The 144,179-nt window shown below is 41.7% G+C and overlaps 3 protein-coding genes and 1 long non-coding RNA gene across 8 annotated transcripts; 1 reads left to right on the top strand and 3 right to left on the bottom strand.

Annotated features, from left to right (window-relative positions):
* Nucleotides 1–55,805: 55,805 nt before the first annotated feature.
* On the bottom strand, nt 55,806–60,080 carry RPP21 (ribonuclease P/MRP subunit p21). Its single transcript, XM_023541679.2, has 6 exons — nt 60,035–60,080; nt 57,320–57,459; nt 57,145–57,245; nt 56,972–57,054; nt 56,047–56,172; nt 55,806–55,915 (listed from the first exon to the last, which is right to left on the bottom strand). Exons 2-5 carry the CDS (start codon nt 57,374–57,376, stop codon nt 56,114–56,116), a joined length of 300 nt encoding a protein of 99 aa, XP_023397447.2. The 5' UTR covers nt 57,377–57,459; nt 60,035–60,080; the 3' UTR covers nt 55,806–55,915; nt 56,047–56,113.
* TRIM39 (tripartite motif containing 39) lies at nt 57,466–72,043 on the bottom strand. Of its 3 annotated transcripts, none has more exons than XM_023541673.2 (7): nt 71,933–72,043; nt 69,404–69,863; nt 68,277–68,372; nt 63,443–63,673; nt 62,036–62,058; nt 61,376–61,491; nt 57,466–60,585 (listed from the first exon to the last, which is right to left on the bottom strand). In XM_023541673.2, exons 2-7 carry the CDS (start codon nt 69,854–69,856, stop codon nt 60,038–60,040), a joined length of 1,467 nt encoding a protein of 488 aa, XP_023397441.1. In that variant the 5' UTR covers nt 69,857–69,863; nt 71,933–72,043; the 3' UTR covers nt 57,466–60,037. The 3 variants fall into 3 exon arrangements, with proteins under 3 accessions (XP_023397441.1, XP_064138919.1, XP_003422508.1); XM_064282849.1 differs by lacking the exon at nt 71,933–72,043 and having other exon boundaries at nt 57,466–60,102; nt 60,401–60,585; nt 69,404–71,857; XM_003422460.4 differs by lacking the exon at nt 71,933–72,043 and adding an exon at nt 71,236–71,853.
* LOC111747592 (uncharacterized) lies at nt 72,038–142,645 on the top strand. Of its 2 annotated transcripts, none has more exons than XR_010321610.1 (4): nt 72,038–72,145; nt 122,328–131,377; nt 131,804–131,871; nt 133,875–142,645. It is a non-coding gene; the product is annotated as an uncharacterized LOC111747592 (long non-coding RNA). The 2 variants fall into 2 exon arrangements; XR_002784347.2 differs by having other exon boundaries at nt 122,328–122,488; nt 133,875–142,641.
* On the bottom strand, nt 112,446–128,526 carry LOC135230832 (butyrophilin subfamily 2 member A2-like). Of its 2 annotated transcripts, XR_010321606.1 has the most exons (4): nt 127,503–128,526; nt 126,150–126,250; nt 125,271–125,321; nt 112,446–124,503 (listed from the first exon to the last, which is right to left on the bottom strand). XR_010321606.1 is itself a non-coding variant. In XM_064282974.1 (3 exons), the coding sequence occupies exons 1-3, from the start codon at nt 126,184–126,186 to the stop codon at nt 123,687–123,689; spliced, it is 330 nt and encodes a 109-aa protein (XP_064139044.1). In that variant the 5' UTR covers nt 126,187–127,186; the 3' UTR covers nt 112,446–123,686. The 2 variants fall into 2 exon arrangements, 1 of the variants encoding a protein (XP_064139044.1); XM_064282974.1 differs by lacking the exon at nt 127,503–128,526 and having other exon boundaries at nt 112,446–123,928; nt 126,150–127,186.
* Nucleotides 142,646–144,179: the final 1,534 nt, after the last annotated feature.

The following is a 144,179-nucleotide window of genomic DNA, read 5'->3' as shown; positions in this document are numbered from 1 at the left end:
TTGATGACAAGGACCTTACTCCAGAGCTGACAGAGAAAGCCTTCCCCTGGAGCTGACACCCTGAATTTGGTCTTCTAGGCTGCTAGACTGTGAGAGAATAAGCTTCTGTTTGTTAAAGCCATCCACTTGTGGTATTTCTGTTACAGCAGCACTAGATGACTAAGGCAATGTCCAAGACCTCTGAAACCAAAACACTGGAAACCATGAAACACAGCTGAATTTTAAAAAGATCAAAATAAATGTATATCATGTTCGTGGATTGCAAGACTCAATATCGTTAAGATGATAATTCTTCCCAAACTGATCTATAGATTCAGCAAAATGCCATTCAAAATTCTAGGAGGCTTTTTGGTAGACATTGAAGAGCTGATTTTAAAATGTATATGAAAACATAAAGGATCTAGAATAACCAGAGAAAAAGATGAAGAAAATTAGAGGACTTGTTTTACCTGATCAAGACGTTCTATACAGTTATAGTAATTGTTGTGGATTGAATTGTGTCCCCCAAGTCGATTCTGACTCATAGGGATCCCAAGAACAAATGCTGTAAATCCTAACCCCTAAACCAGCACGTTTTCTTTGTTATGTTAAGAGGCCATATTACTGTAGGGTAAATTTTAAGCCAAGCACTTTTGAAACATAAAAAGAGCAGATTACAACGGAAAACAGAGAAGAGATGAGAAAGATAGATGCCATCCACATGAAAATCATCAAGGAGCCACGGAATAGAAGCTGAAGAGACAAGGACATTTCCCCAGAGCCAACAGAGAAAGAAAGCATTCCCCTAGAGCCAGTGCCCTGAATTCCATCTTCTAGCTTCCTAAATTGTGAGAAAATAATTTTCTGTTTGTTAAAGCCACCCATTTGTGTTATTTCTGTTATGGCATCACTAGATAACAAAGACAGTAATCAACATAGTTTGGTATTGACAAAAAGTTAGAATATATTTTAATTGACCAGAAGAGAGAGTCAAGAAATAGACCCACACACAAATGGTCAGTTGAATCTGGCAAAGGCGTCAATGCAATACAGTGGGAAAGGGAAGATTTTTCAACAAGCAGTGCTGATCAACTGCATATCTGTATGGAAAAAAAAAAAATGAACATCCACCCTTACTTCACAGCATACACAAATTTATCTCAAAATAGACTATAGACCTAACTTTAACATCTGAAACTATAAAACTTCTAAATATAAACATAGGAGGAAATCTTTGTGACCTTAGGGTATGCAAAGATTTCTTAGAATAAAAAAGCATGAAGCATAAAAGTAAAAATCGGTAATTTGAACTTCATCAAAATTAAAAGCTTTTGTACTTTAAAAAACACTATAAAAAAAAAAAAACAGACAGGCGAGCCACAGATTGGGAGGAAATATTTGCAACACACATATCAGACAAAGGACTTGTATCCAGCATGTATAAAGTACAGTTATAACTCAATTCTAAGAAAAAACAACCCAATAAAAAAAATGGTCAAAAAAGTTTGAGCAAAAAAACTCACAAAAGAAGATATATGGATGGCCAGAACGCACATGAAAAGGTACTCAACATCATTAGTTATCAGGAAGATGCAAATTGAAGCCATAAGAATACAAACCCACTGCTGTCTAGCCCATTTCGACTCATAGCGACTCTATAGCACCCAGCAGAACTGCCCCATAGAGTTTCCAAGGAGCGCCTGGCGGATTCGAGCTGCCCACCCTTCGGTTAGCAGCCGTAGCAGTTAACCACTACGCCACCAGGCTTTCCGAAACCGTAAGAAGATACTGTTACGTACCCATCCTCGACAGCACTCGAGTCAAAAGCCTGGCCACACCAAGTGTTGGCCGCGACGTGAAGCAAGCCCAACTTCATTCACACTGGTGGGAATGTAAAAATGGTGCAACTATTTTAGTGAAGAGTTCACAGTTCTTAAAACGTTAAGCGTAGACCTTCTTTAGGACCCATCCTTTCCAAATGTAGCTACTTAAGAAGAAAACATATGCCTACACAAAGCAACTTTATTTGTATTATCCGAAAACTGGATACAATACAAATGCCCATCATCAGCTGAATGGATAAACTAATATTACTGTCTCAAAATGCAGCTCTTGGTATCTTTCAATAAATCCTGCTTGAAACTTCTGACCTCTTTTCGGACCTTTTTCAAACACGGAGAGGAGAGTCGCAGGGGAATTGGGGATATGGGCCAGGAGAGCAGGAGGGAGGGAGAGAAGCTGGTGGGCAAAAATGGAGTGAAAGGAGAGATGAGCTGCGGCAGGTGGGTGAGATGACACGAAGCAAGGGCAGGGCAGGACCTGGAACTCGCTCTGGGCACCTGAGACGGGGGCGGGGGTGGGCGGGTGGGTTGGGTGGGTGCGGGTGGACCTGGGAATAATTTCACAGAGCAATACGCAGGTCCGGGCGGTGTGTCTAGGGGCGCAGAAAGGTCCCGGCGCCGGCTGCCGGGGATCCTCTGCCGCAAAGCAGAGTCTGCGCCAGCTGCTTCGCCGAACTGCGGCTCCCTCCCTCAGCGCGCGAAACCCAGCGTCCCTGGGCCGAGGCCCAGAGCCCGGGATCTTTGCGTGATATTTGCACCGCGTGCTGGCGTGAGAGCGTCCCTCTCTGCCTGCGTCTGGCAACTGGAAGACCATGGTCCCGGAGTTCTTGCTTTATACCTTTGGAGGGATGCTGTTTCTGAAACTCTGTTAACCTACCCCCAACTCCTTCACCTTGCCCACTTTCCCTGCAGGCGATTCTCTCGACCCCATTATCCTTTAAACTCAACTTTGCTCTCTGGTGACATGGACTTAGAAGCAGCCCACGTCCAAAATGTATCTCCTGAGACCAAGAGGGTGGTGTCCACTTAAGCTGCGGCCTCTTGGTGAAGGAGAGACTCGGTTCTTAGAGCGTGGACCCAACTTCTGTGGGGAGCCACTTGGACCATGTGTCTGCTCAGGCCTCAGCTGCTCCCCATTCTTGACTTGGCAGAAACCAAAATGCTTTAGATCTTTGCTTCTTTGATAGAAACACTTTATTTAAGGCGGGGAGGGAGGTATCTTGTTTGAAAATCATATGCACAAAATCAGGATAGTGGTGTTTCTGAAACTCAAAGGTAATATTTTTTTGATCAACCAATCGTATAATTGTTTTCTAGAGTGAAACCATTTTGATTAACATGGGAAATTCTCTAAACAAAAAAAGCAAGGAATAATAGAGTCCATATATATATATATATTAGGGGTAAAATTTTAAAAGGTCATTGTGTTAGTTTCCTAGGGTAACAAATTAGCCCAAACTTTGGGACTTAAACCAACAGAAATTTATTCTCTCACAGTTCTGGAGGCCAGAAGTCCAAAGTCAAGTGCCAGCTGGGCCAGCTCCCTATTGAAGGCTCTAGGCATGAATCCTTCCGTGCCTCTTCCAGGTTCTGGTGGCTCCAGGAGTTGCTTGGCTTATCCCATTTCTGCCAGCCTTCACATGGCCTTCTCCCCTGTGTCTCTGTATTCTCCTCTTCTATCTCTCATAAGGGCACTAGTCTTGGACCTAGGGCCCACCCTAATCCAGGATGATCTTGTCTCGAGATCCTTGTCTTAATTACAAAGGCCCTTATCCCAAAATAAGTTCACATTCTGAGGTTCTAGGTAGACATCTCTTGTGGAGGACATCATCTAACCCACTATAATCATGAAATAAGAATTTCTGTTTACAGAAATGTGATTTAAAAAAAATCTCAGTCTATAAAAAGGCAAGAAGTAGACTGAGACTGGAGGAATCCCGACGGCCATGCTCCCCAGACCTTCAGTTGACACAGGACAGGAACCATCCCCGAAGACAACTCATCAGAAATGAGAGGGACTGGTTAGCCGGTGGGAGAGAGATACTGATGAAGAGTGAGCTAATGATATCAGGTGGACACTCGAGATTGTGTTGGCAACTCTTGTCTGGAGGGGGGATGGGAGGATAGAGAGAGAGGGAAGCCGGCAAAATTGTCAAGAAAGGAGAGACTGAAAGGGCTGACTCAAGAGGGGGAGAGCAAGTGGGAGTAGGGAGTGAGATGTATGTAAACTTATATGTGACAGACTGATTGGATTTGTAAACGTTCACTTGAAGCTTAATAAAAGTTATTAAAAAAAAAGGCAAGAAGTAGTACAGAACTTTTTTTGAGGAATATATAAATAAATCGAGACTTTTAGTTTGCACAAGGAATGTACACAGAAGCATAAAGTCATTAGTAACCTCTTATTTAGAACTTTGTTAGAACAGGTTGACAAGTGTTTACCGGCAGAGCATTAGCCCTTTAGTTGCCCAAAATGGTTTCTAATAAGAATTTGGGTGTAATAAGCAATGAAGTGGAAACACTTGGTTTCACTATATTGCCCCTCTCTTTCCCTTGTATCAGTTTAAAAACAGTTTATACTGAACTCCAAAAATATTTGATCAATTATTTTACTATTCAAATCCCAAAACAAATAACTTAGTGTTATAGATTTAAAAACATATAGTAAATATATTGAATGAAAATATATAATTCTGTGTGGATTAGTTTTCCAATTTTGTGGAAGAACTATAATGTTATCCTTCCATTAAGCTGCTAGAAATGTTTCTTGCAATCAATTAGTTTTATCAACTCTTTGTTAGAAAGATTAAAAAATATAGTAGTTTTTTAAAAATTCCACTTTAGGTGAAAGGTTACAGAGCAAATTAGCTTCTCATTAAACAGTTAATACACAAATTGTTTTGTGACATTTGTTGCCAACTCTGCGATGTATCAACACTCTCCCCTCTGCGATGTATCAACACTCTCCCCTTCTTCAGTCCGTGTTCCCTGTTTCCATTTGTCTAGTTTTCCTGTTGCTTCCTGCCTTCTAATCTTTTGGGCTGGTGTGCCCATTAGTCTCCTTCCTATGCATGATTGGACCATGAAGCACCTTCCTCCCATGTGTTATTGTTGGCCCTATTAAAACAAAACAAAAAAACCCAGCCAAACCCACTACTGTAGGGTCCAACTCATAGTGGCCTTATAGGACAGAGAAGAATTACTCATGGGGTTTCCAAGGAGCAGCTGGTGGGTTCAAACTACCAACCTTTTGGTTAACAGCCATAGCTCTTAACCACTGCACCATCAAGGCTCCTGTAAAATCTTTGGCTGAAGGGTGAGACTCAGGAGTGACTTCAGTACTGAGTTAAAAGAGTGTCTGGAAGCCATACCCGGGGGTTTCTCTAGTCTCTGTCAGACCAGTAAGCCTGGTCTTTTTTTTTTTTTTTTTTTTTAATGAATTTGAATTTTACTCAACATTTTGCTCCTGCTCTGTCCAGGACCCTATTAGTTATCTTTTCTATCCTGGTTTTTCTCTAAACACCATGTTATTGAAATGTCAAATGCCCTAGGTCTGTATTCTTCTTGCTTTATTTTGTATATACCCAGAGTGCCACATGCAACTTTTCCCTATGTTCAGAAATTCCAGAAAGTATTGAAGGAGTCTCTTTAATTTTTTTTTACAAGAACTTTACCTCTGTGTGTGAGAAATGTGTTGGAGGGGAAAGCAGCAAAGCTGTGCATGTTGTCCCCCAATCCCTGCCTGTGGAATCAAATGGAGATATTATTTTTCCCTCCAAGGATTGTTGCTGGAGATCGTCATTCTGAGCCCCTGGTACCTGTTGAGAAGTCTGACCTCGAATGAAACAGTGAAGAAGTGATCCAGTGTGATTCCCACGTTTAGCAAATGTTATTGACAACCTGTGGTGAAAGTCGTGAGGCTGACCTTACCCTGAGTTTTATGTATTTTATGAGGAGCCTCCCTGATGGTCTCCTCCTGCCATCAAGACACTGGAGTCACCTGGGCTGTTAGCTCCTCTGAGATATTTCCTCGTCTCTGAAATGGGGAGAACATTCTCCTCCTTCAGCACCCTCAAGAGCTGCTCTAAGGACAAGATCTGCCTCTGGAGGTAAAGACCTGAGCAATGAAAACCATAGTGATGTTTTCTTTAGAGAACCGTGGCTCCAGAATCCTAGCTGCACACCTCTGAGATTCAGTCCATTTGGCTCCGGCACCAGGTGGAGGGTTCAGAGACCTGCAGGGTGCTCACTTGTGTACACACTAGTCCTCCTGAGTAGAGACAGTTAAAGGTTAGGTTTGGTCTGAGTCCCCATGAATCAGGGATATGGTTTTACTCATTTCAGTAGTTGCTACCAGCATATTTACCTCTTACTAGCTGTGTGATCACACACAAGGTAATTAATTGTAAGCTTCATGTGTAAAGCAAGGTTAATTACTTCAGGATTTGAATAAAATAATGCATATAAGGTCATTAGCAAAATTCCTGACACAAAGTAGATGCTCAACACATATTTAGTTGTATTTTATCCCCGATACAAAATTGTAAGACCCTGCAGTATTCTCTGATTATTTTCTACCTCAAGCAGACATTACTAAAGAACAATAAATATCTTTTCACTTTGGATAAACATAGTGCATCTTTACAATCAATTAGAAAAGATAAACACCCCAATTGAAGTAGTCCAAAAGATAGGGATATAATTTTTTTAAAGGTGTGAATATGGTTTCTAATAAATAAAACGGACAAATTAACTAAGTAACATAACAAAATAACAATAGAAGCCCCAGAATCTATAAAATGGCATGACATTGGCAAATACATCTTCATTTCTTGCTTCTTATCTCCATTTTTGCTTGTAACATAAGGAGGCTACCTGTATTTTCATGTTGAGTGAGGTAGGCACACTTGTAAATATAAATCCACATAGTAACACTAGAAAGCTGGTTGGCTTATGTATCAGTATACCAGAAAATATACAAGTGCTTATAATCTTTAACCTAGTATTCAACTGCTGCATACATGGTCAAAACATCTGCAAAAAAGAATTTAAACATGATTGGTCATCAGTGTTCTTTCCAATAATAGGCAAAAGAAATTACACACACACACACACATACATAAAAGTCAATTTAAAAAAGAGTTGATATATACTTCAAGTTAAATGCCATTCAATTAAATGAATGAGGTCACTAAAACCAACTTTCGAGGGATAAAACATGATATGGGAAATGCTTGGGAAGTAACAGTAGGGGAAAAGGCAGTGTACAAAACTAAATTTGTAGTTTGATCCTGATATTTCGGAATTATATTTTATTTGTATAATGTAGGACTGGGCAGTAATTTGTTCTGCTGTAGATAGGGTCGCAATGAGTTGGAAGACACACACTGAGTGCGATGATTTATGTTATGTGTCAGCTTGGCTAGGCTATGATTCTCAGTGGTTTTGCAAACATGTAATCACCTGCCTTTTGTGATCTGATGTGAACAGCCAATGAGTTGGAAGGGAAGTTTCCTTGGAGGTGTGGCCTAATTCCAGTATTTACATGGATGTTCTGGTAAAGCTTGTTTTTAAAAAATTCTTCACTCTTTTCATCGCTTGACCTCATCGCTTGACCTGGGATGTGAGAAGCCTTTAGCCTGCTGCCTGCAAATTTTGGGTTCATCAGTCCCTGCAAGCAGCAGGAGCCTTCAACTGCTGTCTGATCAACACTTTTGGGACTTGCCAGCCCTCCCTCAATTGTATGAGCCGTTTCCTCACAATTGCGTGAGCCATTTCCTTGAAGTAAATTTCTCTCTCTATATATAATATACACGCTTCACTGGTTTTGCTACTCTAGAGACCCAGACTAAGACACCAAGTCATAGCAGGTGAATGTTGATTTTTTTTTTGGTAATTTTTTTGAATTTTCTACTGTAAGAATGGAGTGGTTGTGTCAGACCTCCTCATCTACCTTCACTTGGGGGAGAGACAATCACCATCAACATCAGCCCAAGACTGATTCCTATGAGGTGGAGGTCAGATATACCTCCACACTACAGCCTTTTTGCCAATTCTTCCACAGCCGCCCCTCCCATGGCACTCTCTACTTTCCTGTTGTGCTTGATAATTCATTGCAATGGTCACCTAGAACTCACAAGACTATACTCACAGTTATGGCATTTATAAGGGAAATAACAGGTACAACCCAGGGTACAGTTCTTCAATCAGGACAGCTTCTTCTCTGGTCATGCCTGTAGGCAGGCCTCTGCTACAAGGCTTTGCTTAAGCCTGGGCTTTTGCACTTGGCCTCCAGAGGATAGGCTATCAGCCACCTGAGGACAAGCTCCTTTCAGCCTCCTGAGGACAGGCTCCTCTTGGCACCCTCAGGTCAGGCCCCCTCTCTTGTTCCTTGGGCCTCTGTCTGGACTCTGCCGTTCTTGGGCAGCTATTACAAAGCTCTTTTAGCTCTGCTGATAAGTGCCCAGAAGCAGCCCACTCCACTAGGAAGACTCCTGCCTGAAGCTGCTCAGCTCTCTTGATCCACTGGCCAGTGAGCCTAGCTCTGCTAACAAGCGCCCACAGACACCCCACTCTACAGCAAGCCTCCTGCCTGAAGGAACTCAGCTCTCTTGATTCATGAATTGTCATGTCCACTGTAGCTGCTTCACTCAGTGAGCTGGGAAGCCCACCGAAGCAGTCTTGTGTTGGGGTCTTGGTTCTGCTGCTGCCGTTTCTCTGCCACTGGACTCTGCCATGCTTACAGCTACTTCTGTCTTGTGCCTTCTCTGGTGTTACAGCTCCTGGGTCTAGGAGGTTTGCAGCACAGGGACCCTGGGTCCAAAAGACATGCTCTGCTCTAGGCTCTTCTTCTTGGTAGTAGTGAGGTCCCCTCTCTCGCCTCTGGGATGAGCTCATTTTAAGCCTAAGAGCATGGCAGAACTGACCAATCCCCTTGTTAGGGTTCCATATACCTTATTTGCATGGTTGCCCTGACAGGGGTTCTATGTACCTTATTTGCATTATGAGCAAGCTGTCCAATCCCCTTGGTGGGCCACAAGCACCTTCTTAGCATAGCCCCACCCAAACATTGTGTAGGAGTCACAAAAACTATGGCTAAAAAAAAAAAATGGCTAGAGGAGGCATATTAAGTAATTCACTGCACCACATCTACAAAGAGATTTCTTTTATACAAAACAAAACAGAAACCACCACAAAATAAAAAGCAAGAATTAAGAAAACCAAAACCTGGACCTAAACAAAAGACTCCATATCCCTTTTATACTCTGTATAATATATGTTATGATATATACTTAATTCGACCCACTGTAGAAGTGAACCACTCTATTAAAAGTCATAGAACAGATGGCTCTGTAAATTTAATAAATCCAAAACTATTTCCACATCAATTTTGTAAAAAGAACATGGCTTCAGGAAATCAGCATTATACCTACAAACGTCCACTGATAACAGTTGAGGTTGGGTCCTGATCTTCTAATCTTGCCACATCCATAGACCCTCCTGGCCCTGCTGCTCAGAATAGTAAGAAGGAACTTTAGGAGAAATATGGACCACAGACCCAGGACCTGCCACTCAGAAATGGCCATAGGACTACCCCTTCCTGGGTAAAATGGGGCCTGACTCTTTCTTGCCTGGCCTCCAGCCTTTGCCTTCAGCCTGAAGCTTCTCAGGCTCCTCTTCAGGCTCCATTTTCCAGTAGCCTCCTTGCCCCACCCCTGCCCCAATAAACCCATCTTCCTGGATCCATGTACAAAAACCCTACCCAGGCTGAGGCTCTGCCTACCTTGCAGTCAGGCCCCCTCCAATGATATCTGGGGGTCGTCATCTCTGACTCAGCAGAAACAGAGGCAGGAGATGGGTAATTCAACTACTTTGGTTGGGGATTCACAAGTGAAGCAATGGTGACACAACTCCCACCCTTTTTCCTCCCTGAGCTCTTCTTCCTCCAGATCACTACTCCAGCTACCACAGCTCCAGTGACCATCTCTCTGAGGAGAACCAGGCCAGCAGTAATTCCCATGGTGGAGGTAGTAGGCTGAGGAGGCAGCTCTAGGAAGAGAAGGAAAGGTGAGAGACCCTGACTCCCAGGTCTCAGCCCTGACCCTGCTGGAGGTCTCCTAAAGGGCTCTGGCTTTCCCCCTCCTTATCCCATTTCAGAGTGAGGGGCTACGACAGCCCCTCATGCTGCCCATGGCATATGTATCTCTGCTACTCTCCAGAGGGCACCACCACAGCTGCCCACTTCTGGAAGGTCCCATCTCCCACTGGCCTGATCTCCACAAGCTCCATGTCCTGGGTCTGGTCCTTTCCTTCCCGTTCCAGGTCAGGGTGATCCTTTCCAGGTAGAAGCCCATGGCCCAGCACCTTAGGGTGATCTCATGGTCAGAGATGGGGTGGTTGGTCACATGTGTTGAGTCTCTGGAGAAGGGTCAAAAAGAATTCAGGAAGTTTGCCTTTCTTCCCATTACCTATGAAATGAAGTCACATTTAACCACATTGGGATAACTCTAATTCACTTTGCTAGAACTGGATACCCAATGAAAAGAGATATTGGAAAGTGTCACCCACCTGCAGACAGAACAACCTGAAAGAGATTGGAAATGAAAAGTGAAACTTCTGAAAAAGCCCTGCATGGATGCTTTGCCATTGTAGATTCCCCAGTGCTTGTTCCTGCTCCACTCCACCCCGTCTGTCACCTTCTGTATCCCAGACACTGCCCTCAATGCTGAAACTCTGAGATATAAACCTGCAGATGTTGGAAACTTTCTCTGAACCCTCTCCTCTGCCACAGGATACTTTTGCCTGCTGTCTCCTCAAGTGCTCTTTGGAGGAGAGAAAAGGAGAGAGAGAGACAGAACTAGGCCATTCTTCTTAATTTTCTAGAATTTTTCCCTCTGATCTGGACTCTTCTCTTCTCACTCTCCTCAGAGCCTTCTTCACCTGTGCGCTTCTAGAAAGAAACTTACCACACAGAGGTCAAGCACAGAAAATGAACAGCCCTGGAAATGAATGTTCCCTCCTTAGTTCTGTGGACAACTGATGGCTGAAGGCTCCAGATAATGGTTCACTTACAGGCAGTCTTATATATTAAGGCCTGTTTTGATAACTACATACCCTAAAGGGCCAGGAGTCTAAGGGAATCTCCAAGAGAAAGATTTTGGCCCCTTCTCAAATGTAAAACTGACCCTCAGTTGAGCTCACAAAGCATGCAGTGTTACTGGGTTCATATCATCAAAGAACAACATACGTATGATGTTGGAATTGAAGTAAATTGAAATTATCCTTATATCATATCCACGGATTAATCTATGTGGGTCACAGATAGATCAATATAGAATATCTCCTTCCAAAGAAACCATTATTAGTCACTCCCTGTTTACCCATAATATCACTAGCCCTAGGCAATTTTTTTTAGGCAACTAGTACTCTGCTTTGCTTCAAGAGATTCGTCTGTTGTGGACATCTCATATAAATGTGGAATTTTGTGACTGGCTTCCTTCACTTACCTTATGTTTTCAAGATTCATCTACATAGTAACATGTATCAGTACTTCATTTCTTTTTATGACTGAATACCATTCCATTGCACAGATATGCATTTTCTCTATCCATTCATCATTGATGGACATTTGAGTTGTTTACATCTTTTTGCTATTATGAATGACGCTGCTATGAACATTCATGTACAAGTTTTTGAATGGATATATGTTTTCGTTTTATTGGGCATATACCTAGAAGTGAAATTGCTGGGTCAAATGGTAAGTGTGTATGGAACTTTTTGAGGAATATCTAGATTCTTTTCCAAAGTAACTGCACAATTTTACATTTCCACCAGTAGTGTATGAAGGTTCCAGTTTGTCCACTTGACAACACTTGGTATTATCTGTGTTGTTTATTGTACACCTTAGTGAAGTATCTCACTGTGGTTTTCACTGCATTTCCCTGATGACCAATGATGCTGAGCATTTTTTCATGTGCTTTTAGCCATTTGTATATCTTCTTTGGAGAAAAGTTTATTCAGATCCTTTGCCCATTTTTAAATTCATTTATTTATCTTTTTATTATTGAGTTTTTAGAGTTCTTTATATATTTTAGATAAGTCTCTTATCAAATATATACTTCACAAATATTTTCCCCCAATCTGTGGGTTGTCTTTTCACTTTTTTTATGGTCCTTTGAAGCAGAAAAATATTTAATTTTTATGAAGTCCAGTTTATCTGTTTTTTCCTTTGTAGCTAATGCCTTTGGTGCAATATTGAAGACAAATAATTATGTTTTTAATGTCTAAAAAATTGTTTTTTTTAAATTAGCTAGGTTGTTTTTAGTTTCCTCTTTTTCTGCAGGTATTTTCAAACTTGTCATGTTTGTGCTATAGATTTTGAGTAGGACGGTATCTAAACTAGATGATTTTCCTTTTGGCTTTTGCAAGGGTCACATGGAAACTGATAAATGTTATGAATCCTCTCCTCAGAAATATGTACAAGGAAATATAAAATTAATGAGCTGTTAGTGCACACACAGATTCCCTAAAGTCTTATAGACCTGGGTTTTTTAACCCTACTGAGAGTCAAAGATGGGGAGAGTTGAATTATCATTTTAGCATCCCACAATGCCACTCCACTTATTTGAGCGTAACACTGGTAGAGACAGAAGTTACACCCTTAACAGTCTATCAATGAAATAAGTGAAAAGATGTAATTTATTAGTCACTCATTCACCCACCCAAAACCAAGTGCCAACTATGTACCAAGTAGAGCTCTAGTCTCCCATCACTGCTCCAAGAATTGACATGTGTCATTCTTTTTCCATTCTGGTTAAAATTGTCCTCTTCCTTCCTCCTTCCTTCACCCCTCACACTCTGGATCACCTTTCCCATAGCACTTTGAAACTGAGTCCTGCCCCTGTGCTCCTTGCAACAGTTCTGTCAATCTCCAAACTTCTCTCAGGACGGTACCTTCCTTTTCTTGAAGGTCAACATATGTTTGCAACCAAGTAGTTCCATTGGTACATTTCCTGCTATGGTACATTTTGAATTGACAGCAACGAGTTAGAATTCCAGGAGGTGGGCAGGTTTCCTTCATTTTGTCCTGTCTCTCTCTGTCTTTCAGTTTAAGTCAAAAGAATTTCTGCTGTTGTGGTTGATTAGATCGTTCAGCCAAAAGCCTAATCTCTTTAGCAAAAGAATGCATGCCACACCCCTGGTGAAAATTCCAGTACATAATTCCTTAGTTTGTATAACAGAAGTTTCCAAATCTTTAAGTTCTGGATTAATTTTGCACTGTTTGTCTCTTAATAGATCTCTTTCCTCCCATATTTTACTATAAACAACAAGAAGAATGGATGCTCCATCTTCGTTTTGCTTAAAAATCTCCTCACCAAATATCTAAGTTCATCTCTTACGATTTCTACCTTTCACAAAACAATTGAAACAAGTTCTTTGACATCTTATAAAAAGGATTTCCCTTTCTCTAGTGTCCAAGAACAAGTTCATCATTTCCCTTTAAAGCCTCACCTAAAGCATAATGTCCATATTTCTAGCAACATTCTGTTCATGGTCATCCTAGTTATGTAGTGTTGCTATAACAGAAATACCACAAGTGGTGGCTTTAACAAACAGAACAGTTTAGGAGGCTAGAAGCCTGAGCTCAGGGCACTGGCTCTATGGGAAGTCTTTCTGTCTCTGTTGGCGCTGGAGGAAGGTCCTTGTTCCTTGGCTCCTTGGTGATCTTCATGTGGCATGGCATCTATCCTCCCCCATCTCTGCTTGATTAACCTAATCCTTTTACATTTTGTAAGAAATTGACTCATGGAACTTCCCATGCTAATCCTGCCTCATTAACATAACAAAGACAACCCATTCCTAAATGGCATTATAACCAGAGACATACCTGTGGCCTCAAGTCGATTCCTACTTATAGTGGACCACAGGCATAGAGGTTAGAATTTACAACACATGTTTTTGGGGGAACATAATTCAATCCATGAAAGTCAATTTTTTAATGACCTCCATGATGACCATCCTAGTTAAAACTGCCATCTTCCCTCTCCCCACGCATGCATATTCTGGGTTGCCCTCTCCATGTCACTTACCACCTCCTAACATAAACACCTCTTCATTGCTATGTATCGTGGGCTGAATAATGGTACCAAAGATGTCCACATCCTAATTCCTATAACCTGAGATATGTTACCTTATATTACAAAAGGAACTTTTGAAGATATAATTAAGGATTTTAGACGAGGAGGGTGCCTTGGATTATATGGTGTGTCCGATGATGTAATCACAAGATCTCAAGAGTCTTTTTAAGAGGGAGACAAGAAGGTCAAAGGTAGAGAGAAAGGATGTAAGGACTGAAGCATAAGTCAGAAAGGACAAAGATGCTAAGCTGCTGGCTTCAAGATGGAAAAGGGGCTGTTCCGGATTGAACTTTTTGTTGTTGTTGTCAGGCGCCGTCAAGTCCCTTCTGGTTCATAGTGACTCTGTGTACAGCAGAACAAAACACTGCCTGGTCCTGTACCACCCTCACAATCATTGCTATGTTTGAGCCCATCGTTGTAGCCACTGTGTCAATCCATCTGATTGAGTGTCTTCCTCTTTTTCACTGACCCTCTACCTTATTAAGTATGATGTTCTTTTCCAGGGACTGGTCTTTCCTGATAACATGGCTGAAGGACATGAGACGAAGTCTCCCTGTCCTGGCTTCTAAGGAGCATTCTCGCTGTACTTCTTCCAAGACAGATTTGTTTGTTTTTTTGGCAGTCCATGGTATATTCAATATTCTTCTCCAACACCATAATTCGAAGATATCAATTCTTCTTCAATCCTCCTTATTCATTTCCAACTTTTGCATGCATATGAGGTGATTGGAAATACCATGGCTTCAGTCAGGTGCACCTTAGTCCTGATTTTTGGCTTTTAACACTTTAAAGAGGTCTTTGGCAGCAGATTTTCCCAGTGCAGTAAATCATTTTTTTTTCTTGACTACTTCTTCCATGGGTGTTGAATGTGAATCCAAGTAAATCTTTGGCTACTTCAATATTTCTCCATTTATCATGATGTTGCTTACTGGTCCAGTTGTATTTTTTTTTTTTTTTAATATTGAGGTGTAATCCATACTGAAGGCTTTAGTCTTTGATTTTCATTGGTAAGTGCTTCAAGTCCTCTTCCCTTTCAGCAATCAGGGCTGTGTCGCCTGCGTATTGCCAGTTGTTAATGAGTCTTCCTCTAATCCTGATGCCCCATTCTTCTTCATGTAGTCTAGCTTCTCAGATTATTTGGTCAGCATACAGGTTGAATAAGTATGGTGAAAGGATACAATCCTGGCTCACACCTTTCCTAATTTTAAACCACCAGTATCCCCTTGTTCTGTTCTATAGACTGCCTCTTGGTCTATGTACAGGTTCTAATGAGCACAATTAAATGTTCTGGAATTCCTATTCTTGGCAATGTTATACATAATTTGTTATGATCCACACAGCCGAGTGCCTTTGCATAGTCAATAAAACACAGGTAAACATCTTTCTGGTATTCTCTGCTTTCAGCCAAGATCCATCTGACATCAGCAACGATACCCCTGGTTCCATGTCCTCTTCTGAACCAGGCTTGATTTTCTGGCACTTCTCTGTTGATGTACTGCTGCAGCCGTTTTTGAATTATCTTCAGCAAAATTTTGCTTGCGTGTGGTATTAATAATATTGTTTCATAATTTCTGAATTCTGTTGGATCACCTTTCTTGGGAATAAACACAAATATAGATCTCTTCCAGTTGGTTTACCAGGTAGCTGTTTTTCACATTTCTTGGCATAGTCTAATGAACTCTTCCAGTGTTGCATCTGTTTGTTGAAACATCTCAACTGGTATTTCGTTTATTCCTGGAGGCTTGTTGTTTGCCAATGTCTTCAGCTTGAACTTCTTTCAATACCATCGGTTCTTAATCATATGCTACCTCCTGAAATGGTTGAAAGTCAACAAATTCTTTTTAGTACAGTGACTTTGTGTCACTGTATGCATATTTTGTTGCCCTAACACAACACGTATTTTAGGACAACACAGTGACTTTGTGTCACTGTATGGATTGAACTGTGCCCCCCTCCAAAAAAAATATGTGTTGTTTTAGGGCAACACCTCATGGGACAAAGTTCTGAGGCTTGAAGGCAAAAGACATCTAAGTCAATTGGCACAACATAGTTCATAAAGACAAAGTTCTGCATCGTACTTTGGTGAGTAGCATCTGGGGTCTTAAAAGCTTGTGAGTGGCCATCTAAGATACAACTGTTGGTGTCTCACAATTCGGAGCAAAGGAGAGTGAAGAAAACCAAAGATTCAAGGGAGCAATTAGTCCACATGACCCTGAGACCAGAAGAACTATATGGTACCCCACGACTACTGCCAATCACTCAGATTGGGGATAACAACAGAGGGTCCTGGACAGAATGGAAGAAAAATTGTAGAACAAAAAATCAAATTTACAAACAAGACCAGACTTATTGGTCTCATAGAGATTGCAGGAACCCCTGAGGCTAAGACATCCTTCTGGACTTAAACTGAAGTCATTCCTGGAGACCACCTTTCAGCCAAACCATAAACAGGCCCATTAAATAACCAATAACACCTGAGAGGAATGTGGTCCTTAGAACAATCAATTGTATGAAATCATAAGGGTGAAATTTGCCCAAAACCGAAGATGAGAAGGCAGGAGGAGTAGAAAATCAGGATGAAAAGAAATGGGGAACTTAGGGTGGAAATGGGGAGAGTGTTGACACATTGTGGGGAATGAAACCAATGTCATGGGACACTTTATGGACAAACTATGGAATGTGAAACTAATTTACTATGTGAATTTTCACCTAATGCACAATAAAGAATTACTTTAAAAAAGTACAGAACAGACCAATGGATTTTAATATTCTCAGTAATTCAGATGCTCTAAAGGAGACTTGGTGGCGAAGTGGTTAAGAGCTATGGCTGCTAACCAAAAGGTTGGTAGTTCAAATCCACCAGCCTCTCCTTGGAAACCCTGTAGGGCAGTTCTACTCTGTCTTATAGGGTTATTAGGAGTCGGAATCAACTAGACAGCAACTGGTTTAATATAAATAACTAACATACGAATTCAACTGTAGAATTTCCACTTGTTGTTAGTCATCATCTAGTCAATTTCAATTCATGGTGACCCCACGTGTGCAGAATAGAACTGCTCCATAGGGTTTTCAACACTGTGAGTTTTCAGGAACAGATCACCAGCCCTTACTTCCAAGGCTCCTCTGGAGGGGTTCAGATTGACAATTTTCAGGTAGTAGTTGCACCACCCATGGACTCCAGAGTTTTCACTACTAGGGAGTTTTCCACAATAAGAATGTATTCATGATGCATGGTTAATTGACTTCATGAACAACTGCCCTCTTTGCCATGGGACCAGAAGAACTAGATGGTGCCAGGATATCATTACCCTGTTGCTGTTGAGTTGACTTATAGTGACCCTATAAAACAGAGTAAAATTGCCCCATAGGGTTTCCAAGGCTGTAATATTATGGAAGCAGGCTGCCACGTCTTTCTCCTGCAGAGCGGTTGGTGAGTTTGAACCGCCAACCTTTTGGTTATAAGCTAAGCCCTTAACTACTGCACCACTGGAGTTTCTTGGGCTACCGTTACTGAATATCTTGATCATAGATTGTGTAGAGGATTCCTGATCAAAACGGGGAAAGCAGAACAGAATTTTAAATTCTTATGGAATCTAGACTTTCTGGAGCCATTGAGGCTAGATGAACCCCCAAAGCTATTGCTCTGAGATAAATTTTAAACCTTAAACTAAAAATATTCCCTGAAGTCTTCTTTAAGCCAAACAATAGTTTAGCTTAATTAGTAAAGATTATCTGCCTTGAACATGGTGCTCTTTTAAAGAACTATCTACATGGGACCAAACTGACAACAGCAGCTTGAGAAGTTAGATAGGAAGCTTAGGGGACAGTGTGTTTATGTTAGTGGAAGGAACAATCAAGAAAAGGAGGGTAAAAATGATTGCACAACTTGAAGAATGTAATCAATGTCATTCAATTTGACATGCAGAAATTATTGAATTGGTGTATGTTCTGTTGTGTATATCTTCAACAACAACAATAATATATATATATATTTTAAAAAGAGTCCATGGAGTAGTTGAGATCTGACATTTTATGCCTTTCAGAACCATGGAGAGATCCATGTATCCTAAAGTACAGCACTTAAATCTCTTGAATGGACTCAAAGGAATACGGGGGAAGAAAGTTTAAGAGAAACCCCAATGGACATGGAATTATGATTTTAAACAGTCATTAGTCACAGCCTCAAGCAGTGCGTCCTCCCTTAGGCTAACAGCCATGTCTATATCATTATAATAGAAGGGCCTGTTCATGCAGAAGAGGGAGCTTCAGGTCAATCTTGGCAAAATATTTTGGACTAAGAATGAGGCAGTTAAAGGAATATGTGTATGGTTTTGACATGCAGAATCTGATACTTTAGCTTAATAGTTTATAGGTCCCTCAGAATGTTATATACTTTGTTTTGAAGAGACATGGTGAGCACAAATTTGATTTGCTAAATTCTTTTGCAAAAGTGTCTCATAGATGTCTTACAATTGATAATCGGAAATTGCCTGTAAGAAAGACTAGTTATATCAAGAAACAATGGCGGGAGACCCAACAGCGTGGGAACAGAGAGCCTTGTCTGTGTTTCTCGGTAGGCTGACTGCTGGCAGAAAGCAGGGGTCAGTCTGGGCTTCAGCCGTGGGGCAAGTAACCAACCGTCTGCGCCACCCATCGGCACCTCCTTTTGGGCCAGGTTGGCGTTTCTTGTGAATTCCTCAGAGGCAGGTACCCCGCGCTTCTCCGCTGACCCCTAAACTCTGTCCCCTGCCCCCACCTCCTGCCAGGCAAGCCTCTCCTACCTCTGCCTGGACTCAGTACAAGGTCGGCCCTGAAGAAAATCTCTGCAGTTTCCCCCAGTTTTTCCCACTGTTTCCCAAACGGGCACAGCCAACAAACTCACTCAATAAAACCAATAAAAATGTGAAAAACATAAAAAGAAAGAAAGATTAGTCATAAAGTCATTCCTAGAAAGCTGGTTCAGAATTTAGTGGCAAAACAACACAGCCTTTGAGAAAAATGCTGACTACCTTTGCCACCTAGTGGAAAACATCGGCAACTGCACCTGGGCAGCCTCAGTTTTAGAGCTGGAAAGAATCTTGGAACACGTCGCAGTCAGATACCCATATTTTCAGATAAACTGAGAGAACAACTAACTCAAATCTCCCGACACCCAGCACTAGTATTATCCAATATATGTCGTTATCTCTCTTATCTCAAAATATTATTTGTAGTTCTCCTTATACTCTATTATAATACCTTATATTCAATATACATTATTTTCTTGCTGCTTTCACATGCATGAACTCACTTGAGCCTTTCAACAAACTTGTGAATTGTCAGAGAAGAACTCATTATTCTCATTTTACCAATAAATGAAGCAAGGCTCAGAAATGTTAAAGAAAATTTCCAAGGTCAGAGTAGCGAGCTTCTGGAATACAGAGCTTTGACCTTTCAATAGTTCTCTTTCTTTCTACTTTTCAAACATGGAAAAACTATTAGATTGATTGTATCTTTGTGTCCTAGTAATTAACTGGCTGCTCTGACAGCTAGACTGGGACAATGTTGCAGATGACTGCGACATCAGAGTTTAAACATTTTACTATATCCTGTCACTCCAATTTTTTTTTTTTAATTAGGACAGGTAAGGCAGTGTTTTGAGAGATTAAATCCACAGCACCTAGTGCAGGTCCTCCAAGTAGTAAGCCGTTAATGCTTGCTGAATAAATGTATAAATAAAGGTTAAAGTTTGGAAGTGAGGGCAGGAGGCTTAAGAAAGAAAAGAGATATGAAAGCTCCTTTATCACTTGGATGAAACGATAAAAGGCCCATAGTGCTCCGTGCTCCGGGCTTGGGAAATAGAGGAAGAGGTGGAGGAAATGCCAGAATGAGGTGCTGGTTCATCACAGTGGAGTAGGGAGGTAAGGAGTAACTCAAAGGAGCTCTTCTTGGGTGGGGAGCTTTATCAGTTTAGATTTTATCAGGAAAACAGAGCAACTCTCCTATTCCAGAAATAAAGATTTAACAGAAGAATAAAAGATTTCACAGTAGTGTTTGAAAATCTGGGACAGCGAAGGTCAGTGAAGGTCTGAGAAGCTGCAATTGGAAGACTGGGGAAGCATATGCTGAGACCTCAGCCTGAAGCACTGAAGTGGGTGTTTCTCAAGAGCATGCTTGCAAAGTGCTATAATTCCCAAAACCGCTGAGAATCTCCCACCATTTGTCTCAGTCTGCATAGGCAAAGCAGGAGGCTCTCAGACCTTGCAGAGAAGCTGCTCAGAGTCCCTTCTGCCTGCAACCACCTCTGGAGGCTGATGACCTCTCCCTCTCTTCTGTGTCCCGGTATGTCACGCAGTCCCTCTGTGCATAGGAAAGGGGATTCTGGAGATACATTCCCTAGCTTCTCCTCTTCAGAGAAGGTGCTAGAAGAAGAATGCTGTGTTGACAGAACACAATCCAGAATATGTGTTAATAATAGCTAGCAGAGGTGGGTTGGCTGAGAAGCAAGGGTGCCACTAGCTGGTGTAAACTAGTGATGAGCTTATGAGGTTTATTTAAATTCAGCAAGTGTTTTTTGGTAGCTAGGGACTGTGCTGTAAAAAGAGTAGGCTCATGGTTTGCACAACAATATTTGTCCTTTTGCAACTGACTAATTTCACTCAGCATAATGCCTTCCAGGTTCCTCCATGTTATGAAATATTTCACAGATTCCTCACTGTTCTTTATTGATGCGTAGTATTCCATCGTGTGAATATACCACAATTTATTTAACCATTCATCCGTTGATGGGCACCTTGGTTGCTTCCATCTTTTTGCTATTGTAAACAGTGCTGCAGTAAACATGGGTGTGCATGTATCTGTTCATGTAAAGGCTCTTATTTCTCTAGGATATATTCCAAGGAGTGGGATTGCTGGATCGTATGGTAGTTCTATTTCTAGCTTTTTAAGGAAGCACCAAATCGATTTCCAAAGTGGTTGTACCATTTTACATTCCCACCAGCAGTGTGTAAGTGTTCCAGTCTCTCTACAACCTCTCCAACATTTATTATTTTGTGTTTTTTGGATTAATGCCAGCCTCGTTGGAGTGAAATGGAATCTCATTGCAGTTTTGATTTGCATTTCTCTAATGGCTAATGATCGAGAGCATTTTCTCATGTATCTGTTAGCTACCTGAATATCTTTTTTAGTGAAGTGTTTGTTTATACCCCTTGACTATTTTTGAATTGGTTTATTTGTCTTTTCGTAGTTGAGTTTTTGCAATATCATATAGATTTTAGAGATCAGGCGCTGATCGGAAATGTCATAGCTAAAAACATTTTCCCAGTCTGCAGGTAATCTTTTTACTCTTTTGGTGAACTCTTTGAATGAGCATAGACGTTTGACTTTTAGGAACTCCCAGTTATCTAGTTCTCTTCTGCATTGTTAGTAATGTTTTATATACTGTTTATGCCATGTATTAGGGCTCTTAATGTTGTCCCTGTTTTTTCTTCCATGATTTTTATCGTTTTAGATTTTTTAAAAATCATTTTTATTGTGCTTTAAGTGAAAGTTTACAAATCAAGTCAGTCTCTCACACAAAAACCCATATATACCTTCTACACACTCTCAATTACTCTCCCCCTAATGAGACAGCCTGCTCTCTCCCTCTACTCTCTCTTTTCATGTCATTTTCACCAGCTTCTAACCCCCTCCACCCTCTCATCTCCCCTCCAGGTAGGAGATGCCAACATAGTCTCAAGCGTCTACCTGATCCAAGAAGCTCACTCCTCACCAGTATCCCTCTCCAACCCGTTGTCCAGTCCAATCCATATCTGAAGAGTTGGCTTCGGGAATGCTTCCTGTCCTGGGCCAACAGAAGGTCTGGGGGCCATAACCGGGGTCCTTCCAGTCTCAACCAGACCATTAAGTCTGGTCTTATGAGAATTTGGGGTCTGCATCACACTGCTTTCCTGCCCCCTCAGAGGTTCTCTCTTGTGTTCCCTGTCAGGGCAGTCATCGGTTGCAGCCGGGCACCAACTAGTTCTTCTGGCCTCAGGATGATGTAGTCGCTGGTTCATGTGGGTCTTTCTGTCTCTTGGGCTCGTAATCGCCTTGTGTCCTTGGTGCTTTTCACTCTCCCTTGATCCAGGTGGGTCGAGACCAATCGATGCATCTGAGATGGCTGCTTGCTAGTGTTTAAGACCCCAGACACCACTCTTCAAAGTGGGATGCAGAATATTTTCTTAATAGATTTTATTATGCCAATTGACTTAGATGTCTCCTGAAACCATGGTCCCCAGGCCCCTGCCCCTGCTACGCTGGCCTTCAAGGCATTCAGTTTACTCAGAAAACTTCTTTGTTTTTGTTTTAGTCCAATTGTGCTGACCTCCCCTGTATTGTGTGCTGTCTTTCCCTTCACCTGAAGTAGTTCATATCTACTATTTAATTAGTGAATGCCCCTCTCCCACCCTCCCTCCCTCCCCCTCTCGTAACCATGAAAGAATGTTTTCTTCTCAGTTTAAACTATTTCTCAAGTTCTTATAATAGTGGTCTTATACAATATTTGTCCTTTTGCATCTGACTAATTTCACCCAGCATAATGCCTTCCAGGTTCCTCCATGTTATGAAATGTTTCACGGATTCCTCACTGTTCTTTATCAATGCATAGTATTGCATTGTGTGAATATACCACAATTTATTTATCCATTCATCCGTTGATGGGCACCTTGGTTGCTTCCATCTTTTTGCTATTGTAAACAGTGCTGCAATAAACATGGGCGTGCATATATCTGTTCATGTAAAGGCTCTTATTTCTCTAGGATATATTCCAAGGAGTGGGATTGCTGGATCGCATGGTAGCTCTATTTCTAGCTTTTTAAGGAAGTGCCAAACCACTTTGGAAATCGATATGGTGCTTCCTTAAAAAGCTAGATATAGAGCTACCATTTTAGATTTTATATTTAGGTCTTCTATCCGTTTTGAGTTTGTTTTTGCGCGTGGTAAGAGGTATGGGTCTTGTTTCACTTTTTTGCAGGTGGATATCCAGTTATGCCAGCACCATTTGTTAAAGAGACTGTCTTTTCCCCATTTAACTGACTTTGGCCTTTGTCAAATATCGGCTGCTCATATATAGATGGATTTATGTCTGGATTCTCAGCTCTGTTCCATTGGTCTATGTATCTGTTGTTGTACCAGGACCAGGCTGTTTTGACTATTGTGGCAGTATAATAGGTTCTAAAATCAGGTAGAGTGAGGTGTCCCACTTTGTTTTTCTTTCTCAGTAATGCTTTACTTATCCAGGGCCCCTTTCCCTTCCATATGAAGTTGGTAATTTGTTTCTCCATCTCGTTAAAAAATGTCAGTGGAATTTGGATCGGAATTGGGTTGTATCTATAGATTGCCTTTGGTAGAATAGACATGTTTACAATGTTAAGTCTTCCTATCCATGAGCAAGCTATGTTTTTCCACTTCTGTAGGCCTCTTTTGATTTCTTGCAGTAGCGTCTTGTAGTTTTCTTTGTATAAGTCTTTTATGTCTCTGGTAAGATTTATTCCTAAGTATTTTATCTTCTTGGGGGCTACTGTAAGTGGTACTGATTTGGTGATTTCCTCTTCGATGTTCTTTTTGTTGGTGTAGAGGAATCCAACTGATTTTTGCATGTTTATCCTGTATTCTGATACTCTGCTCAACTCTTCTATTAGTTTCAGTAGTTTTCGTGAGGATTCTTTAGGGTTTTCTGTTTATAAGATCATGTCATCTGCAAATAGAGATACTTTTACTTCTTCCTTACCAATCTGGATGCCCTTTATTTCTTTATCTAGTCTAATTGCTCCGGCTAGGACCTCCAGCACAATGTTGAATAAGAATTGTGATAAAGGACATCCTTGCCTGGTTCCCGATCTCAAGGGGAATGCTTTCAGACTCTCTCCATTTAGGATGGTGTTGGCTGTTGGCTTTGTATAAATGCCGTTTATTATGTTGAGGAATTTTCCTTCTATTCCTATTTTGCTAGGAGTTTTTATCATGAATCGGTGTTGAACTTAGTCAAATGCCTTTTCTGCATCGATTGATAAGATCATGTGGTTCTCGTCCTTTGTTTTATCTATATGATGGATTACATTAATTGTTTTTCTAATGTTGAACCATTCCTGCATACCTGGTATGAATCCCAGTTAACCCAAACCAAAAACCCACTGCCATCAATGCCAACTCATAGCGACCCTATAGGACAGAGTAGAACTGCCCTGTAGTGTTTCCAAGGAGTGCCTGGAGGATTCGAACTGCCAACCTCTTGGTTAGCAGCCATAGCACTTAAGCACTACGCCACCAGGGCTTCCAAATCCCACTTGGTCATGGTAAATTACTTTTTTGATATGTTGTTCAATTCTTTTGGCTAGAATTTTGTTGAGGATTTTTGCATCTAAGTTCATGAGGGATACAGGTCTGTAATTTTTTTTTTTTTTACCTGGTTTTGGTATCAGGGTTATGCTGGCGTCATAGAATGAGTTTGGGAGTATTCCATCCTTTTCTATGCTCTGAAATACCTTTAGTAGTAGTGGTATCAGCTCTTTTCTGAAAGTTTGGTAGAACTCTGCAGTGAAGCTGACTGGGCCAGGGCTTTTTCGTTGTTCTTGGGAGTTTTTAAATTACCTTTTCAATATCTTCTTTTGTTATGGGTTTATTTAGTTGTTCTATCTCTGTTTGTGTTAGTTTAGGTAGGTACTGTGTTTCTAGAAATTCATCCGTTTCTTCTAGGTTTTCAAATTTGCTAGAGTGCAATTTTTCATAGTAATCTGATATGATTCTTTTAATTTCAGTTGGGTCTGTTGTGATATCACCCATCTCATTTCTTATTTGGGTTATATGCTTCCTCTCCTGTTTTTCTTTTGTCAGTTTGGCCAATGATTTATCAATTTTGTTAATTTTTTCAAAGAATCAGCTTTTGGTCTTATTAACTCTTTCACTTGTTTTTCTGTTCTCTGTTTTATTTAATTCTGCTCTAATTTGTATTATTTGCTTTCCTCTGGTGCCTGAGGGTTTCTTTCGTTGCTCTTTCTATTTGTTCAAGTCGTAGGGATAATTCCGTGATTTGGGGCCTTTCTTCTTTTTGGATGTGTGCATTTATTGATATAAATTAACTTCTGAGCACTGCTTTAGCTGAGTCCCAAAGGTTCTGATAGGAAGTGTTTTCATTCTCATTGGATTCTATGAACTTCCTTATCCTATCCTTAAAGTCTTCTACAACCCAGTCGTTTTTGAGCAGGGTATTTTTCATTTTCCAAGAGTTTGATTTCTTTTCCCTGTTTTTTCTGTTATTGATTTCTACTTTTATGGCCTTATGGTCAGAGAAGATGCTTTGTAATATTTCAATGTTTTGGATTCTGCTAAGATTTGTTTATGACCTAATATGTGGCCTACTCCAGAGAATGTTCCGTGTGTGCTAGGAAAGAAAGTATACTTTGCTGCTGTTGGGTGGAGTGTTCTGTATATGTCTATTAGGTCAAGTTGGTTGATTGTGGCATGTAGATCCTCCGGGTCCGGGGTCCATGGGCGCGGGAAGGGGAGAAGGGTGAGGGGTGAGGGGTGAGGGGTGAGGGGTGAGGGGCTCGTGGGCGGAGAAGGGGCGGCGGGAGGAGCAGGGCCAGGGTGTAGGGCCGGAGTGGGGGCTCTGGGCGGTGGCGGCTTCCCCGAGGGTCCTACGTCCCCGCCGAGCGGTCCCCTCGCTCCTCCCTCCGCAGAGGCCGTTTCCCCCCCGACCCCGCACTCACCCGCCCGGGTCTGGGTCAGGGCCAGGGCCCCCGAGAGCAGCAGGAGAAGGGTCCAGGGTGCCATGACCCGGGTACTAGGGTTCTAGGGAGAACTGCGTCCCGGTCGGTCCTAGCGGACCTTAGTAGCAGTAACCGCGGGGACGGTGATTGGCTTCTCCAGAAATCGGAGACCCAATTGGAGTGAGAACTGGGGTGACGTCATGTGTGTCCAAGCAGAAGGAACAGGCCCAGGCTGTGAAAGCGAGAAGGGAAACGCCGCGGCGACTGGGAATCTCCAACACTAGGCCACCCCACTCCTGACACCGCCATTGGACCTGAATGCCTGCCCGGGGACTGGGACTTTGCTTTGACCCCTTTCCTCCTGCACCGAGCTTTCTTTACTACACTGTCTACTTAAGTCCTGGGCCAGGACCTGCTTAAGTCAGAGGTTTTTGTTAATTTCAGAATCTCTGTGTTGTTGTTGTGTGCCCTGGAGTGGATTCATAAAAACCAAAACAGCTGTTGTCATGGAGTCGATTCCGACTCACAGCGCCCCTGTGGGACAGAGTAGAACCGCCTGATTGAGTTTCCAAGGAGGATGGTGGATTTAAACTGTCGACTTTTTGGTTAGCAGTCCTTGTAGCTCTTAGCCACTGGGCCACCACGGCTCCAAAGTGGATTCATAGCCGCCCTAAACGACAGAATAGAAAAGACCCCACAGGGTTTACTTAGGCTGTGCTCTTTAAAAGTGAGCCCTGGAGGCGCAGTGGTTAAGAGCTCAGGCTGCTAACCAAAAGGTCGGCAGTTAGAATCCACCAGCAGCCCCTTGGAAACCCTATGGGGCAGTTCTACTCTGTCCCATAGGGTTGCTATGAGTCAGAACTGAACTGACAGCAACAGGTTTGGGTTTAACGGGTTAATCTTTAAAGGAGCTGATGGCCAGGTCTTTTTTCCTGAGGAGCAGCTCGTGGGTTCCAACCACCGACCTTTGGGCAAGCAACCAAGAACTTGACCAGTGTGCCACCGGGGTTCCTTAGTATTTCTATTCACTCTTAGAAATTAATGAGGAACTGGAAGAAATTTTGTTTATGTGGGTTTACCTATATTAACCATATAGAAATTGAGACAGAATTAAAAGTTTTAAATTAATTTAAAATATTAATCACATTAAACTTTAACAGAGATAATATATTTTCATGAAAAATAAATATTTTCCAAAGTAAACCAATGTAGCGAGAAGAGTGGATCATTTTACATCTTTGCATGTCTCTTTCTTATCTGTGTCAATAGAAGACTTCTGGATTTTCATATCTGCTTCCACATTCAATCTGTTATTTTGGTTGAGGTGGATACAAAAAGAAACACAGTGTCACACAAACATGAAGTTGGAAAAGGGTGGAGTATTTTCAATAAAAACGCATTTCTAATAAATTGTGAATGTTCATCTTTGATATTTCACTAAAGCTACAGACTTAGGAGTTTCTTAAATGTTAGTAATCGAAAACTCTGTTATTGATTATTTCATATTCTGTCCATTAAAACCCAAAGATCCGTCTTGCACATTGAATGAATCTTGTTCTAATGCATGAGTTTTTTCAAGTGATACATTAGTTCACTGACTATGCAGAGCTTCCAATGTTGAAACATTTCATTACAAAATATCAAAAAGTCACATTTGTTAGTATTACTGCTCCCCTCCCCCCCATCCTAGCAGAAAAGTTTGCAAGTTTCGGAAATCTGTAGAACTTGTAGTGGATACAAGTTTTCTAATATTCTAATATCTTAAGAGGTTACATTTTATCATAGGCAACAATATTGTCAATTGGTTTCATTGAAGTGACAGGCTTGCTAGTTGTTTGTTTTTGAGACAGTGCCAAATATACAAGAGTTTCTCTGTCATTCCTTCTTTCAAGTAAAAATGATATTCCATAAAAAAAAAAAAAGGCTAGTTCAGCTCACACAAATTATTTTCCTTGGGACAAGCATGGTACTTTGGAATGTAAGAGGAGTGCTTTATGTATACTTCTGGCTTCATCACATAGGATATGAAAAGACATGGACTCAAGGATGGTGATTTAATAAAGTTAATAACTTTTAATGCTTCAATCAGTACACCTTTAAGTGAAGCTGTTTTTTTTTTTTTCTGCAAGTAGGCAATAGTGAAGAACACAATTACTATTGCAGTTTGATGACATAGCCTTGATTCTTGCTATGTTCCCAGCTGATTTCCCTCAGTGCATATATCAACACAGTGAAAAAGAGTAATAATTTCTCAGTAATGTTATGAAAATAGTTTTGACTTCACGGATCTTGTGAAAGAACCTCAGTGATTCCAAGAGTGCCACAGATCACACTTTGAGCCCTGCTGTTCTGAGTAAACCAGGGAGTCCCTTAAATGGCCACAGCCTCTTTGCCTCCTCTTCACCTCCCAGAATCCCTCTTCCTGAGCTGGACTCTCTGCCTCCCAAAGCTTAACTTAGGCCTCTTCCCATGGACTCTTTTAGAAAATTTACTCCCTGGAAATTTAATGCTAAACAGTGTCCTCAGTCACAAAACTGAGGTATATGGAATGATGTTTCCCTTTTGGAATTGGGAATGTTTGTGAAGGCACCAGATGGAGATTCACTCATGATGTGCTTTGATTTTGTTACACACCAGCTTAATGTAGATCCAAATTCCAGAGAGTTGGAAAATCTGATGCAATCTGTGTGGGAAATAATAAGGGCCCCTCATTATAAATGGGTCTAAGGCACTTGAGGTCCATAAACCACCAAGAGCAGCACTGTCGATAAAACTTTCTGTGGTGAAGGAATTGTAAATCTGTGCTGTCCAGTACAGTAGCACTAGTCATGATTGGTTATGGACCACATGAAATGAGGTTAGTGCAACTGAACAGTTGAATTTTTAGTTTAACTTCATTAGTTTCAATAGCCACACCTGACTGGTAGCTACCATATTTAACAGTACATATCTGCAGTGTTCTGAATTTTCAATATTTCCCCCAAAGATACTGTATGATTTATAGATTGACATATATTAAAATTATCTTTATTTAAAAGCCATGGATTTGTCTATGTGGGTCTTAGACACATCCTTAAAATACAGAGTACCCATAAATGTTTAATTAATAGGTATTTAACAGTTAGAGTGTACAGACATTAACCAAAACATGATTTATCACCTCAGGATTACCAGTGTTCAAAACTGCTCACCACCAGTGTCAAAGCTTGTTTGCATTTCATTGAGACTCTTGGCATTATTGTTTTCTTTAATCTTAGGAGGAAATGAGTCTTCACTTATTCATGGGAAAGTTCTTGTTGATACCACACATATGAAATGCCCTGTAGGTCTTGTAGATACGTTGTTTTTACATTATGAAACAAGAGATTCAAAGCTTAGAATTGCACCACCTTAGAATTCTTTACCTATTGCTCACCTTTCTCCAAAATTCAAGCCATTTTATTATCCTTGACTCTCAGATCCCTCTCTCTTCATCGCCTGTACCTAGAGGAAAATGTACATGAAATTCTTCCAGTTGTGAAGCAAAGGATTCTCTAAGCATGACCCAAGATACAAAACAATACAAAACTAATCAAAACACAAAATTGGTGGAAGTTTTGACTAAATGCAAATTAAAAACTTCTTATGGCAACTACAAATCAATAGATAACACAATTATATGAAAGGCATATTAAAATTATGTAATAAGAACAAAATTATATGCATCCAATCAGAGAACAAGAAATAGCTGTTTGGCATTAAAAATATCAGAATGTAAACATGCTGTAGTTACAATCCAGAAGAAATTTCATAGAAGTTCCCAATATCTTATCCACAGGTTTACCTTGATTCCAGAATATTGTTGCCTTGGTCTGAGAGTATCCTCTTGAGTTCTGGGACAGTTTCACCTGGTATTTTGGAAAAAGAATGATTTCAAAATAAAGTTTATCTGTTTGAGGCTGAGAGTTCAAGAAAACTCAGGACCGAGGAGCAAGGGTAGAGCAGACACCTCAGCAGCAGTGTCTGCTGAAGTGCAAGGCAGTTGAAGAAATGTTTGTTTTCTTTTGGCTGGTGGGTATAGCTGTGTTTTATCAGTGAAATGGCTCATGCGAAACATACTTTCAAAAGAATTTCTTTAAAGGCCCCAGCAAGACTGTGCCACTGGCCACCACAATCCTCCCAGTTTGGTGAGAATAACCTTGTAAGCAGAGCAGGCACCAACCAGCTCATGACAAGTTCCAGCTTGAAGTTTTATAAAATTAACTATAATGTTGAGAAGAGGATTGAACATAGAATTCAACATATATCTTGCATATATAACCTAACTTTTTAGCTTAATAAAATTGCTGTAAAGAAGACTGGTTATAAAGTCATTCTTAGAAAGCTAGGTCACAGTTTAGTGTTTGGAAGAAATCCTGGCTAACTTTTGCCACCTAGTGGGAAAATAGTGTGACTGCATCTAGGTAGCCTCAGTTTTAAAGATTGAAGGAATCTCAGAATCCATCGTAGCCAGATTTTGTTTTCAGATGAAGTGAGGGGGCAAGTAACAAACATCCAGTACTAGTATTTTCCAATATATATTTCTACCCTTTGTTATCTCAAATTATTTCTACTTCTATTTATGCTCTATTACCCAACCCATCCAGTGCCATCGAGTAGAACTGCTCCGTAGAGTTTCCAAGGAGCACCTGGTGGATTTGAACTGCCGACCCTCAGGTTAGAAGCTGTAGCACTTAACTACTACGCCACCAGGGTTTCCATGCTCTATTATACTACCTTATATTTGATACAAGGAGTCCTAGTGGTGCAGTGGTTAAAGCACACTGCTGCTAACCAAAAGGTTGGCAGTTCAAACCTACCAGCTGCTCCTGGGAAGAAAGATGTGGCAGTCTGCTTCTATAAAGATTACAGCCTTGGAAATCTCATGGGGCAGTTCTGCTCTGTCATACAGGGTTGCTGTGAGTTGGAATTGACTCAACGGCACACAACAACAACAACACATTTGACATAAAAGGAGCCCCAGTGGCAAGACAGTTAAGTACTTGGCTGCTAACCTAAAGGTCCACAGTTTGAACTCACCCATCGGTTTGAAACCACCCATCAGTTCAAACCCACCCAGCTGCTCCATGGAAGAAAGACCTGGTGACCTGCTTCCGTAAAGATTACAGCCTAGAAAAGCCTATGGGACAGTTCCACTGTGTCACGCGGGGTTGTAATGAGTTGGAATTGACTTGATGGCACCCAACAACAACAACAAATATTCGATAAATGAATTTTCAAGACGCTTTCACATATATTAGCTCATTTTACCCTTACAACAACCCTGTAAGGTTGTCAGAGAAGAACTTATTATCTTCATTTTACCAGTAAAAAAAGCAAGGCCCAAAAATGTTAAGTAAATCTCCCAAGGTTAGAGTAGTGAGCTCTCGGACATGAAGATCCTCTGACCTTCCAAGGGTCCTCCTGCCCTCTGTAAAAAATAATGTGAAAACATCAGGTTGTCTGCATCTTCATACCTTAGTAATTAACTGACCGCACTGAGAGATAGGCTGGGACAATGTTGTGGATGAACTTGATGCCAGAATTTAAAAACTTGATTTTGTCCTGTTTCCCCCAAACTAGTCTCTCGCCCCCGCCCCAACTTAGATAAGGGCAAAAAAGGCAGTGCTTTGAGAGATAAAATGCATGTTACCTAATGCAGTTCTTCCAGTTGGTAAGCTATTACCACATGTTGAATAAATGGACATATGAAGGTCAAAGTTTGGAAGGGATGGGAGGAAGCCTAAAGGAGGAAAATAAATACACAAGCTTCTTTATCACTTGGATGAAATGATAAAAGGTCTGTAATGGATAGGAGGAAGGGGTGGAAAGCTGCCAAAATGTGGAGTCTGGCTTGTCACAGTAGGAGAAGGAGAGGAGAAAAGTAACTCAAAGTTTGAGTGAGGGTGAGAAGGAATGAGGAAACCAGAGATTAGCAGTATTAGGAGGCTAGAAGATCGAATTGACCGCGCAGGCTCTAGGGGAATGCTTTCTCTCTCTGTTCGCTCTGGGGGAAGGTCCCTGTCTCTTCAGCTTCTATTCCGTTGCTCCTTAATGATTTTCCTGTGCATGGCATCTACCTTCCTCATCTATTTTCTCTTTTCTGTTGTAATCTGCCCTTTTTATATCTCAAAAGTGATTAGCTTAAAACTCACCCTACACTAACATGGCCTCTTAACACAACAAAGAAAACCTGCTGGTATAGGGGTTAGGTTTTATGGCACATGTTTTTTGGGGACACAATTCAATCCACAACAATTACTATAACTTTATAGAACGTCTTGATCAGGTAAAGCAAGTCCTCTAATTTTCTTCATCTTTTCTCTGGTTATTCTAGACCCTTTATGTTTTCATATACATTTTAAAATCAGCTCTTCAATTTCTACCAGAAAGCCTCCTAGAATTCTGAATGGCATTTTGTTGAATTTATAGATCAGGATGGGAAGAATTGTCACCTTAACAATGTTGAGTCTTACAGTCCATATACATGGTATGCATTTATTTTGATTTTTTTAAGTTTCAGCAGTGTTTTGGTTTTCAGAGGTCTTGGACATTGCCTTAGTCATCTAGTGCTGCTGTAACAGAAATACCACAAGTGGATGGCTTTAACAAACAGAAGCTTATTCTCTCACAGTCTAGTAGGCTGAAGTCCAAATTCAGGACATCGCCTCCAAGAGAAGGCTTTCTCTGTCAGCTCTGGAGGAAGGTCCTTGTCATCAATCTTCCACTGGACTAGGAGCTTCTCCATGCAGTAACCACAGGTCCAAAGGACTTGCTCTGCTCCCTGCACTGCTTTCTTGGTGGTATGAGGTCCCCCTGTCCCTCTACCCGCTTCTCTCTTTTATATCTCAAAAAAGATTGGCTCAAAACACAATCTAATCTTGCAGATTGGGTCCTGCCTCATTAACATAACTGCCACCTATCCAACCTGATTAACATCATAGAGGTAGGATTTACAGCACACAGGAAAACCACATCATATGAAAAAATGGTAGACAATCACACAGCCTAGCCAAATTGATAAACATATTTTTTGGGGACACAATTCAATCCATGACAGACATCTTTTGTTAAGATTCATTCCTATGCACTTTATGTTTATTGGCACATAGAACAACTTTTTATTTTATTTCCAGTAGTTTGTTGCTTATGTGTAAGAATACAGTTGTTTTTTTACATTAACCTTGTATTCTGTCAGTCTGTTTTATTAATATTTTGTTAAAGACTTTTGTTTCTATTGTCATGATTGATAGTAGCCTATAACTTTCTTTCTCCTACTTTTTTTTTTTTGTAATATCTTTTTCAGAATTATGTTGGTCTCCTAAAACAAGTTGTATAGAGTTCCTTTCTCCCCTGTTTTCTGAAAATGTTTGAGTAAAATAGGTATTATTTATTCCTTGAATGTTTGATGGAGTTCATCAGTGAAACAATCTGGGTCTGGAGTTCTTTCTTTTGGAAGGGTAGTGATTATATAAATTCAATTTCTTAAGTAACTACGGGGACATTGAGATTTTGTTTTTTCTTGTGTCAATTTTGTTAACTTTTAATTTTCAATAAATTTGCCACTTTCATCTCAGTTGTTAATTTTTTGGCATAAAAATATTGGTCTCTTATTATCTTTTAAATGGCTGTAAGATCTGTGGTGATAATCCCGTTTTTATTCCTGATACCGGTGATTTTTGTTCTTTTCTTCTTGACCAAGAACTAATTTTTTTGGCTTTGTTAATTTTCTCTACTGCTGTCTGTTTTCTATTTAGTTGATTCCTGCTCTTATCTTTAATGTTTTTTCCTTTTATTTACCTTGGGTTCATTTTGGTTTTCTTTTTCTAATTTCTCAAGGTTCAACTTAAGTCACTGATTATAGATCTTTTTTTTTTTCTAATTTAAGTAATTAAAGCTTAAAGTTTCCCTCATATCACTACTTTAGCTGCATTTCACAAATTTGGTATGTTGTACTTCTGTCATCATTCAATTGAAAATGCTTTGTAACTTCCCATGTGAGTTTGTCTTTGACCCCTGAAATATACAAAAATATGTTGTTTACTACACTAACCATGCCCTCATCTACCCTGACACCAGAAGAACTAGATAGTGCCCAGCTACCACTAATGACCATTCTGATCAGGCCCACAATAGATGGATTCTGGTAGACAAGAGAAAAATGTGGAAGAGAACTCAAATTCTTGAAAAAATCCAGGGTTACTGGACCAGTTGAGACTAGAGGACTCCCTGAGACTATTGCCCTAAGATACTCTTTAAGCCATAAGCCAAAATTATCCTTTCAGATCACCTTTTAGCTAATCACAGATTAACTCACGAAATAAAGAATATCACCTGTGAGAAAGAACTCTTTTAAAAAACCTTCTAACTGAGACTAAGTAGTCAAAAATTACTCTAAAGCAAAGATAAGAAGGTAAAGGGGCAGGGAAACTAGAGTACAGGATATTTGTATAACAAGCACGGATTGAATGAGAATGACACATTGTGAAAAACATAACCAATATGACTGAATAATTTGTATAGAAATTATCAAATGGGAACTTAATTTGCTCTGTAAACTTTCACCTTAAACACAATAAAATATTATTAAAAAGCAAAAAATATTTTGATTAATATCCACATATTTGAGTCTCTGGATATTTCCTATGGTATTAATTTCTAATTATATTGTGGTCAGAGGATACACTCTGTGTGATTTTGACTGTTTTACATTTATTGAGATGTGTTTTCTAGCACAGTATATGGCCCATCTATCTTGTGCACTGGAAAAGAATGTTTATTCTTCAACTGTTGGATGAAAAGGTCTGTAAATGACAATTAGATCAAAGTGGTTGGTAGTGTTTTTCAGATTCTCTGTCTTTACTGATATTTTGTTTAGTTGTTCTAGCAATTGTGGAGAGCCAGGTGTTAAAAATCTTCTACTATGATTGTGGAATTGGAGGAGTGATCTTTTTTAACTCATATTTAACAGATCCACCTGTGATGGGCCACTTCCAGGGCCATTCCAGCCCAACAGGCTTTTCAGCTTCAGTAAATGAAGGCCATCTCTGTGCCCCAGGAAGCCTAGGAGTGAGGATTTGCAGAGAAAAAGACATGTTCTCTTGGATTGGCTTTACCAAGGTCAATCTATCAATAACCTGGCCCCAGAGAGTGAGCCACCCCGACTACAACTGGCCTTCTGGCTCTTACTCAGGTCTCTCCTCCATCCCAACTCTCAAAATTCAACAACAAAAAAAACTTACACTATTTATTTAGAAAGTAGGCAAATTCAATGAGCAAACATTTCGCTGAGGAGAATTGTGAATGGCAATGAATATGAAAAGATATTCAACAGTATTGGTCATTAAAAAAAAAGAAAACCTGTTGTCATTGAGTCGATTCCGACTCCTAGCAACCCTGTAGGACAGAGTAGAACTGCTCCATAGAGTTTCCAAAGAGCACCTCCTGAATTTGAACTGCCAACCTTTTAGTTGACAGCTGTAGCACTTAACCACTATGCCACCGGAGTTCTCACTGGTCATTAGGGAAAGGCAAATTGAAACCACAATGAGATATCACTACATACCTTTCAGAATGGATAAAATGAAAAATAGTAATAACGCCAAATGCTGTTGAGGATGAGGAGAAACTGGACTGCTCAGTCATTGCTGGTGGGAATGTAAAATGGTACAGCCACTCTAGAAAATGCTATGGCAGTTTCTTACAAAACTAAACACACACTACCGTAAAACCTAGCATTTGCATTTGACCATTTATCCCAGAGAAATGAAAACTTATGCTCACACAAAAACCTATAATGTGCTTGTTCATAGCAGCTTTATTTGTAATAGCCAAAAACTGGACAGAACTCAACTGTTCTTCAGTGGATGAATGGTTAAACAAAACTTTTATACATCTATCCCATGGTTTGTTGTTGTTGTTGTGTGCCTTTGAGTAGATTCCTATAGGACAGATTAGAACTGCCTCATAAGTTTTCCTAGGCTATAATCTTTAGGAAAGCATATCTCCCACGCAACAAGTGGCTGATGGATTTCTACCACCAACATTTTGGTTAAAAGCTGAGCACTTAGCTACGACGCCACTAGGGCTCCCTTACCATGGGACAAAAGCAAAACCAAACCTGTTGCCATCAAGTTGATTTTGATTCATAGTGACCCTATGGGATAGAGTAGAACTGCCCCGTAGGGTTTCCAAGGAGAGGCTGGTGGATCCGAACTGCGAGCCTCTCAGTTAGCAGCCATACTCTTACCCACTGCACTACCAGGGCTCCTACCATGGAATACTACTCTGAAATTAAAGAAATGACATATCAATACACAAAATTACCTAGATAAAGCTCCAGAGAATTACACTGAGTGAAAAGAGTCAATCTCAAAAAGCTACATATTGTATGATTCCATTTCTATAACATTCTCAAAATGACAAAATTATAAAGATGAAAAACAGGTTAGTGGTTGCTAGAGAGTAAGGTGAGGTGTGGCTGTGGCAATAAGAGGGTACCACCCCCAAGGGATTCCTTATGATGGAACTGTTCTGTTTCTTAATTGTGGTAGCAGTCACACGAATCTACACATATGATAAAATTGCAGAGAGCTAAATACGCACACACACACACACACACACACACACACACAAATGAGTGCATATGAAACTGGTGACATCGGAAAGAGATCAATGATTTGTATCAGTATCAATACCCTGGTTATGATATTGTACTACAAGTTAAGCAAGATGCTACTATTGGAGGGAAAATGGGTAAGATGTAAATAGAATCTCTATTATTTCTTCCAACCGCATATGAATCTAGGATTTTCTCAAAATCCAAACAATTTTCAAGTTAAAAAAAAATAAAATTTTAAATAGTTTATCCCCCATGCATCCTTTTTCTCGAAAACAGAAGATGTGCCAACCCTTGAGAGGGAGAAGGGGATCTGCAGGAAAATGCGAGAGTAAGACTGGATGGCAGAGTGGGTAGCAGGCCCAGAGAGTGACCCGGACTGCCAAGGGTACTTGGGAGCTTTGCTACATTTGGAGGCATGGAGAAGAAATTTACAACCAGAGGTGAGCTAGGGTGCAAATTAGTGAAAAATACATGGAAAATCAATCAAATAAAACCCCCAGGCAATGACTCCATTCCTGGAAAGTAAAAGGGTATGAATAAAAGAAAAATGAAATATAGTTTACATGGGTAATGTTCGCCTGGGTAAATAATCAGAAAACTGTCTCCTCCTGATCCAGCCAAAGTCACCTTCAACCTACATAGGGAAGATGAGGATGGAAAAGGGTGTAAAGAGGGAGTAGGGTGGCCGTGGAAATAAAATCTGAATTCTCATTTCAGGATTGGGAATCAATAAATAATGTAAAATTGAAGGGTCGAGAAGCAGTGACCAGATCATGTTATTTACAGAGACAGAGATGGGTGACACGAAATAAGCTAAAAGGCTTGAAAGTGGCTGCTTTCTGGAAGCAGGGAGGGAAGGAGGATTGTTTTTGTTAAAGTGACCAGCGGGGACTGTTTGGTTCTCTTGAGTTCTTACCCAGCACCTCTCCCTTAAGGACTGGGTCTCCCTTTCTCTTGCAAAACAGCCAGCCTCCAGCAGAAGATTCCATCTCTGTCTTGGAAGTTGTGTTGGTGCAGCCTCTTCAGCCCACATACCCATCACTCTTTGTGATCCATCATTTTCCAGGATCGGATAAGAACGGGAGTGGGTTTACAGCTCTGGAACCTGGGAAGAGTCCTGGGGAATTGATGACTGTGTGAAGATAGCTGCTTGGGTCCCTGGGAAGTCCTGGAGTCCCCATCAGGCCTGTCCCAGAGCAGAAAGGGCCTGCCAGGCAGAGGACAGGGGTGGGCAAAGGCGGGGGTGGGTCGTTGGAGACAAATTCAGACTACGGAGTGAAAACAGAACCTGCATCTTAGGCTCACTACGAGGACAGTCAAGGCAGGAGCCAAAGACGCTTGGCTGACAAGTACATCTGGAAGAGGTGGGGGTCTTGGAATGGGAGCAAAGGAGTGGGACAAAAAGCTGGAAGTGCAGGAAAAAGTGTGCATCTGAGAATCAGTTACAAGTTTCATTTTATTAAGTTTCTAAGCAAGTTAGTGTCTGACTTCCAGCAGGTGGAGGAGTCTGTGCTGTGAGACGAGCCAGAGATGAACTTCTGAAGGTATTCCCAGACCCCACACCTGGGTTACAGCACTTACTAGAAGCAAATCCTGAATCAGGAGATCTCCCTAGTCATGACACAGCCTTGCCCCCTCTTTTCCCTTCTTACTCCTATTTTTCTCCCTGCCTTTCCTGTTCTCCTGGCATCCACCCAGTTGTCACTCTGCCTCTCTCCTCTTTCTTCCCCTCCGGTATTTCAGGAAGGAACTTCAGGCTGAGGTCAGATGTTTCAAGAATTTATTGAGAGGTCTTTGGAGGTGTGTTGTAGGACAATAATGTCCCCCCCCCACCCCCAGCTGCCAACATCTGATCCTCAGCTCTATGAGGGTGGTCATCTGGTCAACCCATGGTTCAGGGAAGGAAACTGAGCCAGAATCCTGTCTATGTCTCAAGGATCGAGTCTTATAAGGGACTCATGAGTTAGAGAACACCCCATCCTCTGGATAAGACCCCCCGCCAGCTTGAGAAGTCCGACTGGAAGGAGCAAGAATGATCACAAATCAGCAGAGGGACCACTTGTGCTCATCTATCTGCAGGTTTTCTGCTGTGGCCTCAGGAACTTCAGTCTGAGGTGACCTGGATTTTTGAAGCCATCCCTGTAAAATAGGAAGAAAATCAGACATGCGAAACCTCAAAAGTTTCCTTTCTGTGAACACTTTTTCAGGAAGCTGGGGTTAAGCTCCAGGAAAGGAGGGAGTATACCTAAAGAGAGGAAGACCTGGGATCTGGGAAAACTGGACTTCGATCCAGGAGAGAAAGATGGCAATCACCAGGAAGAGGGGCAGTGGGGGAGTCTGACAGGACAGCTGGATAATGGATCCAGAGAGGGACAGGGCAGCCTGCATGGGTGGGAAGGCACAGGGGAGCTTTCAAGAAAATGACCTTGATGGTAACCATCGTGAGAAGGGATTTCCTCAAGTAGGGGAGTGCTGGGATAAAGTCATAAAAGGAAGTGGAAAGTATGAAAATGAAAACCCCCAGGCAATTAATAAATCTCTGAGAAACAACAAGATGTATGGAAAGAACAATTAAGGAAGTTTAGAATATGCCTCTGCAGTGAGTAACATTTCCGTAGAAAAAAACGTTCTAACTCTGATGTCAGATTCAGTCAAAATTATCACACGCCTATATGGGGAGGATGAAATTGTGTATTTGAAGAAGAGGGGGCTGTGTATGGAATAGATATTGGGAAGTAAACAGTGCTTAAAGCTGAAAAATAAAAAAGTTGAACAAAAGTTTGCCATTTAAAGTCAAGATAAATAACAAAACATAAGCTAAAAGACTTGAAGGTGGTTGCTTTCCAGAAATGGGGAAGAGTGAAAGGGAAGGTGTTGTGCAACCTGGCACCTGTTTTGTTAACTATTATTTAATAATAATAATAAAAAAGAAGTGGAGCCAACCTCTGGAGTGCAGTTCCTGGACAACCTATTTCCTTCCAGCCTTTGACTGAGGCTACCCCACCCAGGATAAGCCCTTGGCATTGAAGGGCAAAAGGAGTCGCAGACCCTTTGATCTGAGCAGCCCAGCTTGCTCCAGCCTCTGTTGCACTTAGGAGTCCCTGGTGGTGCAAACAGTTAACAGGGCTCTACTAGTGGTTTGAGTCCACCCAGAGCTGCCTCAGAAGAAAAGTCTGGCAATCTACTTCCAAAAAATCAGCCATTGAAAACCTTACGGAGAACAGTACTACTCTGACAGATATAGGGCCGCCATGAATCGGAGTCAAACCTCACCAGGATGATTTTATTGAAGGCTTTTCCCACAAATTGTTCATGGATTCATTTTTTTGGCAACCAGAGAGACAAAGCATAGCAAAGGCGCTCACCCAGCACCACCAGAGGGAGGGAGCTCCAAGGAAGCCCCCAGTGACCACTGCCCACCATGACACATGGCCCACCATTCGCAGTGAGATTCTCATCTCCAAGGGGGACATCTCCTGTGGGTGAGAAGGAAAAAAGAGAGTTGGGAAGCTATTTCTTATTAGGAATGGGGAAGCTGGGAAAAGTGAATAAATTCTTATGCAGAAGAGGGGAGCATGCCTACTCCAGAAGGAAGGAGGGAGAAAGTTGTGATTGGAGATAGCAGGGCTACCTCAGCTCTAGCTCTTGACCTAGGAGATGCATAAAAGGAAGGTTTGTGTAATTAGTAAATGAAGATTGTATACATGATTTAAGGATCTTGCTGTATAAAAACCCAGATCCAAACCTGTTGCCGTCAAGTGTATTCTGACGCATAGTGACTATAGGACAGAGTAGAACTGCCCCATAGGGTTTCCAAAGAGCGCTGATGGATTTGAACTGTGGAACTTTCGGTTAGCAGCCGACTTGTTAACCACTGCACCATCAGGGCTCCCCTTGCTGTATGTATGTGTGATAAATTACAATTAAAAATAAAGGGGAAAGAAGAGAAAATTCAAGACTAAAAACAAGCTGAGCTATGACAGAATCAAGTCAGCCCTAGGTCTTGCATTTTCAAATCCATCTGTCCTAGTACTAGCCCTGCACCCCAGAGAGCTACCGAACTTCGCCGGGCAGCAATTTCCTCTGCCGTATCGAAAGTATGTGTTGCACAAACTGATTAATCCGCCCCTGTTTGTGATTATAGATGAGCAATATGAGCCTAGACTGAAACAAACACACAAACAAAACCATTGCAATCCAGTCGACTCCGACTAGTTAGGGACCCGACAGGACAAAGTGGAACTGCCCCATAGGATTTCAAGGCTGTAAATCTTTTCTGAAGCAGACTGGGGCATCTTTCTTTCGAGGAGCGGCTGGTGGGGTTCGAACTGCCCACCTCTAGGTTAGCAGCCGAGCGCTTAACCACTGCGCCACCAGGGCTCCTCAGCCCAGCCCCCCGCGGCGGAAATACCGAAAAAAGAAAGTTCCCAGCCTCAGCCCCAGCGCCAGCTACGGTTTTCCGTCCCGCCTCGAGATTCCTCAACTCGGTTTTGACATGAGCCTCCCCCTCCTCCAGTGCTCAGGGATCCCGGCTTTCCCTCCCAGCTCCAGACCGCGGTTCCACGCACCAGGCTCAGGCTAGCTGTGGGCAATGCCTCCTCAGTCATGGCCAACCTTTCCCTCCAGCCACTTCGAGAATCTGGTCCAATATTTTCTGTGGAGCCCCAAGACCGTGCCCGTGCTCTTCTCAACTAAACTCGAACTATAGGAGAAACGAAATGAGGTTGGTGCGAAAAATTTTTGCGTTCAAAAACCTGACCTTGTAGCCAACTGCAGAGCTCAGAAAACTGGTGGCGGTGTTGTCAGGAACTGAGTTGCCAACGGAAGCGCGGTAAGAGTTAACCCACAAAACCGAAAAAACGCCAATGCAAACTGGTGAATTCAGACTCTTAGCGATCTTATAGAACAGAATAGAACTGCCCCAAAGGGTTTCCAAGGAGCGCCTGGTGAATTCAAACTGCCGACCTTTTTGGTTAAGCAGCAGTAGCTCTTAACCACTATGCCACGAGGGTTTCCAAGTACAAGCTTACTTGTGCGTATTTACCAGTCTGTAGTGAACAATTTCACACGGGTGAAAGGTCAAAGATACGGTGGAAAACGTGAAATTGTTCACTACAGATTCCTAGGTAAACACAAGTAAACCCTGTTTACCTTGCTTACTGGGTAACCCGTCCCTGTCACGGATTGTAAATTTGAAAAGAGGCTTTGATTCTATAGGAAGGTGCTGTAGGCTTGGGGAGAGGGGCAGAGGCCAGCGATACCTAGAAGCAGAATCTTTGATATGGTGAAAAAGTGTGACATTATTCAGTACAGATGATCTGGACAGCAAGGTAAGCACCGAGTTTATATCCTTTTTGATAATCTGCCCCCTGAGAAACCAGGTCCTGCAGTTCCGGTTTGCCTGCAATGCGCACCTCTCCCACGCTTTTCTCCAACGCCAGGCTCTCCAGCCCGGCTGCAGAGGTTATTCGCAGTCCAGGTTGGTTTTTTTTTTTTTTTTAAGATGAATTGGCAGGGCCAGACGGGGCGGTGAGCCGGGAAACGTCCTTTGGGCGGCGACTCGAAAAAACGCGGGGGAGGAGAGTGAGATCAGACGTGGAAAATGGGGCAAACTTGGGACAGCAGGTTGGGGGCGAGGAGGGGACTGGAGTCCTCCCCGAATCCACAGTGGGTGACTAGACGATGGGGGCTCTGGGGTTAGGAAAGCCACCGCCCATTTGGAGACTGGGGAGCAGTTTGATTCCATATCTGACCCTCTAGAGTCAGCCCCTTCGCCGGCAGGGGCTTCTGGCAGCACCCAGGGAGGGCTGAACCCAAGACACTTTAGGATTCTCCGGATGAACAATGCTCCAGGCAGCCCTCCTCAGTGCGGAGACGGGGGTGGGGGTGGGGAGGGGGTGAGAGGGTGGTGAAGGGGGAGCCTGGAAGCGAGGCTGCCTTTGAATTTTACAAAGAAAAAGTCAAGTACATTGTTGTCTTTAGCTAAGGCGTTAAACTAATTAACTGGTCCCAGGACAGAACGGTGCCCGAATGAAAACGGGTCTCCCGGGTTCCTACACCGCGCCTCTCCCTTAAAGCCAGGTTCCCCTGCTCTTGCGAAATAGATGCCACCACTACCCCACTCCCCACTGGGACCCTAGAAGAGGATCCCGGCTCCGGGGCCTTGCATTCAGCGCCTGGCACCCGCCACTCTCCCTGGTAGATCACTGCCAAGAAGTGGGTTTGCAGCGCTAGAAGCGGTGAGGAGCATCCTGGGCGGATGTGAGTGACCGCCGAGGGTGGAGAGGGGGGCAGGAGGGATGAGTTGGGTCCCGCTGAGGAGGGGGTGCAGGCTGTCCCTAGTAGGCTAATTTGTTGTTGTTAGGTGCCATCAAGTTGCTCCCCATTCATAAGGACCCTATGTACTATAGAAGGAAACACTGCCTGGTCCTGTACCATCCTCACAATGGTTGTTCTGTTTGAGCCCATTGTTGAAGCTACTGGGTCAATCCATCTCACTGAGGATATTTCTCTTTTTTGATGACCCTCTACTTTACCAAGCATGATGTCCTTTTCCAGGGACTGGTCCTTCCTGATAACATGTCCAAAGTATGTGAGAGAAAGTCTTACCATTCTCGCTTCTAAGGAACATCCTGGTTGTACTTTTTCCAAGACAGATTTGTTTGGTCTTTTGGCAGTCCATGGTATGTATATTCAATATTCTTTGCCAACCTCATAATTCAAAGGCATCAATTCTTCTTCTGTCTTCCTTATTCATTGCCCAGCTTTCACATGCACATGAGGCGATTGAAAACATCATGGTTTAGGTCAGGTACACCTTAGTGTTCAAGTTGACATCTTTTTAAAAAGCAAAGATGTCACTCAGCATAATCCCCTCCAGATTCATCCATGTTGTGAGATGTTTCACAGATTTATCATTGTTCTTTATCATTGTGTATTACTCCATTTTGTGTATATACCAGAGTTTATCCATTCATCTGTTGATGGGCACTTAGGTTGTTTCCATCTTTTTGCTATTGTGAATAATGCTGCAATTACAAGGGTATGCATATGTCTATTCATGTGATAGCTCTTATTTCTCTATGATGTATTCCTATGAGTGGGGTTGCTGGGTCATATGGTATTTATAAAAAGTCAACAGCCAACATCATCCTTTCTCCTAAACAGAGAGAGTGTGAAAGCACTCCCCTTAAGAACGGGAACCAGAAAAGGATGCCCTTTATCACCACTCTTATTCAACATTGTGCTGGAGGTCCTAGCCAGAGGAATAAGGCAAGAAAAAGAAATAAAGGGCATCAAAATTGGTAAATTGGTAACCTCCATGCGTCTGTCAGTTTGCTGTACTGTGGAGGCTTGTGTGTTGCTGTGACACTGGAAGCTCTACCACCGATATTCAAATACCAGCAGGGTCATGCACAGTGGACAGGTTTCAGCTGAGCTTCCAGACTAAGACAGACTAGGAAGAAGGAACTGGCGGTCTACTTCTGAAAAGAATTTAGCCAGTGAAAACCTTATGAATAGCAGTGGAACATTGTCTGATGTGGTGCTGGAAGATGACCCCCTCAGGTTGGAAGGCACTCAAAATATGACTAGGGGAGAGCTGCCTCCTCAAAGTAAAGTCGACCTTAATGACATGGATGGAGTCAAGCTTTTGGGACCTTCATTTGCCAATGTGGCACAACTCAAAATGAGAAGAAACAGCTGCAAACATCCATTAACAATTGGAACCTGAAATGCATGAAGTACGAGTCTATGAAAATTGGAAATCATCAAAATGAAATGGAACACATAAAGATCAATATTCTAGGCATTAGTGAACTGAAATGGACTGGTATTGGTCATTTTCTATTATGCCAGGAATGATGGCGTTACAGTCATTGTCAAAATGAACATTTAAAGAACTACCGTGAAGTACAATGCTACCAGTGATAGGATAATATCCATACTCCTACAAGAGAGACCAGTTAATATGTCTATTATTCAAATTTACACACCAACCGCTAAGGCCAAAGATGAAGAAATTGAAGAATTTTACCAACTTCTGTAGTCTGAAATTGACTGAACATACAATCAGGATGCACTGATAATTACTGGTGATTGGAATGTGAAAGTTGGAAAGAAAGAAGAAGGACTGGTAGTTGGCAAATATGGCCTTGGTGATAGAAACTATGTCAGAGATCGCATGATAGAATTTTGCAAGACCAACTACTTCTTCATTGCAAATACGTTTTTTCACCAATATAAATGGTGACTATACATGTGGACCTTGGCAGATGGAATACACAGGAATCAAATCGACTACATCTGTGGAAGGAGACAATGGAAAGTTCAATATCATCAGTCAGAACAAGATCAGGGGAATGACTTCAGATCAGACCATCAATTACTCATATGTAAGTTCAAGTTGAAACTGAAGAAAGTTAGAAAAAGTCCAAGAGAGCCAAAGTACGACCTTGAGTATATACCACTTGACTTTAGAGACCATCTCAATAGATTTGATGTGTTGAACACTAATGAGCGAAGACCAGATGGACTGTGGAAATGACATCAACGGCATCATACAAGAAGAAGGGAAGAGGTCATTTAAAAGACAGGAGAGAGAAAAAAAAAAAGAGCTAAATGGTTGTCAGAAGAGACTCTGAAACTTGCTCTTGAACTCTGAGTAGCTAAAGCAAAAGAAAAAAATGATGAAGTAAAACAGCTGAACAGAAAAATTCAAAAGGCAGCTTGAGAAGGCAAAGTAAGGTATTATGATGACATGTGAAAAGATCTGGAGATAGAAAAACAAAAGGGAAGAACATGCTCAGCATTTCTCAAGCTGAAAGAACTGAAGGAAAAATTCAAGCCTCGAGTTGCAATACTGAAGGATTCTATGGCGGAAATATTAAATGATGTAGGAAACATCAAAAGAAGATGGAAGGAATACACAGAGTCACTATATCAAGAATTGGTTGACGTTCAACACTTTCAGGAGGTAACATCTGATCAGGAATTGATGGTACTAAAGGAAGAAGTTCAAGCTGAACTGAAGGTATTAGTGAAAAATGAGGCTTCAGGAATTGAGGGAATACCAATTGAGACGTTTCAACAAACAGATGCAGCATTGCAAGTGCTCATTCACCTATGGCAAGAAATTTGGTAGACAGCTACCTGGTCAACCGACTGGAAGTGATCCATATTTATGTCTATTCCCCAAGAAAGGTGATCCAATCGAATGCAATTATTATCAACCAATATCATTACCACCATGTGCAAGCAGAATTTTGCTGAAGATCATTCAGAAGCAGCTGCAGCAGTGTATCGACAGGGAACTGTCAGAAATTCAAGCCAGATTTAGAAGAGGACATGGAACCAGGGATATCATTGCTGATGTCAGATGGGTCCTGGCGGAAAGCAGAGAATACCAGAAAGATGTTAACTGTGTTTTGTTGACTATGCTAAGCCATTCGACTGTACGGATCATAGCAAATTATGGATAACATTTTGGAGAATGGGAATTCCAGAACACTTAATTGTGCACATGAGGAATCTTTACATGGATCAAGAGGCAGTCGTTCGAACAGAACAAGTGGATACTGCATGGTTTAAAGTCAGGAAAGGTGTGTGTCAGGGTTGTATCCTTTCACCATACCTATTCAATCTGTACACTGAGCAAATAATCTGAGAAGCTGGGCTATACAAAGAGGAACGGGGCATCCTGATTGGAGGAAGACTCACTAACAACGTGCATTACACAGATGACACAAACTTGCTTGCTGAAAGTGAGGAGGACTTGAAGCACTTAGTGATGAAGATCAAAGATCACAGCCTTCAGTATGGATTGCACCTCAACATAAAGAAAACAAAAAACCTCACAACTGGACCCATAAGCAACGTCATGATAAACGGAGAAAAGATTGAGGTTGTCAAGGATTTCATTTTACTTGGATCCACCATCAACAGCCATGGAAACAGCAGTCAAGAAATCAAAAGATGCATTACATTCGGCAAATCTGCTGCAAAGGATCCCCTTAAAATGTTAAAAAAGCAAAGATGACACCTTGAGGACACATGTGTGCCTGACCCAAGCCATGGTGTTTTCAATTGCTTCATATACATGCGAAAGCTGGACAATGAATAAGGAAGACGGAAGAAGAATTGACACCTTTGAATTGTGGTCTTGGCAAAGAAAATTGAATATACCATGGACTGACAAAAGAATGAATACATCTGTCTTGGAAGAAGTACAACGAGAATTCTCCTTGGAAGCAAGGATATCAAGACTGTGTCTCACACACTTTGGACATGTTATCAGGAGGGATCAGTCCCTGGAGAAGGTCATCATGCTTGGTAAAGCAGAGGGTCAGCGAAAAAGAGGAAGATCCTCAATGAGATGGATTGACACTGTGGCTGCAACAATGGGCTCAAGCATAGCAACAATTGTGAGGATGGCACAGGACCGGGCAGTATTTCACTCTGTTGTGCATAGGGTTGCTGTGAGTTGGAAGAACTTGATGGCACCTAACAACAGCAACAAATTGGTAAGGAAGAAGGAAAAGTATTCCTATTTGCAGATGATATGATCTTATACACAGAAAACCCCAAAGCATACATAAAAAAGCTATTGGAACTAATAGAAGATTTCAGCAAAGTATCAGGATACAAGATAAGCATACAAAAATCAGTTGGATTCCTCTATACCAAAAAAGAGAATTTCGAAAGGAAATCACCAAATCAATGCCTTTTACAACAGCCGCCAAGAAGATAAAATACTTAGGAATAAACCTAACGAGAGACGTAAAAGACCTGTACAATGAAAACTACAAGATACTATCGAAAGAAACCAAGAGACCTACCTAAGTGGAAAAACATTCATGCTCATGGATAGGAAGACTCAACACTGTGAATATGTCAGTTCTACCCAAAGTGATCTACAGATACAATGCAATCCCGATCCAAATTCCAACGGCATTTTTTAATGAGATGGAGAAACAAATCACCAACTTCATATGGAAGGGGAAGAGGCCTCAGATAAATAAAGCATTACTGAAGAAGAAGAACAAAGTGGGAGGCCTCACACTACCTAATTTTAGAACTATTATACTGCCACGTTAGTCAAAACAGCCTGGTACTGGTACTACAACAGATACATAGACCAATGGAACACCATTGAGAATCCAGACATAAATTCATCCATGAACAGCTATGAACAACCAATATTTGACAAAGGTCCAAAGTATGCTAAACGGGGGAAAATATAGTCTCTTTAACAAATGATGTTGGCATAATTGGATATCCATCTGCAAAAAAAAGAAACAAGACCCATACCTCACACCATGTACAAAAACTAACTCAAAATGGATCAAAGACCTAAATAAAAAGTCTAAAATGATAAAGACCATGGAAGAAAAAATAGGGACAGTGCTAGGAGCCCTAATATATGGCATAAACAGAATACAAACCATAACTAACAATGCACAAACACAATAAGAGAAACTAGATAACTAAAAAAAAAAAAAAACTAGGAGGTCCTAAAAATAAAAAACTTAAATTCATCAAAAGAGTAAAAAGATAACCTACAGACTGGGAAAAAATTTCTGGCTACGACATATCCAACAAGGGTCTAATCTCTAAAATCTACAAGATACTGCAACACCTCAACAACAAAAAGACAAGTAATCCAATTAAAAATGGGTAAAGGATAGGAACAGGCACTTCACCAAAGAAGACATTCAGGAGGCTAACGGATACATGAGGAAATGCTCACAGTCATTTGTATAGAGAAATGTAAATCAAAACTACAATAAGATACCATTTCACCCCAACAAGGCTGGCACTAATCCAAAAAACACAAAATAATAAATGTTGGAGAAGTTTCAGAGAGATTGGAACAATAATACACTGCTGGTGGGAATATAAAATGGTACAACCACTTTGGAAATTGATTTGGTGCTTCCTTAAAAAGCCAGAAATAGAAGTACCATATGATTCAGCAATCCCACTCCTTGGACTATAACCTAGAGAAATAAGAGCTGTCACAGGAATAGATATATGCACACCCATGTTCATTGTAGCACTGTTCACAATAGCAAAAAAAAAATGGAAACAACCTAGATGCCCATCAACAGAAATGGTTAAGCAAATTATGGTACATACACACAATGGAATACTACACAACGATAAAGAACAATGATGAATCTGCAAAACATCTCACAACATGATGAATCTGGAGGGCATTACGCTGAGTGAAATTAGTCGGTCGCAAAAGGACAAATATTGTATGAGATCACTATTACAAGAACTCAAGAAAAGGTTTAAACACAGAAGAAAACATTCTTTGATGGTTAAAAGGGAGGGAGGGAGAGCAGTATTCACTAACTAGATAGTAGACAAGAATCATCTTAGGTGAAGGCAAGGACAGCACACAATACATGGGAAGTCAGCACAACTGGACCAAAGGAAAAACTAAGAACTTTCCTGAACACAGCCATTCACTTTGAGGGGCAGAATAGCTGGAGCTGGGGCAGTTTCGGGGGACATCTAGGTCACTTGGCATAACAAAGTTTATTAAGAAAATGTTCTGCATCCCACTTTGGTGAGTAGCCTCTGGAGTCTTAAAAACTTGGAAGAGGCCATCTAAGATGCATCAATTGGTCCCAACTCACTTGGAGCAAAGAATGAAGAACACCAAAGACACAAGGACAATATTAGCCCAAGAGACAAAAGGCCCACATAAACCAGAGACTCCAACAGCCTGAGACTAGAAGAACTAGATGGTGTCTGGCTACCATCAATGACTGCCCTGACAGGGAACCCAACAGAAAAGCCCTGACGGAGCAGGAGAAAATTTTGGAGCAGAACTCAGATTCATGTAATAAGACCAGATTTGATGTTCTGGCTGAGACTGGAGGAACCCATGAAGCCATGGTCCCCGTAGGCTCTGTTAGCCCGGGACTAAAACCATTTCTGAAGCCCACTATTCAAACAAAGGTTAGACTGGACTGTAAAACATAAGATAATACTCGTGAAGAGTGTGCTTCTTAGTTCAAGCAGATGGGAGACCAAATAGGTGGCTCCTGTCAGGAGGCGGGATAAGGCAGGATGGGACAGGAACTGGTTGAATGGACACAAGAAACCCGGGGTGGAAAGGGGGAGTGTGCTGTCACATTACAGGGATTGCAACTAATGTCACATAACAATATGTATATAAATTTTTATATGAGATATTAACTTGAGCTGTAAACTTTCACCTAAAGCACAATAAAAAAAATAAAGAATACATCTCCCTCACCCTGGGTAGACAGATTGGGACACAGGCAGATAACTGAGGCAGCACCTTTTCTGAGGAGAGGCAGGCAGCTTATGTTGGCCAAGGATCACTGCAAATGCCAGTCCACAGTTGGAATTAACTTTGAGTAAACTGTTGCTTTCATAAGAAATACCAAGATTGCCATAAATCCTATCATGCTTAATTCTTAATTCCCTTGTGAACCAGAATAAAGACAAACAAAAAAACCCAAACCCATTGCCATTGAGTCGATTCTGACTCATAGCGACCAATAAAAAAAAAAGCATCCCCAAATCCAGTTTACTAATTTGTGACAAGGACTGAGGCCTGAGCCCAATCTTCTGCCCAAGCTTCCATCTTCCTGAGGATAGGGCCACTCAGTAGACACATAGATAAGATATCCTGGTCAATATGAAGAAACCTGTACAACTAGGTTTATTTTATTAGTTTTAAAATTGGTAGGGAGGGTCTCACCTTCTTTTGAGCCAATGTGAACACAGAAAGAATACCCCTTAGATAAAGAAATCTTTGGTTCAAGCTCTGGCTTTGCAGTGAACTTGGTGTATCACATAACCTCTCTGAGTCTTTGACTTATCTTTATAATGAGAGGATATAGCTAAGAACCCTTATACCATTAAGATTACAGAGAAAAGTTTCATAGAGTGTTAGGGAAGTTATGGGATATCCCTCCATTCTAAATAATCTTACAATTTCTGCAGGAGTCCCTGGATGAAATCCCTGCTTCAGAAGACAAAGTAAAAGCAACCTTGTTTAACTGTTAACATGTAAGCAGTTAACATCTTCAACTGCTAACCAAAAGGTTGGAGGTTAGAGTTCACCCAGAGGTGTCTGGGAAGAAAGGCCTGGAGGTGTCCTGAAAAATTGGCCATTGAAAGCCCTGTGGATCCCAGTTCTACTCTGACACAAACGGAGTTGCCATGAGTCAGAATCAGTTTGACGGCCCCTGGTATATAATTTCTGCAAGCCCTGGGGGTGACCAGACTGAATCCAAAACTCAGCTTCCACCCCCATTCTATACGTATGACTGGAGATGCATTGGATTCTCTCAATATCCTGGTCAAATAGGAAGTCATAAAATATTCTTTCTCTTCAAAATACACACTAGTCTTGCTCTGATTATCATAGTGCATATACCAGGACTGCTAAAACTTTAGTTCTGTGGAAACTCGGTGTATCCTCTCTTTTTCCTCAAATTCAACTGCTAATCCATCAGGAAAGCTATGGGCTTTACCTTCAAACTATAAAAAAAATCCGAACACTTGTCTCCATCTTCACTGCTAACACCCAAGTCCAAGCCACTATCATGCCTCACTTGGGTGATCAGAATAGTCTCCTAACTGGTTTCCCTTCTTCCAATCTTACTCTTCTAGTCTATTCTTAAAAGAACAGTGAGAGGGATCCTTTTGAAATGTTACATCACATCATGTCACTGCTTGCTAAAAACTTCCAGTGGTCTTGCACTGAATAAATCAAATGCCTCATGATGGTCTAAAGACCCCTGACCTTCCATGATCTCTCTGGCCGCATTTTCTCTCCATCTTGCTCACTCTGTGCCACTCACACTGGCCCCTTTTCTGATTCTTCAACATACTGGGCAGGCTCCCACCTCAGGGCCTTTGCCCTGGCTGTTCCCTCTGCCTAGAAGTTTCTCCCCAGATATCTGCATGGCTAGCTCCCTTTTCTCCTTCAAGTCTTTTTTTTTTTTTAAAAAAAAAAAAAAAAATCAAATGTCACTCTTAGTTTGGGTTCACCCAAAGCAAACTGAGACATGGACTTGGGTGTAAGTACTTGATCTGAGAGGTAATCCCAGGAATTATGGTGAGGCAGTGGGGAGTGAACGAGAGGAAGGGAAGAGTCTCTAAAAGATGTGTGCACACACTGTGTGCCACCAGGGCTGAACCCTGCTAGAGACCCCGAGAGACTCTGTGGAATATTGATCCATCAATCATTGTTTGGGGTTGCTCCCAGGGGCATTCCTTACTGGCACTTTTGGCCTACCCAGCACAGCTCTTGCTTCCAGGAAATACCCTGGGACAGAGAGACAGAAGCTGTTGTCGTGTATGGTAAGTATCTGCAGAAAGTCACCTCTGGGGTTGTGTGAGGGGCTAAGGAAGAGGCACCTACAGCCTGCGGTGGTTGCCTTCTCAGTGGTGCTTACCTCGACTGCTAACCTGTACCCCAAACCTTCCTCACTGTCCTGTTTTTTCCATAGAACGTATCCCTTTATGTAATTTACATGCATTGTTTTTTGCTTGTCTTCCCTCCACCTCTTTTGTTCACTGATGTATATCCCAAGTGCCTGAGTAATGCCCTGCCACAGAGTATACGCTCAGAAAATATTTTTGAATGAACTGATGAAAAGGCCATAACTTAATCCATTAGTCTTCAGAGTGGGAAGAAACTACAGGTTTCTTCTGTAAAGATTTCAGCCTTGGAAATCCCATGGGGCAGTTCTACTCTGTCCCATAGGGTCACTATGACTCAATCAAAGCAATGGCAAAAGGTTTAGTTTTTTGCTTTTTTTTTTTTTTTTTATCATGTCATGAACATAGTTAAAGTTCCTCGTTTAACAAATACCTATTGCAGGGACAGCACCTCAGATTCCCTGACGTCCAGGCCCTGTCTTTTCTAATGTATTTTTTGACTTGTTATTACTCAGTATTATTATGATCATTACTTACACTCTGTTCAAGTTATAAAATGCGGTTTTCAAGGTGGATCCATATATCTTATTTGATATTACAAACATATGTGAGATAGAGAAGACCAGAATTATTTATTATTCCCTTTGCTAGAATCTAATTTTCTAACTCTCTTTTGAATTCAGGACAGTCTCTCGATCAATCAATCAAGAGCTCGCTCTCTTCTCACCTGACAATGATTACTGATTCTTACCAGCTTTGAAAAGTCGTAAACTGAACTAAAGTCTGCAGAATGATTAAGCCTTGGTTTCTATGACTTTTGGAAAACCTTGTTTTCTTGATCCAATTTGTATGATCTATGTTTCTTCTCTCTTTTGTTTAATTTTATATAAAGCGCCCTAAAAGGGCACTGATTTTGAATTAGCAAATTGTTTAGAAAAATTACAGGAAGCTAACTATTGCATACTAGGGGTTTGGATTTTTTTCTCCATCTTTGGTACAGGAAATCCATTTTTGCATATACTGACAACTATCATGTCATAAAGAGGAGCCCTGGTGGTGCAGTTGGTTAAATGCTCGACTGCTAGCCAAAAGCTTGGCAGTTCATAACCTGCCAGCCACTCTGCAGAAGAAAGATGTGGCAGTCTGCTTCTGTAAAGATTTCAGCCTTGGAAATCCCATGGGCAGTTCTACTCTGTCCCATAGGGTCACCATGACTCAGAATCAACTCAATGGCAAAGGGTTTAGTTTTTTGCTTTTTTTTTTTTTAATCATGTCATACTAAGTAAACATGAAAAACGACAGAGTTTTAGAAGGAGGAAGAGGGCTATGATCTTTAGATTTAGAGCAATCTATATTTATGGAAATATAAAACAAATGAACAAGCCACACAAACTCACAAGTGAACCATAGTCCAGGTTCTGTTTCGTCTGCCTTCCAACAGGAACTGATTCCCATGGTCTCCCACGAGAGGAATTAATGATGTAGCTATAAAATCAAAACTCATAGTTTCACCACTGCTACCCCACTGTGAACATGTTCAGTTATGTGCAAGCATAGTCACACACAAAAACTTGACAACATTCAGATTTAGTGTGCAAGTGTGAAGGAGTTCAATCAACAGAAATGAGACTCATGAGAGGAGCCAAGGAAGGGAAGTGGAAGACACAAAGGGTCCAGGTTCACATGTCGAGTATTTTGAGGCTATACATTTCTGTTGCTTCTCACAACTGACTCAGGTAGGCAGGCTACAGACATAAACTGTCAGAGAATAATTCAGTCATTTAGTTACCTGTACACTACTTAGTTACCTTTTATGAAAATAATGTACTGACTTGTGAAGGGATCAGTGGATAGATCAAGTCAGGGACAAACACAAAAACAAGACATTGTAGGTTGTTTTATCGTTGGTCTCCAGAGAACCAACCAATGAACCTTTGTGCAACTTGGCCATGTGACTTGCTTTGGCCAAGGGACATTAGCGTGATGCAGAGAACTGATAAGCACTTGCACATTGGGGCTTTGTAAAAATGCTATGGAGGGGGCATCAGAGGTCCTCCTCTAAGTTCCCAAGGGGGAAAGAGACTCAAGATCGACAGCCCAAGGCTGATTCCCATGAGGCGAAAGTCAGATACACGTCCTCTCTCCAACCTTTTTACCCATTCTAACAATCATCCCTCCCGTGGCACTCTACTTCTCCACTGGATTGAATAATTCATTGCAACGGCCATACAGAACTCACGGACCATACTCAAAGTTACAGGGTTTATTAGGGAAGTAACAGGTTACGATTCAGAATCAGAAATGACTCAGGATAAGTTCTTTGATCAAGACAGCCTATTCTCGGCTGTACCCCCAGGCAGGCCTCTCTCTGGCCCTCAGCCCCTTGGCCCAGCCTCTACCCTGCTCATGCCAGTGTTATAAAGCTCTTTAGCTCTGCCAGTAAGTACCCAGGGTCACCTATTCTTCCAGGAAGCCTCCGCCTAAAGGTGCTCAGTTCTTGCACTTTGTGGGTCGGCATGCCCACTGTAACTGTCTTGCTCCGTGGGGTGGGAAGCCCACTGCACCATCTTGCACCAGTCTCCTGGTTCTGCTGCTGCCGTTTCTCTGCTGTCACTCCTTGCTGGCTTGTCCCATCTATGATGTTATAGCTCTGTCTCCTGGGTTTAAAAGATGTGCTCCGCTTCCTTCTGTTCTTGGTGGTAGTGAGATCCTCCCTTTCTGCCTCTGGGATGGTTCATTTTAAGCCTAGCATGATGGCAAAACCGACCAATTCCCTCATTAGGGTTCCATACACCTTATTTGTATAATCCCACCCACACGGGTGTGATCCACCTCATCTGCATTATTAGCAAGCTGTCCAATCCCCTTGGTAAGCCATAAGCACCTTATTTGCATAGTCCCACCCAGTCATTTTGTGCAAGTCACAAAGACTATGGCTAGAAGAGCTGTATTAATTCACTGCAGCCCAGGCTTGTTTTCTTGGAATGCTCTCTGTGGAAGTCCGAGCCATGTTAAGAAGTCCAACCACCCTGACAGCGTCATGCTATGAGGATGTCAAAGCTAGTTACATGGCAAGGCCACATGGAGAAACAATGAGGTGCCAGGCATGTGAGTGAGCCTTCTTGGGTCTTCCATAGCAGCTGCCAGCTAAATGCAGCTGAGTAGGGGCCCAGCTGATACCACCTGAGCAGAAGAACCACTCGACCCAGCTCTATCAGAATTCCTAACCCACAGAATCAGAGAAATAATAATTCATTGTTTTAAGCAGCATTACGATGTAATTTTTATACAGCACTAGATTACTGCAACACAGGAGTTATAACAGAAAGATAAGGAAAAAAAAATTGCACATTGCTAATAGTGAATTTTGTTTGCACACTTTTAGGGTAAACTGATTAGCTGAAAGCTAGCAAAGTCGCCAGTCTGGGAGTTCTGTCCTTGAGTAGGCTCTTGAGGGATATGAAAGGAAACAATTTTAGTTGTTGAAGCATTCTTCAGACAATCTTGAGAGTCTACCTATGGAGCAGACTTGTGCAGTATCTCCCAGTGTCCTTCTGTGAGCTCCTCTTAGTTCAGGTTTACACCATTTCTCTCATTAGAATTCAAAAGAAGAAAGCTCTGAGATTGGAAAAAGTGGGCCTTGAGGATCTGAGCTGCCTCCACTCCCTCATGCCCCTTTTTTTACCCTCACTTAAAAAGAGAGTAGTGGCATCACCAGTCTGTCCAGCCCTTCAGTCAACAGTGAGGACTACCTAAAGATGGAATGTCCTAAGAAGGCTAGAGACCTTGCAGACAGCTCTGGAAGCTGAGGTCCAAACATGGCACTGCACTGAGGAAGCACTGGAGCCAGGGTCCTGGAAACGGGAGGTGCTTAGTGGGGCCCAGTGGCTGATGGAGGCCGGGACATCTCCACATGGTGGGAGTATACGGATGGTAAAAACAAAGAGGAAGTTAGACGGTGACAGAGAAATACAGATAGGAATAGAAGAAAACAAAATGAAGAGCTAAAATCCTCACAGAATAGAATTAAACACGGTGAAATACAATGAAATTTTATTTCTTTGGCAGATACGATGAATTCATCACTGATAACTGGGGCAGAGGCTCTATTCTCTCCTCAGGAAGGTAGGCTGGAATGGAGTGAGCTATGCTTCGCAGGGGCTGTGGTGGTTTAAGATCATGGTGGAGAAGCAGAATTAGAGTTGACTGTGGTGCCTCTCCCACCAACCCAGAACACACCTATGTGTCCCTACCACCTGGGATAGCCCCCATTTTTCTCTACCACCTCTCACCTGCCTGGCTCCCCAGCTGGGCTTCAGGCTGGTCTCCCCAGAGCAGATGCCTGGGATCATTGAGGAATCATTGGCTGCGCTGGCATATTAGGCAGCTCTGTACTGTCCAGCGCTGTCCCTTGCAGCCTGGGGTGGATGTGGGTAAAAAAGGAAAAGGTTGCTCAGGTTTAGCAGGAGAAAAGACCTACTGTACTCCACTGCTTTTCAGTAATTCTTTTTCTATTTTCCCTACTTTAAATGCAAATTTGATGGTGTCAGGCCCCTGCATAAACCCTATCAATTTCTTTGTACCTTTTAAGACAGACTCTAAACTCCTGAACCAGATTCCTCAAGATCTGGCCTCAGTTTCCTTCTTCAGCTTCATGTCTTGTGTCTGCCTCCCTCAAACTTCAGCCTCCTGAACTCTCATTTCCTTGCAGCACCACAAGTTCCCTTGTTTGGAGTCCTCTCACATGCCTAGAATGTCTACCTCCCGCTCCCTCTGCTTAACATGAACCTCACCACCCCTGGCATAAGTAGCTCAGCACTCCACTCCACTTCATTTTTTCTAGTCTATTTCAACTGTTTTCATTGGTCTGTCCCAACATACTGCAATTTTAATGAAAATAATAAACCTAGCACAACACTTGACACATCTCAGAAAATTAGTATTTGCTGAATGAATGGTAATGAGAATCATGTACTCCATGACGCCAAATAACATTATTAAAAAGCATCTATTATTACTTCTCCACTGCCCAGGCTGGGAATAAAAGTCAAGCTCAAAGTTTAGTTTGTCCAGGTGGGAGCAGTAACGGAATCCGGCCCTGGAGAAAGCGGGCTCCTACAAACCTCACGCCTGACACCCGACTAAAGCGAGAAAGGGGTCGCTGGGCCTCCCCCCACTCCCCGCTCCGCAATCATCCCCCTCGCAAGGAGCACTCACGTCTCTGGCGCTGGGTGCATGTCAGGCCCGGGATGAGGAGGGAAGAGCAGCCACGACAGAGGGTCTTCTTCACCGATGGGTCCCTGGGGGCAGAGGAGAAAGGTGGTCGGGTGCCCGCGCTCGCTCCCCGGTTTTCCCCGGTCCCGCCCGCCGCCCGCTCCGCGCCCGCTCACCGCCGCAGGAGGAGCCGCTTCGCAATGGTCCTGTCCGTGTGGCAGTAAAACCGCGCCAGCGCCTGGTTCTCAGGGTTCTGCGCGAGGACGCAGTGGGCGGCCTGAGGAGCGGAACGGTCACTCCGGGCCGGCCGCACCGGGTACCCTTCCCGATGTGCCCCCGACCCGGGCTCACCTGGTACAGGAAGCTGAGCCTCTTGAAGGCTTCGCGGTCCTTCACCTGCCCCGCCATCCGGACGGCGAGCTCCCCGCGCCAGTCCGTACGCAGGCTCCGCCCCTCGGCTCGCCCCGCCCCAGGCGTCCGCGCAACGCCTCCTGGGAAGTGAAGTCCTTTGACCCGCGAGCCGCTCCCTCTCCCTGCTCTGAGACCCGTACTCTGGCGCCACCAAGCGGTCTCACAGACCCATTTGTTTGTAAAGCCATCCCCAGCAATCCCAGGGTCCCTGAGCTTTGCCTTCCGTCCAGTCTTCCTCAAGCCCCAAATCAGTTATACTGAGTAGAGACTAGAAAACCTGGTGGAGCAGAACATTTTAGACTTCTTAACATCTGCAGGACAAAAGATTGGTCTCTCCATGCAGATAGGTTTGGGAGACAGTTATGGCAATTATAACCAGTTAGACTGTGGTCCTGAAGCCAAAGGCAGATGCCTGAAAATCTACAGACGGAAGGAACAGTGACTATACATTCAAAAAGGCACTTGTGCCAGTGGGAGTCAAAGTGGGAAGCACCATGAGAGTGATGGAGAGAAGAGAGCTCCTGGCTCAGGAAAGCACAGGTTAGTCCCACTCCTGTCTACTTATCAAAGAAACGTACTTCCTGTTAGGCAGTTCTGGACACATAGCAGGGGATCCTCACTTGGTGAGTCAATGGTTCCTAATCCTAGTCTCAGACACTGGCTCACAGAGACCTATCGGTAGCATCCCCTATCTGTGAAATGACACCCCACTCCCCACACAGTCATACACTTTACACCCCTACTTCTGACTTTTGTCTCCCATTTGTTCTGCTTGGCATCCTGTTTACCTCCTCTTCATAGTTAGTGCCTGCAAGCTCTTGAGGTCAGAAGCAGAAGGATGGAAGGGGCAGAATGGAGATGAACCCTGAGACAGGGAGAGGACAACATAGGTCAGGAGAGGTTACAGACGCTCTCTCCTAAGATTGCTGTCAGGCAGGTGCAGGAAACCGGTTCTCCAGCTCAGAGAGAGAAAGGAAATGGTTGAAACCTCCTCCAGGACGAGTTTCACAAGGATCCCCAGACTCAGCTGGGAGGAGTGTGTTTAAAAAGCAGATGCCCAGGCCCTCCCAAACCTTGATCATTCACTGAGGGTGAGACCCAGGAACATGCATTTTTAACACCCCAGTGATTCTTACAGACATCAATACCATGCCATTGCCAAATTACCACACAACACAGATCACTTCAGTGGGTCCTTTGCTCCATATTATTTCAACCAACCAAAGTATCTTGCCACAAAGAACCACAGTCAAGGCACAAAGGTAAGAGGAGAAGAGTGTGGACAAAGTCCTACTGAGGTGGGAAGAGGAGCTGAAATGCCCTCAGTAACTGAATTTCAGTCTCTTGTCCCAATCTTCTGTCAACTCTTGATTACCCAAGCAGAGATAATCCAAGTCATTTTAGTTTTGTTTGGCATGCATCACTTTACCTTTTTTTTTTTTTTTTTTGACAGTATATGTACCCTGCAGCTGTTTATTTGGGCCTAATATTAAAATAATTTGCATTCTCAAAAGGGGAATGGCAAAGGGTGAACATCGGCAACAAACAAGCAAAAGGCTGGCTCTTCTGAATACGAGTTCCAGGCCAAGTGCACACAGGTGAAACTGAGTTGCCTATCTGGCCTTCCCTACATATACCACCCTTTTCTATCCAACCTCAGGGTGAGAATGACTCCATTACCTTTTTTCCTTTCTGGCTTGGACACCTCAGCCAGGTAACTGGACTGACAACTTGAGAATAAACTACTTAATAGCCTTCTTTAAGGCCAGGGCTTTAGTTAGAAACATCTTTCTCTTTCCTTAAATACCTTACCCTCTCCCTTCCCAGTTCTTTTGGGAAAGCAATGAAAGTGTACACGTGTCTGCAGAATCTCTTCCACCTTGTCTCTGGCGAGGAGCAAGGTGGCCAACTTCTTGGAGGCAACCAACTATATGGAGGCAGGCAATAAGTCAGCTCTGCTGAAAGGCTGGGCAGGGACCTAGGTTCTCCTGTTCTTTCTTCCCACCCTCTTTCCCTCTCCCTAATTCCCCGAGCACATTCCTACTTATGGCCAATCCTACTCATAATGGTAACTTTAGCCTGGGAATAGAAAACCAAAGAAACTCCCTTCCCTAACCTTTCTTCTACCCTTCTTAATGCCCAATCTCTGCCCCGGAAATACTTCCCCACTTCTAGAACCATGAGAGCAATGTCATTCATCATCATTCAACCTAGAGGTACACAGACCTCTATGATCTTACTCAAGAAACAAGACTATTAAGGGTTGAATAATCCCCTCAAAGGATATATGGGGCTTTCTGTTTCCTCCTCCAGTTTGAGGAAGACAGATTCCCCCTCATCGGCTTTTTGTTTCTGGAAAAGCCTCTCCTTCCTTCCCAAACCATCCTCGTGCCATAAAAAACCTGATGGACTTCAGGGGAGGCAATCCCCTGGGAACCAGCTCCTCACCCCGACAGTCAGGAGGAGGACGCATGTGCTCTCATCCCAGCCCAGCCCTACTCCTCCACACAAACCATCCTAGAAACCGAGGTGTTTCTCCTAGACGATTCAGGACTGGAACCAGGCAGACAGGACGACGTTCCAGCAGGACACTGGAAGGAAGGCCCACAGCTCTTGACCCTGCCTTACCCCAGTTATTTCCATGTCCCTACCTACCTGTCACTCCCAATCTGTAGGGGGCCTAATGGTAAGTGGCGCAGCATTCTTCCGACCGGCCCGGATGCCTGGATAGAAGAGGGGCCAAAGTTTCTCAGTAAAAGTGTCAGTGAAGGTGTAGATATGAGAACGGTCTGTGACGTTGTAAAAAGACAGCGTGCCAGCCTCATAGTCTAAGAATATGCCAACCCGCTTGGGTTTCACCTTGATGTGCAAAGGGGTAAAAGGCGTGGTAGTGGCCGCATATTTGTCCCCATTCCACAGCCGCACCCGCCAGTAGCCAGTCTCAGGGAGTGGAGTTAGCTCGCCCTTTCGGCTCACGGAGTCCTGGCACACACCCACTGCCCAGTGGGTCTTGTCGCCCACCTCCACCTCCCAGTAGTGTCGACCTGAAGTGAAACCCTCTGTAGCCAGGACACAAGGGTAGAAGGTGAAACGCCGTGGTGTGTCAGGGAGGTCCCGGAGTCTTGTCTCCACGAACTTGACACTCTTACGATCTTCCGACAAGACTAGGTTAGGATGAGCAGTCTCAGGGTCCAGGGTCACGTCCGCTGGCGGGAGAAGCCAGAGTGGGGAGCTAGATGAGGATGGGAATAGCTAATCACCCCTGCCTCACTCTTTCAGCCTGCCTTTACACAGCCTGTTCTCACAAAGGTTCCCAGAACATCATGGTTTGGTTAACTTTCTCAATCCAGGATGTCACCTAAGAGAGAGGAGGGAACAGTGGCTTCACTCTTCACCTTGACCCTAATATAAACAGATAATGATCTCTTGACTCTGTAAGGGAAGGTGGTCTGAAGTTCCACCCTAGTCTCTCGCCATCCCCCTCTGACATCATCTACTTCACTGTGTGGGGAAGAGCTAGGCACAGTTGAGGGCCAGGAAGAATGCAATGTGTTAAGGATAGAGAGCAAGGCAGCATTAAGGTCTAGGGAGAGTGACCCTGTGTCTGCTTTCCTGGAACAGTCTGGTTTATACCTATTTTCTCTGAATAAATATTAATGGCACTACATTTCACTCTAAAGACTGTTCCAATTTAGATACTAAATTATATGGTCACTCTGATGAGTTAAATAGTGTGACTCTATGGTCACACCATTTAACTTCTCTGGGTGCCTATTTAGAAATATACGGACATATGAGCACATGATACCTAAAGCTTCCTCTCACTTGATTTCTATGACTCAATGGTGAGTGACACTGAAAGCCAGGTAAAGGGGTGGGGTGAGTGTGAGCATAGAAAGTGACAGAGGGGTAACTGAAGCCCAGATGAGGTAGGACCTAAGGATTTTCTTTTGCCTGCTGATCCCCTCTGCTAGTTTTCTTTTGGGAGCAACTTACCAATGAGCTGTTTAAGGATCTTCCTCAAGGCAAAGTACTGTCGGGGGAAATTGCTGAAGTTCTTCTCCAGCTCTATGGATACGGAAGTTACCTCCATGGTCTTCACTTTCTCACATCTAGGAGGGGTAAGGAGATAGGGGAAGAGAGGGCAGGGTCAGGGGAAAGCTCTAGCCAAGTACATACTCGGATGTTTTCATTTTTAGGGAGAAGCTAAAATTTTCCATCTTCCCACTTTCTTCCCCTTCCCTGAAGACAAGCACTTGCCTACTTCTTTCTTTTACCAATTTATGGAGAGCCATATAGTCCCCTGGACAGAGCCTTACCTTGAGAATGAGTCTCAGAACATTCTAGGGGTATTTTTCTATTTTGTGCATAAAATGATAAACACAGATCTCCATCCCCCAACCCCTTCCTCCTTACATCCTGTTTGGACACTATTATACCCCACAGGACAGAATGGAATCTAGTTTTACATTATCATTCTCCTTACCAAGGAAGTCCCAGTGATTTGCCCTCTGGCTTCACAGGGCGAGGAACCTATTTCCACATCCCACCCAGATATTGTATGGCTACCCTATCCTTGCTCCTCTGACTCTACTGCACCCCTAGTCTCTAAGCCAAGACCTAACTCACTCAAGAGAAATACAGGAGATAACTTACTTTTCCAAGGTACTTTTGACATCCTAGAGGGAAGGAGAAAAGAAAGCAATATTGGTCCTGGTATTCAAGTGTTCTGAAGGCAAAAGATTCAACCATCCCCCAGAAAGTTCTAGATCTATAAAATAGACACAGGGCAAACTAAGGGACAGGATCCAAGGAGAAGACCACCAGAGGAACTCGAGTGCATCTCTCCTAACCGAATCCCCACTTTCAGCTCTGGTCATCAAGAAGCTTGGTAATTTATGTCACTTCCAAATGGTTTCCTATGTATTTGTCTTTGTTCCTCAGTGACACTGGGAGCTCCCTGCAGGGGACAGGAATTGTGTGTCAGCTCTTTACTCTGCCTCCCAAGTACCAACCGTAGAGTCCAATCCCCTTGAGGGACTGAATTCCAAACTGGTGGCATAGGAATGAGTCACAATTTACTGTTGTGGTTTGGTATCCCCCCTCTGGTATTAGTAACCAAACATTGATAACTGTGTGTCAGTCTCTGATTTGAGAATACCTGGGGTCCAGAACAAAAGAAGACAAATCTCTCCTCCCCCACAAGATCTTCCAGTTTAATGTGGAAGGCAGAACACATATACATGAAAGGACACAAGAATAAATACCAGGCAATACATAACATGCACATAAATGTACAATAAAGCCTCACTGATTCAAATGCTGGTACTGTCATCTCTAAAAGAAATATGTTTCCTACAGTCTGGCTAACACCATTAATCTACCTAAGAAAACAAATTCTTTCAAACATTTTAGAGGCACTGTTTGCGTATCAGAGAAGCCCTGGTGGCAAAGTGGTTAAAGTGCGCAGTTGCTAAGTGCAAGTTGGCAGTTTGAACCCCCCAGCTGCTCTGAGGGAGAAAGATGTGGCAGTCTGCTTCCATAAAGGTTTACAGTCTTGGAAACTCTATGGGGCAGTTGTACTCTGTCCTCTGGGTTGCTATGAGTCAGAATCAACTGAAGGCAGTGGCCGTTTTTTTTGATTTGTGGATCAAAAGCAGTATATTATTACACATAATTTCAAGTATCCTTGAAACTATGTTTCTCATTTTCTTTTCAGCACTAGATAAATCAAGTTCCAGGACTTAAAAGTAGTGGTAATTGTGTTTGCAAAATTTTTAATGCACAGTTTTTCACTAATTCAGAATAGACTTCCCATCTTTCAAAATAGTAAATTTCTTTGGTTCAAATTAAGCACATAATTGTTAATAAGGCTTAAGAACAGAGAAATGATGGAAGACATCAGAGAAGCCTTTCAGTAGAAGATCCTTCGAGCATATCTAGAAGAAAGAATGGGGTTTAGAGCAGCAGAGCAGAAGGGTGACAATCCAGGGCCACTACAACGGCCTGTGCAAAGCTGGATTGTGGTCAACCTGAGGGGCTACACAGGGGCAAAGGGCGAACCTTAAGCATCTCGAAGCCCGACTGTAAGCACTTGCCCTCCACCTCAGCAGCCAAGTGGGCCAGGTCCCGGCGCTTGTCCCCAAGGTGAGCAGCATTTTCTCGGAGACGCTGCAGAATATCCTGTTCCTCCTCCTCCAGTCGTGAAAGCAACACCTGCTGTTCTTCATCCAACCGCCTATGAAGCTCCTCAAACTCCGTTAGGATCTGCTGCCGGCGACTCTCCACCAGTCTCTGAGGACAGAGGGAGGAGGATGTTACAACAGCAGGGTCAGTGGGGTGTGAGGAGCTCTCCTCCCACCCACCATGTATATGAATTAAAAAACTCACAAAGACACTGGAAATACTTTAATAAGACACTTGGTTTTCTCTTTTCTCTTGGAATTTCCTTTTGTAAAGAATGGATCCATCCTGACTGTCACCCCCTGCCCCTACTGATGATTTAGCATAGTGAAGACCATTGAGGAAATTTTTAAAAAAGTAGAAATTAAAAAAAAAATTACTTTATGAAATAAACTTCTAAAAAAGTTTTTTTTTTTTTATGTTTTAATAAAATGCATTCAGGACATCAGAACTCAATACTATGATGACATGTACTATTCAGATATTTCAGAGAGAACTCTCTCTCTGCTACTGTCCAACTCTAAAGTTCCAGTTAACGCAATCTGTCAAGAAAAGGAAAGTATAAATATTGAAAAGTTAGAGATAAGATTGTCATTACTTGTCATATTGCAAGACATCTACCTGATAAAAACCAGAGAACCAACTGGAAAGGAATCAGTAAGAGTTTTTGTAATGGGTTGTTACAAAACATATATGCAGATTTCAGGGCTAAACCAAAACACAAACCAAACCCAGTGCTGTCAAGTTGATTCCGACTCATAGCGACCCTATAGGACAGAGTAGAACTGCCCCATAGAGTTTCCAAGGAGAGCCTGGTGGATTCGAACTGCTGACCCTTTGGTTAGCAGCCGTAACACTTAACCACTATGCCACCAGGGTTTCCATTTCAGGGCTAAGCCTGTTAAATAGCTTCAAGTCACTTCACAGAATTGGCAGTTCCCACCCAAGAACGGGTTCCAGAAGATTTCTGGTAAATTAGTTGCCTAAATTTGAAACATGCTTTCACTAAACCAGAACACAGGCTTAAACCTATTAACATTCCTGAATCTGATAACTTTTTTGTTGGCTGCTGACTAGTTGATTTCTACTCATGGCAGCCCCATGTGTGCAGAGTGGAACTGCTCCACAGGGTTTTCAAGGCTGTGGTTATCCAGAAGCAGATCACCAGGCCTATCTTTCAAGGCACTTCTAGGTGGGTTAGAACCATCAACCTTTCGGCTAATAGTTGAGTGCTTAACTATTTGCACAACTCAGGAACTCTTGAAATCTGGTATCATAATACAGGATTCTAAAACACCAGCCATACCCATTGTGAGCATTAATCCTTCAGCACAGCCTCCCTTCTGTGCCTCCACCTTACCAACAAGTGATGTCCCCAAAGAATTGGAGAAGCTTCTTTTGACTGACAGGGAGGGATTAACCCAAGAGTGAAGCAAAATAAGAAGCAGAGACTGGGACTCCAGAAGGCAGAGGAAGGTAGGGACTAGAAGGCAGGGCTGAGGGTGAAGAGAGAGTGAAGATGAAAGCCAGGGCTAGGCTTTACAGTCTTGACATCTCAGGGTTTCAGGCTAGTTCCCAGCTGAGGCTGACTAGCTCCAGTTCTCTAATCACTGGCTGCTTTCTTTCCCACTGCTGTCTTCTCAAGTGCACTTTAAAACAGAATATGCTCTCCAAACATTTGCTCTGAAAGTAAAACACAACGGCCTTCTTCTCTTCTCTTTCTTTCCTTCCTTCATTTTGAGAAATGATGTGTGGGGAGACATTTCAGATTCAAAGCCACAGTAAATAGGAAGCTAAAAGGCTCTCCCTCTTATAAATCCATCATTCTTTCTCTTTTCACTCTGTATCTGTAGGGCAGTGATTTGTAACGAGGGTGTTACCCTCTCTTAAGGACATTTTGGAAATTAGGAGTATTTTTTCAGGCTGTTATGGTTGGGGGTGCTCCTGACAAGGATGTTAGCAGTCCTGCAATTTGTGAGACAATCCCACACAACCAACTGTCCTACACCATCTCCTAGTGTTTTGCTGGATATTCAAAATGTAAGCCTGAACTTGAGTACCATCTTAAACACAGAGTAATTCTTAATATACCATGTAACGCCCCCCCTCTTCCAAAATGTCCCTAGGAGGTGGTAGCACCCTCATTTAAAACGACCGCCCTACAAACAGAATGAAAAGAGAAGGGATGATGGGTTTATAAGAGGGAGAGCCTTTTAGCTTCCTACTTACCATGGCTATGAATCTGAAACTTCTACCCACACGTCACCTCTAAAAAAGGAAGAAGGAAAGAAAGGAGAAGAGGACTATGTTCTACTTTCAGGGCAAATGTTGTGAGATCATATTCTGTTCCAAAGTGCATGTGAGAAGTGCACCTGTAACTACTTGATAAAACTCAGGAAGGGTGTATTTTGTCTTCCTGAGAGCTTTACCAAAAGCTATTTATCATTTTGAAAAATCATGTCACCAAGAGCTAAGCTGCTTCTGGTGTCTGAGTTGACATTACCATGTTACCTCAGTCTGAATTTGTATTTGTTGTGTTAATAATTTCTCATAAGACACAAGAGTATAATTACATTGTAGTGTCTTTCCCTGTCTATTAATATACTGCAGTTTGTTATAAATTACTTTCCTTTTACTGTTCTGTTATATTGTATTGTACTATATTATGATAGTATTTTTTTTTAATTCTTTAAGTAAATAGATTTTTAATCTATAATTTTCATTTAGTATAGTTAATTACAAATTATTTTTAATAGGGGTATTGGGTCTGATTTTGGAGGTACAAATGAGGGAGAAATGGATGGAGAGAGGGAGGAGAATTCAAATAATCACAAAAGGAATGTTGGTGGTAGTTTCAGAGATCACTGAGATGATAATTTACCTTTTTAAAAGCACCATAGCTCTGTTCAAGGATGAACAAGTGAACAAGGTTTCCAAAAATTTTATTCTCCTCCCTAACCCCCACTACCAAGAAGGTGAGCAACAGGAAGAGGACAGTTAGTGACTGAGACTAAACTTCATTTTCATATATTTTAAGTTTTTCAGGAGCCCTCCAAAGGAATAAAAGATTTTTGAAGTTCACCTTGGCAATCAAAATTAATTTTTTAAAAATTCACATGCTTGCTTTGTTCAAATGTATAAAGGACTAAAGTAATAATATTTCCTTCTGTTGGAATGTGGTGATTCATTAAAAAACAAAACATTGTACTATTTTAAAACCTGTGTTAAACTTCCGGTGATCCCTAAATCTCAACCCCACACACTCATTATTTCTCCGGAAGCCTTTACTTAGGCCAAATCTCTATGCTGTGTACTTACAAACTTGCACCTGTGCTTTCTGTGACATTACCTATTTTCTCTACTTGACTGTAAGCTCAAGGAAGGCAGGGACCTCTGATCATCACTGTACCCTAGTACCAAATACCGAGCTTGGCCTATATGAACGGTTTAATAAATATTAGCTAATTCACAGAGGACTGGTATCCCTGGTTTTGCCACTTACTGGCTGTATGATTTTGGATTAGTTACTTCAAGTTTGTTTTTCCTCCTGTGTAAACTGGGGACAAGAGCACCTACCCTACGGGGTAGCTAAGTTCACCCTTGCCGAAGATGAGCTCCAGGACCTCCTTCTCTTTGTCTTGTAACATCTCTATGTCCCACTTACCCCAATCTTGGCCTGAATTCTTAGAACTGTAATCTAGGGAAAACCCTGAGACCTAATATAAAATTCTGTGAATTAGGAACGTCATGGGCATCTAATGAAGTAATGCACAGGACTCAATAAATATCAGTTACTATCACTGCTACAGGAGCCCTAGTGGCACAGTGGTCAAAGTGCTCAACTGCTAACCAAAAAGTTGGCAGTTTGAACCCACCAGCCACTCTGAGGGAGAAAGATGTGGCAGTCTGCTTCCATAAAGATTTACAGCCTTGGAAACTCTATGGGGCAGTTGTACTCTGTCCTACAGGGTCGCTGTGAGTTGGAATCGACTTAAGGCCAACGGGTAGTTGTTCCTTCTACTAATATTACTACCCAATAGAAGAAATAAGGCAGATACTGAAATACTATAGTACAAGCTTGAATATGGTAATCTTATGAAAAAATGCAAAACAGTATGAAAATTAAGGAAGTTCATTTCTGAAGAGTCAAGAAAAACTGTAAGAAGTACCTTTCATCCTGAGATCTGAAGGACAGATAGGATACTATGGGTGGAGGGTAGGAAGGGGAAGAATTTCTAGGAATGAACAACATCAGCTAGAATACTTGAGCTTACTTGAGTCAAAAGAATGTCGTCCTAATGTCACTGGGCAGTTCTTCTGTCAGCTCTTGGTCAGCCCTGTCTCCCTTTTTCCCCAGTGAATCTTCTAAATTCTCCTCTCCTCGATCCCTCTAAGAAACTCTTATCCTAGCATCCTCAACAAAGAGCTTCCCTTCCTGCTATAAAGACAAATGAGACCAACAGACATGAATTTCCTCAGCTTGTCAGATATAAGATGTTCTGTCTGTCCTTCACCTCTTATATCCTTCTCCTTAATTCATAACAAGTTATTTATGGGCAATATTCAATGACAATCAAACCTTGTAAAATATCACCAATTTTGAGAGAATAGCATTTTTCTAGTGAATCAGAACTGGTGGATTATTTAGTCTGTGGTTAATTGTCTGTTAGGAAAAGACCTGCAGAGCAGCCCAAATGTAACAGCTTGCCTGTACCTTGAGCTCTCCAGGCTTTTTCTCCTCAGAGGACTTGCAGCGGGTGATATCCTGCAGCTTCTGCTCCAGGGGGTCCAGGCACTTCTGTAGCTTTTCCTGAGGGGAGGGGGAGGCAGTGGGAAGGTAACAATCGGGGTTGGCTAGCACATGCTTCATTCAGAGGTCAATCCATTTGTTTGCTTATTACCCATCTCACCATCACTTGATCCAACTCCCTTACTTGCCTGTCATTTGGGTGTCAATTTCTTACTGGTCCCTTCTGCCACCAACCTATCCAAGTTATCTCTGCTCACCCAACTTTCTTCTCACTCTCGTAGCTTTCCAACAGGCACCAACCTCTGTGTCCTTCCCCAATCCTGTCCATTTTCTTACAGTATGTAACTGCCTATTGCTGTCAAAGTGACCTTCTGTACCCTGGTATCCTTCTTTAAACCTGTCCTTCCATCCAACTCTGACCACCTATAAAAATAATAAAATCTTCATTGCTTATACTGTAAATTACCTCAAATCTTGTTTCCAACATTATTTAGCAAAGTAAGTGACAACATGCTAAGACAATGAAATCTCTAATTCCCATGACTCAAATATCTACCATGTCCCAGGAGCAAGTTATACCAGATGCTATGTTATCCATTACTAGGGAAGATGCAAACAACAGACTAGTTCAGCTTGGACTGGGGATTATCAGTCTAAAGAAGTGGTATTACCTACTCCGAATACATGGGAAATAAGGGGTATTCTGAGCAAGGGGACAGAACGAGGAAACCAGACCACTGTTCAATTCTTCCTAAGTTAGATCTTCTCCATGTGGTTTCATTCATTTATGAAAAATATAACACGTCCCAAGATCACACATACAGACATTCACACTTAAGACTCAAATGTGTTGCAAAAGTCAAGAGTATAATTCTGGATCCTCCATACCACTGCTCTTCATACTTGAGGATAATTGAGTTGATCAGGAGTACCTTGGGCCCCCAGTGTGTGTAGCTCTGAGAGGATCACAGAGTGAAGACCAGATGCAGTCTTGCTCTCAAGGAATTTATAATCCTCTACTCAGGGAGTCTCCCATCCACCGCTGCTTCGCCCTCTTTCCCCATGTTGGTATCATGCATCTGGTTCCCCACCTTGTACTCCTGTGTGGCATCGTCCAGCGGCACGACGGTGTGGACTCGGTGTGTGTGGGAAATTGCACATATCAAACATACAGGCTCCTGGTCCTCATAGCAGAAGAGGTTGAGGGCCTCATGGTGCTGGGGGCAGAGGCTCTCATCCCGGATCTTCCTCTTGACAGCCTGGAGCTGCTTGGCAATTTCTACCATGCTGCCTAGTTGCCGATTGGGTCGGAGACTGCGGTAGCGGGACGTTTTTCGACACACAGGACAAGGGAAGTCCCTCTCCAGGTCCTCCCACCAGCGTGTGATGCAAGCTTTGCAGAAGTTGTGCCCACACTCAATGATGACAGGCTCCTTCAGGTACTCCAGGCACACAGAGCAGCTTGCCTCCACCTGTAAGTTCTCCAGAGCTGCAGCTGTGGATGCTGCAGAGGCCCCAGCCTCTAACAGACCCGTCTCTGCCATTATTTAACTTGGGGATAGGAGGAGGGGCAGAGAAAAGAAAAATATTAGTTGGAGGTTTAATTTTCTTGCATCCCTGGCCTGACATTTACTCTCATATTAAACCCTACACCCACTTTTAACCCATCTTGGTATTCTCCATCTTTCCCGCCACTTGATTCAACCTCTCTTTTCTTTCTCCATTTCCAAATTTTACTCCCAACTATCAACCTAATCTTTTTTTCCCCCTCTTCAGCAAACTGACACTCATCCCTCAATATTTCCCGTCTGCTTTCTCTTGTTAAAAACAGAGGTTTCTTCCTACCTTAGCCCAATATACTCCTAATCAGGTTCATCCCATTTGTATCTTAGAACCAATTAGTTCCAGACCAATGTATCCCCAGCTTGATATATTTTTCTTATAGATGAGAAACGAGTTTGAGAAACTGCAAACTGCCATAAAAGTCAAAGTATTAATAAAGCCTAATCTTGATTCCCTGACACTCTTCTCTCATTCTTTCAAAGGGTAATAAATGGAATGGGTTAGGTGAGGGTAACAATCTCCTTTTTAAAGGAAAGCTTGAAATTATTCTTTTATCAGACTAGCCTAGAGAAAATTCTTGAAATGAAATGACTCACACAACATCCCATTTCTATTTGTGGGCATTTGGACAGTTGGAACTGCTGAAAAATGATAAATTTATGGCAACTATACTAAAGGGTACGTTATTGAGTTCAAACCAATAACCTTTTGAAAAGAGGGCTGATAAGTCTACTGTAAATATTGAGCAATGACTGCAGTCTTTCAAGATAGCTATTCATAATTAATTCCCTGGACATACTGTGTCTTCAACTAATAGGTTCTGGAGTGGTTGGGGATTAAGAGAAAGAAAGTAAATAGGCAATCAAAATCTCCCTCAAGTGATGCCTCAAAAGAACTGGAAACGCAGCAAAGAGATTTATAAAGTAGAAGGCTGGTCCCCTACTCCATCCGTAGAATGGCAACACTTTTATCCAGAAGTTAAGTTCATTTGTTTATCCCTATATCCACCCTGCACATCCATCACCCCGAGGGATCCAATGGAAGGAAGGAAATTCAGCAGATCTATGTGCTGAGATAGATGTGGCCATGAAATGAATTGGGCTAACAACTATTAACAATTATACAGGGTTGCTATGAGTTGGAATCAACTCAGCGGCAACAGGTTTGGTTTTGATATACTGACAGTACATACGACAGTGTTTAATTTGGAATAGGGACTCAATAACTTAACTGAACTAGAATTTTCCCCCCAACGTTAGATGAGTTCTGTCAGATGAGTTTTCTCTAACCACGGGAATCCAATTTTGACTGGTGACCTGCCCTTTCCCCAATCTTTTTGGAAACTAAGTGGCCTTCTCACCTGAAGTGAGTTGAATTACATGCAGTTAAGGGCCAGGACAGACCTAGACTGGCAAAGAAAACGGAACAGTGGTGTGAAAGACAGATGGATAAAGGGTCTGGGAAATATGGAGAGGACTCAGAGCTCGCCTGCGGCCTCGCTTGCCTGTGGGTTAGTCCTTCCCCTCTCTCTATTCCTCGTGTTTCAGTGGAAGGGCAAACTCCAGGGACGTCCTCATTGTGTTTCTACCACTGTCCAAGGTCCCATCTTGCAACCCTCTCCTGAGCGCTGTCCACAACTCTGTCCCACCCCCGTCTCCATCTTCTCCCGCCAGATCTGGCGCAAGAGATTGGAGAGTGGGGTGAGGAAACGTCGTGCCTGGCAGGGGAAGGAAGGACGCGTGTCTAGGTTTGGAGGTGTGACGTTAAGGTGGGATGCCGGCCGCTATGACGCAGCCGAGATCGGCGGTGACGGCTCAGTTTCACCGCGGGAGGCGAGCGGCAGCGGGACGGGGGAACGGCGGGGTAGCCAAGCAACGCCGGACGCGCTGACGTCGCCGGGGCGGCAAAACGTCCGCCCGGGCCTGAGGCGGGCGGAGGCAGCTGTAGTTACGTGCAGGGGGCCGGTGACGCAGTCGCGGGTCACTAGGACGCGGCAGGCGGAGCCGGCCGGCCGGGACAGGCCCCGGGGCACGGCGCGGCGGCGGGACGGCACCTACCTTCCCGGCTTCGGGTCCGGGAGTGCGGGGCGCGGAGCCACCGGAGCGCTGCCTCCCTCCTTCCTCCTCCCCCCGCCCCGCAGCGCGACACACAATACTCGCCGGAAGCGGAAGCCGCGCCGCGCGGAGAGGCTCCTGTCGAAGTCGGGTGGCTGCAGGCGGTCGCGTGAGGGCCTAGCGGTCCCTGCGGAAGAAGGAGGAATGGGGCCGTAGGTGAGACCCGGCAGGAGGCGTCAAGGGCGTAAAGGGACCCTGAGGGGCAGTTGGCTGAGATGCCGGCGTCCAGGTGACCAGAAGAATCCGCTGGAGAAAAAGGGTCGCGCATGCGCATGGTTGAATCCTGAAGCCCATTGTCCGCAGGGCGCCGGACGGGATCCGGGGCAGGAACAGCTCTCCCGTCCAGGCTGCGGCCCGGGCTTTGGTCTGGCTTGGTGGGTCCTTGGGGGGGGGGGGGGGGGGTCAGGAACGGTAGGGCAAGGGCAGGTTGGTGTGGTCCAGCCACACTTTTCCTCTCTAAGCCAGTCCGGGAGAAAGTGCTAGTTGAGGTGGCGTCCAGTTACGTGGCGGACCTGCAGGTCTCTGCTAGGACGTCACTTCCGACTGGTTGAGAGTCAGTCTTTTGAGTTCTCTAAGCCGAGTGCTTCAAAAGCTCTTCGTCCAGCCCCTGCTTTGTTGGGTTTGTCGAAATGATCTGCTTCTGTCGCTAGAATGAGAGTCCAGACAGCGGTGGTACCAAGTCTCTGCTGTTCACTTTTTTATCCTCAGCTCCTCGCTCGGGGCCGACCGATGCAAACGCTCCGTAAACTCTAGTTAACTTGATGAGACCCAGTGCCCGTTCTTTGCACGTCTGAGACTGATTTGCGTTTCTCCGCTTGTTCGGGGACTCCAGGCTTTGCATTTTAGCCTTCCTTTCTCCTGCAGTTGGAAGCTCCGCAGGCACGTGACTTTGGAGGAAGGGGGTGAGGTGATGGGGCTGAGGAGGAGTCTGCTGGGTAGAGGTGTGATGGGTCTGGGGGAGGACTCCTTCCGGAGGAGTAGGCGCTGGCTAGAGAGGTGTGATAGGGCTGGGGAGGAGTCCGCTGGGTAGAGGTGTGATGGGGGAGGGGAGGAGTAGGTGCTGGGTAGAGGGGCTGGAACGGTCGAGGAGTTAGTGCTAGGTGGAGTATGAGACTGCTGGTAGAAAAGAAAGCAGTTTGTACCCTCCGTCTTGGAGAGGAAATGCCACCAGCTAGCCCCAAGTGTAAGTTGTGATGCTGTTTACAAACACCGTGCAATATTTAAGCTCTCATCCTGACAGCCAGGAATTTTTTACTTGCAGAAAATATGATCAAATGAGCGAGGTATAAATATTTAGGATCTCACATGCTAAATCCAGTTGGTCTGCTTTTTTCTTATTGTTCCTTTGCTTTTCACTTTTTTCGGTAGCCAAAGATTTGAAGGAAAACGAGAAAATTACATTTACAGGTAGTCCCTGATTGGAGTTAGGAAAAGCCGCACTTAACAACGCCTCTCTTCCTTTTTTTTTTTTTTAATATCTTGTTTGTAAAATGCACTGTATACAATGCTACAACACGTTGTTTGCTGATGTTTTCATCCTAGATGTTCACTTGCAGATGTTTATATGTAACGTTTCCAACCCCCAAAGACAAATGAAGATTTGGTTTTAAAAGTTACTGTACTGATAATAAAAGGCAATAATGAAACTAAAAAAAAAAGGTAATTCGATTTATGTCAGAACCGTCTTATGACAGTCATCTGAACCCGGTCTTAAGGTGGGGACTACCTATAGTAACATTTTTTTCTCATTACTATTTGATCCTTAGGGATCTTATTTTAGCAGCAGTACTTGGTCCCATTTGCAAAACACCTCAACTGTAAGGGAGAGTTGCTGGAGGACCAGCCTCTTTAGCCTCTTTTGGAGGGAGAGTGATGCTGGTGACAGTTGCTCTGGTTTTGATTTGTTAATTGTAACTTTTAAGGTGTTAATAGCACTTCTATCTGGCTTGCTGTTTGTAAGGACTAGGAATGTGGGTTAGATTATAAAGAAGTTCCCAGGAGGGACTGCTTCTCCAAGACTGAAGAATTTGCTTGCCTGGAGACTAGCAGATTATTAAGGGGACTTAACGCTAAGTAACGAGGGAAAGTGAGGGAAATGAGTAGGTAAAACTATAAAATATAAAGAGCATGAAGTATGGCACAGAACAAGGGTTGCCAAGCTATCTGTAAAAAGCTGGGTAGGACATATTTTTGGCTTTGAGGCCTATGTGGTGTTTGTTGCCACTAAACTCTGTCTTTATAACTGGAAAACAGCATTACAAAATGCTAAATAGGTGTGTTCCAATACAATTTTGTGGATCCTGAAACTTGAATTTCATGTAATTTTCATGTATCATGAGATATTACTGTCCTTTTGATTTTTTTTTCCCTAACCATTTAAAAATGTAAAAAATTTTCTTACCTTTTAGGCCATAGAAAAACAGGTGGCAGACTGTAGCCTGGTGTGGAATAATAAGTGCGCAGTAATTTTGAAGAGAGAATTGAGAATTAGGGTGAACACAGTGCTGTGATCTCTTATTTTCATGTCTGTATAATACACTTTTTATAATACACAAATGGTAATAAAGTGAATCTGAGATCTTAACACTATTTGTTATGACCTCGTGAAACTTGGTCTTCTGAGACTTATGAGTGTACTAGGATACAAGTGCATTCTTTAAACAAGGGTATTCCTTTCTTAAAAGGGGTTGTAGTTCACAAGAGGTGAAATAACATTGGGTTTTTATGTTGATTTATACCAAGGGATTTCCACCACAAGAATATTAAGGCACGAATTATCGTAATAGAAAAGAGGGTAATTTAAAATTTTGTTTTTAAAATATGTTTTTAAATATTTATTCCAGAAAAGAAGAGAAGAGATCTTGAGAAACCGCTGAGTCAAGTAGAGAAAATGGCTATGTTAGCAGTGTAGGTCAGAAAACAGTAGAGGTCAGATAAACGGTAGGCTAGCGGAGACAGGGTTCAACTGTGCGAACTTCTGAGATGCTCATTCAGAAAAAGCATCTAATTTTCCTCCATCACTTTTTTATTATAAAAATTTACAAACATACAGGAAGAACAGTCTTCAGCCTGCTCTTTATACTTGGTATATCCTGGCTATCTTTTATCTTTCCAGTTCAGCCATATAGAGTGACCTTATTATTTTTAAGTTTGTGTTATTACTTCATTGTGTAGACATATAATTTATTCCATCATTTTATTACTAGTGGACATTTAAGTCCTTTCCAAGTCCTCTTCTTATAAGAAAGGCTGCAGTGAACATCCTTGCACATCTGTCTTTAGATTGTCACGCCATTATATTTGTAGGACAAATTCCTGGAAGGTAGATTGCTGTGTCAATGGCATGGAAATTTTAAATTTTCATAGTTTTGTTCCTCTATAGTGTACCTGCTTATACCCACACTAGGATATTATAAGAGAGTGTTTCTCTACAGGGGAGCCAATGCTTATCTTTTTGATATTTAAAAAAATTTTACTAATACTTTTGATTTGTACTTTTATTGGTTGCATAATAGGTCTTGTTCTGCATGTACTATAATTTTTCAACCTTTTGTCAGTAGATGGGCATTTCTTTCTTTTTTTTTTTTTTAACTTTATTGAGCTTTAGATGAAAGTTTACAGCTTAAGTTAGTTTCTCATTCAAAAATTTATACACATACTGTTTTGTGACATTGGTTGCAATCACCACAATGTGACAGCATGCTGTCCCTCTGCTCCCCCTTTTCACCCTGGGTTCTCTGTGTCCATTCGTCCAATTCCTCTCCCTTCCTGCCTTCTCGTTGCCCATTTGGTCTCGTATATTGGATTGAACTAAGAAGCACTTTACTCACATGTATTATTGTTTTACAGGCATGTCTAATCCTTGTTTGAAAAGTGAGCTTTGGGAGTAGTTTCAGTTCTGAGTAAGCAGAGTGTCCTGGGGCCATAGTTTCAGGGGTTCCTCCAGTCTCTCTCTGACCAGTAAGTCTGGTCTTTTTTCATGAATTTGAGTATTGTTCTACATTTTTCTCCTGTTCTGTCTGGGACTGTGTTGTGATCTCTGTCAGCATGGTTGGTGGTGATAGCCGGGCACCATCTAGTTTTCTGGGCCCAGGCTGGTGGAGGCTCTGGCTTATGTGATCCTTTAGTACTTTGGGCTAATATTTTCCTTGTGTCTTTGGTTTTCCTTTGTTTGGACGGGATGGGACCAATAGATGTATCTTAGATGGTCGCTCGCAAAGTTTTAAGACGCTACTCACCAAAGTAGGATGTAGAACATTTTCTTTATGAACTACGTATGCCAATTGACCTAGATGTGCCCCAGGACAATGGTCCCCAGCCCTAGCAGCTCAGTACCTCGAGGTGTTTGGATGTGTCTAGGAAATTTCTGTGTCTTTGCCTTGGTCAAGTTTTGCTGACTTCCCTATATTGTATGTTATTTTACCCTTCACCAAAGTTGACAGTTGTCTACTATCTAGTTAGTGATTTCCTCTCCCTCTCCCTCCTCACTCTTGTAACCATCAAAGAATGTTTTTTTCTGTTTGTAATCCTTTTCTTGAGTTCTTATAATAGTGGTCTCATACAATATTTCACCTTTTGTTACTGATTTATTCCACTCAGCATAATGCTCTCCGGATTCACCCATGTTGTGAGATGTTTTGCAGATTCATCATTGTTCTTTATTGTTGCGTGGTATTCCATTGTGTGTATGAACCATAGTTTGTTTATCCATTCATCTGTTGATGAGCACTTAGTTTGTTTCCATCTTTTTGCTATTGTGAATAGTGCAGTGAACATGGGTGTGTATGTCTATTCGTATGACAGCTTTTACTTCTCTAGGGTACATTCCTAGGAATGGGATTGCTGGATCATATGGTATTTCTATTTCTAGCTTTTTAAGGAGGCAGCATGTTGTTTTCCAAAGTGGTTGTGCTATTTTGCATTCCCACCAGCAGTGTGTAAGATTTCGGGTCTCCCCACAACCTCCTCAACATGTGTTATTTTCTGTTTTTAGATTCGTGTCAGAAATGTTTGGGTGAGATGGTATCTTATTGTGGTTTTTATTTGCAGGTCTCTAATAAAAATTTTTTTTTTTTTAATGACTAATGATCTTGAGCATTTCCTCATGTGGCTGGAAGCTGCCCAGATGTCTTCTTTGGTGAAGCGTCTGTTCATATCCTTTGCCTGTTTTTTAATTGGATTATTTTTCTTTTTGTCGTTGAGCTGTTGTTTTGTTTGTTTTAGAGATTAGACCCTTGTCGGATATGTTTTAGCTAAAATTTTTTTCCCAGCCTATAGGTTCTCTTTTTACTCTTTTGGTGAAGTCCTAGTTCTTGATGTTTGTGCATTGTTAGTTATGGCCTATTGATTGTTTCTTGATTATTATTTTTATTTGCTTAGTTTTTTTTTTCTTAGTTTCCGTTTATGCATTATGTGGTGAAATGAGTTCCTTCATATGGCCTTCACCTTGATTCTTTAGAAAAACTCTTTGGGCGTTTTTACTCCCAAAGTCCTGAGGAGTTACCTTTGCCCTAGTTTTCTACTCCAGAGGGTTTGATACTTCTGTCCAGGTTGATTGACATTTCCTGGGTAAGTTGTAAACAACGTGATGCTTTGATATTTTTTTTCTGGCTCTGTGCTGCAGCCTGCCTTTGGATTGGTCTACTGGACACACCTTGCAGGAATTAGTCAATATTCTTGTGCAAATGAAGTGGCTGTGGCCTGTCAAGAGGGGATTGGTCAGTTTGTGGCCCTCATGAGAGGGTTGTGCCTTGAAATTGACTAAGTTTGCTTATTTGTGCAGCCAACCCCACAAAGGTTTGCAGCTAGAAAGAGAAGGAAGAAAGAAGCAGAAAAAAGAAAAGGTAAGAGGGGCAAGAAGATAGAAGCAGAGAGAGAGGAGGTGAGGAACCTTCTAAAAATACTGTAACACAGGTCAAGGGCTGTAACACTAAAGACAGTAAGAGACCTGGAAGGGGCCCTGCGGCAGAGCCATCGGCAACAGGCTCGAAAGAGGCCTTGTTGGTAGAGTTGGCAGTGACAGGCCTGGAAGGGGCCCTGCATTAGAGTCAATAGTGATGGCAGTAACCGGCTGCTAGGCGTGCAGCTAAGAGAGCTGAACAAAATTGCTACAGAGCTGGATCAGTTAACAGTGGAGAGGCTGACAGCAGAGAGGTTGAAGGCAGAGAGGCCTGTCCTGAGGGGGCTTTGTGAGGCAGCCAAGAGGAGGCCTGCACAGCTAAGAGGGGGTGTGCATGGCAGAGAGAAGGGCCTGTTTACTTGCACAGCCGAGAGGAGCTGAGAGACCTATCCTGTGGTAAAGAGGGGAGGCATATGCTCTCGTCTTTGGGGGAACCTTCCAGACTTTGCCTGCATGTTTCCTGATCGTGAATGTTGATCGTGATCCTGAGTTGTACCCTGTTACTTCTTAGTAAACCACTGAACTATAAATATGGTCCATGAGTTCTGTGTGGCCATTGCAACAGATTATGAAACCCAGAAGAGAAGTAGAGAGTGCTGTGGGAGGGATGGCAGGTGTCAGAATTGGTATAAAGGTTGGAGAGTACTTGTATCCAAAGAAATATAGTGCAAGGGACATATGTAATTTTAAATTTTCTAGTAGTAGCCACATGGGGGAAAAATTGAAACAGGTAAAATTAGTTTCAATAATATATTTTAACAGTTTAACCCAGTATATCCAGAATATCATTGTACCATGTAATCAACTTAATGAGATACTTTACATACTTTTTTCACAGAGTCTTTGTAAAAATGGTGTGGTGGGGGTGTCTTGACTTCCTCCAGCGTCACAAGGGGGAAGGAGAATCAAGATCAGTAGCCAAAAGCTGATTCCTATGAAGTGGAGATCAGAGATACCTCCCTGTCTGCACCATCTTTACTAATTCAGACACTAAATGTCCGTCCCATGGCAGTCTCTACTTCTCTGCTGAGGGTCGATAATTCGTTGCAATGGCTACCCAGAATTCACAGACAGTACTCATGATTATGGGGTTTATTAGGGAAGGAACAGGTTACAATTCAGGTTCAGGAATGGCTCAGGATACAGTTCTATCAGGACAGGCTTTTCTTAGCTGTTCCCGTAGGCACACCTCTTTCTGACCCCTCGGCCTCTGTCCTGCTGAGGCAAGTGTTACAAAGCTCTTTTAGCTCTGCCCAGAGGCACCCAGCTCTGCCAGTAAGCCTCGGCCCAAAGGCGCTCAGCTCTAGCTTTGTGGGTAGGCAGACCTAGCTGCACCAAGTGCCCAGAGGCACCCTGCTCCTCTAGCAAGCCATCTGCATGAAGGCACTCAGCTTTCTTACTCCATGGACTGGGAAGCCCACTGCACTGTCTTCTGCCGGTCTCCTGTCGCCATTTCTCTGCCACGTCTGCTCTCTGTCTTCAGTGTTACAGCTCTCTCTCTCTCTGTCTTCTGGTTCTAGGAACTTCTCAACACAGGGATCCTGGGTCCAAAGAATGTGCTCCACTCCTGGCTCTTTCTTGGTGGTGATATACCCTCTCTAGTCTTTGGGATGGCTCATTTTAAGCCTAGCGGGGTGGCAAAACTGACCAGTTCCTTTGCTGGGCCATAATTACCTTATTTGTGTAGTCCCACCCAATTGCTTGGGTGGGAGTTACAAGACCATGGAGAGAAAGGCCATATAAAAGCAACCCATTGCACTACAGACCACCCCCTAGTTTTTCTAGCATGATTCTTTCATACTTGGAGGATAATGTCCCCCTCCCAATCATTTTACCTGTCCAAAACAGTCATTAACAATTAGTCCTTCAGTATGGGGAAGAGTCCTTTGAATGTGGTTACTCAGGTATAGCCATTCAGGTCTGCTGCAGGTGTTCGTCTGATCTGGTCAGGTTCTCCAAAAGTCATCTTGTCTTCACCCCTTCTGGCCTTTGGTAAAATTTAACTGAGAGAAGATTATTTCCTTGCTCTGAGTCTCCCTCAAGGTATCAGCATAGCAAAATCTTTAAGGGATTTTAGGTTTGGTCATGGTACTCTAGTCCAGCAGTGCCTCCCCCTTAGTCCACTCTTTCACAGTTACTGTTTCTTCAGTTACAGTTTTTACAATGACAACCTTATTAACAATCATTACTCACAGCTGTATCATGTAATCCTACCAACATCTTCCCTGACCCTCTCTTCCCCAGACCCATCAAGAAAAGAGGAATCTATTCAGTGGGAGTTCTCCTTTGTCCCCCTCATTTTGAGTGTAAGCACACCCAGGAAAGTATGGAAGCCAGCCACTTCATTGCCTTTATCTCCCCCCGTTTTAGATAAAAAAAAAAATTTTTTTTTTTTTTAAATCCAGCCAAGTTTAAATTGCCCATCCTTGTGAAACCATTACTCTGAGGATACAAGCATATTCCTCGGTCTTGATGAATCTTCTGGTCTGGTTAGAACTTTGAGCACCTGTGTCTATAAGCAAAGTACAGTCCAGAGCAAGCCATCAAACTGCAGCAGTTTACACCAACTCGTGGTGTCAAACATCTGTCCTAGGGGTAAATCACAAAAGTTGTAGTAAAGCAAGAAAGATTTTATTTGATATATGTTCCAAGAGGCAAATGTGGGAAATAGACAAGTATGCTGTTGAAGTTATGTCTGTCTGAGTCTGAGGAATGTTACAGAATCATCAGTATATATAAACACACAGTGCCATCGAGTCTCAGTATATATAGACATTGCAAATGGGCAGAAGCATTAAAAGCTTCGCCTTTTCACAGATAAGCTGAAAACTGCTGAATCATTGTGATTCTACATTTTGAATTGTCTTTCTTAATGATCATTGGTACAAGTTTCAGTAATAGCAGTTAGGAGGGTCTTCATTGGTCCAAGAAATATTACTATTTATTAAATGTTAATAGAAAAATAAGAATGGAAAATAATGAGTCTTTTGTGCTCTAAGAGTTTGTTTATGTGAAAGGTTTTTGTCTTAGTTATCAGGTGTTGCTATAACAGAAATACCACAAGTGGATGGCTTTAACAAAGAGAAATTTATTTTCTCACAGTCTAGAAGGCTGGAAGTCCAAATTCAGAGTGTCAGCTCCAGGGGAAGGCTTTCTCTGTTGGCTCTGGAGGAAGGTCCTTGTCATCAATCTTTCCCTGGTCGAGGAGCTTCTCAGGCACACAGACCCTGGATCCAAAGGACACACTCTGCTCCCAGTGCTGCTTTCTTGGTGGTATAAGGCTCCCCACTCTCTGCTTGCTTCGTTTTCCTTTAACCTCTTGTAAGATAAAAGGTGGTGCAGGCCACACCCAGGGAAACTTCCTTTACATTGGATCAAGGATATGGCCTGAGCAAGGGTGTTACAGCCCACCCTAATCCTCTTTAACATTATCTGATCTTGTTTCATAACCACAGGCAGAGATTAGGATTTATAACACATAGGAAAATTATATCAATCACAAAATGGAGGACAACCACACAATACTGGGAATCATGGCCTAACCAAGTTGACACATTTTGGGGGGGACATAATTCAGTCCATGACAGTTTCCTAAAAGAAGTTTTCAAAGATTGTCCTAGCTATTATTTTTATACCTCAGGACCCAGTTGCTAGGTCCTTGTGAGTCCTTGTTACTCCAGCTGGGTCGCGTTGTTTATACTCAAGGACAGGGAATAATTGTTTGAATTTTAACTCCTTAGTCACTCCTTCCTTTTGCTCTGAGATTGGGGGTAATACATTGATGATCAAAATCTGGATTTAGCCAGACTCCTAAATGGCAGCCATAGCAGACTCTTTAAACTCAGGGTGCTGCTTTTTCTACCAGATTCCATCTGGTTCTTTACCAGCATCTTATTAAATGGTGAGGTTTCCATCAGTCACATTGTAGAAATGAACAGAATCAATGTACATCAGCATTTTAGCCTGAGCCTTTCTTTGGCATTTTAAGTATGTAAGACAAGAAAAGAATAGTTTTATCATGTCTAATACTATCACAATGCAGACTAAGAATATTGCTGTTCCTTGCAATAGTGTTCTAGCCCATGTACTTACTCCTGATGGTAACCACACAAATGAATCTAGTGTTTGTAGTGGTATTACAGTGTGTAACCAAGTAGCTTGTTGTCTTAATTCTGTGTATATGTTGTTCTCCTTCTGCTGTGTCATTTATCCAGGTGCAACAAGATGTATTTGCTACAGCACAGACTCTACCTTCATAAAAAATAAAATCTAAGACTATTCTATTATCTACTGTCGCTTTGGCTAATGAGGTCAGAGATTGCTGTTGTGTTGCATTGCATTAGCAACTTCATCTGCCATTTGTCCCATAGTGATTGATAAACTTCTTAAAGATTTCTCCAGTTCACATATACCAGAAGTAGGAATTAAAGCTCTTAGAAATGACCAACCCTACATGAAATACCTATACAAAGAAACTACAAAACACTACTGCAAGAAACCAAAAGAGACCTACATAAATGGAAAAACATACCATATTCATAGATAGGTAGACTCAACATTGTGAAAATGTGAATTGTACCCAAAGCAATCTACAAATGCAACGTAATCCTGATCCAGATTCCAACTGCAATCTTTAATGAGATGGAAAAACTAATCATTAGCTTTATATGGAAAGGAAAGAGGCCTTGGATAAGTAAAGCATTATTGAAGAAGAACAAAGTAGTAGGCCTTGCACTACCTGACCCCAGAACCTGCTATCCGGTTACAGTAGTCAAAACAGCCTGGTACTGGTACAACAATAGACATATTGGAATGGAATCAAGAACCCAGACATAAATCCATCTACCTCTGGTCACCTGATCTCTGACAAAGGCCCAAAGTCCAAAAAATGGGGAAAAGAAAGTCTTTTTAACAAATGGTGCAGACAAAAGTGGATGTCCAAATGAAATAGATTCTATACTTCACACCATACACAAAAACAAATTCAAAATGCATCAAAGGCCTACATGTAAAGCCAAAAACTATAAAGGTCATAGAAGAAAAAATAGGGTCAACGTTAGAGGCCCTTAATACATGACATAAATAGGGTACAAAACATAACTAACTATTCAAACACCATAAGATAAGCTAGGTAACTGGGATCTTCTAGACATTAAACACTTAATGCTCATCAAAAGACTTCACCAAAAGAGTAAAAAGAGAAACCTACAGACTCGGAAAAAAATTTTGGCTACGATGTATCTGACAACATCTACAGGAAAATCCAACACCTCTATGGCAAAAAGACAATCCAGTTAAATGGGCAAAGGATATGAACAGACACTTCACCAAAGAAGACGTTCAGGCACCTAACAGACAAGTGAGGAAATGCACGTGATCACTAGCCTTTAAAAGAAATGCAAATCAAACTACAATGAGATACCATCTCATTGCAACATTAGTGACACTAATGAGAAAAAAAAAAACAAAACCCAGAAAATAACACATGTTGGAGAGGTTGTGGTGAGATTGGAATTCATGCAGTGCTGGTGGGAATGCAAAATGGTACAGCCATTTTGGAAAACGATATGGCGCACCTGCTTAAAAAGCTAGAAAGAGAAATGCCATCACGATCCAGCAATTTCACTTCAGGAATATAGCCTAGAGCTGTCACATGAATAGACTTAATGCACACCCATGTTCGTGGCAGTGTTATTCACAATAGCAAAAATATAGAAACAACGTAAGTGCCCATCAACAGATGAAGATAATCATTGTGTGATACACGCAATGGAATACTACACAACAATAAAGAACAATGATGAATCTACAAAGTTTCTCACAACATAGATGAATCTGGAGGATATTACGCTGAGTGAAATCAGTCAATCATAAAATGACAAATGCTGTATGAGACCACTATGATAAAAACTCAGGAAAAGGTTTACACACCAAAAGAAAGAATCTTTAATGGTTATGAGGGAGATGAGGGGTGGGGAGGGAAAAAACACTAGATAGTAGATAAGTGCTAACTTTGATGAAGGGTAAGACGGTACATGATACTGGGGAAGTCAGCACATTTTGACCAAGGCAGAGTCATAGAAGCTTCACAGACACACCCAAACTCCCTGAGGTGCCGAATTACTGAGCTGGGGACTGGGGACCATGGTCTCGGGATATCTAGGCCAATTGGCCTAACAGTTTATAAAGAAAATGTTCTACATCTGACTGTGGTGAGTAGTGTCTGGGGTCTTAAAAGCCTGTAAGCAGGGAAAAATTAGTCCAAAAGACAAATGCACCACAACTACCACAACCTCTGCTAGACTGAGCCCAGAACAACTAGATGGTACCTAGCTACCACCACAAACTGCTCTGCAGGGATCACAGTAGAGGGTCCTGGAAAAGTGGGAGTAAAAGAACAAAATTCAAATTCACACACACAAAGAAATCAGACTTGCTAATCTGACAGAGACTGGAGAAATCCCAGAGTATGACCCTTGGACACCCTTTTAAGTACTGAAGTCACTCACGAGGTTCCGCCTTCATCCAAAGATTAGATAGGTCTATAGGGCAAACATTAACACGTGAGGAACGTGCTTCCTAGTTCCAATGATGAATATGAGAGTAAACTGACACACCAACCCAAAAGCAAAGATGAGAAGTTAGGAAGGGACAGGAAAACTGGACGAATGGAAGCCAATGTCACAAAACAATTTGTGTATTAATTGTTAGATGAGAATCTAATTTGCTCTGTAAACTTCTGTGTAAAGCGTGCACGTGTGCTCACACACACACACAAAAGTAATGACCAGCCTCACCCTGAGTGTTCAACCAATGGGTTTTCTTCCTACTCTTGTTTTACAATGTGTAACAATTTAGTATTACCTTCTCAAATTTACTAGCATCATTAGTATGAATATCTAAAGGTAATACTAAATTTCCCAAAGTGCATTGCCCATCTAAACGAGATTGCCCATGTAAATTCACTGTCAGTTGGAAACGGATCATCTAAACTAGTAAAGTGGATCCACCACACAAAAACATACAAGGAACACACAAAGTTTGTCCAGAGGAAACAAGATGTAGAAAGATCTGTGTGTGATCAAGTTTCCACTAGAGAATCAGCACAGATAGATAGTCTTCCTGGTTGTATTCTGTATAGGTAAAATCTTTCCATCATTTGTTATTGTAATCATGAGGACGAGGTAACTGATTATGGGTTACAATTTCAGCTAACTTATTATAGCCCTATTCATAACAATCACTTAAATCTCTAGGAGGGTGTTGATAAAATTCTACAAAATATCCATCTTTATCACAAGGCAGGAGCCCTGGTGTGCACAGTGATTAAGAACTCAGTTACTAACCAAAAGGCTGGCAGTTTGAATCCACCAGTCACTCCTTGGAAACCCTGTGGGGCAGTTCTACTCTGTTCTATAGGGTAGCTATGAGTCGGAATTGACTTGATAGCAACAGGTTTATTACAAGGCAAACGAGGATATCTTTGAAGTAACTGGGTGTCACACAGGTAAACATTTAATCAGATCTGAGTAATATTAAAGCATAGTATTGAAGGTGTTCTGCTGCTATTCATAAGCTTTTAACTCGGTAATTCTCAAAATGAGAAGAAACAGCTGCAAACATCCATTAATAACTGGAACATGAAAAATATGAAGTATGAATCTAGGAAAATTGGAAATTGTCAAAAATGAAATTGAATGCAAAAACATTGATATCCTAGGCATTAGTGAGCTGAAATGGACTGGTATTGACCATTTTGAGTCAGACAATTGTATGGTCTACTATGCCAGAAATGACAACTTGAAGAAGAATGGCATTGCTTTCATCTTTGAAAAGAACACTTTAAGATCCATCCTGCAGTACAACACTATCACTGATAGGACAATATCCATATGCCTACAAGGAAGACCGGTTAATAAGACTTTTATTCAAATTTACTCACCAACCACGAAAGCTGAAGAAGAAGAAATTGAAGATTTTTACCAACTTCTGTAGTCTGAAATGGATCAAACATTCAATCAGGATGCACTGATAATACTGGTGATTGGAATGCAGAATTTGGAAACCAGGCTGTGTAGTTGGAAAACATGGCTTTGCTGATATAAATGATGCTGGAGATTGCATTATAGAATTTTGCAAGACCAAGTACTGCTTCACTGTGAATACCTTTTTTCACCAACATACACGGCAACTATACACATGGACCTCGCCAGATGGAATACGCAGGAATCAGATTGAGTACATCTGTGAAAAGAGACGATGGAAAAGCTCAATATCATCAGTCAGAACAAGGGCAGGGGCTGACTGTCCAACAGACCATCAGTTGCTCATATGCAAGTTCAAGTTGAAACTGAAGAAAATTAGAACGTGTCCAGAAGAGCCAAAGTACGACCTTGAGTACATCCCACCTGAATTTAGAGACCGTATCAAGAATATACTTGGCGCATTGAACACTAATTACCAAAGACCAGATGAATTGTGGAATGACATCATAGATATTGTACATGAAGAAAACAATAGGTCATTAAAAAAGAAAGACAGAAAAGACCAAAATGGATGTCAGAAGAGACTATGAAACTTGCTCTTGAATGTCGAGTAGCTGAAGCAAAAGGAAGAAGTGATGAAGTAAAAGAGCTGAACAGAAGAGTTCAAAGCGCAACTCAGGAAGACAAAGTAAAGTATTAAAACGACACGTACAAAGACCTGGAGTTAGAAACCAAAAGGGAAGAACACACTCAGCATTTCTCAAACTGAAAGAACTGAAGAAAAAATTCAGGCCTCAAGTTGCAAAAGTGAAGAATTCCATGAAGAAAATACCAAACGACGCAGGAAGCATCAAAAGAAGATGGAATACACAGAGTCACTGTACAAAAGGAATTGGTCGATATTTAAGCATTTCAGGAGGCAGCATACGACCAGGAGCTGATGGTACTGAAGGAATAAGTCCAAGTTGCACTGAAGGCACTGGCAAAAAACAAGGCTCCAGAAACTGACGGAATACCAATTGAGATGTTTCAACAAACATGCAGCACTGAAGTGCTCGCTTGTTTATGCCAAGAAATTTGGAAGACGCTACCTGGTCAACAAACTGGAAGTGATCCATATTTATGCCTAGTCCAACCGAGTGCAGAAATTATCACACAATTTCATTAATATCATAGAAGTAAAATTTTGCTGAGGATCATTCAGAAGTGGCTGCAGCAGTACATTGCCAGGGATCTGCCAGAAATTTAAGCCAGATTCAGAAGGAGACATGGAACAGGGGATATCATTGCTGATGTCAGAAGGATCCTGGTTGAAAGCAGAGAATACCAGAAAGATATTTACCTGTGTTTTATTGACTATGCAAAGACGTTTGACTGTGTGGATCATAACAAATTATGGGTAACATTGTGAAGAATAGGAATTCCAGAACACTTAATTGTGCTCATGAGGAACCTGTACATGAATCAAGAGGCAGTCCTTTGAACATGCTAAGCACCCCAGGCACCACACATCGAACTAGGAGGTATAACAGAGGCACTACACATGCTATTAGGACAATTAACTGGGATATTCCGTGAAACCATGATCCTAAACCTCCGAGAAACCAAATCCTATGAGGTTTTTGATTGTACCTGAGTAACGTTAGTAGCTACTCTTGTTGTAAATATATCTCTCACACAACTTTTGCCAAACCAACTTTTTACAGGTGTACAACTTATTGATCAAAGTTTTAACACTTAGCTGTGCAACCCTACCCTTAACATGATATATCCATCAGTATTTTCTTACACTGAGTTCTCTAGAGAAGCAAAACCAGTAAACCGTATAAATATATATAGAGAGAGATTTATGTTAAGGAAATAGCTCACGCGGTTGTAGAGGCTGGAATGTCACAAGTCTGTGGGTCAGTCTGGAAGCGTCTCCTGATTCATGTAGCCACAGGGGCTGGTGAACTCAAGATCAGAAAGTCAGACAGCAGGGCTCTGGCTCAGGCTGTGAAGACTGATGAATCCCAAGATTGGCAGGCAAGATGGAAGGTAAGCTGCTAGCTCAAGTCCCAAGAACTGGAGGTCAGATGAACAGGAGCCGGCTGCAGGGAGCAGAAGCCCACAATTCTTGCCAGAAAATCCATCTATATATGGATACAGGCCACATCCCCAAGGAAACTCCCTTTCAGCTGATCAGCAGATCCCATCATGGAGGTGATCGCATCACATCATTATATGACTGCCAAACTACATCATAACTGCCAAACCACTGAGAATCATGGCCCAGCTAAGTTGACAACACAAGAGAACCACTGAAGGAACAGGAGAGCGGTGGGATGCAGACCCCAAATTCTCATAAAAAGGCCAGACTTAATGGTCTGACTGAGACTAGAAGGACCCCAGCAGTCATGACCCCCAGGCCCTCTGTTGGCCCAGGACAGGAACCATTCCCAACTCTTTAGACAGGGATTGGACTGGACAGTGGGATGGAGAAGGATGCTGGTGAGGAGTGAGCTTCTTGGGTCAAGTGGACACTTGAGACTATGTTGGCATCTCCTTTCCGGAGGGGAGATGAGAGGGTAGAGGGGTTACAAGCTGGCGGAATGGATACAAAAACCCCTGCCCCTACTATGCTGGCCTTCGAAGCATTCAGATTATTCAGAAAACTTCTTTGCATTTGTCCAGTTGTGCTGACCTTGCCTGTATTGTTTGTTGTCTTTCCCTTCATCTAGAGTAGTTCTTATCTACTATCTAATTAGTGAATACCCCTCTCCCACCCCCTCCCTCCCCCCTTTCATAACCATCAAAGAATATTTTCTTCTCTGTTTAAACTATTTCTCGAGTTCTTATAATAGTGGTCTTATACAATATTTGTCCTTTTGCAACTGACTAATTTCACTCAGCATAATGCCTTCCAGATTCCTCCGTGTTATGAAATGTTTCACAGATTCATCACTGTTCTTTATTGATGTGTAGTATTCCATTGTGTGAATATACTATAATTTATCCATTCATCTGTTAATGGGCACCTTGGTTGCTTCCATCTTTTTGTTATTGTAAACAGTGCTGCAATGAATATGGGTGTGCATATATCTGTTCGTGTAAAGTCTCCTATTTCTCTAGGATCTATTCCAAGGAGTGGGATTGCTAGATTGTATGGTAGTTCTATTTCTAGCTTTTTAAGGAAGTGCCAAATCGATTTCCAAAGTGGTTGTACCATTTGACATTCCTACCAGCAGTGTAGAAATGTTCCAATCTCTCCACAGCCTCTCTTCAACATTTATTATTTTGTGTTTTTTAGATTAATGCCAGCCTTGTTGGAGTGAGATGGAATCTCATTGTATTTCTGATTTGCATTTCTCTAATGGCTAATGTTGGTGAGCGTTTCCTAATGTATCTGTTAGCTACCTGAGTGTCTGTTCATATCTTTTGCCCATTTTTTAATTGGGTTGTCTTTTTGTAGTTAAGTTTTTGCAGTATCATGTAGATTTTAGAGATGAGGCACTGATCAGAAATGTCATAGCTAAAAACTTTTTCTCAGTCTGTAGGTAATCTTTTTACTCTTTTGGTGAAGTCTTTGGATGAGCATAGGTGTTTGATTTTTAGGAGCTCCCAGTTACCTACTTTTTCTTCTGCATTGTTAGTAATGTTTTGTATATGAAAACAAAAATGTTTGATGCACACAAACAAGGAAGGGATACTCATAACAATTACAAACCTTTTTGCTACAACTGGTCATGTGTTCGTAACTGGTATTTAGAACTACCTTCTTCCACCACCCATTCCTTATTCCCTTTGCCCTCAGCAAGCACCTCAGCTGGCCGTGGTTCTTTGCTTGGTAAGGTGACTCAAACCTTCATGCCTGAAGGGTCTGGGCCATTAGTCATGGCAGAATTGGGTCGGTATAATTTTCCATTGACCTTAATCAGAGGGCATGGTAGTACCAAGAGAGGTACTAAGGAATCTCCTGTATTCCACAGTACTCTTTTTTACCTCTATTATATAATATCAATCCAATTTCCCATTGGTAATCAGGATCAATCACACCAGCCAGTACATTAACTCCCTTCTTTGCCTGTTGACCTAGAGGCATGAGTAGCCCAGTGTGGCAGTGTGGCATTCTTAACTTCCACATCAATGGAATGAGTGTCGTATCTCCTGGTGGGAGCATTCCTCCCTTTGGAACTAAAATCTTTAGACTTGCAGAGCATAGGGTCTCAGAGACAGGAAGCAAAAATTTTGTGAGTGGGTCACTAGCAGTAATAGTGGTGCCACTCTCATTTCCAATCCTTGATTCCTGGACCCATGAATCCTGGCTGTGGGAGAAACAGCACCATATATTGGATGCTGGTTTAGAGCATATACAGCCTCCTGGAGAACATTGCCCCACCTCCACAAGGTATTGCCACTTAGCTGGTGCTGTAATTAATTGTGTCTTTAGGAGGCCATTCCATCGTTTGATCAAGCCAGCTGCTTCAGAATGGATGGGGAACATGGTAAGACCAATGAATTCCATGAGCGTGGGCTCACTGCTGCACTTCATTTACTATGAAATGAGTCCCTTGATCTGAGGTGATGCTGTGTGGGATACCATGACAGTGGATAAGGCATCCTGTAAATGCATGGATGGTAGTTTTGGCAGAAGCATTCTGTGGATGGAAGGCAAATTCTTATCCAGAGTAAGTGCCTATTCCATTAAGAACAAAATGCTGCGCTTTCCATAATGGAAGCAGTCCGATGTAATTAGCCTGCCACCAGGTTGCTGGCTGATCATCTTGAAGAATGTTGCTGTAGCGAGGACTCAGTTTTGGTCTCTGCTGCTGGCAGATTGGTAACTCAGCAGTGGCTGTAGCCAAGCTGGGCTTGGTGAGTGGAAGTTCATGTTGCTGAGCCCATGTGTAACCTCCACCTCTGCCACTGTGGCCACTTTGTTCACGAGCTTGTTGGACGATGCTGGGGGAAGAAAATGATTGGTTTCCACAGAACACATCATCCTATCCACTTGATTGTTAAAATCCTCCTCTGCCTCAGTCACCCCTTGATGATCATTCACATGGGACATAAATATCTTCACTTTTTTGTCCCATTCAGAGAGGTCTATCCACATACCTCTTCCCTATACGTCCTTGTCTCCAATTTTCCAATCATGTTCCTTCCAAGTCCTGACCATCCGGCCAAACCGTTGGCCACAGCCCAGGAATCAGTGTACAATCTCACATCTATTTCTCCTTCCAGGCAAAGTGAACAACCATTTGCATTGCTTGAAGTTCTGCCTATTGGGAGGGTTTCCCTTCACCACTGTCCTTCAGGAAGGTCCCAAAAAGGGGCTGTAGTGCTGCCACTGTCTACTTTCAAGTAATGCTTGAATATTGTGCAGATGGATCTGTAAACCAAACACGAGTTTTTTCTTCCTCTGTTGACTGATCATAAGGAAATATCCATGAAACAATAGGTACAGACTGGGAGGTGGAAGGAAGGTAATGTGACAGAAGTGGAAACCATGGGCCCAATCTCGTATATACCACTTCCATTTAGTGATGGAGTGCTGCTGTCCATGTCTGACTTTATGGCCCTTTGGTTCAGGCCACACGCAGTTCATGATGGGCAGCCCAGGCTGCATGGTGACTAGGTGGCCCATAGTTAAGCGTTCAGTCTCTGGGACCCAGTAAAAAGCCAAAAGCTATTTCTCAAAAGGAAGCTGGTTATCTGTAGAGAATGGCAGGGCTTTGCACCAAAATCCTAAGGGTCTGCGCTGTGATTCAGAGATAGGAGCCTGCCAAAGACTCCAAACAGTATGTATCTGCCACTAACACTTCAAGCACCATTGGATCAGCCAGGTCGTATGGCCTTAATGGCAGAGTGGCTTGTACAGCAGCCTGAACCTGTTGCAGAGCCTTCTCTTGTTTTGTGCCCCACTCAAAACTAGCAGCTTTTCGAGTCACTTGATAAATAAGCTGGAGTAGCACACCCAAATGAGCACTATGTTGCCTCCAAAATCCAAAGAGGCCCAGTAGACGTTGTGCTTCCTTTTTAGTTGTGGGAGAACTTATCCTTCGTTTTAGGAGGAATATCTTGACATGTCCCACACCGGTAGACCCCTAGCAATGTCAATGAGGTAGAACCAAAAGAAAAAGAAAAAAAGAAAAAACCGATTGCTGTTGAGTCAATTCTGACTCATAGTGACTGTATAGGATAAAGTAGAACTGCCCCATAGGGTTTCCAAGGAGCAGCTGTTGGAATTCAAGCTGCTGATCTTATGGTTAGCAGCCAAGCTCTTAACCACTGCACCACCAGCACTCCATCGAGGTGGAAGATGCCTGAATTTTTCTTGGATTAATTTCCTACCTTCTAGCACAGAAATGTCTTCCAATAAGTCCAGAGTCATTGACACTTCTTCCTTACTAGGCCCATCAGCATAATATTCTCAGTGTAATGGACCAGTGTGACAGCTTGTGGAAGGGAAAGGCGACCAAGGTCCCTGTGGACTAAATTATGACATAAGGCTGGAGAGTTGATATACCCTTCAGGTAGGACTGTGAGGGTGTATTTTTGGCCTTCCCAGCTGAAGGCAGACTCCTTCCAAACAGGTATGGAGAAAAAGGTATTAGCCAGATCAATAGCTTCATACAAGTTAGTGAGAGATGTACTAATTTGTTCAAGCAGTGAAACCACATCTGCAACTGGAGTCAGCACCTGGTTGTTTTCGATAATCCACTGTCATTCTCCAAGATCCATCTGTTTTTTGCACAGGCCAAATAGGCTAGTTGAATGAGGATGTGGCAGGAATCACCACCCTTGGATCCTTCAAGTCTTTGAGGGTGGCAATAATTTCTGCAATCCCTCCAAGAAAGTGATATTGCTTTTGGTTTACTATTTTCCTAGTAGGGGCAGTTCTTATGGCTTCCACTTGGCTTTTCCTACTATAATAGGCCTTACTCCACTTGTCAGGGATCTGATGTTGGGGTTCTGCCAGTTGCTGAGTGTACCCCAATTATGCATTCTGGAAGTGGGGAAATCACTATAGGATGAGTTTGGGGCCTCACTGGACCCACTGTGAGCTGAACCTGAGCTAAGACTCCATTAATAACCTGACCTCCATATGCACCTACACTGACTGGTAGACCACAGTGACCTTTGGGTCTCCTGGAATTAGTATCAGTTCAGAGCCAGTATCCAGTAGTCCCCAAAAAGTCTGATTATTTGTTTTTCCACAATGAACAGTCACTCTCGTAAAAGGCTGTAGACCCCATTGGGGAAGACTGGGAGAAAGATTAACAGTATAAATTTTTGGCAATGTAGTGGGGTCCTTCCTCAAGAGGACCCAACCTCTCCTTCATTCAAGGGCTTATAAGTCTGTAAACTGGCTCAAGTCTGAGAATTGATTGAGGGGCTGTGACTCTCTATTCTGGTGATTCAAATTAGACTGCTGTTCACTTGACCTAGAATTCTTCTACTTGTATAGATTAAGTAAATACTCAGTAGACGTCCCATTTATTTCACTCCTAGGTACATCGTGACTAAGTAGCCAATGCCATAAGTCCATACGAGTCAGACTGTTTTCATTACTGCTTTGTCTCTGCTGTCCATTGTGGCAACCAAACCCACCTTGTCTTTGTTGATTGAGTGCTGCCACTTGGCCCCTACTACCATGGGGTCCAGTCAGCCCCATTGTAGTTAGGTGTCTTAATTCAATTAGGGCAGTTCCCACTGTCAAATCTGACTTACATAAAATGGCAATCATAGCAGTCTTCAAGGAAGGTGTGGCTCCTTTCATAAATTTGCTCCTCATTGTTGTAGTAGAAGGTGTGTCCTCTGGACTCTCCATATGTGGGTCTGTGTGTCTAATCTGAGTAATGCACTCTAACATGCCACTTTTCCTAAGCCTTTGGATACCTTCTTCTACAGTATACAAAGGCAAGTTTGATACTTCAACTTCATTTAGTGTAGGCCACCACGTAATCCATGCTTCAGCAAACCAACCAAATAAACTATTAGATCCTTTCCTAACCTCTCAAGCTGAAGTATTGAATGAAGAATCTGTGCTTAGTGGACCCACATCAGTAAACTCAGAGTGATTCAGCTTTAAGTTCTTTGCACCATTATCCAACACCCTTAATAGCCATGGAATAGCCAATAGCCAACCAAGAGGTCGGCAGTTCAAATCCACCAGGCACTCTTTGGAAACTCTGTGGGGGCAGTTCTCCTCTGCCCTACAGGGTCACTATGAGTCGGAATCAACTTGTTTGCAGTGGGGTAATAGCCATTCTTATCTATATTCTCGTTTTCTGTTTGTACATATTGGAGAAGTCAGGCATTCTTTTAAAGTGTAGTGTACCTCCTCCTGCATCACACTTCATAGTTCACCTTTTGGGGTTTGCTGGAACTTAAGTCTAGTTTTAGATCTAGAAGGAAAAATGGGTGGTGGGGATGTATTCTGAGAGCATTCAGTCATGTCTTGTAAGGTATCTGCCTCAGGCGGTGCCCCAGGCAATGACTCAGATGCCGCCCCAAGCGATATCTCAGACAAAGGCTCCTCAGACACAGCTGGGCTAGTCTCATCAGATGCAGGTGGACAGGTAATGGTTTTACTGGGGAAGGTGGGTTAGCAGACAAAGATGGAGTCATGTCTTCATATGGGAGTGAGAGGGCTGATTCTGCTGGCGGGAGTGATTTTATGGGCTCAGCGTTCCCAGTTCCCTGATTGTCTGCTCATATGTCCCCATCCCAGAAACGCTGGTGGAGTAATGGTTAAGAGCTGCAACTGCTAACCAAAAAAGCTTAGCAGTTCGAATCCACCAGGTGCTCCCTGGAAACCCTGTGGGACAATTCTACTCTGTCCTGTAGGGTCCCGATGAGTCAAAATCAAATCGATGGCAATGGGCTTGTTTTTTTTGAATGTCCCCATCCTAAGTTTCATGATCCCATTTCTTCCCAATCAATGCCCTCACTTTAATTTCAGACTCTATTCAATGTTGGGAATTCGATGGTCATTGTAATTTAGCCACTCATATTTTTTTTTTTTTTTATGAAAAGATTCAGCATTTGGTTTTTGGCAATATCAGATTTGTTACTACAAGTAATAAGACTTTCTTTCAGGGCACAGATGGCAACTTTGAGGCCATTTATATGATTCTTGACCTGTGACTCTGAAACCCTGAGCTCATCTCTCCCTTTTACCACTTTGTCTAGTGAAAATAGAACCAACCAATCAGCTTCCTTATACTTCTAATTCTGACAAAATTGTAAAAACATATCAAACATATTGTGATGGTTAAGATTGTGTGTCAGCTTGGCTGGGCCATGATTCTCAGTGTTTATATGTGATCACCCCCGTGATGGGATCTGCTGTGAGTAGCCACTCAGTTGAAAGGGAGGTCCCTTGGGCTTGTGGCCTGCATGCAAATATTAGTGGGTGTTCTGGTTTTTGCCTGCTTTGGATCCTGCAGCTGGCTCCTGATCATCTGACCTCCAGTTCTTGGGACCTGAGCTAGCAGCTTACCTGCTGATCTTGGGATTCGTTGATCTTCACAGTCTGTGAGCAAGAGCTCTGCCCTCCCACCAGCCAATCTTCGATTCACCAGCCCATGTGGCTATGTGAACCAGGAGAAGCCTCTACTGTGACTCATGGACTTGGGGCGTTCCAGCCTCTACAATCGTGTGAACTGTTTCCTTGACATGAATCTCTCTCTCTCTATATTTATTTATATGCTTTACTGGTTTTGCTCCTCTAGAGAACCCAGCCTAAGACACATGTGATCCCCCAGAGCCTCGCCTGTCATCAATACTTGATTTATTGGTGGTAATGTTCTGTATATCCCTATTGCCACCTCACACCATAGATTAGAAGGGATCTCTTTACTATATGTTGTTGTTAGGTGCTGTTGAGTCAGTTCTGACTCATAGCAACCCTATGTACAACAGAATGGAACACTGCCCAGTTCTACGCCATCCTCACAATCATTGCTATGCTTGACCCCATTGTTGCAGCCACTGTGTCAATCCATACCATTGAGGGTCTTCCTCCTTTTTGCTGACCCTGTACTTTACCAAGCATGATATCCTTCTCCAAGGACTGATATCTCCTGATAACATGTCCAAAGTATGAGATGAAGTCTCACCATCATTGCTTTAAAGGAGCATTCTGTCTGTATTTTTTCTGAGACAGATTTGTCCATGGTATATTCAATATTCTTCACCAATACCATAATTCAAAGGTGTCTATTCTTTGGTTTTCCTTATTCATTGCCCAGCCTTTTCATGTATATGAGGCGAATGAAAACACCATGGCTTGGGTCAGGTGCACCCTAGTCCTTAAAGTGACATCTTTGCTTTTTAACACTTTAAAGAGGCCTTTTGCAGCACCTTTGCCAATGCAGTGTGTTGTTTGATTTCTTAACTGCTGCTTCCATGGGCGTTGATTGCAGTCTTTTCTCTGTTTATCATGATGTTGCTTATTGGTCCAGTTGTGAGGATTTTTGTTTTCTTTATGTTCAGGTGTAATCCATGGTCTTCATCAATAAGTGTTTAAAGTCCTCTTCTTTTTCAGCAAACTAGGTTGTGTCATCTGTGTAACTCAGGTTGTTATTCAGTTTTTCTCCAATCCTGATGCCATGTTTGTCTTCATATAGTCCAGCTTCTTGGATTATTTATTCAGCATATAGATTGAATAAGTATGGTGAAAGACTATAACCCTGACACACACCTTTCCTTACTTTAAACCATGCAGTATCCCCTTGTCCTGTTTGAACGACTGCCTGTTGGTCTATCTACAGGTTTCACATGAGCACAATTAAAAGAGTTCTGGAATTCCCGTCCTACTCAATGTTGTCCAAAATTTGTTATGATCCAAACCGTTAAAAGCCTTTGCATAGTCAATAAAATACAGGTAAACATCTTTCTGATATTTTCTACTTTCAGGCAAGATCCATCTAACATCAGCAATGATATCCCTCATTCCATGTCCACATGTTGTTCAGTTTCCATGTATTTGAGTTTTTTCTTTTTTTCCTTACTGTTTCTGTTACTGATTTCTACTTTTGTGGCTTTATGGTCAGAAAAGATGCTTTTTAATATTTTGATGTATTGGATCCTGATAAGGCTTGCTTTGTGGCCTAATATGTGGCCTATTCTGAAGAATGTTCCGTGTGTTGGAAAGGAATGTATTCTCGGCTTCTGTTGGGTGGAGTGTTCTGTATATGTCTATGAGGTCAAGTTAATTCATTGTGGATTTAGATCTTCTGTGTCTTTATTGAGCTTCTTTCCAGATGTTCTGTCCTTCACTGAAAGTGTGTTGAAGTCTCCTACTATTATTATGGAGCTGTCTATTTCTCTTTTCAATGCTGTTAGAGTTTGTTTTATGTATTTTGGAGCCCTGTCATTGGGTGCGTTCGTATTTATTATGGTTACGTCCTCCTGGTGTATTGACCCTTGAATCATTATATAATGTCTGTCCTTCCTTATTCTTTGTGGCAGGTTTTCCTTTAAAGTGTATTTTGTCAGAGATTAATATTGCCACTCATCGTCTTTTTTGATTGTTCTTTGCTTGATATATTTTTTTCCATCCTTCGAGTTTTAGTTTGTGTCTTTGAGTCTCTTGTAGGCAGTACATAGATGGATCTTGTTTTTTAATCCATTTCGCTACTCTCTGTCTCTTTGTTGGTGCATTTAGTCCATTTACATTCAGCGTAATTATTGATAGATATGAGTGAGTTTAGTGCTGTCATTTTGATTTTTTTGTTTTGTTTTGTGTGACTGACAGCTTCTTTGTTCCACTTAATTTTGTGTGCTGAGTCGTTTTTCTTTATGTATTTTCTTTTCCTTTTTTTTGTTATTGCTGATTTTTTGTGTTTGCTAAATCTTTATGTTTCTCTTCATTTTTATTTTGATGGGTAGATTTGTTAGTTTTTTTGTGGTTACTGTAAAATTTATCTCTATTTTTCTAAGTTTAAACCAATCTTTTATTTCTTGTATCACCCTAACATCCTCTCCATATGAAAGTTCTGTGACTATACTGTTTAGACCCTCATTTTTATTTTAGTGTTGTCATCATTTACATATTGACATCTCTGTTTACCTGCTTTCAGTATTTTAGTTTTGACGTATTTTTGTGACTTTCCTATCTGGATTGGTATCTGGTTGTTCTGTCCTGTTTTCTAGTTGGGTTGTTTTCTCATATTGTTGGTTCTCTAGTTGAAGGACTGCGTTTAATATTTCTTGTAATTTTGGTTTGGTTTTTACAAATTCCCTTAATTTCTGTTTATCTGGAAATGCCCTAATTTCACCATCATATTTGAGAGAAAATTTTGCTGGATATATAATTCTTGGCTGGCAAGTTTTTTCCTTCAAGGCTTTATATATGTCATCGCATTGCCTTCTTGCCTGCATGGTTTCTGCTGAGTAGCCAGAGCTGTTATTGACTCTCCTTTGTAGGTGACTTTTCATTTATCCCTAGCTGCCCTTAAGATTCTATCTTTATCTTTAGTTTTGGCAAGTTTGATTATAATATGTCTTGGTGACTTTCTTTTGGAATTTACACTGTGGGGGTTCAGTGAGCTTCTTGGATAGATATCTTCTCATCTTTCATGATATCAGGGAAGTTTTCTGCCAGCAAATCTTCAACAATTCTCTCTGTATTTTCTTTTATCCTTCCCTGTTCTGTTACTCCAATCACTTGTAGGTTTTTACTCTTGATAGTGTCCCACATAATTTTGGAGTTTCTTCATTTTTTAAAATTCTTTTATCTGATTTATCCTTAAATAAATTGGTATCAAGGGATTTATCTTCAATCACTAATTCTTTCATTCCCTCAATTATGCCTTTATGACCTTCTATTGAGTTTGTCTAATCCCGAAATTTTATTGTCAGTCTTTTGGATTTCTGTTTGCTGTCTCTCTGTGGTTTCTAGCAGCCTGTTAAATTTGTATTGTTTTCCTGAATTATTCTGTTGCTTTGTGTGGGTGTTCCTTGGCTTGATCTGTGTTTTTCCAGATCTCCTTCCTGATCTCTTGAAGAGCTCTGCATATTAATCTCTTGAATTCTAACTCTGGTAACTCCAAGACGTTATATTCCACCGGAAGGTTTCCTGGATCTTTGTTTTGGTCATTTGCTGGAGCCATCTTGACCTGCATCTTTATGTGATTTGATATTGACTGTTGTCTCTGAGCCATCAATAAATTATTATATTTATTTATTGTATGTTTGCTCAGTGTGTCCTAGCGTTTTCTTTTGATATGCCCAGGTAAGCTGGGTAGCTTACTTGGTAAGCCCAAAGTAGCTGTGTGAGCTACTTTGATTATTGGCGTCTTTGAAGCTCTCATGTCCTGTCACCAGGTGGTTAGAGCTACTACTAGGTGTGTGAGCCCAGGAGTCTGTTCACTTTTGTTGTGCAGATTCAGCTCAGGTGGCCAGGTTGTTGGTCACCAAGTGTGTGGTGCAGACTCTCACCTGCAGCCCTAGATGGGCAGGGCTGCTTAGGGATGCTTGGAACAGGCACAAGTATCTGGCTGCAGTAGGGGGCTATTTGCTGAGCATGGCAGAGGGCTGATGGCTGCTCTTGAGTGCCTGGGTGGAAGGCGTCCCTATCCCCAAAGCATATAGGTGGGTGGGTTTTATAGCTGGACTTCAGGCACCCAATAGTGTTGGCTGTAAGGACTGGCAGGCACCACTTACTCTTGTACCCCTGTCGTGGGTGGCTAGGTGGAATGGGTGAAACCGCCAGCCCTCAGGCTCCTGATGCAGGCGAGTGAGGACCTTGCTTAATGGGCAGGGTGTTGTCAAATGTCATGAATCTGAAACTCCCCTTTGGCTGCTGCAGTTGAAAATAGGTTTCAGGTATATACCCTGTTGTTCTGTGCTAATGAGGGCCTATGCTGTTGAATTGACCCACAGAGATCTAGGCAGGGGTGAAGGGTATTAGAAGTCTGTGGACCCCTTATGCCAGTGCCTGCCCTGAGTTCCCAGCTTGGGGGCATGACAGTTTTTTGAAGCCGTGAGACTGGTTTGAGCACAGATAGCCCTGAGTTTCTGAATTAGGGGACTTGGCTTTTTTTTTTTAAATAATTTTTATTGTGCTTTAAGTGAAAGTTTACAAATCAAGTCAGTCTCTCACACAAAAACCCATATACACCTTGCTACACACTCCCAATTACTCTCCCCCTAATGAGACAGCCCACTCTCTCCCTCCACTCTCTCTTTTCGTGTCCATTTCGCCAGCTTCTAACCCCCTGCACCCTCTCATCTCCCCTCCAGGCAGGAGATGCCAACATAGTCTCAAGTGTCCACCTGATCCAAGAAGCTCACTCATTACCAGCATCCCTCTCAAACCCATTGCCAGTCCAATCCATGTCTGAAGAGTTGGCTTTGGGAATGGTTCCTGTCTTGGGCCAACAGAAGGTCTGGGGGCCATGGCCACCAGGGTCCTTCTAGTCTCAGTCAGACCATTAAATCTGATCTTACGAGAATTTGGGGTCTGCATCCCACTGTTCTCCTGCTCCCTCAGGGGTTCTCTGTTGTATTCCCTGTCAGGGCGGTCATCGGTTGTAGCCAGGCACCATCTAGTTCTTCTGGTCTCAGGATGATGTAGTCGCTGGTTCATGTGGGCCTTTCTGTCTCTTGGGCTCATAATCACCTTGTGTCCTTGGTGTTCTTCGTTCTCCTTTAATCCAGGTGGATAGAAACCAATTCATGCATTTTAGAGGGTTGCTTCCTAGCATTTAAGACCCCAGTATGTTGTTGAATTCTATTGGTTCTTCAAAGTGGGTTGCAGAATGTTTTCTTAATAGATTTTATTATGCCAATTGACTTGGATGTCCCCTGAAACCATGGTCCCCAAACCCCTGCCCCTGCTCTGCTGGCCTTTGAAGCATTCAGTTTATTCAGGAAACTTCTTTGCTTTTGGTTTAGTCCAATTGTGCTGACCTCCCCTGTACTGTGTGCTGTCTTTCCCTTCACCTAAAGTAGTTCTTATCTACTATCTAATTAGTGAATACCCTCTCCCACTCTCCCTCCCTCCCCCCTCTCGTAACCACAAAAGAAAGTTTTCTTCTCAGTTTAAACTACTCAAGTTCTTATAATAGTAGTCTTATACAATATTTGTCCTTTTGCAACTAATTTCACTAAGCATCATGCCTTCCAGTTTCCTCCATGTTATGAAATGTTTCACAGATTCCTCACTGTTCTTTATCGATGTGTAGTATTCCATTGTGTGAATATACCATAATTTATTTATCCATTCATCCGCTGATGGGCACCTTGGTTGCTTCCAGCTTTTTGCTATTGTAAACAGTGCTGCAATAAACATGGGTGTGCGTATATCTGTTCGTGTAAAGGCTCTTATTTCTCTAGGATCTATTCCAAGGAGTGGGATTGCTGGATCGTATGGTAGTTCTATTTCTAGCTTTTTAAGGAAGCGCCAAATCGATTTCCAAAGTGGTTGTACCATTTGACATTCCCACCAGGAGTGTGTAAGTGTTCCAGTCTCTCCACATCCTCTCCAATATTTATTATTTTGTGTTTTTTGGGTTAATACCAGCCTTGTTGGAGTGAGATGGAATCTCATTGTAGTTTTGATCTGCATTCCTCTAATGGCTAATGAGCGTGAACATTTCCTCATATATCTGTTAGCTACCTGAATGTCTTCTTTAGTGAAGTGTCTATTCATATCTTTTGCCCATTTTTTAATTGGGTTATTTGTCTTTTTGCAGTTGAGTTTTTGCAGTATCATGTAGATTTTAGAGATCAGGTGCTGATCAGAAATGTCATAGGTAAAAACTTTTTCCTAGTCCGTAGGTAGTCTTTTTACTCTTTTGGTGAAGTCTTTGGATGAGCATAAGTGTTTGATTTTTAGGAGCTCCCAGTTATCTATTTTTTCTTCTACATTCTTCATAATGTTTTCTATACTGTTTATGCTATGTATTAGGGCTCCTAACGTTGTTCCCATTTTTTCTTCCATGATCTTTATCGTTTTAGATTTTATATTTAGGTCTTTGATCCATTTTGAGTTAGTTTTTGTGCATGGAGTGAGGTATGGGTCTTGTTTCATTTTTTTGCAGATGGATATCCAGTTATACCAGCACCATTTGTTAAAAGGACTGTCTTTTCCCCATTTCACTGCTTGGGGCCTTTGTCAAATATCAGCTGCTCATATGTGGATGGATTTATGTCTGGATTCTCAATTCTGTTCCATTGGTCCATGTATCTGTTGTTGTACCAGTACCAGGCTGTTTGGACTACTGTGGCGGTATAATAGGTTCTAAAATCAGTTAAGGTAAGGCTTCCTACTTTGTTCTTCTTTTTCAGTAATGCCTTATTTATCCAGGGCCTCTTTCCCTTCCATATGAAGTTGGTGATTTGTTTCTCCATCTCATTGAAGAATGTCCTTGGGATTTGGATCGGAATTGCATTAAATGTATAGATCGCTTTTGGTAGAATAGACATTTTTATAATGTTAAGCCTTCCTATCCACAAGCAAGCTATGTTCTTCCACTTATGTAAGTCTCTTTTGGTTTCTTGCAGAAGTGTGCTGTAGTTTTCTTTGTATAAGTCTTTTACATCTCTGGTAAGATTTATTCCTGAGTATTTTATCTTCTTGGGGGCTCCTGTAAATGGCATTGATTTGGTGATTTCCTCTTCGATGTTCTTTTTGTTGGTGTAGAGGAATCCAACTGATTTTTGTATGTTCATCTTGTATCCCGATACTCTGCTGAACTCTTCTATTAGTATCAGTAGTTTTCTGGAGGTTTCCTTAGGGTTTTCTGTGTATGAGATCATGTCATCTGCAAATGGAGATACTTTTACTTCTTCCTCGCCAATCTGGCTGCCCTTTATTTCTTTATCTAGCCTAATTGCTCTGGCTCAGACTTCTAGCACAATGTTGAATGAGTGGTGATAAAGGGCACCCTTGTCTGGTTCCTGATCTCAATAGGAATGTTTTCAGGCTGTCTCCATTTAGGGTGATGTTGGCTGTTGGGTTTGTATAAATGCCCTTTATTATGTTGAGAAATTTTCCTTCTATTCCTATTTTGCTGAGAGTTTTTGTCATGAATGAGTGTTGAACTTTGTCAAATGCCTTTTCTGCATGAATTGATAAAATCATGTGATTCTTGTCTTTTGTTTTATTTATGTGGTGGATTACATTAATTGTTTTTCTAATGTTGAACCATTCCTGCATACCTGGTATGAATCCCACTTGGTCATGCTGAATTATTTTTTTGATATGTTGTTGAATTCCCTTGGCTAGAATTTTGTTGAGGATTTTTGCATCTACATTCATGAGGGATATAGGTCTGTAATTTTCTTTTCTTGTGGTGTCTTTACCTGGTTTTGGTATCAGGGATATGGTGGCTTCATAGAGTGAATCTGGTAGTATTCCATCTTTTTCTATGCTCTGAAATACCTTTAGTAGTAGTGGTGTTAACTCTTCTCTGAAAGTTTGGTAGAACTCTGCAGTGAAGCTGTCCGGACCAGGGGGCTTTTTTTTGTTGGGAATTTTTTGCTTACCTTTTCAATCTCTTCTTTTGTTATGGGTCTATTTAGTTGTTCTACCTCTGTTTGTGTTAGTTTAGGTAGGTAGTGTGTTTCTAGGAATTCATCTGTTTCTTCTAGGTTTTCAAATTTGAGTATAGTTTTTCATAGGAATCTGATATGATTCTTTTAATTTCAGTTGGGTCTGTTGTAATATCGCCCATCGCATTTCTTCAGGTTATTTGCTTCCTCTCCTGTTTTTCTTTTGTCAGTTTGGGCAATGGTTTATCAAAAAACCAGCTTTTGGTCTTGTTGATTCCTTCAATTGTTTTTCTGTTTTCTATTTCATTTAGTTCAGCTCTAATTTTTATTATTTGTTTTCTTCTGATGCCTGTGGGTTTCTTTTGTTGCTCTCTTTCTATTCAAGTTGTAGTGATAGTTCTTTGATTCTTTTTGGATGTGTGCATTTATTGATATAAATTGGCCTCTGAGCACTGCTTTTGCTGTGTCCCAAAGGTTCTGATAGGAAGTGTTTTCATTCTCATTGGATTCTATGAATTTCTTTATTCCATCCTTAATGTCTTCTATAATCCAGTCTTTTTTGAGCAGGGTATTGTTCAGTTTCCAAGTGTTCGATTTCTTTTCCCTGCTTTTCCTGTTATTGATTTCCACTTTTATGGCCTTATGGTCAGAGAAGATGCTTTGTAATATTTCAATGTTTTGGATTCTGCTAAGGCTTGCTTTATGACCTAATATGTGGTCTATTCTAGAGAATGTTCCATGTGCACTAGAAAAGAAAGTATACTTGGTTGCTGTTGGGTGGAGTGTTCTGTATATGTCTACGAGGTCAAGTTGGTTGACTGTGGCAGTTAGATCTTCCATGTCTTTATTGAGCTTCTTTCTGGATGTCCTGTCCTTTACCAAAAGTGGTGTCTTGAAGTCTCCTACTATTATTGTGGAGCTGACTGTCTCACTTTTCAATGCTGATAAAGTTTGTTTTATGTATCTTGCAGCCCTGCCATTGGGTACATAAATATTTAATATGATCATATCTTCTTGGTGTATTGTCCCTTTAATCACTATGTAGTGTCCTTCGTTATCCTTTCTAATGGATTTAACTTTAAAGTCTATTTTGTCAGAAATTAATATTGCCACTCCTGCTCTTTTTTAATTGTTGTTTGCTTGATATATTTTTTCCGTCCTTTGAGTTTTAGTTTGTTCATGTCTCTAAGTCTAAGGTGTGTTTCTTGTAGGCAGCATAGAGATGGATCTTGTTTTTTAATCCATTCTGCCACTCTCTGTCTCTTTATTGGTGCATTTAGTCCATTTACATTCAGGGTAATTATGGACTGGTATGAATTTAGTGCTATCATTTTGATGTCTTTGTGTGTTGACAGCTTCTTTTTCCCACTTAATTTTATGTGCTGAGTAGATTTTCTTTATATATTGTCCTTTCCTCATATTTGTTGTCGATTTTGTTTCTGCTGAGTCTGTATTTTTCTCTTGCATTTTATTTTGATGAGTAGGATAGTTTGTCTCCTTTGTGGTTACCTTATTATTTACCCTTATTTTTCTAAATTTATAACTAACTTTTATTTCTTTTTATTGCCGTATCTTGCTCTTCATATGGAAGGTGTATGATTACATTTCTTAGTCCCTCTTTATTATTTTAACGTTGTCTTCTTTTGTATAATAACATCGCCGTTACCCTGTGTTGGGCTTGGGCTTCTTTTTTTTTTAATCTTGCTTTTTTTTTTTTTTATATCCCTGTCTGGGTTGACTTCTGGTTGCTCTGCCCAGTGTTCTAGTCTTGGGTCGATACCTGATCTTATTGATTTTCTAACCAAAGAACTCCCTTTAGTATTTCTTGTAGTTTTGGTTTGGTTTTTACAAATTCCCTCAACTTGTATTTATCTGGAAATGTCTTAATTTCACCTTCATATTTAAGAGACAGTTTTGATGGATATATGATTCTTGGCAGGCAATTTTTTTCCTTCAATTTTTTAAATATGTCATCACATTGCCTTCTTGCCTGCATGGTTTCTGCCAAGTAGTCCGAGCTTATTGTTATTCGCTTACCCTTGTAGGTGACTTTTCTTTTATCCCTTGCTGCTCTTATAATTGTCTCCTTATCTTTGGTTTTGGCAAGCTTGATCATGATATGTCTTGGTGACTTTCTTTTAAGATCTACCTTATGTGGAGTTCGATGAGCATCTTGGATAGATATCTTCTCATCTTTCACAATATCAGGGAAGTTTTCTGCCAACAAATCCTCAACAATTTTCTCTGTATTTTCTGTTATCCCTCCCTGTTCTGGTAATCCAATCACTCGTAGGTTATTTCTCTTAATAGAGTCCCACATGATTCTTAAGGTTTCTTCATTTTTTTAAATTCTTTTATCTGATTTTTCTTCAAATATATTAGTGCCAAGTGATTTATCTTCAAGTTCAGAAATTCTAGCTTCTACTTGCTCAATTCTGCTCCTCTGACTTTCTACTGAGTTATCTAATTCTGTAATTTTATTGTTAATCTTCTGAATTTCTGATTGCTGTCTATGGATTTTTCCAGCTTATTAAACTTTTCCTTATGTTCCTGAATAATCTTTCTGAGTTCTTCAGTTGCTTTATCTGTGTGTTCCTTGGCTTGTTCTGCGTATTGCCTCATTTCCTTCCTGATGTCTTGAAGGGTTCTGTATATTAAACTTTTGTATTTTGCATGTGGTAATTCCAGGAATGCACTTTCATCTAAAAGATCCCTGGATTCTTTGTTTTGAGAGCCTGTTGAGGTGATCATGGCTTGTTTCTTTATGTGACTTGGTATTGACTGTTGTTTCCAAGCCATCTATAAGTTACTGTATTAGTTTATGCTTGCTTACTGTGTCGTAGCTGCTTGCTTTGTTTTGTTTTGGTATACTCCTATGGGTTGCTTAAGTGAGCTAGCTTGATTATTTTCACCTTTGGAGCTTTGGTGTCCTGTCCCCAGCTGGCTAGAGCTGTTATCAGGTATATCAGTCTAGGAGTCCATTCAGTTTTCTTGTATGAATTCAGCTCAGGTTTCCAGGTAGCTGATCATCAAGTGTGAGGTACAGGCTCTGTCCTACAGTCTTAGAGGGGCAGGGGTGATTGGCGTATATACCCGTATCTGATTGCAGCAGGGGGTCATGCTCTGAACAAGTCAGGGGGCTGAGAACCAACGCCCAAGTGTCTCTGAGGAAAACGTGTCTCTGTTCCCTAAAGTGTGCTGGTGGGTGGGCTCTGCAGAGGGACCATGGGCACCCAAAGATTTGTTGTAAGGACTGGGAGGTACCAGTTATCCCTGGGCCCCTGTCGCGGGTGGCTGGGCGACCCAAGTGGAGCCACCAGTCCTTAGGTCCCTGTTGTGGGTAGGTGAGGACCTTGTTTAATAGGCAAAGCAATGTCAAAGGTCAAACACCCACCTCTCTACCACACCACTGAAATGGTTGGAGTTTGCGAACAAGGGCCTATTTTCCCGAAATAGGACAGGTCCATGCAGAAGGGAAAAGTGCTCAAGGTCCACGGACGGTTTATGCCTGGACAGGAGCTGCTTCTGTCCTGAGCTCCCCCAGTTAACGGAGCTAGCAAATTATCTTTTCCCCCCAGTTGGAAATTTTTTCCTTCCCCAAGGCCTGGAGGACGGCTCCAGGTGCTCACCAGGGTCTATCTCAGGCCCATGGATTCAGCCACTGAAGCTGGGTTGGGGGTGGGGGTGGGGGCGCGGTAAAATGTATGCAAGTATTTAGCTTTTGCTGAGAGCACCCTTCTCCTCAGGTCCGGAGGTGTGAGTGGGCTGTGTGACTGGCTGCTTCTCCCTGAGGAAACTGCAGCCGAACGATAGTACCAGCCCACTGCTGCTCCAGGAATGGTGCCTGAGGGCTCCCAGCGATTCAGGTCCGGCAACTCCTCTCTGCTTCTGAACGGTCTCTCCCTTCCCCTGCCCCTCAGTTCGTTGTCTAGGCTTGCCTTTGCTGCTCAGGGCTCCCAGCTTGTCACAAATATACTCATTTCACTTGTTTTTTCAGGTCTTTGTTGTAAAGAGGGCTCCACGGAAGCATCTGTCTATTCCGCCATCTTGGCTCCTATTTGTAGCTTTTTAAGGAAGCACCAAATAAATTTCGAAAGTGGTTGTACCGTTTTATATTCCCACCAGCAGTGTGTAAGTGTTCCAGTTTCTCCACAACCTCTCCAACATTTATTTTTTTGTGTTTTTCGGATTAATGCCAGCCTTGTTGGAGGGAGATGGAATCTTGTTGTAGTTTTGGTTTGCATTTGTTTCTCTAATGGCTAATGATCGTGAGCATTTCCTCGTTTATCTGTTAGCTACCTGAATGTCTTCTTTAGTGAAGTGCCTGTTCATATCCTTTGCCCATTTTTTGATTGGTTTATTTGTCTTTTTGTAGTTGAGTTTTTGCAGTAACATGTAGATTTTAGAGATCAGCCGCTGATCGGAAATGTCATAACTAAAACGTTTTTCCCAATATGTAGGTAATCTCTTTACTCTTTTGGTGAAGTTTTTGGATGAGCATAGGTGTTTGACTTTTAGGAGCTCCCAGTTATCTAATTTCTTTTCTGGTGTTTGTACAGTTCTAGTAATGTTTTGTGTACTGTTTATGCCATGTATTAGTGCTCCTAATGTTGTCTCTATTTTTTCTTCCATGATCTTTATTGTTTTGGATTTTATATTTAGGTCTTTGATCCATTTTGAGTTGGTTTTTGTTCATGGTAAGAAGTATGGGTCTTGTTTCTTTTTTTTTTTTTTTTTTGCAGATGGATTTCTGGTTATGTCAGCACCATTTGTTAAAGAGACTGTCTTTTCTCCATTTAACAGCCTTTGGGCCTTTGTCAAATATCAGCTGCTCATATGCGGATGGATTTATGTCTGGATTCTCAATTCTGTACCGGTACTGTTGTTGTACCAGTACCAGGCTGTTTTGACTATCTTGATGATATAATATGTTCTAAAATCAAGTAGTGTGAAGCTTCCCACTTTGTTTTTCTTTTTCAGTAATGCTTTACTTATCTGGGGCCTCTTTCTCCTCCGTTTGAAGTTGGTGATTTGTTTCCCCATCTCATTAAAAAATGCCTCTGGTATTTGGGTCAGGATTGCATTGTATCTATAGATTGCTTTTGGGCAGAATAGGCATTTTGACAATGTTGAGTCTTCCTATCCATGAGAAGGTGTGTTTTTCCACTTTTGTAAGTCTCTTTTGGTTTCTTGCAGTAGTGTCTTATAGTTTTCTTTGTATAGGTCTTTTAGGTCTCTGGTTAGATTTATTCCTAAGTATTTTGTCTTCTTAGGGGCTGTAATAAATGGTATTGATTTGGTAATTTCCTCTTCATTGCTCACTTTGTTGGTGTAGAGGACTTCAACTGATTTAGGTATGTTTATCTTGTATTCTATACTCTGCTGAACTCTTCTATTAGTTTCAGAAGTTTTCTTGAGAATTCTTTAGGTTTTTCTGTGTATAAGATCATGTCATCTGCACAGAGATACTTTTACTTCTTCCTTGCCAATCTGGCTGCCCTTTATTTATTTATTTAGCCTAATAGCTCTGGCTAGTACGTCCAGCACAATGTTGAATAAGAGTGGTGATAAAGGGCATCCTTGTCTGATTCTTTTTCTCAAGGGGAATGCTTTTACTCTCTCTCCATTTAGGATGATGTTGGCTGTTGGCTTTGTATAAATGCCCTTTATAATGTTTAGGAATTTTTCTTCTGTTCATATTTTGCTGAGAGTTTTTATCATGAATGCGTGTTGGACTTTGTCAGATGCCTTTTCTGCATCAATTGATAAGATCATGTGGTTCTTGTCTTTTGTTTTATTTATGTGATGGATTATATTGATTGTTTTTCTAATGTTGAACCATCCCTGCATACCTGGTATGAATCCCACTTGGTCGTGGGAAATTATTTTTTTGATATATTGTTGAATTCTATTAGCTAGAATTTTGTTGAGGATTTTTGCATCTATATTCCTGAGGGATATTTGTCTGTAATTTTTTTTTTTTTTTTTTTTTGTGGAGTCTTTACCTGGTTTTGGTATCAGGGCTATGCTGGCTTCATAGAATGAGTTTGGAAGTATTCCATCCTTTTCTATGCTCTGAAATACCTTTAGTAGTAGTGCTGTGGCTGCTAACCATAAGGTTGGCAGTTTGAATCTGCCAGGCGCTCCTTGGAAACTCTGTGGGGCAGTTCTACCCTGTCCCATAGGGTTGCTATGAGTCGGAATCGACTCGACAGCAGTGATTTTTAATAGTGGTGTTAACTCTTCTCGGAACGTTTCGTAGAATTCTCCAGTGAAGCCATCAGGGCCAGGGCTATTCTTCGTTGGGAATTTCTTGATTACTTTTTCATTCTCTTGTTTGTTATAGGTTTATTTATTTGTTCTGCCTCTGTTGTGTTAGTTTAGGTAGGTAGTGTGTTTCTAGAACTTTGTCCATTACCTCTAGGTTTTCAAATTTGTTAGAGTATAACCTTTCATATTACTCTGTTATGATGCTTTTGATTTCAGTTGGGCCCGTTGTGATATCCCATCTCGTTTCTTATTCAGTTATTTGCTTCATCTCCTGTATTTCTTTTGTCAGCCTGGCCAATGGTTTATCGATTTTGTTAATCTTTTCAAAGAACCAGCTTTTGGTCTTGTTAACTCTTTCAATTGTTTTTCTGTTCTCTATTTTGACCGCAGTGGGTAAGTGGGTTTTTTTTTTTTTTTCATTTAGTTCTGCTCTAATTTTTATTATTTGTGCTCTTCTGGTGCCTGAAGGTTTTTTTTTGTTACCCTCTTTCTGTTTGTTCAAGTTGTAGGGATAATTCTTTGGCCTTTCTTTTTGTATGTGTGCATTTATGGATATAAACTGACCCCTGAGCACTGCTTTCGCTGTGTCCCAAAGGTTCTGATAGGAAGTGTTTTCATTTGTGTTGGACTCTATGAATTTCTTTATTCCATCCTTAATTTGTTTTATACTCCAATCGTTTTTGAGCAAAGTTTTGTTCAGTTTCTATGTGTTTGATTTCTTTCCGTGATTTTTCTGTTATTGAATTCTAATTTTATGGCTTTATGGTCGGAGAAGATGCTTTATAATATTTTTATGTTTTGTATTCTGTTAAAGTCTTGCTTTATGGCCTAATATGTGGTCTATTCTAGAGAATGTTCCATGTGCGTTAGAAAAGAAAGTGTACTTGGATGCTGTTGGGGTGGAGTGTTCTGTATAAGTCTGTGAGATCAAGTTGGTTAATTGTGGCATTTAGCTCTTTTGGGTCTTTATTGAGCTTCTTTCTGGATGTTCTGCCCTTCACTGAAAGTGGTGTGTTGAAGTCTCCTGCTATTATTGTGGAGCTATCTATCTCAGTTTTAAATGCTGTTAGAGTTTGTTTTATGTATCTTGAAGCCCTGTCATTGGGTGCATAAATATTTAATATGGTAATATCCTCCTGGTATATTATCCCTTTAATCATTGTATAGTGTCCTTCCTTATTCTTTGTGGTAGATTTAAGTTTGAAGTCTGTTTTTTTTAGAAATTAATGTAGCCACTCCTGCTCTTTTTTGATTGTTGTTTGCTTGACATTTTTTTTTCCATCCATTGAGTTTTAGTTTGTTTGTGTCTTAAGTCTAAGGTGTGTCTGTTGTAGGCAGCATATAGATGGATCATGTGTTTTTATCCGTTCTGCAACTCTCTTTTTATTGGTGCATTTAGTCCATTTCCATTCAGCGTGTTTATAGATAGGTATGAGTTTAGTGCTGTCATTTTGATGACTTTTTTTGTGTGTTGTTGACAGTTTCATTTTTCCACTTCTTTGTGGTGAGAAGTTTTTCTTTGTAAATTCTGTGTTCCTATTTTTCATTGTAGTTGAATTTGTTTTTGCTGAGTCTTTGTTTTTCTTTTGAAGTGTAGGATTGTTAGTCTTCTTTGTGGTTACCTTAATGTTTTCCCCTATTTTTCTAAGTTTAAACCTAACTTGTATCTCCCTATAACACCTTGATTTCCTGTCCATATTGAAGATCCATATCTACTTTATTTAGTCCTTTTTTATTTATTTAATGTTGTCAGCGTTTACATGATGACATCTCTGATTTCCTGTTATGAGAATTTTTTTATCTTGATTTATTTTTGTGATTTCACTATCTGAGTTGATAGCTGGTTACTCTGTCTTGTGTTCTAGTGTTGGGATATCTGATATTACTGATTTTCTAACTAGATAACTCCCTTTAGTATTTCTTGTAGTTTTGGTTTGGTTTTTGCAAATTCCCTGAGCTTCTGTTTATCTGTAAATGTCTTAATTTCGCCTTTATATTTGAGAGACAGTTTTCCTGGATATATGTATGATTCTTGGCTGGCAATTTTTCTCCTTCAGTACTTTATATATGTCATCCCATTGCCTTCTTGCCTGCATGGTTTTCACTGAGTAGTCCAAACTTATTGATTCTCCTTTGTAGGTGACTTTTTGCTTATTCCTGTCTGCTCTTAATATTTTCTCTTTATCTCTGGTTTTGGCAAGTTTGATTATAATATGTCTTTGTGACTTTCTTTTGGGATCTTCCTTGTATGGGGTTAGATGAGCATCTTGGATAGATACCCTTTCATCTTTTACAATGTCAGGGAAGTTTTCTGCCAACTAATCTTCAACAGTTCTCTCTGTATTTTCTTTTATCCCTCCCTGTTCTGGTATTCCAATCACTCGCAAGTTTCTCTTCTTGATAGAGTCCCACATAATTCTTAGGGTTTCTTCATTTTTTTTTAATTCTTTTACCTGATTTTTCTTCAAATATATTGTCAAGTTTTTTATCTTCAGTCTCACTAATTCTGCCTTTCATTTCCTCAGTTCTGCTCCTCTGATTTTCTATTGCATTGTCTAATTCTGTAACTTTATTGTTAATCTTCTGAATTTCTGATTGCTGTCTCTCTATGGATTCTTGCAGTTTATTAAATTTTTCATTATGTTCTTGATAATCTTTTTGATTTCTTTGACTGCTTTATCTGTGTGTTCCTTGGCTTTTTCTCCATGTTGCCTGATCTTGTTCTGGATGTCTTGAAGAGTTCTGTATATAATCTTTTGTATTCTAATTCTGGTAATTCCAGGAATCCATCTTCATCCAGGAGAGTCCTTGGTTCTTTTTTTTTTCAGAGTTTGTTGAAGCAATCATGGTCTGCTTCTTCATGTGATTTGATATCAACTGTTGTCCCCTAGCCATCTATAAGTTATTGTATTAATTTATTTTATATTTGCCACTGTGTCCTAGTTTCTTGCTTTGTTTTGTTTTGATATACCCAAATAGGCTACTGGAGTGAGCTAACCTGATTATTGGAGGCTTTGAAGCACTAATGTCCTGTTACCAGATGGCTAGAGTTGTTACCAGGTATATGAGCCCAGGAGTCCATTCGCTATTCTTGTATAGATTCAGCTCAGGTGTCCTGATAGTTGGTCACCTAGTTTTTGGTATAAGCTCTTACCTACTATCTTAGAGGAGCTGTGGTGATGGGTGTATACACAGGTTTCTGGTAGGAGCAGGGGGGTCACACTCTGAGGAAGGCAGGGGGCTGACAACCATCCCCAAAGTGTCAATGAGGAAGGAGTATCCCTGCTCTCTAGAGCACTCTGGTGGGTGGGCTCTGCAGCTGTACCTGAGGCATGCAGTGCTTTTACCTGTAAGGACTGGTAGGCACCACTATCCTTGGACCCCTTTCATGGGTGGCTAGGTGGCATGGATGGACCCTCCAGTCCTCAGGCTCCTGCTGTGGGTAGGTGAAGCCCCTGTTTGATAGGCAGAGTGGTATCAAACGTCCAAAATCTGCCTCTCGACCACACAGCTGAAACAGTTACAGTCAGGCCTCAAACAGGTTTACCCTTGCAATGTAATAGCTAGATCCTGTCTTGTGTAGTCAAGCCCCCTGGGTCTATGCAGGGGTGAAAGATAAAGTCTATGGATCTCTTGTGCCTGGACTGGAGCCGCTTCTGCTCTGAGCTTCCAGATTAGGGGAGCTAGCAGAGCATTTTTTCCCTGTGGTTAATTTGTTCCTTCTCCAAGGCCAGGAGAATGGCTCAGGAATCACAGCAGGACCTATCTCAGGCCCAGGGAAATCAACTGTTAATAAAGCAGGCTGGGACAGAGAGAGAAGGGATCAGATAGATAGATAGAAGAGAGTTCTTTCAAAAGAAGAAGCTATTAGGTCTGCGTGGTGAATTAGACAAAATCAATTACCTTGTGCCGAGAGCACTGTTTTATATCAGATTCCAGAGGCATGTGTAGCCTGTGTGCTCTGGCTGAATCCTTGCCAAGATCGCCCTAGGGGGTTAGGGCTGTGTCCTGTGCTTGCTTTCTTTTGCTGAAGCAGCTGTGACCTCAACTTCACCGCCAGTCCCTTAGCTGTCACACCGGGGGTCAGGGTGCTGTCACTTTGGTTTCCTTCTTTCACTGGAGCAGCTCCTTCCTAAATGCAACAGCCAGCTCCGCTATTGACACGCCACAGGGTCAGGGGCGCGCCACTCTGCTTCCCATCTTTCACTGAAGCTACCTTGTCCTGGACTATTACCATCAGCCCCACCACAGTCGCACCAAGGAACGTGCCTGGGAATCGGAGCTGAGCACTGTTGTGGGCTCGGCAACTCCTCGCAGCTTCTGCACCGTCTCTCCCTCCCCTGTCACTTAGTCTGATTCCTTAACTTTGCCTTTGATGCTCAGGGTTCCTAGCTTGTTATATATAAGATTGATTCACTTGTTTTTTGGGGTCTTTGTTGTAAGCAGGATCACCAGAAGCGCCTGACTACTTTGCCATCTTGGCCGCGCCTCACTACGTGTAGTTTTGATTGATCCTCTTAGAGTTTGATATTATTTTCACATTCTTTCTTTTTCTTAAAATCATCAGTCTCTCCTTTGCTTCTTTTTCTTTTTCTTTCAAATCAGCATTTTAGAAATCCTTTACTTGGTCCTAAGTTTCCTTGGTGGTGCAAATGGTTTTCACTCGACTCTTAACCTAAAGGTTGGTGGTTTGAACCCACCCAGCAGTGTGAGGAAAGAAAGGCCTGGCAATCTTCTTCCATAAAGGTTACAGCCAAGAAAACCCTGTGGAGCAGTCCTACTCTGTAACCCATGGAGTCAGCATGAGTCAGAATCAACTTAACAGCAACAGGTTTGCTTAACCCTGCTGACCTATGCAGTAACCATCTTCTCTTTCCTACTGTTAGAAAAGTGGTTGGCATTTATCTTAGTTCCCTAAAGTCTCATCATTCTTAACTTCTGCAATCCCACTTCTTCCTGCCACCCAATTTATACTATCTCCCAGTGGCATCCAGAGTCCTTTCCTTAGTCTTCTCTGTGGCACATGACACTGTTCACGCTACTCCCTCCCCAACATTGACTCTTCGCTCCCTTGTCCCAGAATACTAGTGGATACGGCCCAGGCTGCTGAATTACCTCCCTTCTTTCCTCGCACACCTTGCGTTTCTCATGAACCGCACCCTTCCCCCCACACTCCAAGATGACCTGAGGCAAAATTTGGAAGTAAAAAGAAAGTTTTATTTGAGTGCCACCTGCATTTCATTTGTGCATCTTGCTCATTATTATTACCATTATTTTTAAACCTCTTTCAAGCCAAGCCAAACTTTAGGCTTCCAGTGCCATGATCTATCATGGGCTGTGTTCTAGTTCTGGTCATCTTGCCTTTCATTTTCTCCCTCTTGAATTCCTCCAGTTATCTGGTCTCATTCTGTAGGGCGGTATGGCTTGTGAAGAAGGCACAATGTGTAATGGCCAAACTGAGGGAGACCTGAGTGTGACTTTTTACTCTACCATTTCCTGCCTGTGTGTCACCTTTCTGGACTCCAGTTTCCTTGTCTTTGACGTGATGCTTGGTCTCTAGGAGGTTTCAGTCTGTGGTAGATATTTGAGTTATTCTTGCTAAAGTAATTACTTCTTTCTAAGCCTTGGATATTTGCATTTTTACAACAAACAACTATTAAATAACTCAAAGAATTAGCCTATAGATATGGAGGACATTCGACCCCTATAGCCTCTATGGGAAATTTTTTTGAGGACAGAAGGATAATTAGTGTTCCTTATTAGTGTTCTAGAAGGGTAAGTTGCTTTTTCTTTTCTACTTGCTCTGTCCATTTCCACCTCCCACCATTTGGGCAGGATGTGTTTTCTTTACTTCCAAGTTCTGCTTTCTTCTGTATCAAGTCTTTTAAAGTCTACCTCTGACTAAAGGCATTTTAACACTTGCCGTGTTCAGGGAATTGTGCTATGTCCAAGGTGGGGCTGGGGAGTCAGGACTGTTTATGTGCTGAAGGAACTTATGATTTAGTAACTGTGAGAAGACAGGCTTAGTGTTGGTTAATGCTAAAAGAAAGGTATGAGATACTAAAGGAGTCAGGGAGAGAACGGTGTTTTCTAGGAGACTTGGAGAAAGGTTTCAAAAAGGAAGGGGCATTTCAGTTGGGTCTTGAGCAATGTAAGGCACCACTAAGTATTTTATCAGGAAGGGATTTAAATTAGATTCTTACAAAAAATTGTTGAAAGTGCTGAAGGAGCAGGTGTTTTACATGGGTGTATTAGTTTTCTGGGACTGCTCTAACAAATTACAAACTAGGTGGCTTAGAACAACAGAAATTTATTGTCTTAGAGTCTGGAGGCTAGAAGTCTGAAATCAGAATTTCGACCATGTTGATTCCTTCTGAGTGTCCTGAGGGAGAATCAATTCCATACCTCTCTCCTAGCTTCTGGTGACAGCTGGCAATCCTTGGCATTCCTTGGCCTGTAGATGGAGCCTCCGTCTTCACATAGCTGTCTTCCCTCTCAGTGTGTCTCTTCTTCTCTTTTATAAGGACACCATTCATATTGAATTAAGACCCACACTACTACAGTATGTTAATTTAATAACATCTCCAAAGATCCTATTTCCAAACAGGGTCACGTTCACAGGTACCAGGGGTTAGGTTTTCAACATGTCTTTTCCATGGACACAACACAGTCCATAATAATGTGCCTCCTGCTATGACTCCTGAAATATTACATAACTGGCCCAGTAAGACACCTGCTGCCTCTGGGGCCACTGACACTGTGCTTTCTCAGGTGTGGACCCCACTGCCACAAAGAAGCCTCTGGACATCAGGAAGCCAAGACATAGATCCAGGGGAGAGGGACAGGTCAAAAAGCCCCCACTGCCCTAACCTACCACCACTCTTCTTTGAGCTTGTCATACTGTGGTGGCTTGCATGTTGCTGTGAAAGCCATGCCACCAGTATTTCAAATACCAGCAGGGCCACCTGTGGTGGACAGATTCAGCAGAGCTTCCAAACTGAGACAGACTAGGAAGAAGGACCTGATGGTCTACTTCGGAAAAAATTGGCCAGTGAAAACCTTGTGAATAACAGCAGAACACTCATGACCAAAGATTAGACAAGTTGTGGGATGACATCATACATGAAGAAAACAAAAGGTCATTAAAAAGACAGGAGAGAAAGAAAACACCAAAATGGATGTCAGAAGAGATTCTGAAACTTGCTGTTAAATGTAGGGCAGCTAAAGGGAATAGAAGAAATGATGAAGTAAAAGAGTTGAACAGAAGATTTCAAAGGGTGGCTCAAGAAGACAAAGGAAAGTATTATAATAAAATGTGCAAAGACCTGGAGTTAGAAAACCAAAAGGGAAGAACACACTCAGCATTTCTCAAGCTGAAAGAACTGAAGAAAAAATTCAAGCTGCGAGTTGCAATAGTAAAGGATTCTATGGGGAAAATATTGAACAATGCAAGAAGCATCAAAAGAAGATGGAAAGAATACACAGAGCCGCTATACCAAAAAGAATTGGTTGGTGCTCAACCACTTCAAGAGGTGGCATATGATCAAGATCCAGTGGTACTGAAGGAGGAAGTCCAAGCTGCACTGAAGGCATTAGTGAAAAACAAGGCTCCAGAAATTGACAGAATACCAGTTGAGGTGTTTCAACAAATGAATGCAGCACTGGAGATGCCACTCTTGTCTGGCCAACTGACTAGAAGAGATCCATATTTGTGCCCATTCCAAAGAAAAGTGATCCAACAGAATGCAGAAATTATCAACCAATATCATTAATATCACACGAAAGTAAAATCTTGCTGAAGATCATTCAGAAGTGGTTGTAGTACATCAACAGGGAACTGTCAGAAATTCAAGCCAGATTCAGAAGAAGACATGGAACCAGGGATATCATTGCTGATATCAGATGGATCCGGGCTGAAAGCAGAGAATACCAGAAAGATTTTTACCTGTCTTTTATTGAGTATGCAAAGGCATTCAACTATGTGGATCACAACAAATTATGGATAATATTGGGAAGAATGGGAATTCCAGGACACTTAATTGTGCTCATGAGGAACTTGTACATATAGGCCAAGAGGGAGTCATTTGAACAGAACAAGGGGATACTGGAAAGTCAAGAAAGGTGTGTGTCAGGGTTGTAGTCTTTCACCATACTTATTCAATCTGTATGCTGAACAAATAATCCGAGAAGCTGGACTATGTGAAGAAGAACGGGGCATCAGGATTGGAGGAAGACTCATTAACAACCTCTGTTTTGCAGATGACACAATCTTGCTTTCTGAAAGTGAAGAGGACTTGAAGCACTTACTGATGAAGATCAAAGACCACAACCTTCAGTATGGATTACACCTCAACATAAAAAAAACAGAATCCTCACAACTGGACCAATAAGCAAAATCGTGATAGACGGAGAACAGGTTGAAGTTGTCAAGGACTTCATTTTACTTGGATCCACAATCAACGCCTATGGAAGCAGCAGTCAAGAAATCAAATGATGTATTGCATTGGGCAAATCTACTGCAAGAGACCTTTTTGAAGTGTTAAAAAGCAAAGATGTCACTTTGAGGACCCAAGCCATGGTATTTTTAATCACCTCATATGCATGTGAAAGCTGGACAGTGAATAAGGGAGACCGAAGAAGAATTGATGCCTTTGAATTATGGTGTTGGTGAAGAATATTGAATATACCATGGGCTACCAGAAGAACAAACAAATCTGTCTTGGAAGAAGTATAACCAGAATGTTCCTTAAAAGCAAGGATGGTGAGACTTTGTCTCATGTACTTGGGACATGTTATCAGGAGGGATCAGTCCCTGGAGAAGGCCATCATGCTTGGTAAAGTAGAGGGTCATCTGAAGAGAGGAAGTTCCTCAATGAGATGGATTGACACAGTGACTGCAACAATGGACTCAAACATAGCAACGATAGTGAAGATGGCGCAGGACCACGCAGTGTTTCATTTTGTTGTCCATAGGGTCAGTGTAAGTCAGAACCGTTTCAACAGCCCCTAAGAACAACAACCCTGACCTAACAGTCAGTGATATTAGTCAGGATACAGCTGGGAAAACAGAGCCCATGCCAGGGGAACTAGTTACAAAAGTTGGAAGAGCTGAAAAGCAAACAGGGCGGTTAGATTGGGTTATGTAGGCAGTATTGACTCAGGTGAACAGGCCATGCTTCCTTAGGCTGTTGCCTGTGGGGAGATCTGTGTGTGATTAGACACAACCCTTGGTTCCTTTCTCCATGTACCTGTTCTTCGTTGGCCCAGCAGAGATAACCCAAGATTAGGAGGAATAATCACCTCTGGAGTGATCATGTGCCTCTTTTAAATCTTATTTCTAGCCATCAGATTAGGAGTCATATCTTCAGTGGTTCCAACAGAAAGAAGCAGCTGCCATGACAGGAGAACAGAAGACAGACACGTTCCTGTTAGCCAGAGTTTAACAGACCCTTTAGGGCAGCTATCCCAGTTTGAGATTTCAATTGGGATCTGGGACTTATTTTCCATTGTTTCAAATGATGTAACCTTGCGTGCTTCATGTTGATCTTAAACGTATTTCTGAGAAATAGTATAAGAAAACAAATATCACTTAGAGAATTCGATTTGGTAGTTAAAACCATTGTAAAACATAGGAAGGGAAGAAACTGTCAAAGCCTCGTTGATGATGAAGAGATTGGGAACCACTGCTCCAGTGTTAGAAAATATCAGATGAAAGAAGTGGTGGTATTTTAAGTGGAAATTTCCCAATCCTGTCCCCTGGCGGGAATGCTTGATGACTGGGCCTTAGAGGAGAGAGATGCTTTCCATCCCATGCCTGAGTGCCCAGAAAGAGATGTACAGGCCTCAAGAGCCCAAGTGGAGATGTGAGCTAGGAGGAACCACCAGGCTAGCTCATGAGCACAAGGACATTGAAGTCATCCAAGCCAGATTCAAGCTCTGAACAGCCCAGAGCCCCCACAGAATTGTGCCACCCATAATAATAATGCGCAGGGTCTGTGCATAAATCCACCCTGATGCTAATTAGTGTTCCTCCAGGGTATTGTAAATGACCTCTTGTTGTACTCCCTATGGGGAAATAAGTATCGAATGAGACACTGAGAAACTATAGAATATTGTAGAAGATTCACTTACAGTGCTGGGTGTTTATTGGTATTGCTTTTAGCCAATATCCTTGATTCATTCAATCAGTGGACACTTTTGCAAACCACCGTGAACTTACTATCAGGGATTCAGAGATGAAAAGGTCCTCACTCTGGGGTAGCTCAGAGGATTTGGTTGGGGAAAGAGGAACTTAGACAAGTGATCACTGCACTGTAATTTACTGAGCCTGTATGAGCTGGAAAGTGCATGAGAGAACAAAGTTCTAGACAGAAAGACCAACATGAGCTCCAGGCTGTATCATTGAGTTCAAATTCTTTGACCTCAGGGGAGTCTTCTTTTTAACCCCAAGGCAACTTTTTGGAATATAGAAAAAGGCCAAGGTTTATCTTCGTAATTCCTTCAGGAAAAATGTTGAATGCAACTCATTTTCTAAATTAAAAGAAAAAAAAAAAAAAGATAGACAGTATGACTATTATCTGAAAGAATTTTAGAATTCCAAACTGGGAGATGTTCAAGAGCAAGTTTCAGAGTCTCTTCTGACATCCATTTTGGTCTTTTCTTTCTTTCCTGTCTTTTTAATGACCTCTTGCTTTCTTCTTAGATGATATCCTTGATGTCATTCCACAGGTTGCCTGGTCTTTGGTCATCGTGTTCAATGCATCAAATCTATTCTTTAGTTTGTCTCTAAATTCATATTGGATATACTCAAAGTTGTACTTCGGCTCTCATTGACTTGTTATAATTTTCTTCAGTTTCAACTTGAACTTGCGTATGAGCAATTGATGGTCTGTTCCACAGTCGGCCCCTGGCCTTGTTCTGACCAATGATGTTGAGGTTTTCCATCGTCTCTTTCCACAGATATAGTCGATTTGATTCCTGTGTATTCCTTCTAGCAAGGTCCACATGTATAGCCGCCGTTTATGTTGGTGAAAAAAGGTATTTGCAATGAAGAAGTTGTTGGTCTTGCAAAATTCTATCGTGTGATCTCCAGCATCGTTTCTATCATCACATATTTTCCAACTACTGATCCTTCTTTGTTTCCAACTTTCACATTCCAATCACAAGTAATATCAATGCATCCTGATTGCATGTTTGATCAATTTCACACTGCAGAAGCTGGTAAAAATCTTCAATTGCTTCATCTGTGGCCTTAGTGTTCGGTGCGTAAATGTGAATAATAGTGTATTAACTGGTCTTCCTTTAGGCATATGGATATTATCCTATCACTGACAGTGTTGTACTTCAGGATAGATCTTGAAATGTTCTTTTTGACGATGAATGCAGTACCATTCCTCTTCAACTTTTCATTCCTGGCATAGTAGACCATATAATTGTCTGGTTCAGAATGGCCAATACCAGTCCATTTCAGCTCACTAATGCCTAGGATGTCGATGTTTATGCATTCCATTTCATTTTTGACGATTTCTGATTTTCCTAGGTTCATACTTCGTATATAATAGGTTCCAATTATTAATGGATGTTTGCAGCTGTTTCTTCTCATTTTGAGTTGTGCCACATCAGCAAATGAAGGTCCCAAAACCTTTACTCCATCCACGTAATTAAGGTCTACCCTACTTTGAGGAGGCAGCTCTTCCCCAGTTGTATTTTGAGTGCCTTCCAACCTGGAGGGCTTATCTTCCAGCACTATATCAGACCGTGTTCCGCTGCTGTTCGTAAAGTTTTCACTGGCTAATTATTTTCAGAAGTAGATTGCCAGGTCCCTTTTCCTGGTCTGTCTTAGTCTGGAAGCCCACAAATGGACCAATAAAGAATGTCATGATAAATGGGGAAAAGATTGAAGTTGTCAAGGATTTCATTTCACTTGGATCCACAATCAACACCCATGGAAGCAGGAGTCAAGAAATCAAAAAGACCCATTGCGTTGGGCAAATCTGCTGCAAAAGACCTCTTTAAAGTGTGAAAAACAAAGACGTTACCTTGAAGACTAAGGTGCACCTGACCCAAGCCATGGTATTTTCAATTGCATCCTATGCATGCGAAAGCTGGACAATGAATAAGGAAGACTGAAGAAGAATTGATGCCTTTGAATTGTGGTGTTGGTGAAGAATATTGAATATATAATGGACTGCAAGAAGAGCTAACAAATCTTATCTTGGAAGAAGTACAACCAGAATGCTCCTTAGAAGCAAGGGTGGCGAGACTACGTCTTACGTACTTTGGACATGTTATCAGGAGGGATCAGTCCCTGGAGAAAGGACATCATTCTTGGTAATGTCCAGGGTCAGTGGAAAAGAGGAAGACGCTCAACAAGGTGGATTAACACAGTGGCTGCAACAATGGGCTCAAGCATAACAATGATTGTGAGCATTGCGCAGGACTGGGCAATATTTTGTTCTGTAGTACCTAGGGTCACTATGAGTTGAAACTGACTCCATGGCATCTAACAACAACAACAACAACAACAAACTTGGGAGAAACTTTGAAAAATCATCTGTCTAGTCCTATGGGGAATGTCTTAACAATTCAATATTCTTTTCTTGAAGTGTTCCAAGGGTGGAAACTCCACAGCCTCCATGGTTTCCCTTTCTAATATTTTATCACCCTCACGTGTTTTTTTCTTTTTTCTTATTAGCTCTTGATACACACAGAAAATCAACCACTCAGCACTTCCAATAGCAGAGCTAGCACTGGGTGGATATCAGGACAGAGTTCCACAGTGAGAAGGCTGTGAAACTGAGGAAATGCAAGCCAGAGCAGTACCCTCTTTGTCCATGGGGACCTAACTGACTGGAGGTAAGAGAGTGAGTTCTGCTCCACAAGAATAAGAGGGTTAAGGCCACATTTGGCCATGGCATTTTTGCTCTTTTAGGCCCAAATAGGAAACCCTGGTGGCATAGTGGTTTAGTGCTACTGCTATTAGCCAAAAAGGCACTCCTTAGAAACTATAGGGCAGTTCCACTCTGTCTATAGAGTTGCTATATGTTGGATTTGACTCGACAGCAATGAGTAAAAGTGGGTAGGCCCAGATAAACATTGAAAATCTTTTGGGTTGTGACTACTCAAAGTGTGGTCCAAGGACCAGGAACATCAGATTCACCTAGAAGTTTATTCGAAATGCAGAATCTCAGGCCAAGCCCAGAACTAAAGAATCAATATTTTTATTTAACAAGATCCCCAGATAATAGCTTGTGCATTACAATTTCAGAAGCCCTGCTCTAGGACAATATTTCTCAAAGAAGGTCCAAAACCACCTGGAGCTTCTTCTTAAAATGAAATTCTCAAGCTCTACCTCAGAGGCTGCTACATCTGGTTCTCTGGGGGTGGGCCCAGGAACCTGCATTTTGAAGAGGCACCCTAGGTTCTTGTGCACACTGAAGTTTGAAGACTGCTGCTGCTTTAGCTGTTGGGAAATCTGGGCAGGGGAGGGCTGTGGGCTCGAAATAAAATGATGTTTAGGAACTGAAACACATGTCCCATAGCTTCTACTGGGAATCAGTGGAGCAGATGCAGTTGATAAGTGGAGAAAACAGACCTTTTGCCATCCTCAAGAACCAGATGGATGTAATAGCGAGGTGAATGCCATGTCTGTTCCTTTACCGATGGCCAAGATGGGTCTAACATGATGGGAACCACTGACCCTGGTAATTTAGAGTCCATTTTAAAACGCATCTGTGGGCAGGTACACATAAAATGTAATGAGAAAGCCATGTCCATCTCAGGGATACAGGGTCAGATGTGCCCCCAGAACACAGAGCCCAAAGAATGGGATATTTTCCCTGTGAAAGAATTCTGAAAAGTAAAAATGATGGCCTCTTTATTTGCATTAACAAAGGTCACCTGCCCCTTCCTGAAATCCTAGGTCACCCCTACCTTTTGGGGATTTCCATCTAGGGTCAGTTTGGTTTCTGGGTTTGTGAGAGCCTAGAGCTGTCCCCTGGTGACCCTCAAAGCCTAGACCCCCTCCTTCTGGCAGAGGGAGATCCTCCCCTTTCTACTCACTGACTCTTGAGGCACCCCCACCTCCCAGGATGCAGCCTCCCCAGTATGATAGTTCCACCAGCCATCGGTGGATTCCGGAAGAGTAGCCCTCCAGACCCAGAACACAGGGATTGGTGTCGAATCTCTTGGGATGAGCAGCTGGCTCTAGCAGAGAGCCTCTCACAGTCACGTGTTTCCCGTCCTTGGAGTCCGGGAGCTTTGCGTGAGCAGTGTCCTGGCCCAGGACCACTTTTGCTGTTAGAGAAATGGAGCAGGGTGTTACCACTCCACTGGACTGAAATAGACCGTGGTTCTATTCCCGGCTAGACTTGGAGGAAATCATTTCAGTATTGTACTCCTTAGTTTCTTCCTCCGCAAGTTGAGGGAACTCATTATTCTTATTATTTAATACTATTAAAACAACTTAAACTTACATAGCATCTTATAATTTACAAAGCATATATTTATGGCTTACACAACCCCAGGAGGCCAAGAGGGAATGTGTTACTTTTCCTTCCCAGGAAAGAAAGTGGATCTCAGAAAGGTGAGCTGGTTTGTGTCCAGACACTAGGCTAGAATGACTAGAAGTTCAGCTCTAACATTACTATTGGAGGTTGACCTTAATGTTCCTGTTTCCTGCATTCTCTATGTGAAGGAGGGGGACTTTCTATATGTCTCTATCCTTTACTTCACTCACTTTCTCCATTTCTATCCATTATTCATTTTCTGTGCCTGCTGTAGCAGAAGCCATTTCTGACTGATGTGGGTACCTCAACCTACAGGGATCCTAGGTGTTCTTTGGACTCTCTTTGGGTTGATGGTCATGGCTCCTAAAAGAAATAGAAAAATCATCATTTCCTTTAAAAGACTTAAGTCTGAGTTACTATTACTTCCACCAGAGAATCTCAAACTTTTCCCACCTTGCTCCTTTTACAGTTGCTCCCCCCAACAGACCTTTGAGGGTCTTCTATTATTATATTCACAAATATTTATTGATCTTGTACAGATGCCAACAGGAAGGAAATTGGCCTGCCTTCATTGACCCAAACCCAAACCAAACCTGCTGCTGTGGAGCTGATTCTGACTCATAGTGACCCTAGAGGACAGAATAGAACTGCTCTATAGAGTTTCTAAGGAGTGGCTAGTGGATTCAAACTGTTGGCCTTTTGGTTAGCAGCTGTAGCTGTAACCATAAATGGTGCACCACCATTGACAATGAACCCGAAATTGGTCTCTTAGCTTTGTGCAGACAATCCTTACCTTGGACAGCTTTCCTGAGCATATCTGTTGATGTTCATGAGGTGAACTGTCTTTCTGACATTCATCCCTACTGTTATTAGAATAGCTTATTTTATGACTTCTAATACCCACAATAACTTTTACCCAGTTAAAGTTGGGGTATCCTTAGATATCTAACCTTGATTCCTCATTTTTCTTCTATGTTAAAAATCTTTTTGTGAGGTGGCTTGAATCGTTTACAGGGAAAACAGAAGCCTTCTGGTACTTGGCATCCCTCTTGAACTGTTATTGTCAGCTATATCTTAAACATTAATTTATACTCAACCTAGGGCAAGAAATGGCCCCATTTGAGACATACCTGTAGCTTCCCACTGCCAGAATGTTTGGTTCCGGTTGGGTCTTACATCTTCTATGGAGAAAAGAAGCAAAAGGAGATGAGTCTCCAGCCCTTCTGGAATCTTCAGTGTTTGTCCTTCTGGTACACTGGAAAGTACACTGGGCTAGCAGTCAAGACTCATAGGTTTGCAACCATGTTCTACCACTTACTGATTTGTGACCTTTAAAAACTTATTTACCCTCATCTATAACATTTGGAATAATTTTAAGGTCTTTACTAGCTTGAAATCTTAACGTTTTCTGGCAGCCATGGCTTTCTGATGTTTCCCCTACCTCGTTCAGTGTTATTTTCTCAGGATTGAACAGAGAGGGAAGCTGTCAAGGTGTGTTGAACACAGTCTCTAGTCCAGTGACTACAGTAAAATGTCCACTGCCGCCCCGACCTGCCTCCAGAGGGGAAAGATGGCCTGAACAGATCTGGTTGGGATCAAGCCCAGCCACATCTGAGGTGCACAGCCAGTCATGCACAGGCTCAGGGAAGGATTCTCTGTGAGTCATTTCCCCTCTTCAGTTAGTTTGATATGGCCCCCATAGTCTTATGAACACCCTTCCATAAATCCTCCTTGTATTTGAACTGTGGTGTTGGTGAAGAATTTTGAATATGCTGTATACTGCCAGAAGAATGAACAAATCAGATCAGTCTTAGAAGAAACACAACCAGAATGCTCCTAAGAAACAAGGATGGCAAGACTTCATCTTGCTTGCTTTGGACACATAATCAGGAAAGACCAATTGCTGGAAAAGGACATCATGTTTGGTAAAGTAGAAGGTCAGTGGAAACAAGGAAAACCTGCAGTCAGACAATTTGATAAAATAGCCAAAACAGTGGACTCGAACATACCAGTGATGATGAAGATGGCACAGGACCCGGGCAGCATTTCATTCTGTTAGGCATAAGGTTGCCATTGTCCATGAGTCAGAGCCGACTCGAAAGTAACGTAACTAAAAAAAAACAACATAAATCCCCTCTTTCAGTCCGTCCTTTTAGCATAGTTTCCATTGAAGCAGGACCCTGTCCATTGTCTTTCACCAGTCCAGAGAGCAGAACATAGTCCCCATTACCAGGAATTATACCCTCAGCTCCCTGGGATGTGAGCATTAGGCTCTAGTTGGGCTACATGCTGAATACTCAGATGCAGATGGCTCTCAGCCCCTGCCCTTTTCCTCTTCTTTATAACTTCTCCCACCCAACAATGCCAGTGGCCGGGATGGTCCCTCTGGGAGGGAGGGAGCAGTGGCCTGAACACAGTACTGAGACCTTCCTACCTTCCTGCACTTCCTATCTTCCCAGGCCTGGTAATGCTAGTGCTGGCTGTGATCCTGACCTGAACTGCCTGTCTCATAGGGGCTAGGCCAAGGGTTGGAGAGGCAGCATGATGTGGTGGGGAGAGCCCAGACTCCGAAACCAAACAGAAGGCAGACCTGAGTTGGGTTCTGGCTAAACAGCGTACAAGCTGTGTGACTGTAACCTTCTCATTAATCTTCCTTAGCATCAATTTTCTTATGATAAGGTACGTGTGATAAAATCTGCCTTTGAATGTATTATTCTTAGGAGGATATGAATTCATATATGAAAGGACCTGGCCTACAAAAGTTACCCAGTAAATTTTAATGTACTTTTCATTGGACACATGAAGCAATCATTAGTTCCAATATAGTTATGATGCCCCCTACAATTTCCAAATATTCTCTTTTAAGTCCTTTTCCTCTTTTTTCTTCTGTGTGTCCTTAGTCACATTTTTATACTTAGAAATGTCTCTAGAAATACCTGATTGCCTCCAGGTATGTCTTTGTTCTTCCAGGTTGGATTCCTACATACTTGGATTAGAAAGTATTGGAGAAGATATCATGTATTGACTGTGTTTCAGTGATATGACAACTTTGTGATTCTCTAATCTGACAGAAGGGAAAAAAAAAAAAAACCTAAATAATCAAAATTCACAGAACATACAGAACACCCTTTTAACTCTAGAGCTGTGAGTCCTTTTTTCACTAGGCTCCTACAATGATTCTCAGGGATCCTTAGAGCCTCAGGAAAGTTGTTCTCTCCCTAGGCCTGCATAGAGTCCAAGTGCCAAGAAACTGCCACAAAATGGGGAGGGGGAGAAGGTGCTAGAAAGCCATCCTGTCTCTTTTACTTAGAGTAGGAAGGAAAACGCACCTCCTCTTTGTATAAAACAAGGTGTAAACTCACTTTCTTTAGATGCCACAACAGGCTTTGCCTTGGGATGTCCTGGCTGCTTTTTCCTGGTTTTTAAATTGCTCCTGAATTTCTCTTAGTATTGCTCCAAGCCAAATGGCATGGCCTCTGGAAGAAGAAATGGAGGACTGATCACCCTAAAATAAGAGTTCACTTAAAAGAGGGAGAAGGGGCAGAAAATTTTACCTTGAGCTGATCCTGCCACTAGGTGAACCCATTAAGAACAACATCCTGCTAAGGAGACTCATGAAGTCCATTGATTTTTGTTGTCATTGTAGATCACTGGAAACTAGTGTGTGATGCAGCAATGAGCATGATCTTTCAAACCAAGGAATATTGGGTTTGAATTCTGGCTCTGCTTCCTAGCTATGTAAACTTAAATAAATTTCCTAATTTATCTAAGCCTCAGTTTCATCATAAGAAATGAGGATAATAAGCGGTATGAGTATATTGAGAAACATGAAAACATTAAGCACAATGCTGGTATCCAAGAGGTGCTCAATTTCCTTATTATTCCACAAATGTATTGACTTTGAAGAACTCCAGCATATCTGTGAGTACTGATTCCTGATATAGAAACAAATCCTTTTCTTTCCTCCAAATAGGCAATGCTTTTCTAAAAGGAGAGTTCCATAATATAACACTCCCTTAATTTTTTTCTCTTTTTTCAGGGAGAAGTGAGAGCAGGAAACTAAGAACAAATATCCGTCTGACTTGTGAAATGCTGTAGACTCTCTTGCAGTGTATCAATCTTATTTGTGATTTCAAGGAGTTATTTTTGAAGGGTTGGGGACAGAGCTGTGGGGGTTGGAAACTGCACCGTTTCCACCTGAGGGAAAGAAAGAACAGTAATTAAGTGACCCCTATACACCTTGTTCTCAAGAGTCAGAAGATCCTCAAGTGTTAGAGATCATCGATAAATAGCACCTCTCTTTCCTAACAAGTTGAAAAGTGAAGCAGAATAAGATAGAAGGTCCAAGTATTATTTCTAGGACTGGCAACATGTATGTTGGAGGATATAGCTGAGTGACAGAGTCAAATGGCTTCTTAATACTGAAACCCACATATACACATACCCACTCACCCCACCATGGCAACCCTGACAAGGACAGTCCTAGACAGGCTCTTCTGCAATTTCCGGTATGGAAGGACAGAGGGGAATCAGGCTTTGTTGGAGGCTTTTTCCCAGGAGGGAGAAGGGAGGTGCTAAGGTGCCCAGCTATTTTCCCCCAAATTACCAGTTATGTAAGGTATTCCAGCTGGCTATAAGTGTGCTTAAGGAAAATTCCTTTTCATGGAGACCAGAAACTGGGAAAAGGTGTATCCCTCTAACAGTCACACAGTCATGTCTACTTCCATGTTTCCATATAGAATAGCGTTTTGTGTATATCAGAAACATTGGTGGTGTAATGGTTAGAAGCTACAACTGCTAACCAAAAGGTCAGCAGTTCGAATCTACCAGGTGCTCCTTGGAAACTCTATGGGGCAGTTCTACTCTGTCTTAGAGGCTTTCCTTGAGTTGGAATTGACTCAGTGGTAACAGGTTTGGTTTTTTTTTTGGTCTGTATCAGGTAGTTGGATTACTGTGTGCCAACAGTAACATTTGGGAAAAGGACATTTGTGATTCGATGGTACTGGGGGCATTTGTGATAGATGGATAAGGGGAATCTTACTTACCTAATTTCTTCATCTCCTAGAAAAAAATAGAGATATCAGAGCTGACTTTTCCCATACTTTAACTTTTTGGTTGTTCGCAAAAGTGACCAGTTCCAAAGGACAAGGTCTGCTTCCTGATTAAATATTTAATGTTATCCTATCACCTGCACATTCATGTTAAGCCTTCATACACCATCAAGAGCATATACAAAAAAAAAAAAAAAAGACAATAAATATTGAAGAATATTCTTTGAAGAATAGGGTCTAAGCGTTACTTGTAATGTTGGTAATGAAGATGGAGAAGGAAGAGGGGAAGGTGGGCGAAGAGGACTAAAAAAATGGCCTTTTATGCCTTTAAGGATCTCCATCCCTGACTGAGAGCATTCCTTCTCCACCTTACTTATCAGTCTGTCAAGAAAGGTCAGTACCTTGGAGACTTTGGTGACATAGTTATCTTTTCCACTGATGATCTCTTTCTCCACTGCCCGCATTTGGGCCAGAAAGAGGTATTCCTGAGCTTTCAAAAGCTTCCAAGTCTGTCTCAACTCAAATACAACCTCCTGGTTCTTGGTCTATATCTGGTTCTAGAGAAATAAAAGGGAATTGATTCTCTGGAACCTGGTGGAGACCCAATGAACATGACCCCACAAAGAATACTAATAGTTGGTTGGGCCTTGATGGAGTTTCACATTTGTTTCCCAGAATGTAGTAGATGGTAACGTGTAGGAAATTTAACATACAAAAAGAGGATTGAACTTGAGGGATTGGCTTCCATGTATCATTCAGAGTCCTAGTCTTATCATGGAATACTGTTTGCTTCCTTGGGTTTCAACTTTTTTTCAGAACTCTAGAAAGTATGAACAGATCATTCTGGGGTAGTTTGTACATGGGGAAATTCAGGGGATGGGAATGGAAATTTACTGAAAGTTAGACTCAAAGGTAAAAAATGGGAGCTAAAGAAATTTTTGTTTCCTGTTAGATTTTTTGTTTGTTCTCCAGACCCAGTGGTTGTGACTCCATTTCCTACCCAAGCAAATGATGTTTTATCTCTCATAATCCACTTTGTAGGAGAACTTATCTCCTTCTCCCTTTCCACCCCTTTATCCTTCCATGACGACTCAGACCATAAGAGGTGAGTGGCATCTCCCTCTTGAAAATCAACCTGAACCCTTACCTAGGAAAGTCCAGTAGAGAATATCAAGGCATGATTGACCACCATTAAGGCCTGTATTGACTTTTCTCTCGTCTGCTTCATCTTATTAATCTCTTCCCACTCTTTCTTCAGAGTCACCAAGTGGCTCTGGATTTGATCCTATGAAAATAGGACACTCATATTCTTCATGAATCAACAGTTTTAATCTCAACATCTCTATATTTCCAAGGATTCATATCATCCTAAGCTAAATTAATGATGTATTCAGAAGTAAATTCATAGCAACCCAAAGGGGCTTATGGAGAAAGTGATACATGAATAGGATGAGGGGTGAATTAAGAATATGATTAGGAATAAGACTAGTGTTAGGTAAAATTGTTGTTGTTACCCATTGCCATTGAGTTGATTCAAATCAAACCAAACACTGCCGCTGAATCAATTCAGACTCACAGCATCCCTGTGGAACAGAGTAGAACTGCCCCATAGGGTTCCAAGGCCATAAATCTTTATGGAAGCAGACTGCCATTCTCCCATGGAGTGGCTGGTGAGTTCACTGCTTTTGGTTAGCAGCCAAGCACTTAACTACTACTCCACCAGGGCTTCTTATTGTTGTTAGTTGCCATCAAGTCAGCTCGGGCCCATTATGACCTTATGTACAGCAGAATGAAACACTGCCCAGTCTTACATCATCCTCATGATCATTGGTATGTATATAAAATTAGGGTATATTTAAGGGTATTGAGGATCATTAAGTAGAGAATTCTTGCAATAAAAGTTCCCTGATTGACCCTGCCTCACTCTAACCACCGGTCCGAAAAAGAACACTTGCCACCTTTTATTCTCCTGTTGAGAATAAAACAGGAGAATTCTCTCATGCAGAGAATAAAGCTATGTTCAGTGATGGAATCAAAAACCTGAATCCTGGCACGTCTGGTGCTATACAGAGCTGAGAGACTGGCTGAAGAGTAAGCTAGCAGTTTTATAAGAGAAGGAACGAGAAGGTCAAATGTCGATGGAATACGAAGAAACTATAAGGAAAATGGAGCCTGTATAAACCAAGGTCAATACCTCCTTGGGTTTCCAAGCAATTAAAGACAATTTAGGAAGCTGGGAACAGAGACTTACTGTTGGAAGAAAAACTGAGGGCCCATTTTGTCCAGGGTTCCAATATATGGGCCCCAAGAAACAAGCAAGAGACTAAGATTTTGTTTTAAGAAAATAGCTCTTTGCCCACTTTTTACTCATGTAGTAGACTTTCTTTCTTTGTTTGTTTTAATCTAACCAATACAGTGTCCCCATTCTCCCAGGAAGTTCCCATTCACCCTCCATTGTGGTTCAATTGAGATCATCCATCTCCCTAACAATCAATCCACGAAGCAACTCTGTCCCCATCTCCAGCTACTACTGATCAATCTAGAATTAGCATAGCTGAGGTGTAGTATCATTATTCACTACATACAGATTTTTTTTTTCCTTCCCGTTTTAGGCATTCCTGTTCCTCGCATGGTGGTGGGGCCGGAGGGGAAGAGGGAGGTGCCATGTTAGTGTTGTCTGGTGAGTTGTTAACAGAGGTGATGCATATTTCTTCTGGGCTGGGCATTTAACTGCTGATGTCAGATTCTCCAGAGCTCTCTTTTCCCACTGGCATGGAAATAGCCAGCATTCAAAATGGTGGCTGTCCTGTGAGCCTCGGTCTCCAAGTGACTACAGTGAGTAGAGTCCCTGTCACCAACCTGCAGAAGACCTGGAGCATTAGGAAGAAATAAATCTTTTTGTTTTAAGCTACTGAGATATGGGAGTTGTTATTGCAGCATAACCTAGCCTATCCTGATACACTAACCTGTTGCCATCAAGTTGATTCCAACTCATACACTAAAACCCGTTGCCATCGAGTCGATTTCGACTCATAGCGACCCTATAGGACAGAGTAGAACTGCCCGATAGAGTCTCCAAGGAGCGCCTGGTGGATTCAAACTGCTGACCCTTTGGTTAGCAGCCGTCAGCACTTGACCACTATACCACCAGGTTTTCCACTCATACACCATGTTGTTTAATTCCAAGATCAGCCCTAAACCTAGGTTAGCTAGGATTACCCTAGCCAGTTTCTCAGCTCTGCAGAAGACTAGGCATGCCAGTGCTCAGGCTTTGGATTCAAAGTTTTTTTCCTGAGATTTTCTGTTTTGAGATCAGAGAGAGTAATCCTCGGTCTTTTTTTTGTTTGTTTGCAGAGATGAGAGCTATGAACTTAGAAATGGCTGTAACTGTAGCTTGTACAGGAAATGGGTCTGAAAAAATTTAGGCAATGCAGAGAAAAGAGGAAGCAAGAGGTGGAGAGTTTTAGTTGCATTTAGGCCCCTCGTTCTAGTTATAGTTGAAATTCACTTGCAGTCCTGCTTTTCCTTTAGTTTGTTAAATAGGACAATATATCCCATTTGGACAAGCTTGAGTTGGGTTTTGCCATTTTCGGTCAAAAAAGACCTAATTGGTATACCCAGGTTTCACTTTTCTAGAAATAATACAGTGCTTTTATTTGCCCAGATACTATAGCCCACTTCAAACAGAAGTTCTATCTACCCAAGGATGCCATTTTCAACTTTGTGTTGGATGGTGTTTCCTTCACACCCAGAAATCTGAAAGGGATTCCCAAGGGTATGTGAAACTCTATAGTATCACTGAGCTTTATATCTCCTGCAGATGGTGACATTGGGTTGCTCTCTGGTGCCTGAGAATTATAGAAGTGAAGTGCTATGCATTCACAAGTTAGTTTCAACAATATAATCCAGGACTGAAAGAGAAACTATTGTTGCATTTGGAATTGTGTTTAGAGTACAATAGTTTATTTTTTTGTAATAGTGATAAAGTCAATAATTAAGTAAGCCACCCTAGTTTAGACAAGACAGCAAAAGAGTTTTACCTACCTTTTAAGGCCTAGCATCTTCCTCCTTTTGCAGCACTGAGTGACATTTGGGCTCAATGAGACCTTTGTAAACCACACGCAGGAATTGCTGGTCCTCCTAGCACTAGAAAAAGGCCCTTTCCTTGTGCCTCTCATAGAACCAAACTTCCTGTGCTGGATTCTCACTCTTGGTCTCAAGTGTTAGGAGGCTGGAGACCAGACTGCCCCAAATTCAATTGGGTCTGATGTTCCTTTCTTGAAATGACTCCTTGCAGAATGGGCAGGATTCCCTTCGTGGATTTGGAAGTGACGTAGCACTCGGTGATCCAGGCTTGGCAGAAACTGTGACTACAGAAGATGCTTACAGGGTCCTTCATGTAATCCAGGCAATTACTGCAGTCACCTCTTCCAGGAGATTACCAAGAGTGGGCCCAGTAGCCATGACTCTGTCCAATGTATATTCTTCTTAACTGACTTTTGACTCTGTGTGAAAGGAGGAGGATATAGTTAGGAATGTGAAAAGGGATGGAGATGAGAATAAAAGTTATTTAGGATGGGGAGAGATAATCTATGCCACTGGTGCTGGGCCCCTGCAATTAGCCTCTTAACTAACCCCCACGCATCCATTCTTACCTCCTCCAATCTCTTCTCCCACCTACAGCCAGAGTGCCCTTTCAAAACGGAAGCATCATCTTCTCCATTTACAACACCAGGCCAAGGAGGGCTTAAAAGACCCAGCCTGTATCAGCTTCACCTCCTTCTCCCACCTTTTTCCCTCCGGCTATGAGAGCAAACACTGGTTGAACATCATCTATGTGCCAGAAATTGTTCTAGGCACAACTCAAGCAATTGTTCTAGTATCAACTCAAGCAATCCTTAGAACGTCTCTAGAACTTTACCGATTTTACAGGTGTATGTAAAGTGAGAAAGGTGTACTGAAATATATGTAAAGTGGGTAAGTAACTTGTCAGGGGTCCCATAGCTAAGTGGGTGGTAGAGTAAATACTCAAATTTTGGTGGTCCATATCTAGGCCTGTACCCTTAACCACCATGCTACAGCTGCCACTAGCTTCATGGGGCTTGTCAGTTCTGCAAACCCACCATACTATCAAATACTCAGGACTTTTCACCAACTGTTCCCCTAAATATGAGGCATTCCTCCCCTTTCAACTCTGTTCATCTTTAGGGCTCATTTGCAATGTTACCTCTTCAGGGAAGATGTTCTGAACCTGCTCCCAGATAAGGTAGGCACCCTTGCTCTTCATTCTAGATGCCTGTTTTCCAGTTAGGCTGTTCACCGTATAAAGACACATAGTATGTTCAACTTGTTCATGCTGCATCCCCAGTGCCTGGCATGTTATCAGGCCCTCAGTAAATATAATACATTGACACAGTGGCTGCAACAAAGGGCTCAAACTTAGCAAAGATTTCGAGGATGGCACGGGACCAGGCAACTCTTTGTTCTGTTATGTGTGAAGTTGCTATGAGTAGGAGCCAACTTAACAGCGCCTAAAAACAACAACAGTAAATATGGGTCAGTAAATACAGTTCCCCAAAAAGTAGTTAGGGAGGACTTCTCGTTTTCAATAATGACAGGAATGTTTTGGCCAACCCTTGTGTTGAAAATAACTTTTTGGGGGCATGCAATATAATTTGCTTATGACTACAGAGATTTCGGTTATCTGAAGGGTTATTACATGAAGAATCGTATTATTTCTGCGTGACCATAGAGGTCAGAGCTTGGTCATTTCCTTAGACTCTTCGGTGAGGCAGAATCGGCTCATTAGGATTTTTTTTTTTTTTAATTAGACTTAATAATGGAATGGACTGCTTTAGTGGGTAGAAAGTTCTCCACCACTAAACGGTTTCAAGCACTTGTTGTTGATATTGTGTGGGGAATTTTGACCCTGAAGGGATCAACCACCTTGCATACTGAGGCCCCTTCCTCACTAAGTTGCCGTAAGAGATAGAGGACTTGGTTACCACTATGTGATCTTGGGCTAGGCAGTTCTGAGTGTCATTCTTAATATCTACTAGTCAAACTGGAATAATACCTGATCTACTTCACAGAGTTATGAAGGGACTGGATTACGTAATACATGTAAATCCTTGCTTTGTTTTTGTTTTGTTCTTTTCTTTGCATTGTGATTGCTCAGGTCAACTCTTCTCCCTTCTCTCTCTTTTTTTTGATTATACAACATAACAGCAAGAGAATTTCTTAAATGAAAAGAGAAATCTCATCTGCAACCCCACTACCTCATACAATAATCATACTTATTTTCCTGTATTCTAGTCTAGCCAAAGATGGCTTTGAGAACTAACATGTGAAATCATTTCAGTTAACAGCATGAAGCCCTGCCAGTCCCATGAGCCTTTGTCACTGGCAAGTAGTTCCTCGTGACATAATAAGAGTAGTGATGGTTACTTTGGAAGGTTGGAGGGAAAAGCTGAAGTCAAAGTTGTACCTGGGTAAGAGAGAAATGAACGGAAATGCTTTTGTCTCCTTTCTCAACCCCATTGAACAATATGAATTCCTCCCATTCCTCCCTATTCTCCAGTCTCCACGGGTACTATGTGTAGATATGTGACTGAGAAACAAGTCAGGTCTTGCCTGTCCTTTTTCCCTCCAAAAATTAATACAAAGAGAATTCATTCTAAACACAATACATGGTGAAGAGGGAAGGTTGTGTTAACCCTGGGAGAGGGTCCTTCTCCACGGAGAACACTTCCTCTGAGCCTTGTGACCAGTTCCATCAGGGCACACTCTTGTCCGATCCCCTTGCTATTTGGATCGCTCTCGACGGTCCTCTTGACCTCTTTCAAGCAGAACGGGGAAATGAGTGCAAGGACTAGGGAGTGTCCCACTGTGGGAACGCATGGTACTCTCTGGGCCCCTCTTGGGGAAAATGCTTCTGCTTCACTTTTATTTCTTGTTTTGGAGCTCGTCCGCGTGAAGAGTAAAAGTTGTTTTTCCTAGAAGTCAGTGAAGAAATGATTCGTTTCCCTTTCCCCTGTCTATTCTGTCTAGCGCTGGGTCGTCTTGCTGAGTCAGGCACTCAGAAAACCTTCCCCTGACTTGCCTCTCTGCCCATCCCAATTCAAAAAGCAGAGGGAACTGGCAGTTTTTAGGAATTCTGCTCCCTCCTCCGCCCCTCCCCCTCCATGCAGCACGACGGCAGAGCTACTGGTAACAACCAAAGCCAACAAAGGACTTTTCTTCATGAATAAGTAGACAAAAAAGAAGTACAGTTATGCAAACTTCTGAGTCTTATGCCCAAATGGAGATGCCCATGTGGAGAAATCAGCAGGATTCAAACCTGGGGAAGAGTAAGCGTGAGAAACCACTAGACTTCTGCTATTTTATTCCTCTGTGTTTCTCCTTTCTGTTTCTAAATATATAGTATAAATAATATGGAGTACAAACTGTTAGACTCCCTCAATCCTTTCCTTTGAATTGTGATCAACACTTGTTATGTGAGACATTCATTCCATCAGTACTTACTGTAAGCAAACTGTATGTGAGAGTAGCGCTTTTATTCAAAATATTTGACAACCAGTATGGTAATTTTAATTAATGTATAAATAAAAAATTTTAACTGAGTATTCTTTCTATGCTCCAAATTATTATAAAACTGCTTGCCAAGTGATATGAGCTGTAGTATACATTATTTCTCAAATCATTCTAACAATTTCCAAATTTCTTTATTTTTAGAAAAATTTGGCATGATATCTTTTCAATGTCGCTGTCTTTAGCTAAGTGGTGTGTCTGTGTGAGCCATGGTTTGACAAGGGAGCTACATAAAAAGCTTCCATTGGCTTCCCCATTAAATTGTCTTTTAGATAACATCATGTAACATTGACCGTATTGTTCCTGGTGCAAAATTATTTCTTGCTAGAGCAATTGCTTAACCAATTTTTAGCCCTTATAATAGTGTCTGAGATTCTTATACATTTGATGTCTCTGTTGTTCACTAAGTCACAAAACTCATTATAATGCCATATTTAATTAGGAGCCTCAGTTTCTATGGAGTTTGTAAACATCGTTCATGATTGATTAAATTTTTAAAAACTTAAATGTTCTTTATGTTTCTTATTTTTATCATTACTACAATTCCAATCACATGAATCACTAATTGTTTTTTTTTTCCTCGTGGAATTACTTTCCTTTCAAATGGTGTATATACGTATTTTTAAATAATACTGTCTGCTTTTTCCTTCTTTGTTTACTATCTACTTTTATATGCTGATTCTTATTTTTGTCAAATTAATCCAGCTTCTTTAATAATTAAATGTTTCTCTGTGGTAAGGCTAAAGATAGTATTGACATCTCTGTTAGAATATAAGCTATTAAACCAAATCTCTGGAAAAAAAGTCTGTTTTCCAAACATTTAGCTACTTTCATTTTACAATTTCTATTAAATCTCCTAAATGTTTTTGATGGCCCAGCACCACAGGGTGCCCAAATATTCTTCCCAGTTTCATGATTTCAGTTCCAACCTCTTCAGATAGATTATTTAATTTTCCCAGATGTTTAGTGTATGGAACTGCATATAAGGTTTATTGGAGCAAGTAGTTAAAGCTATTTATTTGACTTATATACTTTATTGTATCACCCTGAAGTTATTGAATACAGTGACTTAGATAGTGCCGAATTAAAACATCTGGGAATTTTTCTAAAATTTTGACTAAGACCCTGGACTGCCCCTATGGTACACACTGGCACCATCTATATCATCATATAACAATTTCCCATCAAAACTATTTTTCTTGAGCATTGAGTAAGTTTGACATATTCTCTGAGGTCCTTGAGTCAACAAAAACCATATAATGGTCTTACAGTTTTAGATTTAGTATTTTAGTAACTGATTAAAACACATTTTCATGAAATAATTGGAAGCTTCATTGATAATGATTTGTTGCCTTGATTTATAATTTTTCCACAAAGTTGTCTCATTATGGTAGATACATATTTTGCAACCAGGAGAACCATTAATCTAGACTGCAATGATATGCACTGTCTATATTCTTTTTAAAAGCCTCTATTTAGTATGTGAAATGCTCTATTTAATTACACAGTAGATAGTATTTAAATTCTGATGGCAGTTTTTCAATGTCTTGTTGGCTTTATCAACATGGATAGAAAATATTTCAGAAGTTGTTATTATTTCAGATACTTCATTGAGCAAAGCTAGTAATGCATGACGTTCTTCAAATTTTTCTCCTTGATTATGGCTAACTTTTTTCACTGAATTTTGAGTGCTGACAAAATGTGCTTAGCTCTTTTAACTTTTCATGATACAGCTTTTGAGAATCATTTGCATGCAATATTTACACCGCTAGCAATAATAAGCCACCTGCGAGTTTTGTCAAAATTATCACGGTATTTTTACATTTTAGAAATGCAAATTACTGTTGCCGTTGAACTGATTCTTACACAGTATCGAACACATTCCTACTTGTTATAATTTTTGCACAAAATCAGATGTCCCAGGATGAGATTTACTATTAATATCATTGCTTTCTTGTTCCCTCTCAGATTCAGAAGATTCATATTTTTAAAGCAATGTTAAAAATGTGTACAAACATCACTATTGCTCCATTCTTACTGTTTATCTTAATATTCTAAGTTCTTGAATTTATTTATGCACGAATAACAATACACTAACAGTAAGAACAAAGGAAAAAACAAACTCTTTAGAAGTTATGCTGATATGAGGATAATGATAAACTGATGACTTTCTTCAATCTCAGAGTGAAGAGTGCACATCCCAGCGATTCTGCTTGTTATTATGTGGCAGAACTGAGCAGGTAGTGCCCCAAATGTGCCTCAGATGTTGCAATGACAGGAGGTCCATCTATTGATGGTGATTGTGATAGCCTAAGACACATAGCTAATAAGTTCACCAGAATTCATAGTATTCTTTTTTAAAATAATTAGTCTGACTGTACTGGTAAATACTGGTAAATACTGGCTGAATAGCAGTGTATAAGAGAAACCATAAAAGGATATATGAACTTTAGTTAATATACTATGACTTTTTGTAAAAACATATTTTTGTTGAGAATATACATAGCAAAACATACACCAATTCAATAATTTCTACATGTACAATTCAGTGACATTGATTATGTTCATCCAAAATAGACTATGACTTTTAACATTTAAGTGTTAAGCTAGTTAGGTTTGGACACTTTTAGAAATTACAGTGATAAGGGTCCTCAGGAAGTAGGGCTCTTGATTATAACACGTGGCTTTTGTGAGTGGTCTGTTTTTCCCTGATTCCTTTCAGGTGAATGAACAGGAGTAAATTGAATATGAATAAAAAAGAGAAATTGCCTTCACTTTATTTCTTTTTTTTTTTCCTAAAGTCAGATGAGGTGGCCTGGATGTTAATTGTTAGGCTATAATCTTCAGCTAGCTCTTATCGAGTGCTTCATGCAAAAAATGAGATTTACCATATTCTTTTAGTACTAGTTATTTACACTAAGAAAAACAGGATGTGGACAGGGCGTGAGTGACTTATGTTGGTTATCTAGATCAGAGCCACCCAATAGAAATAGAACAGAAACCAAAACTGTTGTACTTTAAAATTTTCCAGTGGCCATGTTAAGAACATAAAAAGAAATAAGTGAAAAATAATTTTAAAAATATGTTTTACTTACCCATTGTCATCCTAACATCTACTCAATATAAAAAATGAATAATGAGTTATTTTTACATTCTTTTTTCCATGTTAAGCCTTGGAAATCCACTGTGCATTTTATGTTCAGTTCCTTGGTTGGCCCTAGTCACATTACCCCACCTTAAAATGGAGAGAATAGTAGTACCTACTCTTAGGGTTGTCGTGAGGAATAAATGAGGTAATATCAGTAAACATCTGTTATGCTCATTGCCTGCCAGGTACTGTAATGGTTTGTGTGCATTTAATCCTCACAATATCCCTATGGCGTAGGAACATTTATCACCCCATTCCATAGGTGAGGTAGCAAGCCACTGGCTGAAGGAAGCTAAGTAATTTCCCAAGAGCACACAACTAGTAAGAAGCTAGGCTGGGACTGGGACTCAAGACAGCTTGTACTGGGTTGAATAGTTCCCCCCCCCAAAAAAAAATTCATGTCCTCCTGATACCTCAGAATGTGATCTTATTTGGAAATAGGGTCTGCAGAATGTCTTAGGGTGGGTTCTCTAGAGAAGCAAAACCAGTAAAACATATATATATATATATATACCCCCACTGCCATTGAGTCGATTCTGACTCATAGCAACCCTATAGGACAGAGTAGAACTGCCTGATAGAGTTTCCAAGGAGCACCTGGTGGATTTGAACTGCTGACCTCTTGGTTAGCAGCTGTAGCACTTAACCACTATGCCACCAGGGTTTCCATATATATAGTGAGAAAGAGAGAGAGAGATTTATATCAAGAAAATAGAGGTTGTAGAGGCTGGAAAGTCCCAGGTCCGTGGGGCAGGCTGGAGGCTTCTCCTGACTCACAGAGCTGCAGGGGCTGACAAATCCCAAGATCAGCAGGTAAGCTGCTAGCTCAAGTCCCAAGTCTCAGGTGAACAGGAGCCAGATGCATGATCCATAGTGAGCAAAAGCCCACAAGCTTTGCCAGAAAGTCTGCGTATATTGGATGCAGGCCACACCCCCAAAGAAACTCCCTTTCAACTGATCGGCTGCTTATAAGAGATCTCATCATGGAGGTGATCACATTATATCATATCATCATGGAGGTGATTACATCGTTACATAGCTGCCAAACTGCATCATAACTGCCAAACCACTGAGAATCACGGCCCAGCCAAGTTGACACAACCTTAACCATGACACAGATGTAATTAACTAAGTTAAGGTGGGCCCTAATCCAATAACTGGTGTCCTTAAAAGAAGATAAAGCAGAGATACACACAGAGGATGACGGCCATGTGAAGACAGGCAGAGATGGGAGTGATGCATCTACAAGCCAAAGAATGCCACGAATTACTGGCAACCACCAGGAGCTAGGATGAAGCAAGGAAAAATTCTTCCTTAGAGCCTTTGGAGGGAGCATGGCCCTGCCCACACCTGGATTTCAGACTTGTATCCTCCAGAACTGTGAGAGAATAGATTTCTGTGAAGTCATTCAGTTTGTGGTACTTCATTATGGCAGCCCTAGGAAACTCATACACAGCCTGATTCCAAATCTGGAGATTTTATCCACTCTTATTATAAGGTTATAACAGTGGGAGTGAAGAATCAATGACGACTGATTAATGTATATATTATATGTGAAGTTATAGCTACTAGTCTCCACAAGAAAGTTTGTGTATGTGTGTATATGTCTGTGTTGGTCTGTCTGCAAGGATGTGTGTTGATGTGGAGAAAAGCTGATTAAGAATATCAGAGCTTCCCTCCTAGACTTCTTGCACCTAGCCTGGGGTCCCAGGAGCCACTGGTTGGCAAGGGGTGGAAAGAATTTGTCACTCAAGCCACAGACAGGAGCCATGAAATAGCCAAAAAGGCAGTGTTTGGGGGTGAAACTGGAGTTGTGAGGCAAAGAGGAGAGACTGAGCCGAGAGAGGAAAACGAGGTGCAAGGCTGTCATGTAAGGCAGGTTCCTCTGGAGTCACTTTCTGTTTAGTAGGGCTCAGGATGAAAGCCATAACATTGTATGGTGTGGGTGAAAAAGCAGGCTTTACTGGGAAACTTTCAATTCGTTGTCAGCAGGTAAAGACAAAGTATGAGTTCCCAGTCCTATTATTCCACAGAGGAGCAAACTGGGCACCCTACTGGACAAGCAGGGTGGCAGTATGTGCTGGCAGTGGGATCCTGCCACAGTACTGCTTTCCCTTATGTGGCAAGCATGAGGGCAGCCTTATCGATGGAGCAGCACATGAAGTCTTAGGTGCCAAGCATTCTGGGTTTGGGTGTTAGCTGTTTACAGGATGCGGTGAGCAGATTTCTAAGATGGCCCCCAGTGACCCCTTCTTGTATTCACACCCTGGAATCCAGTGTGAGCTGGATCTCATGACTTGCTTCTAACCAAAAGAATATGGCAAAAGTGAAGTGATAACACTTCTGTGAGTAGGTTATAAAAGTTTGACTTTCATCTTGCTTGAAGGCTCTCTACTGGCTTTGATGAAGCAAGAGGCCATGTTGGAAAGAGAAAAAACTGATTGATCTCCATCTAACGGGGGAACTGAGGCCCTTAGTCCAACGATCTTCAAGGAACTAAATCCTGCCAGCCACTATGTTAATGAGTTTGGGAGCAGATCCCTGCCTACTCAAGCCTTCAAATGAGGCTCCAACCCTGGCCAAATTTGATTGCAGCCTTGTGAGGAACCCTGAAGCCAAGGACCCAACTATACCATACTTAGACTCCTGACCCACAGAAACTGTGAGATAATAAATGTGTTTTGTTTTAAGTCTCTTGTTTTTTTTTTTTTTTTTAATGTTAAGCAGTAATAGGTAACTAATACACAGGAGATGTTTAGGAATGTTAGCTACCCAGTACTGAAGGCCTAGGGGCTCTTGGCAAGTTGCAATTCCTTATACTAGGTATCCCATTGAAAGCTGAGTTTTTGCAGCCTTACTCTCTGGGGGAAAACCTGGTGGCATAGTGGTTAAGTGCTACGGCTGCTAACCAAAGGGTCAGCAGTTCACATCCACCAGGCGCTGCTTGGAAACTCTCTGGGGCAGTTCTACTCTGTCCTATAGGGTTGTTATGAGTTGGAATTGACTTGAGGGCAAGGGGTTTGGTTTTTTTCTTTTTTTACTCTCTGGGAGAAGAGGGAGTCCCAGGTTCTAATAATTAGCTCATTGTTCAGGCAACACAGCAGGTGAATTCCCAGACCATTTCCAGACAGTTCTGCCCCTTCCATCACAACAGAGTGAATAAATGCCATTAGGATAGTGGGATATAGACCTTATGTAGGAATGCTTTTTACTAGATACTTGGAACCTCATTATGAATAAAAAGTGAAAAAGTGTTGTGAAAGGAACTGAATGAGTTTATATTCAGGAAGGAGACTCAAATCAAGAAAATGTATCTTACTAAGAAATGTTTTTGTGACCACAAAGGGGAGGATACAGGAAGAGTGGATAAACTGACAGAAGTGAAGGCTGGTATCTTAAACAAAATGAGCTGCAAGAGAAGTAAGAGAAGACTAAAAAAGAAGGACGGCCAATAAATTTTAAAAGAGACATAAGAGACATAACGACCAAAAGTATGTCTGTTTGGATCCTGACTTAAACTGTTAATAAAACACATAAGACAATCAGGAAAATGAGAACACTCACTGGATATTTGATAATATTAAGAATTATTGTTAACATTTTTAGAAGTGGTAATGGTATTGAAGTTATGAATTGTATAAAGTTTTCTTTTAGAGATATATTAAAAAATATTTACAGATGAGATGGTATGTCTGGAATTTTATTCAAAATATGCAGTGTGTATTAGGGGTGGGCAACTAGGTAGGAGTACAAAGGATGCAAAATTGCTCTGAGTTGATGATTGTTGAAGCTGGGTGATGCATACATGAGGTTTCATTATACTATTTTCTCTTGTGTATGTCTGGTAAAATGAGTTCCTTTATGTGGCCTTTTGCCTTGGTTCTTTGGAAAACAGCTTGAGAGAATTACCTAATCCCTGAGGAGTTACCTTTACCCTAATTTTCTATCCTAGAGGGTTTGTTGCATTTCCTGGGTAAGCTGCAAACAACTTGGTTTCATACTTTTTGCAGGGCTCTGGGCTGCAACCTGAGGCCCTGGTGGCACAGTAGTTAAGAGCTTGGCTGCTAACCAAAAGGTCAGCAGTTCAAATCCACCAGCTGCTCGTTGGAAATCCTATGGGGCAGTTCTACTCAGTCCTATAGGGGCCCTGTGGCTAGGAATTGGCTCCAGGGCAATAAGTTTGGATTTTTTTTTTTTTGGCTCAGGGTGCAGCCTGCCCTGTGATTGGTGTGAACCTTGCAGAGAATGAT

This window comes from Loxodonta africana, chromosome 1 (assembly GCF_030014295.1).
Source record: "Loxodonta africana isolate mLoxAfr1 chromosome 1, mLoxAfr1.hap2, whole genome shotgun sequence".
NCBI classification, from domain to species: domain Eukaryota; kingdom Metazoa; phylum Chordata; class Mammalia; order Proboscidea; family Elephantidae; genus Loxodonta; species Loxodonta africana.
Note: the sequence above shows the minus strand (reverse complement) of the source record. Positions and strands in the feature narration are given on the sequence as shown.

What these genes read in the sequence shown, in the direction of transcription:
- TRIM39 (XM_023541673.2), bottom strand. Translation starts at nt 69,856, where the DNA reads ATGGCAGAGACGGGTCTGTTAGAGGCTGGGGCCTCTGCAGCATCCACA. An exon ending in ATGCCACACAGGAGTACAAG is followed by an intron (nt 68,373 to 69,403) that starts GTGGGGAACCAG and finishes CCCTCCCCTCAG; the next exon opens with GAAAAGCTACAGAAGTGCCT. An exon ending in AAAAGCCTGGAGAGCTCAAG is followed by an intron (nt 63,674 to 68,276) that starts GTACAGGCAAGC and finishes CTCTGTCCTCAG; the next exon opens with AGACTGGTGGAGAGTCGCCG.
- LOC135230832 (XM_064282974.1), bottom strand. Translation starts at nt 126,186, where the DNA reads ATGCTGCCCGGGTCCTGTGCCATCTTCATCATCACTG. An exon ending in TGCCATCTTCATCATCACTG is followed by an intron (nt 125,322 to 126,149) that starts GTATGTTCGAGT and finishes TTTTCTCCATAG; the next exon opens with AAGATGTAAGACCCAACCGG. An exon ending in CTGGCAGTGGGAAGCTACAG is followed by an intron (nt 123,929 to 125,270) that starts GTATGTCTCAAA and finishes TTTCTCTAACAG; the next exon opens with CAAAAGTGGTCCTGGGCCAG.
- RPP21 (XM_023541679.2), bottom strand. Translation starts at nt 57,376, where the DNA reads ATGGCGGGGCAGGTGAAGGACCGCGAAGCCTTCAAGAGGCTCAGCTTC. An exon ending in GGCTCAGCTTCCTGTACCAG is followed by an intron (nt 57,246 to 57,319) that starts GTGAGCCCGGGT and finishes TCCGCTCCTCAG; the next exon opens with GCCGCCCACTGCGTCCTCGC. An exon ending in AAGCGGCTCCTCCTGCGGCG is followed by an intron (nt 57,055 to 57,144) that starts GTGAGCGGGCGC and finishes CTCTGCCCCCAG; the next exon opens with GGACCCATCGGTGAAGAAGA.